The 144179-nt window shown below is 41.5% G+C and overlaps 4 protein-coding genes across 4 annotated transcripts; 2 read left to right on the top strand and 2 right to left on the bottom strand.

Moving 5' to 3' along the window:
• The first annotated feature begins 4581 nt into the window (after positions 1-4581).
• On the top strand, positions 4582-18335 carry LOC139159102 (vomeronasal type-2 receptor 26-like). Its single transcript, XM_070736463.1, has 5 exons — positions 4582-4626; positions 4862-5659; positions 13487-13591; positions 16501-16693; positions 17575-18335. Exons 1-5 carry the CDS (start codon positions 4582-4584, stop codon positions 18333-18335), a joined length of 1902 nt encoding a protein of 633 aa, XP_070592564.1.
• Positions 18336-39524: 21189 nt separating this feature from the next.
• LOC139159100 (vomeronasal type-2 receptor 26-like) lies at positions 39525-40445 on the bottom strand. The gene has a single exon (XM_070736462.1). The coding sequence runs from the start codon at positions 40443-40445 to the stop codon at positions 39525-39527; it is 921 nt and encodes a 306-aa protein (XP_070592563.1).
• Positions 40446-82066: 41621 nt separating this feature from the next.
• Positions 82067-112219, bottom strand: LOC139159099 (vomeronasal type-2 receptor 26-like). Its single transcript, XM_070736461.1, has 5 exons — positions 112184-112219; positions 101855-102649; positions 86848-87060; positions 86132-86258; positions 82067-82977 (listed from the first exon to the last, which is right to left on the bottom strand). Exons 1-5 carry the CDS (start codon positions 112217-112219, stop codon positions 82067-82069), a joined length of 2082 nt encoding a protein of 693 aa, XP_070592562.1.
• Positions 112220-122383: 10164 nt separating this feature from the next.
• Positions 122384-143963, top strand: LOC139159666 (vomeronasal type-2 receptor 26-like). Its single transcript, XM_070736988.1, has 5 exons — positions 122384-122665; positions 126247-127059; positions 131378-131605; positions 139497-139623; positions 143068-143963. The coding sequence occupies exons 1-5, from the start codon at positions 122384-122386 to the stop codon at positions 143961-143963; spliced, it is 2346 nt and encodes a 781-aa protein (XP_070593089.1).
• The last annotated feature ends 216 nt before the right edge of the window (positions 143964-144179 follow it).

Genomic DNA, 144179 nt, shown 5'->3' with positions numbered 1-144179 from the left:
ACAGTCTCAAAATGGGTGAGCAGTGTGGTCAGCCGGTAGGAAAAGCAAGTAGGATGCTTGGCTGCATAGCTAGAGGTATAACAAGCAGGAAGAGGGAGATCGTGATCCCGCTATATAGAGTGCTGGTGAGACCACATTTGGAATACTGTGTTCAGTTCTGGAGACCTCACCTACAAAAAGATATTGACAAAATTGAACGGATCCAAAGACAGGCTACAAGATTGGTGGAAGGTCTTAAGCATAAAACATATCAGGAAAGACTTAATGAGCTCAATATGTATAGTCTGGAGGACAGAAGGAAAAGGGGTGACATGATCAAAACATTTAAATATGTTAAAGCAGAGGTCCCCAACCGCCGGTCCGCGGACCGGGACCGGGCCGTTGGGGCTTTTCAGCCGGTCCGCGGCGCCAGGGCCCCCTCGGCCTTTCCGCACCACCAGCGGCGCTCCCCCCGCCAGCCAGCCAAGCCCCGCGCCTGCCGGAACCGGCTCCTCGCTCTCCCCCCGCCGCCCGCCGCGTTTGCAGGAGGTGGGGAGGGTCGGGCGGCCCGCCAAGGCCAGGAGGGACGCCGCTGCCCCCCCACCTTCCCTCTCTCCGCCCGCCGCTGCGCCTCCTTGACGCCGAGAGGAAATGCCGGCAAAGGCTTTTCTCAGCGGAGGTCTTCAATGTCGGGGGCGCACGGGCGGTTGCACGCGCTCCCTATCTCCCTGCTAGCCCACTCGGAGTATTCAAAATAAGAAAAACCTTTGCTGGCGAAGGCTTTTCTTATTTTGAATATTCCGAGTGGGCTAGCAGGGAGATAGGGAGCGCGTGCAACTGCCTGTGCGTCCCCGACATTGAATATCACCTTCGCCGGCCCCACCTCTCCTGCAAACCCCCTTGCTGAGAGCCCGGGGCGAAAGTGCTCTCGCAAAGGTGAGGCGGGCAGGGCGTGCGCGCGTCACCGCTGAGAAGAACGGAGAACGAGAGTGAGTGATAGCAACAGACAGCAAGATAGAGAGAAAGTGAGAAAGAGAGAGTGAGAGAAAGGGGGGAGAAAGAGATAGCAAGAGAGAGAACAAGAGAGAGAAAGAGCGTGAGAAAGAAAACAAGAAAGAGTGAGAGATAGAGAAAGCAAAAGAGACAGAAAGAAAACAAGAGAGAGAAAGTGAGAAGAAGAGAGAGAAAGAGGGGGAGAGAGAGAGAAAGAGAGGGAGAGAGAGAAAGAGAGAGGGAGAGGGGGGAGAGATAGCAAGAGAGGGAGAGAGAGAAAGAGAGAGGGAAAGGGGGGAGAGATAGCAAGAGAGGGAGAGAGAGAAAGAGAGAGGGAAAGGGGAGAGAGGGGGGAGAGAAAGAGAGAGGGAGAGAGAGAGGAGATAAAGGGAGAGAGTGAGGAGATAAAGGAAGAGGAGAGAGAGAAAGGAAGAGAAAGAAAGAAAGAGGGATAGAAAGAGAGAGAGAGTGAGAGATGCTCAGTGAGCCTTTCTTTGAAGTTGCCTTTCTTTCTTTCTTTCTTTCTTTCTTTCTCTTTCTTGCTTTCTTTCTTGCTCTTTTTCTTTCTCTCTTTTACCTTCCCTTCCTCTATTTCTTCTTTTCTTTCTCCTTCCTACCTTCTTCCCTTACTCTCCCCTTTCATAAGTTTCCTTGCTTCCTTCCTCTGTTCCTGTCCCTTCCCCCCTTCTTTCTTTCTTTCCTTCCTTCCTTTCCTCCCTCCATTTCTTGCTTTCCTTTTCCTTCCTCCCTTCTTTCCTCCCTCATTCCCTTCTTTCACTCCTTCCTCTCTTACTCTCCCCTTTCACACCTTTCCTTGCTTCCTTTGCACCCTTCTTCTGTTCCTGTCCCTTCCCTCTTTCCTTCCTTCCCACCCTCCGTCCATTCATTCACCCATTCCTCTCTTGATCGCCCCTTTTACGGCGCCGCTGACAGCTAGCTCCCCCCCCCACCGGGCCATGGAAAACTGGTCTAGCTTAAAGTCGGTCCCTTGTGCAAAAAAGGTTGGGGACCTCTGTGTTAAAGGGTTAAATAAGGTTCAGGAGGGAAGTGTTTTTAATAGGAAAGTGAACACAAGAACAAGGGGCCACAATCTGAGGTTAATTGGGGGAAAGATCAAATGCAACATGAGAAAATATTATTTTACTGAAAGGGTAGTAGATCCTTGGAACAAACTTCCAGCAGACGTGGTTGTTAAATCCACAGTAACTGAATTTAACCCTGCTATTCCCTTCGGGTCTAAAAGGACCTGAAATGAAGTTTGAGACCCTGTAAAAAAATTTCCCTGCAAATCTGAAACTTGAAATTCCATGACTTTGTCTCATTTGAGGGGTTCTTTCTAAGGGTGCTGGATTTTTTTTGGAGGGGTGGGGTGATGTATAGTTTTTGCTGGGCAAGAAAAATTACCAATGTTACCCTCCGGGTCCTTTTAGACCCGGAGTATAAAAGGGTTGGTTCTAGCTACTGGAATGGTCTTTTTCAATACTTTTTTCACTGGTATACTAATTGGAACATTTCTGAACACAATGATATAAAAATTGAAATTAAAAAATTAATACTTATTTGTTTATTTTGTGCAGAAAGGCCTGCCCCCCCATTTTGTGAAATTTTGTTCATTTTCATCTAGATTAGGCTGCAAAATCTTACTTTTTTGACCATCTTTAATGCTTATTTGTTTATTTTGCTCAGAAAAGGGCCTCTCCCCCCACTGCTGGGTGTGCACTTTTTTCAATTTATAGATAGAATAGCCTGCCAAATCAGAAACTTTTGACCGTCTTTGGCATTGGCATACTAATTTGAACATTTCTGAACATATAACAGGTAAGATAATCAGTGGTAGTAAGGAATGCTCTCAATTTTATCTTTGAATGGCTTGTCCTGTAAGTGCTGATGGGAAATTATCTTGGATGGTTTTGGTTGGTTGTTTACTGTTAGTTTGTTTGGCAGTTCCTTGATTGGGACATTATTTACTTCTTGATTATTGGTCTGATTTTAATCAACATCAATTAACCAACATCACAATATTAACATCATTAATTATTGGTAGAAAATGAAAGCTACAGATTCCCAAAATTGTGTCAGTTAGAACCGACAAAATTTCAACTAAAGACCTCTTGTCTTATACAACTGACAAATTATATGAGGAATTACAGCTCCCTGTCTCTTGTACAACCAGAGAAGAAGCTAAAAAGTTGGCTGCACAAAGAATCTGAGCTATAAAATTAGAGAATGATTTGTATTTGTATTTATTGGATTTGTATACCACCCCTCTCCGAAGACTCGGGGTGGCTAACAGCAATAATAAGACAGCATACAATAATAGAAACATAGAAACATAGAAGACTGACGGCAGAAAAAGACCTCATGGTCCATCTAGTCTGCCTTATACTATTTCCTGTGTTTTATCTTAGGATGGATCTATGTTTATCCCAGGCATGTTTAAATTCAGTTACTGTGGATTTACCAACCACGTCTGCTGGAAGTTTGTTCCAAGGATCTACTACTCTTTCAGTGAAATTTCCTCACGTTGCTTTTGATCTTTCCCCCAACTAACTTCAGATTGTGTCCTGTTGTTCTTGTGTTCACTTTCCTATTAAAAACACTTCCCTCCTGAACCTTATTTAACCCTTTAACATATTTAAATGTTTCGATTATGTCCCCCCTTTTCCTTCTGTCCTCCAGACTATACAGATTGAGTTCATTAAGTCTTCCCTGATACGTTTTATGCTTAAGACCTTCCACCATTCTTATAGCCCGTCTTTGGACCCGTTCAATTTTGTCAATATCTTTTTGTAGGTGACGTCTCCAGAACTGAACACAGTATTCCAAATGGGGTCTCACCAGCGCTCTATATAAGGGGATCACAATCTCCCTCTTCCTGCTTGTTATACCTCTAGCTATGCAGCCAAGCATCCTACTTGCTTTTCCTACTGCCCAACCACACTGCTCACCCATTTTGAGACTGTCAGAAATCACTACCCCTAAATCCTTCTCTTCTGAAGTTTTTGCTAACACAGAACTGCCAATGCAATACTCAGATTGAGGATTTCTTTTCCCCAAGTGCATTATTTTACATTTGGAAAGATTAAACTGCAGTTTCCATTGCTTTGACCATTTATCTAGTAAAGCTAAATAATTTACCATATTACAGACCCCTCCAGGAATATCAACCCTATTGCACACTTTAGAGTCATCGGCAAATAGACAAACCTTCCCTACCAAACCTTCCCCTATGTCACTCACAAACATATTAAAAAGAATAGGATCCAGAACAGACCCTTGTGGCACACCGCTTGTAACCTGTCTCTGCTCAGAATACTCGCCGTTAACAATAACTCTCTGATGTCTATGATTCAGCCAGCTTGAAATCCAGTGAACTATCCAGGGATTAAGTCCAATCTTCACTAATTTATCTGTCAGCTCTTTGTGTGTAATAATCCAATTCTAAAAACAATTAAAAACCCATTATTATAAAAAACCAAACATACATACAGACATAACCTGCATAAAATTGTAAAGGCCTAGGGGGAAAGAGTATCTCAATTCCCCCATGCCGGTGGTATTAAATGGTTTAACATCATGATGTAGCAATCTTCCAAAATTAAATATAATATGGCTCTTGATCGGAACAATGTACTTCAATTAACATTTGCACACGTGAGTCTAATTGCATTACATTGTAGTGGTGATTGAGAAATATAATTTGCACTTTGATTGTTATTCCTTTTACTTAATTTTTTGCTCATCTTCCATTTTTATATAAAGTCTTCTTATTGTTCTGTGTTTAATATTTTAAACAATGGCCAATCAACAAACTATTCTAAGATGTTTATCAAAACAAAATTGGATTTATTAAAAACTCATATTTTGGAGTTCCTTATTGTTTTTCCAGATCAGTCATACAGTTGTTTCGGAAACTCTGAGTGATAAAAGTAAATTCCCGTTTTTCCATCGGATGCTCCTCAAAGATGGGTTTCGGTATTCGGCAATTGTCCGAGTGCTCCTGCACTTCAGATGGACCTTGATTGGCCTCCTTGCTCCAGACACCGAGGAGGGAGAGAATTTCCTCAGGACTTTTCCTCATTTGCTTCTCAGGAATGGAATTTGTGTTGTTATATCACAAGAATTCTCCATAACTGGATCTTTAGAACCCATCAGGGATCCCAGCTTTTCTCAGTGGAAACAAGTCAATGTCTTGGTTCACTTCACAGAACACATTATCATTGCAAGCACATTCATTATTTTTCATCTAACACTTGACATTTTGTCAGGATCCATTGGAGCGAAAGTCTGGATCACCACAACTTTGGGAAACTATACAATATATCCTCTTGGATATCACAAATACATCCTTAGTATTTGGAGCTTTCAATTTGTGCAAAAAATAAGCCCAAAATATGGTGCTTTTGAACCTTTTTCTTTTGTAGATTCCCAGTATGAAGAGAAGAATTTTCAGTGCTCCTTTTCAAAAAACGTTTTTTCTATCAAAGGCCGGAAAAGATGCATTCAAAAATCTCCAGTGGAGACAGAATGGGATTTTAATGGGAAGATAATTGAAAACAGTGACTCTGTTTACATTATCTTTATGACTCTAGCCCACATCTTGAAGGCTGCATATTCATCCAGATCTTGGAAGAGAAGGAAGGAGGCCCAAGAGACACTGGAGTCTCCAAGGCTGCAACCATGGAAGGTATGAGATCCCAACAGAGATTCAATGAACTAAACTCCTCTGGAGAAGGAATCCATTAGAGAAAAAGGGGAATCATATCAGTGATGGGATTCAATTTTTTTTTACTATCTGTTCTGTGGGTGTGGCTTGGTGGGCATAGCAGGGGAAGGATACTGTAAAATCTCCATTCCCACCCCACTCCAGGAGAAGGATATTGCAAAGTCCTCTTTTCCTCCTGATCAGTTGGGACTCAGGAGGCAGAGAATAGATAGGGTGAGGCCAGTCACAGATGGTTTATTTTTATTTATTTTATTTATTTATTCTTTGTCCAATATACAATACATATGAAAGGGAATAGACATTAAGTGGTATATAAAAGATAGGAAGTGAAGAGGAAGAGAAGTAGGTGGGAAGAATATATATGATAAAATGGAAAGGAAAGACAATTGGACAGGGGACGAAAGGCACATCAGTGCACTTATGTACGCCCCTTACTGGCCTCTTAGGAACCTGGAGAGGTCGATCGAGGAGAGTCTGAGGGAGAAATGTTGGGGGTTGGGGGTTGACACTATTGAGTCAGGTAATGAGTTCCACGCTTCGACGACTCGATTGTTAAAGTCATATTTTTTACAGTCAAGTTTGGAGCGATTAACGTTGAGTTTGAAGCTGTTGCATGCTCTTGTGTTGTTGCGGTTGAAGCTGAAGTAGTCGTTGACCGGAAGGACATTACAGCGAATGATTTTGTGGGCAGTACTTAAATCTTGTTTTAGGCGCCGCAGTTCTAAGCTTTCAAGATCCAGGATAGTTAGTCTGTTTTCGTAGGGTATTCTGTTTCGGGTGGAGGAGTGGAGGGCTCTTCTGGTGAAGTATCTTTGGACGTTTTCGAGAGTGTTGATGTCTGAGATGTGGTGAGGGTTCCAGACAGATGAGCTACATTCGAGGATGGGCCTGGCATAGGTTTTGTAGGCTCTGGTCAGTAGTGTGAGATTGCCAGAGCAGAAGCTACGTAGAATCAGGTTTACAACTCTGGAAGCCTTTTTGGCATTTAACAGTTCTCTGAACTACTCAAAATTTCCACTACTGGTTCTTCAGAACTGGTCAGAACCTGCTGAATCCCACCTCTGAATCATATCAACATCCTTGTGCCAATAGATTTGGCCAATCTAGTTGTTGGGGGGCATAATTTACCAATTTACAAAATCTAATTTTAAAAGGGTGATGATACTTTTAACACTATTCCTATATGTAAAGCTTGTAATCAGTGAAGGGCTGCAAACATTTTTACTACCACACTGTGGACATGGCTTATTTTGTGGGTGTGGCTTGCCAGCCATGTGACCAGGTGGGAGTGGCTTGACAATCATGTGACCGGGGGTGGCTTAAAGGTCATGTGAATGGCTTAAAAGTGGCCAACTTGACGTCACTCATGTTAAGGGTTTGGGTTAGGGTTAGGGCAGAGGTCCCCAACCTTTTTTGCACCAGGGACCGGCTTTAAGCTAGACCAGTTTTCCATGGCCCGGTGGGGGGGGGGAGCTAGCTGTCAGCGGCGCCGTAAAAGGGGCGATCAAGAGAGGAATGGGTGAATGAATGGACGGAGGGTGGGAAGGAAGGAAGGAAAGAGGGAAGGGACAGGAACAGAAGAAGGGTGCAAAGGAAGCAAGGAAAGGTGTGAAAGGGGAGAGTAAGAGAGGAAGGAGTGAAAGAAGGGAATGAGGGAGGAAAGAAGGGAGGAAGGAAAAGGAAAGCAAGAAATGGAGGGAGGAAAGGAAGGAAGGAAAGAAAGAAAGAAGGGGGAAGGGACAGGAACAGAGGAAGGAAGCAAGGAAACTTATGAAAGGGGAGAGTAAGGGAAGAAGGTAGGAAGGAGAAAGAAAAGAAGAAATAGAGGAAGGGAAGGTAAAAGAGAGAAAGAAAAAGAGCAAGAAAGAAAGCAAGAAAGAGAAAGAAAGAAAGAAAGAAAGAAAGGCAACTTCAAAGAAAGGCTCACTGAGCATCTCTCACTCTCTCTCTCTTTCTATCCCTCTTTCTTTCTTTCTCTTCCTTTCTCTCTCTCCTCTTCCTTTATCTCCTCACTCTCTCCCTTTATCTCCTCTCTCTCTCCCTCTCTCTTTCTCTCCCCCCTCTCTCCCCTTTCCCTCTCTCTTTCTCTCTCTCCCTCTCTTGCTATCTCTCCCCCCTTTCCCTCTCTCTTTCTCTCTCTCCCTCTCTTGCTATCTCTCCCCCCTCTCCCTCTCTCTTTCTCCCTCTCCCTCTCTTTCTCTCTTTCTCCCCCTCTTTCTCTCTCTTCTTCTCACTTTCTCTCTCTTGTTTTCTTTCTGTCTCTTTTGCTTTCTCTCTCTCTCACTCTTTCTTGTTTTCTTTCTCACGCTCTTTCTCTCTCTTGTTCTCTCTCTTGCTATCTCTTTCTCCCCCCTTTCTCTCACTCTCTCTTTCTCACTTTCTCTCTATCTTGCTGTCTGTTGCTATCACTCACTCTCGTTCTCCGTTCTTCTCAGCGGTGACGCGCGCACGCCCTGCCCGCCTCACCTTTGCGAGAGCACTTTCGCCCCGGGCTCTCAGCAAGGGGGTTTGCAGGAGAGGTGGGGCCGGCGAAGGTGATATTCAATGTCGGGGACGCACAGGCGGTTGCACGCGCTCCCTATCTCCCTGCTAGCCCACTCGGAATATTCAAAATAAGAAAAGCCTTCGCTGACAAAGGTTTTTCTTATTTTGAATACTCCGAGTGGGCTAGCAGGGAGATAGGGAGCGCGTGCAACCGCCCGTGCGCCCCCGACATTGAAGACCTCCGCTGAGAAAAGCCTTTGCCGGCATTTCCTCTCGGCGTCAAGGAGGCGCAGCGGCGGGCGGAGAGAGGGAAGGTGGGGGGCAGCCGCGTCCCTCCTGGCCTTGGCGGGCCGCCCGACCCTCCCCACCTCCTGCAAACGCGGCGGGTGGCGGGGGGAGAGCGAGGAGCCGGTTCCGGCAGGCGCGGGGCTTGGCTGGCTGGCGGGGGGAGTGCCGCTGGTGGTGCGGAAAGGCCGAGGGGGCCCTGGCGCCGCGGACCGGCTGAAAAGCCCCAATGGCCCGGTCCGCGGACCGGCAGTTGGGGACCTCTGGGTTAGGGTGCTTGGCCTTTCCTCACCTCAAAGAGATATAATTTCCCTATCTATTTACTCTCACTAATGAACATCCAAAATATAGTTTGATCTGGTAACCCCTGAGAAAGTGGACAAAGCCATGGGAGCTGTGAATTCCTCCACCTGCCTACTGGACCCAGGCCCCTCATGGATGGTTTTGGCCAGTCAGGAGGTGACACGTGCTGGATCCAGGCATTGATTAATGTTTCTGTGAGTGAGGGTCATTTCCGCAGCCTTTGTAGAGAATAAAGATCATTGGTCTCACTACACTACCTTGGGGAACACCGCTTTTAACTGGTGCTTCCTATTTTGACCACTTGTTGTCTGTTTGATAGGAATACAGTTATCCAACCATGGAGAGATCCTGAGATGCAGTAGGATTTGAGTTTTAGAAGTAGTTTGTCATTAACCACTGAGTCGAAGGCTTTACAGAAGTCAATATAAATTACATCTATAGATTTTTCCCTGATCGAGATGTGCAGTCCTTATGTTTTTGCAACGAAGGAGTTGCAGGTTGCAGGATACTTTTTTTATGAAATCAAACTGTTTGTTAGAGAGTAGGTTGTTAGTTTCTAGATGGAGAGTAATTGATTGGTTTATGATTGATTCCATGACTTTGCATGTGACACAGCATAGTGAGATTGTTCTGTAGTTTTCAACTAGAGTAAGACCTCTTTTTTGAAGATGGGGATGACCATGGCTTTCGACCATAGCTTTGGTAGTGAGCTGGTCCTGAATGATTTTTCAAAGATTATGCTTAGTGGTTCAGCTATGGCTGTGGAGAGCTTTTTTAGAAAATATGCACATAGACCATCAGGCCCAACTGATAGAGAAAGTTTAAGGCCACGTAATGCTTTTCTAACAATGTCTTCAGTGAAGTCTATTTGAGTTAAGTCGCTGTGAGTGTTTGAGGTGTGATTGGTGAATTTTGGGGATGAGCCATTGTTGTTAACAAAGACAGAGCCAAAGAATGTGTTGAAGAAGTTAGCTTTGGTTGATTCATCATGGCATTCTTTGTTGTTGGGTCCTTTTAGTGGTGGGATGGGTCTTGAGTCCTTGAGTTTGTTATTTACAAAGTTGTAGAAGGCACGGTTGGATTTGGTGCACAGGAGGTTTTCCTCTTGTTTGCTATGGTAGTTGAAGCATTCTGTCTTTATCTGGTGGCATGTTTTTGTAGCGGCTTTTGAAGTTGGCTATGCGTAGTTTTCTTATTGAGATGGGTAAGTTATTTTTCTTGCTTATGGTAGTTAGTGGTACATGTAGTCTGATAATTCTTTTGATTTCAAGCAAGAATGTGTTGTAGAGATTATTGGTAGCATTACAGCCAGAGAATAGAGTTTGCCAGTCAAGAATTGAGAGATCGGCATCTATGAGTTCATAGTTGGCTTTTTAAAAATTGTACTTGTGTGTCGCATTATTAGGGTGAATCTTAGAGTGGTGTAGGTTGAGGTTGAAGTTAATCATGCTGCGGTTGCTGTTGTAAAAAGATTCTTTAATTGTGCTTTTGCTGTTGGAGAATATGAGGTCTAGGCAGCTGTTGAGTCTAGTATTGTTTGTTACTAGTTGATTGAGTCCCAGATTGACAACAGCATTGTTTAGGGTAGTATGGATGGGTTGCGTAGTGCATTCGTTTAGGGTCCAGTTAATGTGGTGTAGGTTGAGGTCACCAGGGAAGATAAGGGGCTATGGGCAGGAGGCTGCCCACATTAGTAGTGAGGTTAATTTGTTTGCATGGGTGATGCCGTAATCAGGGGCTCTATAGCAAAGTAGGAAGTGAAGTGTGGCATTTAGGGATAGAACACAGAGAACAGTTTCAGGGAGGGTAAGATCATGTGCAACTTGGATGTTTTGTAGGCTGAGTGACTTTTTGTAGAATATAGCTACTCTGCCTCCTCTACGGGATTCATGGTCAGACCAGAAGACAAGATAGTTTCTTGATGTGATGATGGAGTCAGGATAGGATGCATTTAGCCATGTTTCACAGACAAAAATAATGTCGAAGATGTCAGTGTCTAGTAGTAGTAGGAATTGAGGCATCTGTTAACTACACTTCTTGCATTGATTAGTTTGCATTTGAGATTGGTTTTGTATTCGAGATTGGTAGTAAAAAGTTTGGTAGCCCTTCACTGGTTGAATGTATAAATTCTGTTGTACATTTGTTAAGTAACCATTTGATTTAGAAGTAGATTTAGTTCACCAAGAAAGATAAGAGGGCATAGGCTAGAGGCTGCCCATGTTAGAAGTAAAGTTAATTTATTCGCATGTTCGATGTTGTAATCTGGGGCTCTGTAACATAGTAGAAATCATAATGTGGTGCTTAAAGATAGCTCACAGATTATGGTCTCAGGAAGAGGAAGTTAATGTGTAACTTGGATGTTTTTTAGATTTAAGGACTTTTTGTAAGAAGATAGCAACACCGCTTCTTCTACAGAGTTCTCAATCAAACATGATAGTTTCATTCTATGATAATGGTCAGGGAGGGATGTGTTCAACCACATTTCACAGACAAATATAATGTCAAAAGTAGTCATATTTAATAGGAGGAGAAAAGATTTCTTGCATTAAGTAACTTGCATTTAAGATCTTTAGTAGTCAAAGTGGCAGTAGAAGTGGCAGGTAGTGCTGCATATGAAGAGAACTATTACAAACTTTTTAATAGATGGTACATGCCACCATCAAGATTAGCGAAAATATACCCGACATTACATGACACCTGCTGGAAATGTAAAAAACAAAAAGGTTCCTTTTTTCATATGTGGTGGTCCTGCCCCAAAATTCAAAAAATATGGAAAATAACTCATAATTGGCTTATCGAAATTATAAAAGAGAAGATAGAATACACACCAGAAGGTTTACTTTTAGGAATTTGGAAAAGACCTTATACCAAACAAACGCTCTTCCTCATAACACATATAAGTACTGCAGTTAGAATCTCACTGGCACAAACATGGAAAAATGAACAAACTCCATCAGAGAGCTTAATTATTGATAAAATATATAAATGTATTGAGATGGATGAAACGACAAATTCAATTAAGGGGATCGAAAGCAAAAAATCCAAACGAATATGGAACAAATGGCACAAATGGATTCAGAACAAGGATTGAAAGTGTGACAATACAAAGAATCAGTATATAAAAGAAGGATAATAATTACCTTAAGAAATGTGACCTTTTGTTTTTTATTTTTTATTTTCTTGTCTTGTCTATGTATTTCTTTCTATATTAACAGTAAAATCTACATGCAATATTTATATGTAAATAAACAAAATGTGAAGAAATGTATCAGAAAGGTAATAGAAATGGATTAAGATCTGTTAAACCGGAACAAAATATGTGAGAAATATTGTTTTTACTCCTTATTGTTTTTACTTTCTTTTTCTTTTTGGAAAATAATAAAGATACTTAAAAAAAAGGAGTGGCAGGTAGTGAGGTAATTAGGTCAGTAATAGTAGTGATGTAGTTATGGTCAATAGTAGTGGCAATAGTAATGACAGGTAGTGAAGTAGTTAGATCGGTGGCAGTAGCGAAGTAGTTAAGGTCATTAGTGTCTGTTGAAGTGGCAGGTAATGAGGGAGTTAGGGGCGTGCATGCCTAATTTTGGATGGTGGGTGGTTGGATGTTGGGATGTAGGTTGTGAGATTTACTTTTGATACAGTTTGCACAATAATCTATACAGAAGTCAATCTCACCATAATCTTGATATCCTTTTAGATCCAGCCCTAACCAGGTACTAACAATGTTCCCAGCTCTTACCTACTTGCAAGCTCTTTCATTATTACTCTCTCTGAATAAGATTTTTTAAAGTCCTAACCAGGAGATAAAATAATGTGCTCAAGCTGACCAGACAAAGGACGCTAGCCAGATGAATACTTTCCAAAAACTAAGGTGCATCTTTTACTCCAGTGCATCTTGTACTCTGAAAAATACGGTAGTTGTTCAACCTCCCATCTATATGTGGTTTCATCGTTGTCTCGAATGAGACCAATCACTGTTATATCATCTGCAAACTTCAGTAGATTAACAGATGGATCATTTGAAATGCAGTCATTGGTATATAGAGAGAAGGTAAGTGGTGAGAATACACAGCCTGGGGGAGGGCCCTGTACTCATTGTACAGGTATCTGCTGTGATTTTGCTTAGCTACACCTGCTGTTTCCTGTCTGTTAGGAAGCTTGTGATCCACTTATAAGTGTGTTCAGGTACCTCTAGCTTATTTAGTTTAATTAGAAGAATGTCCTGTTTGATTGTATTGAATGCTGAACTAAAGTCTACAAAGAGGACCCTTGCATAGGTCTTTGGAGATTCAAGATGTTGTAGGATGTAGTGCAGAGCCATATTAACAGCATCATCTCTTGATTTATGTGTTTGGTATGCAAATTGTTAAGGGGTCTAACAGTCTGTGGGTCTGTGATAGTTTTCAAGTGGGACATCACTAGCCTTTCAAAGGTTTTCATAACTACAGGTGTTAGAGCAACTGGTCTGTAGTCATTCAGTTCCTTGATGGAGGGCTTCTTTGGCAATGGGATGATAGTGGAGCATTTGAAGAAAGAACAAACATGGCATATCTCCAGTGGTTTTTTTTGAAGATTTGGGTGAAGGTGGGGGGCCAATTGGTCAGCACAGACTTTTAAGCAAGAAAACTGTAGGAGAAAAATTCATACATGAAAATACCAGGTGGGATAACAAACTGAGGTTTCTGCTTTTAAAATTCCTGGATATTCCCATTTTAGTTCCATCCCTTTCTGGAGAAGAATGAGTTCTATAATCTTTCCCACTGGAATCTTTATACGGACCATAATGGAGAAATAGCTGCAGATATGGACATCGAGTCCATGGTAATTTCATCAGAGGAGGATTTGATCAGAAGGAAACTGGGGAGTATTGAAAGACAGAGAGTTATTATTAATGAAGTTGCTCTTTCATGGCTAAATATGCTCAACAAGGTAGGTCAAATATTGCTGTGTTTTCTCTTTTTTCTAAAGATTATGGCCCATTTTATATGAGTTAATTCTACTCACCACGACAGGTGATCCTCACTAGTAGTAGAATGTAGAGAAGAGAAAACTTTTTGTTAGACTTCTTGTAGGGACTTCAATACTATTCACAAAAGTGTTTTGTCAGATGCAACAATAAGGAATATTTATTTATTTATTTATTTGTTCGTTCGTTCGTTCATTCATTCATTCATTCATTCATTTATTTATTTATTTATTTATTTATTTATTTATTTATTTATTTATTTATTTATTTATTTATTTCTGGCGTATAAGATGCACCCTTTTCCTTCCTAAAAAGGCTGATAATGTGGGTACATAGCTTTATTTTAATTGGTTAATTTTTTAAATTATTTTTTAAATTTTAATTTCATTTTTAATTTGGGTGAATGTACCATTTTTTTTCAGCCCAAAGTAGCTGCTAACGATCTTCATTGTTTCTCTCTGCAAGGAATGTTTTCCAAGCCCTATGTCTTTGCAGGGTTTTTTTCATTTCTCTAACTTGCTCTGAATAAGTTTCTTTCCAGCCCTAACCAGGTGCTAACAATGTTCGCAGCTCTTACCCACTTGCAAGCTCTTTCATTGTTACTCTCTGCGAATAATGTTTTCCAAACCCTGTCTTTGCAGGGGGTTTTTCATTGCTTTTCTTGCTCTGAATGTTTCTTTCCAGCCCTAACCAGGTGCTAACAATGTTCCCAGCTCTTACCAGCTTGCAAGCTCTTTCATTGTTACTCTCTCCAAATAAAGTTTTTTTAAGCCCTAACCAGGGGATAAAATAATATACTGAAGCTGTCTAGACTAAGAACATTAGCCAGATGAATACTTGGTAAACCGATTTCCCCCCTATTTTCCTCCCAAAAACTAATGTGCGTTTTACACTCTAGTGCATCTTATACTCTGAAAAATACGGTACTTTGTCAAGTATGTATTGGTGGTATTCAAAGATATAACAATATTTATATACATGATACTAGTAAAAGAGAAACATTAGGACAGGGCACAAAAGACACTCTGATGCACTTATGTACACCCCTTACTCACCTCTTAGGAATCAGGAGACATCAACAGTGGATAGTCTAAGGGTAAGTTTTGGGGGTTGGGTGATGATACTACAGAGTCTGGTAGTGAGTTCCATGCATCAACTACTCGGTTACTAAAGTCATATTTCCTGCAGTCTGTCAGTCTTAAGCCATCATATGGAGTTAGAGACTTTGGCCTGCCACAGTAGAATAATATTATGGAAATGGAGAGGGGGTAATTGCATGAGAGGAAAAGTTACTAGCCACAACAACTTCCTTTCTTAGAGTCCAAAGTCATTTATTTATTTATTTATTTATTTATCTTCTATGCCACCCAATCCCGAAGGACATCTTTTGTTCTGTATCAACAGATGTTAATAAGAGGTCGGTGGAATCCCTGCCGTTGGACTGGTTCTCGTGATGAACTTGTGGGTTTGGGTATGGGGGATGAACCTTAACCTGGGTGAGACACTGGAAGGAAGTTAGTATTGGGATGGCAATAGCGTGACCAACATGGCTCTGTTAATAAATCGAACCTTGGATGAGAGAATTGGACTGGAATCTGCTTTATTTCTCAGATGGAAGAGTGGAGGGCTCTTCTAATAAAGTATCTCTGGACAGTTTCTACACTGTTTATGTCCAAAATGTGGTGAGGGTTCCAGACAGATGAGCTGTATTCAAGAATTGATCTGGAGAAAGTTTTGTATGACAGGTTGGCCCTCTCCTCCAAGAGTAAGTATCGGATCAAGAGGGCCTAGTTGACAACTGACCTGCCATTTAGCAGAAGCAGCCTGGGACCAGGGCCCTGACTATGTCTGACACCAGCTATATGGGATGAGTCCGAAGGGCCGGAATGAGGAATTGCTTTCAAGCAGGGAGTCCCTATTCCCCGAGAGTGGCCTACACTTTGGCTTCCATTGTACTTGCCCCTCCCAATCAAGGCCATAATGCTTCGGCCCTCTCCCTCTACCGATGCCCGCCCATTCCCAACTCCACCAGCCAACCCTCTCCCTGACAGTCCTGGTCTTCCATTCATATCAGGCCAGGAGCTGTGGTCAGCAGGGGGGGAACTGGCCAGCATTCACGGCACTCCCATTCTTACTGCGGTTGCACACCAACAACCTAACACAGGCACACTAAACAGAGACATCCCTCCCTAATTAAAACAACACCCCCCAAAAAAAATTTAAAATATAAATACATATAAATATAGCAGACAGCAATCAGCAATAACACTTGATAAAAAAGCATTAATCTTCCAGTCTAGCAGATTCTTATCTCTGGACTGGAAGATTAATGCTTTTTTATCAAGTGTATCTGGAGAAGTCCATGATGGTAAGATAAAAGGGGTGGGACATTAAATTGTCCTTGCTAATCCCATAATGTGAAATATTAAAATTTTTATATTGATCTCCTTCCACTAGATACCTAAAAATGGTCTCCAACTCTGGAAATTGATATTAAAATTCTCAACCAAACTGGTTGTCACTTATAGCTGAAATCTTTTCAATTCCATCTCTCCAGTCTTCCTTAAGTAGAAAAATCCGCTATTTCAATGTTAGATGCCAAAAGCAAAGGGGTGTGAGTAAATGAACAATACGACAGTATCTCTCCTAAATATGTTCATCTGAGTGAAGCCCATGATCTGATTAATATTAATGTCTACATTCATTTCTATGGACACTTCTCTCCCAATGTATTTTCTTTGGCATTTCTTCTTCTTCTGTTTAGTCGCTGCCTCAGTCCCAATGTGTGGAAAGTTGTCATCCTGGATTTGTCAAGCGGAAGCGAGAAGGAGAGCCTGCTTGCTGCTATGACTGCGTTCCTTGTCCTGAAGGCACCATCTCCATCCATGAAGGTGGGGGACACAAAGCAAAAGGGCAAGCCTTGTGGAAGTGGATGAAACACTGTCATGAAAGTTCAAGTTAGATTGAAGCTCAATTGCTGTTGTTTTTAAATTTGCTACCAGTTCAGCAGTTGGATTATCACTGGTTGAAGTTGACTCAGCCTTCCATCCTTCCAAGCTTAATAATATGAGGACCCAGATCATTGGGGGAAATAGGCTGACTTTAATCTGCTTAGAGAGGGCTGTAAAGCACATGAAGTAATTTGTAAGTCTAAGTACTATTGCCATTATCTTTAAATTGCACCATTTCTAGAGGGAGGAATAGCAGAAAAACCTTGATAGGGGACCTAGGAAGATTGGTGAAGCAGACTGGGCAAGCTTGTCTACTGCCAGAAAAAAATTCTTCTGCTTTTTAGTTTGAAATACACATTATTTGCAGAACTAACTTTTTTCCTAGCTAATTCAATTTCAAAAGGCATCCGGAGTGAAGTATATTAAGAAGTGACATCTGCAGGATTTAGGAAATGTGTCTAGAAAGATTAACTGATACATTATCAATCTCTAATAATGTAAGTTCTGCAAATTACAAAAGAAATCATTCTGGTTCCAGGACTTCTTGTAATTTCATAAACTATAAAAATAAAGTAGGGTGTTTTTTTAAAAGAAAATGATATCATTCTTACATTCTTTCTGTAGAAATGATAAGCAATACTTTTCTGAAAAGCTGCTGGTAACAAATATTGTCCAGGAAAGTATTTCTTGAAAGATCAAAGTAGAGATTTTTTTAAAAAATATTACTTTTTTGGTATACTCAGATACAGAAAAATGTACCAAGTGTCCAGATGAAAAATATCCAAATGAGGACAGAATCCAATGTATCCCCAAAGTTATATCCTTCCTTTCTTGTCAAGAATATCTGGGAATCATTCTGGTCTCTTTTGCCCTATTCTTGTTCTTAGGCACAGGCCTTGTTTTAATCATATTCATTAAACATCAGGAAACTCCCATTGTCAAAGCCAATAACCGAGACCTCTCTTACATCCTGCTGGTATCTCTCCTGCTTTGTTTCTTGTCTCCTTTTCTTTTCATTGGTCAACCAAGGAAAGTCACTTGCCTTCTCCGACAAACAGTTTTCAGCATCATTTTCTCAATTGCCATTTCTTCTCTCTTGGCCAAAACAATCACAGTGGTGCTGGCTTTCCCGGCCACAAAACCAGGAAACAGAGTAAAGAGATGGTTGGGGAAGAGCTTGGCCAACTCCATCATCCTTTCTTGTTCTATTGTCCAAACTATGATCTGCTCCATCTGGTTGGGAATTTCTCCTCCATTCTGTGACTCCGACTTTCACTCAGAACCTGGAGAGATCATTCTACAATGCAATGAAGGCTCTGTTTTCATGTTCTACATCACCCTCAGCTACATGGGCTTCCTGGCTTCCATCTGCTTCACAGTGGCTTTACTGGCCAGGAATCTCCCTGGAGCCTTCAATGAAGCCAAGCTGATCACCTTCAGCATGCTGGTCTTCTGTAGTGTCTGGATCTCCTTCCTACCCACTTACCTGAGCACCAAGGGAAAATACATGGTGGCTGTGCAGATCTTCTCAATCTTGGCTTCGAGTGCTGGTCTGCTGCTCTGTGTCTTCATCCCAAAGTGCTACATTATCATTCTGAAGCCAGACCTGAATACAAAGGAGCATCTTACGACCAGAAGAAATGAATAAATGTAAGTTAGAGGAATTTCCACTCTCAATACCTTCTAACAGTCCCAGCATAGACATTGTTTCAAACAGTCCCCTATACATGAGCTGGGGCATCAATTTTGTGCTGAAATAATCAAAGGGCAATTGGAAGATAGTGTCCTCCATCCTTATCCAGTATAATTTCAAAATGTGGATAATCTGGATTACCCATCTGGTCAAATTATGTAGAAATAAGGGAGAATGAAATGCATCCATGTAAATTGTTTTACAAAACTATTAATAAAGAATTGATAATATCCATATTTAAGTATTCCATAAATGTGGTGTAAGGGAGGGAGGGAGGATTGGGCACAAATATGCCTTTCTAAATTGCAACAATTCAGCTATCTCATTCTTCTGATGGTTGACATTCCAGAATTATTTGAGTCACAAATAACAGAATAACAGAGTTGAAAGAGACCTTGTCTAGGCCAACTCCATACTCAGGCAGGAAGCCCTGTGACATTTCAGGCAAACAGTTGTCCAATCTCTTTTTAAAAATCTCCAGTGTTGTAGAACCAGAACTTCTGGAGGCAAATTGTTTCACTGATAGTTTGTTCTAACTTTAGGAAATTTCTCCTTAGTTCTAGGTTGCTTCTCTTCTTTTTTAAAAAAATATATTTTTATTAAATTTTATTACAACAAACCAAAAAATACTTAAAGAAAAAGTGCCCAACACCAATAAAACCCCACCACTATTTAGGGGGTTAAATTATTTGCAATAAGTTTCAATTTCTTCCTTAGCTCCGGTTTACATTTCTTTACATATATAAAGTGATTGGAATTTATTTTTCACATTGTCGTCATAAATTCTACTTAAGATATAATTTTTCACCTTATTCCATCATGCCATCAGGTTCCCCAATTTATTTTCATCAAACTTATTTAATCTTATTTCCATAATTTTGAAGTGGATGTGGTCCACCATGTACCACTACCAATTCTGGATTGTCCATTTATTGCTATCCTTCCACCCTAATACCACTACTGCTTGGGCACTTTCCTAAGCTGCTGTTTTGATTTCTTTAAATTCTCATAATTCCCCATATTTAACTAGTGTTGCTAATTCTTTTGTGATTATCCAATTAATGTTTAGCATATTATTTATTTCATTCTGCACTTCCTTCCAAAATTTTTGAACTTCAACGCATTCCCAGAGCATATGCATAAAAACTCCTTTTATTTGGCAACCATGCCAGCAATTTCCTTTCCCTTTCCTCTGGAAGTGTGCTAGTTTTACTGGCGTGAAATACCATTTATGTAAAATTTTCCTTCTCATCTCTCTAATTCTTGTATTCTTTATCTTTTGTATATTTTCTAGTACTTCTTCCATCTCGCTTCTCTTCTTGATTAGTTTCCATCTGTTACTTCTTGTCCTGCCTTCTGATGCTTTGGAGAATAGGTTGACTCCCACTTCTTTGTGGCAACCCTTCAAATATTGGAATATTTATTTCTGTCTGTCTGTCTGTCTGTCTGTCTGTCTGTCTGTCTGTCTGTCTTTAATTCAATTTCTATGCCACCCAATCCTGAAGGACTCAGGGCATCTTACAACAGTATAAATTTTAAAAACAATAAAAAGAAGTCAAATATTAAATCTAAACTATAAAACCATAATTAAAAGCCATAATAAACTAACCCGGCCACATGTATACATGACATTCATACAATTTGGCTATCATGTCACCCGTAGGGGAAGGTCTGATAGGGAAGGTTTGCTTGTTTGCCGATGACTCTAAAGTGTGCAATAAGGTTGATATTCCTGGAGAGGTCTGTAATATGGTAAATGATTTACCTTTACTAGATAAATGGTCAAAGCAATGGAAACTACAGTTTAATGTTTCCAAATGTAAAATAATGCACTTGGGGAAAAGGAATCCTCAATCTGAGTATTGCATTGGCAGTTCTGTGTTAGCAAAAACTTCAGAAGAGAAGGATTTAGGGGTAGTGATTTCTGACAGTCTCAAAATAGGTGAGCAGTGTGGTCGGGCAGTAGGAAAAGCAAGTAGGATGCTTGGCTGCATAGCTAGAGGTATAGCAAGCAGGAAGAGGGAGATTGTGATCCCCTTATAAAGAGCGCTGGTGAGACCACATTTGGAGTACTGTGTTCAGTTCTGGAGACCTCATCTACAAAAAGATATTGACAAATTGAACGGGTCCAAAGACGGGCTACAAGAATGGTGGAAGGTGTTGATTTTCCCTCACCGTCTTACTACAAATGGTTATAACAATGTAAAGAATAATAAAAATCTCTTTTATCTAAATTTAATCTTATATCATATAGCTAATTAAAAATTCTCTCTATATATGTATCTTTAGTAAAAGAAGCTATTCATAATATGTCACCTACATCATAAAATAAAGTTCTATATGTTTAAATCTAAACAATAAGTAAATTTTTTGTTATATCATTATGTAGTGCTACCACCATTTCTCATCTTTGCCATCTGGCTTGCAAAGCTTGAATCAAATTCTCTTGTTTCAATTTTTCCAAAATTAACCAATTATTAATACATACATAATGTGTATCTTAATTTTCTATCCAATCAATGAACTTTCCCCAAATTTTGTAATAATCGAGTCTTGTTTATCTTTAAGTGATTTTAATAGGAAAGTGAACACAAGGGATTGTGTCCCCTTGTTCTTGTGCTCACTTTCCTATTAAAAACACTTCCCTCCTGGACCTTATTTAACCTTTTAACATATTTAAATGTTTCAATCACGTCCCCCCTTTCCCTTCTGTCCTCCAGACTATACAGATTGAGTTCATTAAGTCTTTCCTGATACGTTTTATGTTTAAGACCTTCCACCATTCTTGTAGCCGGTTTTTGGTCCCGTTCAATTTTGTCAATATCTTTTTGTAGGTGAGGTCTCCAGAACTGAACACAGTATTCCAAATGTGGTCTCACCAGCGGGATCACAATCTCCCTCTTCCTGCTTGTTATACCTCTAGCTGTGCAGCCAAGCATCCTACTTGCTTTTCCTACCGCCCGACCACACTGCTCACCCATTTTGAGACTGTCAGAAATCACTACCCCTAAATCTTTCTCTTCTGAAGTTTTTGCTAACACAGAACTGCCAATACAATACTCAGATTGAGGATTCCTTTTCCCCAAGTGCATTATTTTACATATGGAAACATTAAACTGCAGTTTCCATTGCTTTGACTATTTATCTAGTAAAGCTAAATCATTTACCATATTACAGACCCCTCCAGGAATATCAACCCTATTGCACACTTTAGAGTCATTAGGATTAATACAGTGAGATCTATTGGGAAAAAAATATTCCAAACAGGCCATATTCTTAACATTAGGCTGGACTCAAGGATACTAAGTGCTTCCACAGAATTAAAGCAAAGGGAACACTAGAGTTAAATGTCACCAAGCTAGAGTGGCATCAAACTCCATAGCTCTGGGTGACCTTCCCTAGCAGTCTCTGGAAAAAAGAGATCATAGTGAAGGACAACAGAAGTCACGTTTCTGGTTAATGAAGTATCTTGCTCCAGCATCATTTTCAGGACAGGCCCTAACACGAAGGACTACAACCAATACAGAACAGTGCCTCAGGGGGTTTATCTGTAATTTACACTATTATGGTTCTTTCCAGCTACCCCTCCTTACATAGAAAAGGTCCAGGGTCCCAAGAGGAGAAATTCTTTCTCACTGCCATTGTTACAATACCGGCCTTGAATCTTCGGAGAGGGGTGGCATACAAATCTAATAAATTATTATTATTATTATTGAGACATCTTCTCCTACTGCTGCAAACACTGACTTTGATTTAAACATCAAACTGAAGCAACATGGAAAGGATCTTGTAGTAGAAAAGGAAAAATACACAAGTTATGCTCTTTGTGCCTCAACTTACAGGAAAGGAAAGAAGTGTCTTCTTTAATAGACTTTCTCTCTCTTCCAGGTTTGTCCCTGCTTAGATTGCTTCTAATTCTTCATTAGGAACAAGAGGATTGATTTTAACATTAGAAACTTTATTGACAAAAGTGAGAAAAGAAGAAAATATTAAAGGCTTAGAAATTAAAAAAGAAATATATAAACTACAAACCTTTGCAGATGATGTTGTCTTCATATGAGAAGACCCAATAGTTTCGATTTCAAAGTTAATAGGTGTAATAGAAGAATATGGGAAAGTAGCTGGTTTGAAAATTAATAAAGATAAGACACAGATATTAACTAAAAATATGACAGACTCTCAGACAAAACAATTAGAAAACAAATCAAATATGAAAATAACTAAGAAAGTAAAATATTTAGGTATTTGGATATCAGCAAAATCCATGTCCTTAAAAGAAGATGATTATAATAAACTCCTAAAGCAAATCAAAAAAGATTTAGCAACTTGGAAGAATTTACAATTATCATTTTTAGGTAGAATCTCTACAATTAAGATGAATATTTTGCCTAAAGTTTTGTTTTTATTTCAAGTAATTCCAATAAACCCAAGAACAAGAGGATTGAGTCAGCCCTATGAATTATGGACCTCCTCCTGCTACTTCTGATGCTCCAGTCAGTTTCTGGGAAACTTAGAAAGAAATGCCCACTGAATTTGGACCAGACGCCTGATGGACCCAGAGGGCTTTCAGACGGCGCTTGGGGTTATTCCAGAGGCACTCATCCACAGTTCGGCGGAGTCTCTTGCGGAGGCCTGGAATACGGCTGCTGCAGAGGCTCTTGACCGGATTGCGCCTTTGCGACCTCTCCGTGGCGCTAGACCCCGTAGAGCCCCATGGTTCAACGAGGAGCTCCGGGAGTTGAAACGCCAAAAGAGACGTCTAGAGAAGCGATGGAGGAAGAGTAGGTCTGAATCTGATCGAACACTTGTAAGAGCTTCTATTAAGACTTACAAAGTGGCGCTCAAGGCGGCAAGATGCGCGTACCATGCTGCCTTGATTGCATCAGCGGAATCCCGCCCGGCCGCTCTGTTTAGGGTGACCCGCTCCCTTCTTAACCAGGGGGGAGTTGGGGAGCCCTTGCAGAGTAGTGCCGAGGAGTTTAACACGTTTTTCGCTGATAAAGTCGCTCAGATCCGGGCCGACCTCGACTCCAATTGTAAAACAGAGTCGACTGACAACGAGTCAGTTGAGGTGACTGGGGCACGTACTTGTCCACCTGTCTGGGAAGAGTTTGATCTGGTGACACCTGATGAAGTGGACAAGGCCATCGGAGCTGTGAGTTCTGCCACCTGCTTACTGGATCCGTGTCCCTCCTGGTTGGTCTCGGCCAGCAGGGAGGTGACACGGAGCTGGGCCCAGGAGATTACCAACGCTTCCTTGGGGAGGGGAGTTTTTCCATCACTCTATAAAGAAGCGCTTGTGCGCCCCCTCCTCAAGAAGCCCTCCCTGGACCCAGCCGTACTTAACAACTATCGTCCAGTCTCCAACCTTCCCTTTATGGGGAAGGTTGTCGAGAAGGTGGTGGTGCTCCAGCTCCAGCGGTCCTTGGAAGAAGCTGATTATCTAGGTCCCCAGCAGTCGGGTTTCAGGCCCGGTTACAGCACGGAAACCGCTTTGGTCGCGTTGATGGATGATCTCTGGCGGGCCCGGGACAGGGGTTTATCCTCTGTCCTGGTGCTCCTCGATCTCTCAGCGGCTTTCGATACCATCGACCATGGTATCCTTCTGCACCGGTTGGAGGGGCTGGGAGTGGGAGGCACTGTTCTTCAGTGGTTCTCCTCCTACCTCTCTGGCCGGTCGCAGTCGGTGTTAGTGGGGGGTCAGAGGTCGGCTCCGAGGTCTCTCCCTTGTGGGGTGCCTCAGGGGTCGGTCCTCTCCCCCTTGCTATTTAACATCTACATGAAACCACTGGGTGAGATCATCCAAGGACATGGGGTGAGGTATCATCAATATGCCGATGATACCCAGCTTTACATCTCCACCCCATGCCCAGTCAACGAAGCGGTGGAAGTGATGTGCCGGTGCCTGGAGGCTGTTGGGACCTGGATGGGTGTCAACAGACTCAAGCTCAACCCGGATAAGACGGAGTGGCTGTGGGTTTTGCCTCCCAAGGACAATTCCATCTGTCCGTCCATTACCCTGGGGGGGGGGGAATTATTGACCCCCTCAGAGAGGGTCCGCAATTTGGGCGTCCTCCTCGATCCACAGCTCACATTAGAAAACCATCTCTCAGCTGTGGCGAGGGGGGCGTTTGCCCAGGTTCGCCTGGTGCACCAGTTGCGGCCCTATTTGGACCGGGACTCATTGCTCACAGTCACTCATGCCCTCATCACCTCGAGATTCGACTACTGTAACGCTCTCTACATGGGGCTACCTTTGAAAAGTGTTCGGAAACTTCAGATCGTGCAGAATGCAGCTGCGAGAGCAGTCATGGGCTTACCTAGGTATGCCCATGTTTCACCATCACTCCGCAGTCTGCATTGGCTGCCGATCAATTTCCGGTCACAATTCAAAGTGTTGGTTATGACCTTTAAAGCCCTTCATGGCATCGGACCAGAATATCTCCGAGACCGTCTTCTGCCGCACGAATCCCAGCGACCGATTAGGTCCCACAGAGTGGGCCTTCTCCGGGTCCCGTCAACTAAACAATGTCGGTTGGCGGGCCCCAGGGGAAGAGCCTTCTCTGTGGCGGCCCCGGCCCTCTGGAACCAACTCCCCCCGGAGATTAGAACTGCCCCTACTCTCCCTGCCTTCCGTAAAGCTCTCAAAACCCACCTTTGTCGTCAGGCATGGGGGAACTGAAACACCTCCCCCGGCCACGTACAATTTATGTATGGTATGTTTGTGTGTGTGCTTGTAAATATAGTGGGGTTCTTTTTAAAACTATTTTAAATACTTAAATTATTGAATTTATTTGGATTTGTACGATTGTTTATATTGTTTGTTGTGAGCCACCCCGAGTTCGCGGAGAGGGGCGGCATACAAATCTAAATAATAAATAAATAAATAAATAAATGGAGAAAAGCCATGGAGCTATTATAGGCCAGGAGATCTTCTCATTGGTATAGTCGTCTCTGATTCCAGAATAGCACCTGCAACATTACCTTTCAACATCAATCCTTCCAGTCAGATTCAGTTGTAAGTCATTCACTGTGATGGAGTTTCATTCCCCCCATTTGCACTCCTTGTTCTTTTATTTACTCTTATATTGCAGGACTTTTTTTGAATGTCCTGCAATATAATTTGCTTTTTTTGAATCCTTTTGATTTTCAAGGCTTCTATGGTTTGTCTTGTTTTCTGAAAGTAGTAACATGAGGCAAATGAAACCTGAAAGAAGTCTATATTATTTTCCCCTCTCTGTTCAATGCTAAATTCATGACTTGAATATGACTTGTTGAAAATGATGTTTGAAATGATTCTAATTTTGTCTGCCCAACCAAATCCATATTGTTACAGCTGATTGCTATTCAATATCTGATGTTAGAAATTGAAGATGGCTTATTTTTAGAACAGCTGGTGGTTCTACTTTAATGATCGAATTATTCTGCAACCTGTTTAGTGGGCTATGAATATTAGTATTGCTAAAAATCATGATATGTTTTTGGTTTTTAAAAAAATCTTTTTGAGGACAATCTCCATCCTTAACTCACAACATTAAAGGGAGATGGGTGACAAACATTTGCCTCTGTTTTTTGGATCAATATTGGCTTTAGTCTCTGCTTTTAGAGAAAAAGAGAATTAAATGCAGAAAAAGTATATTTTTGTTGACATTGCTGATGCTAATATTAACATGAGCATGGTTTTACACCAGTTTATACCATGGAAAGGAACCAGTAATGTGCATGGTTTTAAATATTGAAGTGATGAATGAGAATTCCAAACTCCTGCACAATCTCACACTTGGCTATAACCTCCATGACAAATCTGATAACAACCTTGGCACATCAGAGGCCTTGCTGGACATTCTCTCTATTGGAGAAGCCAATGTTCCCAACTACAGCTGTGGAAGAGAGGACAACCTTTTGGCTTTTGTTGATGATGCTGACACAGAAATCTCCATTCAGATGTCAACTTTAGTTGACCCCTACAAAGTTGCACAGGTTTGTGTTTATTTGTTTATTTAATTAGACTTCTATATCACCCGATATCTTGGTACTCAAGGCAGCTTAGAACAAAATACAATACAATACAACAATAGTAAGAAGTCAAGTATAAATACCAAATTATAAAACCTTGTTATAAAACCCACCATGCAATCCTATCAAACAACACACATACCAGTAAACATATTTCAGCCATGACAGATGTTAATATTCACAACCCTCAGTTTCAATGGAAACTACAGTTTAATATCTCCAAATGTAAAATAATGCACTTGCGGAAAAGGAATCCTCAATCTGAGAATTGTATTGGCAGTTCTGTGTTAGCAAAAACTTCAGGAGAGAAGGATTTAGGAGTAGTGATTTCTGACAGTCTCAAAATGGGTGAGCAGTGTGGTCAGGCGGTAGGAAAAGCAAGTAGGATGCTTGGCTGCATAGCTAGAAGTATAACAAGCAGGAAGAAGGAGATTGTGATCCCGCTATATAGAGCGCTGGTGAGACCACATTTGGAATACTGTGTTCAGTTCTGGAGAGCTCACCTACAAAAAGATATTGACAAAATTGAACGGGTCCAAAGACGGGCTACAAGAATGGTGGAAGGCCATAAGCATAAAACATATCAGGAAAGACTTAATGAACTCAATCTGTATAGTCTGGAGGACAGAAGGAAAAGGGGGGACATGATCGAAACATTTAAATATGTTAAAATAAGGTCCAGGAGGGAAGTGTTTTTAATAGGAAAGTGAACACAAGAACAAGGGGACACAATCTGAAGTTAATTGGGGGGAAGATCAAAAGCAACATGAGAAAATATTATTTTACTGAAAGAGTAGTAGATCCTTGGAACAAACTTCCAGCAGATGTGGTTGGTAAATCCACAGTAACTGAATTTAAACATGCCTGGGATAAACATATATCCATTGTAAGATAAAATACAGGAAATAGTATAAGGGCAGATTAGATGGACCATGAGGTCTTTTTCTGCCATCAATCTTCTATGTTTCTATGTAATAGTTGGAGAGAGAAGCAAGGATCAAAACTGAAATATCTACTCATGACACCATCCCCATTGCTTAGAGGGCTTCTGCTGCACAGTTGTGAAGGTGAGGAGATACTCTCTCTTCATTAAATGAGTTTTCTGTACAATGTGAATGTGCAACTTTGATGGAAAATTCACATTTTTTACACGATCTTAGCCAAAATAATGATATCCTCAATCATGAACAAATCTCGGATTTTTAAAGAGTGCTATTGGGTTACCTTTCCTACTGATGAGAAAAACATATTATGAATATTTAGGGGGACACTAACATTAACTTACAATTTTATTATGAATCTATAAATATATTAGCCAACATGTCAACTATTTTTGCCCCAAAATTCTCATGATCAAATTAATCATGAAAGGTTTGAAGAGAAATATGGCCCCTGGAAAAGATTTTCTATCAGCTGAACAAAATATCCCAGCCTGTGGGTGGGACTTTCTAAATAATATATGCCATACCTGTTTGGGTCAAAGATGGCAATTGTAGTTTCCAAATATATATAAGGGAATAAAAAGGACCCTAGCAATTCCAAGGCCATTTCTCTAACAGATATTGTGACTAAAATATATTATTATTATTATTATTATTATTATTATTATTATTATTATTATTATTATTATTATTATTATTATTATTTAGATTTGTATGCCGCCCCTCTCCATAGACTCGGGGCGGTTTACAGCAATGATAAAAAACAATATATAGTGACAAATCTAATAGTTAGAATCTAAAATAACAATAATACATTTAAAAAGTCTAAAAAAACCAAGAAAACCCAATATATGAAAACATACATACAGTCATACACAAAATCCTACATAGGCAGGGGGAGATGTTTCAGTTCCCCCACGCTTGACAACAGAGGTGGGTTTTAAGGAGTTTACGAAAGGCAAGGAGGGTGGGGCAGTTCTAATCTCTGGAGGGAGCTGATTCCAGAGGGTTGGAGCTGCCACAGAGAAGGCTCTTCCCCTGGGTCACGCCAAACGACATTGAGTATAGTGGATGAAAAGTGCATTCCTTGTAGAACAGGGCTGTCAAACTCCCACATCTGGTTTAGAGAAGGTGGGGAAAGTCCTGATATGGCATGTGACACCACCGTGACACCATAAGTTTGACAAACCAGCAGGGTTTGTGCAGATTCAGTTCACTATTGACAATTGTGTAGCCTTGAACCATCGGACTATAAAAAGAATCAGTCATAGGAATAATGGTTTGCTGCCTTTATAGCATTTGACGCAGTAAACAAAGATTATAAAAGAAACTGTTTGTCCTTAAAATAAAACTCAGAAAGTTGATCCTGTTCAAAATGCTTTCTGCAAGCACTGACAGTGAGAACAATTAATCAGTGGAATGTCTTGCTTCATGAAGCCAACACAATCCTAAGCTGCATCAACAGGGGAATACACTCCAAGACCAGGGAAGTCTTAATACCACTCTACTACACCCTGGTCTGACCACACCTGGAGTACTGTATTAAGTTCTGGTCACCACACTTCAAAAGAGACATTGAAACTCTGGAGAAGGTGCAAAAAAGAGCAACCAAGATGATTAAGGGACTGGAAACCAAGACTTACGAAGAGAGACTGAGGGAACTGGGCATGGATAGCCTAGAGAAAAGGAGGGCCAGAGAGGACATGATAGCAGTCTACAGGTATACGAGGGGTTGCCACAGAGAGGAGGGGATCACTTTATTCTAAAGGGCAACGGAGGGCCGGACGAGGAACAACGGCTGGAAGCTGACCAAGGAGAGATTCAACCTGGAAATAAGGAAGAACTTCCTGACAGTCAGAAGGATCAACCAGTGGAACAACCTACCAGCGGACGGTGTGAACTCCAATACCCTGGACATTTTTAAGAGGAAATTGGACTGCCATTTGGCTAGGATGCTATAGGGTTCCTGCTTAGGCAGGGGGTTGGACTTGATGACCCGCATGGTCCCTTCCAACTCTAACTATAAACAAACAAACAAACAAACAAACAAACAAACAAACAAACAAACTTGAACATATCACATGAGGGGCCTAGCTTTTGTCTTGATCACCATCTGGTATCTGTCAGTATTCTTTCCCATAAAACTCATTAAAAACTTTACTGACATTGTCCCTGTAAGAAAATTCACAATTAAGTACAACAAGCAAAGAAATGGGAATAACATAGAAAAACCCCATACATTGAAAATGTAGAAATAACATAATAACAAAAATGCTTCTATATCAGAAATTTTATGTGATAGAGCAAAGCTAAGCATATTATTGTATTGTCCAATAGGTATTGGACAAAATAAATAAACAAATAAATATTTTTGGAATCAGCACATCAAATTCCACAAAACAGACATATTATCTTTGCTGATTTTTTGTGTGTGTTGACCAGTGTTTTCTAAGATTGTGGATTTGGGTTTTTCATGAGCTGTAAACCATAATCATCACAATTTATTTATTCTTCGTCCAATATACAATACATATGGAAGAGAAGAGACATTAAGTAATATATATAAAGATAGTAAGTAAAGAAAAGAAGTATATGAGAGGGAGAGAATATATATGATATATGAGATAAGGAAAGACAATTGGACAGGGGACGTTAGGCACACCAGTGCACTTATGTACACCCCTTACTGGCCTCTTAGGAACCTGGAGAGGTCAATCGTGGAGAGTCTAAGGGAGAAATGTTGGGGGTTAGGGGTTGACACTATTGAGTCCGGTAATGAGTTCCACGCTTCGACAACTCGATTGTTCAAGTCATGTTTTTTACAGTCAAGTTTAGAGCGGTTAATATTAAGTTTGAATCTGTTGTGTGCTCTTGTGTTGTTGCGGTTGAAGCTGAAGTAGTCGTTGACCGGAAGGACATTGCAGCATATGATTTTGTGGGCAATACTTAAATCTAATTTTTTCTAATTTCAACTGTATGTGCATGAGAAAAAAGTTGAATTGATTAAAAGCTAAAAATATTCAGACTTGGTAAGACCCCAAATGTAACAGAATTCTTCATTGCTTTTCTCAGGTCAATGATAGAATTGCTTCAGAGGCTCTGAGTGATAAAAGTCAATTCCCTTTTTTCCATCTGATGCTCCCCAAAGAAGGGTTCCACTACCAAGGAATTGTCCAACTGCTCCTCCATTTTGAATGGAACTTGATTGGTCTCTTTGCTCCGGACATAGAGAATGGAGAGAAATTCATGAGGACTTTGACTCCTATGCTTGTCAGGAATAGAATTTGTGTTGTTATATCACAACAATTGTCAGCGATTGGACACACAACACCCCTCAGGGATGCCCTGTCTAAGTGGAAACAAGTTAATGTCTTTCTTCATTTCGTAGAATTTAATCGCATTTCTGAATTTCTTCTTCCTTTCCATTTAACATTTGAAAGTTTGCCAGGTCCCATTGAAGGGAAAGTCTGGATCATGACATTGGTTGGAATATATTTGGAGAATAAGGACACGTATCTCAAGTATGTCCATAGCATTTGGAGCTTTCCTCCTCAGTGGAAAAATAATTGGAACCAAGACGGTGTCTATAAAGCATATTTCCCTTTGGATCCTAAATATCAGGATGAGTATTTTCGCTGTTCTGTTTCAAAACACACATTTTCTCTCAAGGGCCGAAGAAGATGCACCCAGAAAGCTCCAGTGAACACCCAAGGCAAAATAAATGAAGTGGGGATCATAAATAACATCTATGTTTACAGCGTCATTAAGATTCTGGCTCATACATTAAATGCTGCATTCAATTTCTACAGGAGAAGGAAGAAGGGAGAAGAAAGGTTGGGGCTCCAAAGCTGAAGCCATGGAAGGCATGGGGTACCAACAAGGATCCATCATGCTAAATTTCTTTTCAGGGTTTTTGGTGCTGTCTGTGCTTATTATTTTATTTTATTTATTTTATTTTATTTTATTTTATTTTATTTTATTTTATTTATTTTATTTATTTTATTTATTTTATTTATTTTATTTATTTTATTTATTTTATTTATTTTATTTATTTTATTTATTTTATTTATTTTATTTATTTTATTTATTTTATTTATTTTATTTATTTTATTTATTTTATTTATTTTATTATTTTATTTTATTTTATTTTATTTTATTTTATTTTATTTTATTTTATTTTATTTTATTATTTTATTTTATTTTATTTTATTTTATTTTATTTTATTTTATTTTATTTTATTTTATTTTATTGTTTTGCTTTGTTTCATTTCATTTTATTTTATTATTTTTGTTTTGTTTTGTTTCTTTTGTTTTGTTTTATTTTATTGATTTCTTGTTTTCTTGTTTTCTTGTTTAATTATTATTATTATTATTATTATTATTATTATTATTATTATTAATTAGATTTGTATGCCGCCCCTCTCTGAAGACTCGGAGCAGCTCACAACAACAAAACAGTACAAATCCAATGATTAAAAACAATTTAATTAAAAAGCCTTAATATAAAGAAAACAGCCATACATCTCAAACAAACCATACATAAAACGGAAATGGCCCAGGGGAATCAATTTCAGCATTGCTTCCAGCTGTACGGATTCAGCTCCAGTGATCTTAGAAGCCGATGTCTTAGAAGAACTTGAAAGATTAAAGATAAATAAAGCAATGGGTCCAGATGGCATCCACCCCAGAGTTCTTAAAGAACTCAGATCTGTCATTGCTACCCCCCTGACTGATTTGTTTAACAAATCCCTGTTAACAGGAGATGTTCCTGAGGATTGGAGAATGGCCAGTGTTGTGCCTATCCACAAGAAGGGCAGTAGAGAAGAAGCTGGTAACTACAGGCCAGTTAGCTTGACATCAGTTGTAGTTAAAATGATGGAGAGTGTTACCTCTTGAGTAGTCGCGGTTAGCAGCTGAGTAGTTCTTACGGCTCGAAAAACGGAAAGGTCGGTTTTCTCGCGGTTGCGGTATTTGATTCTGGGGTCGTTGGTGGCGCGGCGTGGAGAAGGTTTCCTCCGGTGCAGATGCTCTGCAGGCTTCGGTGATGTGGCCGCGTCGGTTGCAGCGGCGGCATATGGCGTCCCGGAAGGGGCATCGTTGGCGCTGATGGTTTCCTCGGCAGCCGGCACAGGGGGTGGCGGGGTGAGGAAGTCTGTGTTGTCTCGGCTGGTCTTGCAGCAGGAAACAGCTGTCCTCGTTGCGAGCTGGTGGGCTGCGGTCATCTGGGTCCTCGGCGCGGGAAAACGTGGAGTCTATTTTGGCTATGACTTCTTTCTTTTCGTGATCCATCAGTTCTTTAGCAGCGGCGTCGGCGACCTCTGCGGTTTGCGCTAGCTTAATCACTGTTTGTAGGGTTGGTCCGTCTTCGGTGAGGAGTTTGTTCCTGACCGCGGCGTTTCTCATACCAAAGACTAAGGCATCGGTGAGGCGAGCTTCCGGGTTGTCAAACTTGCATTTCGCAAGCACCGTTCGAAGTCGCGTTGCAAATTGGTTGATTGATTCCGCTTCGCGCTGAGCCATTCTAGAAAACTGGTGCCGGAAAACCATGGCTGGTTTTGTTGGCTTGAAATGGCTTGCGAGCTTGTCTTGTAGGACGTCCCAAGTGACGGATCTTGCCGGCAGCGGGTTGGTGAGAGTCTGGGCGAGGGCGCGGATTTCTGGACCGCAGTAATTTAGGAAAATGGCCCGTCTTCGATCGGCGTCGGCGTCCCGTATTCCTGCTGCCTCGAGGAAGATCTCGAAGTTGGCTAGGTAGTCGTCCCAGGAAGTCTTTTCGGGGTCGAAGAACTCAGGACCCCGGCCGATTTGGAGATTGTTCATGTTGCACGCGTAGTTTCTTTCGTCCGTCGTCGCCAGTGAAGTAAACCCAGAGGCAGGGTTAGTTGAGAACGGTACTTTTATTCAGCTCAGAATAGGTAAGTGACTTTCAGCTAGTACCGTCTGCTCTGCTTGGGAGAAACCGCTTCTTTTATACATTTGCGGTTCCCGCCAAAGCAAGAGCAGAGCGCGTCTGAGCCAATCAGGAGCAACTTCCTGATTTCCAGCTCAGACAGCGCTTTAAGAAGGAACAAACTATTTACAGAGATACAAGGTAGCCATTACAGGATACAACAGATGCCATGAAGGGCTTTGTTGAATATGTATTAAGTTAATGTAAATGGTTGAATCAGAAATGTGAATTGTGATTGGTTTAGAAATTGACCGGGAAATTCAAGAAAGTGACAGTTGTGTTTAAGCGGGAATGTGAGAGTATAAAAGAGGATAGCTGACAATGTTTCAGTCAGTTGCACCAAGTGTTGAAGTCACAAGTTAAATTGTATCTCTGCTACCGAGAATAAAGCACTTTTAAAGAAGCTGACAGTCTCAGTATTCTTCGGATGTCCTAACCCATTTTCTTTAGCATTCCTTGTTTTTCTTCTCAGTCTCTGCCTCAATCCAAATGCGTGGAAAAATGTCATCCTGGATTTGTAAAACGGGTTCAAAAAGGAGAGCCTATTTGCTGCTATGACTGTGTTCCTTGTCCAGAGGGGACCATCTCCACTCAGGAAGGTTGGTGACACCAGAAGAAATACTATCGGATATAGACAGAACATTTCAATCAATATGCTTTTAATAGAGACAGATCTAAAATTGACTATTTTGTTGTTATTCTTTGTTCTCAATAATTTTATATATATATATATTGGGGTTCCTTGCTTTTAGATTTTTAAATGTGTAAGTGTTATCTTAGATTTTAATTATTAGATTTGTCAATATATATTGTTTTTGTCACTGTTGTGAGCCACCCCGAGTCTGCGGAGAGGGGCGGCATACAAATAATAATAATAATAATAATAATAATAATAATAATAATAATAATAATAATTTATTGGATTTGTATGCCGCCCCTCTCCGCAGACTCGGGGTGATGATTTAGCTTTACTAGATAAATGGTCAAAGCAATGGAAACTGCAGTTTAATGTTTCCAAATGTAAAATGCACTTGGGGAAAAGGAATCCTCAATCTGAGTATTGCATTGGCAGTTCTGTGTTAGCAAAAACTTCAGAAGAGAAGGATTTAGAGGTAGTGATTTCTGACAGTCTCAAAATGGGTGAGCAGTGTGGTCGGGCAGTAGGAAAAGTAAGTAGGATGCTTGGCTGCATAGCTAGAGGTATACCAAGCAGGAAGAGGGAGATTGTGATCCCACTATATAGAGCACTGGTGAGACCACATTTGGAATACTGTGTTCAGTTCTGGAGACCTCACCTACAAAAAGATATTGACAAAATTGAACGGGTCCGAAGACAGGCTACAAGAATGGTGGAAGGTCTTAAGCATAAAACGTATCAGGAAAGACTTAATGGACTCAATCTATATAGTCTGGAGGACAGAAGGAAAAGGGGGGATATGATTGAAACATTTAAATATGTTAAAGGGTTAAATAAGGTTCAGGAGGGAAGTGTTTTTAATAGGAGGGTGAACACAAGAACAAGGGGACACAATCTGAAGTTAGTTGGGGGAAAGATCAAAAGCAACATGAGAAAATATTATTTTACTGAAAGAGTAGTAGATCCTTGGAACAAACTTGCAGCAGACATGGTTGGTAAATCCAGAGTAACTGAATTTAAACATGCCTGGGATAAACATACAGTGGTACCTCGGTTCTCGACCACAATTCGTTCCAGAAGTGTGGTTGAGAAGCGATTTGGTCGAGAACTGAATTAATTTATCCCATAGGAAATAATGGAAATGGGTTTAATTGGTTTCCAACCCCTATTTCTTTTATTTCCTATGGGATAAAGATCTGAGGTCTAAGCACTCCAAGCTGTAGTAAGGGTGGGGGCAGCTGCAATACTGGCAGTTTCGGGGGGGGGGCTTTCCTCAGTGGTTCGTCTTCTTCCCTTTAAGCAGTTACACCAATTTTCTCCTTCCCGGCGGTAGTGACGGCAGCGGCGGCTTTCCTTAGAGCAGCAGCAGCGCTGGGAACGTGACATGAGAAAGGGAAGCCGCTGACATTCCCGGCGCTGCTGCTGCTCGAAGGAAAGCCTCTGCCGCCATTGGAAAGGAGAAAGTTGGTATAGCTGCTTAAAGGGAACAAGACGAACCACTGAGGAAAGGAGCCCCCCTGAAACTGCCGGTATTGCAGCTGCCCCCACCCTTCCTACACCCTTCTGCTCCAAACTGTAGGAAGGGTGGGGGCAGCTGCAATACCGGCAGTTTCCGGGGGGGGCTCCTTTCCTCAGTGGTTCGTCTTGTAGTTGTAGGCAGCTACACCAACTTTCTCCTTTCCAACGGCGGCAGAGGCTTTCCTTAGAGCAGCAGCAGCGCCGGGAACGTGACATGAGAAAGGGAAGCCGCTGACGTTCCCGGCATTGCTGCTGCTCGAAGGAAAGCCTCTGCCGCCGTTGGAAAGGAGAAAGTTGGTGTAGCTGCTTAAAGGGAACAAGACAAACCACTGAGGAAAGGAGCCCCCCCAAAACTGCCGGTATTGCAGTCCCCCCCTTCCTACAGCTTGGAGCATGACTGGGAGGCTGTTTAGTGGGCGGCCAGAATGGGCATGTCGGATTCCGACTCCCATTCCTTCCCACCCCGTCCCCTCATTTCAGATAATAAACAAAATTTTCTGTGGCTGTTCGGTATCCGAATTTTTGTTCAGATACCGAAGCAAATTTTTGCCAAAAATTTTGTTCGGTATCCGAAATGTAATGAGAACCAAAGCGTTCGAGTACCGAGGTACCACTGTATATCCATCCTAAGATAAAATAAAGAGAATAGTATAAGGGCAGACTAGATGTTTCTATGTTTCTATATTCAAGTATAGCGTCTATGTTTCTATGTTTCTATATTCAAGTATAGTGATACAGAGTTCATTCAAAATTCTATTATGTTTTACATCATATAATGGCTTAGTTAATCCATCAGCAGTGTTAAAATCAGATTTTATGTAACTCAGTTTGATTTCTCCATTTTGAATTAACTGTTTTACATTCTTGTGTTTTACAGTAATATATTTTGTTCTCGCTTTTAAATTTTCTGCTTCAGCTAAGTATATACAGGTCTGTGAATCTTCATATGCAGTAATAGGTTTTACTATATTTTCACCTAAATCTTTTAACAATAGTTCAATCCATAACACAACATACACAACATACTTTGGATAATGCTGCAAATTCAGATTTAGTTGTTGAAAGATTTATGGAAGTCTGTTTTCTTGATTTGCAAATTATTGGTATGTTAGCATATTTTATTACATATTCTGTACATTACTTCCTATGCTCTAGACCAGTGTTTCCCAACCTTGGCAACTTGCAGATATTTGAACTTCAACTCCCAGAATTCCCCAGCCAGCATTTGCTGGATGGGGAATTCTGGGAGTTGAAGTCTAAATATCTTCAAGTTGCCAAGGTTGGGAAACACTGCTCTAGACTTGCAAATGAACTATCTACTATACAATATAGTTCATTTTCTTGCTTTGGTGAAATCTTAAACCCATACCCTAAAATACCTTTTAAATATCATAGTACTCTTTTAACCCCTTGCAAGTCATGCAAATTTGGTTTTGTAATTTTTCTCTTAACAATAGAAACATAGAAACATAGAAACATAGAAGACTGACGGCAGGAAAAGACCCCATGGTCCATCTAGTCTGCCCTTTTACTATTTCCTGTATTTTATCTTACAATGGATATATGTTTATCCCAGGCATGTTTAAATTCGGTGACTGTGGATTTACCAACCACGTCTGCTGAAAGTTTGTTCCAAGGATCTACTACTCTTTCAGTAAAATAATATTTTCTCATGTTGCCTTTGATCTTTCCCCCAACTAACTTCAGATTGTGTCCCCTTGTTCTTGTGTTCACTTTCCTGTTAAAAACACTTCCCTCCTGAACCCTATTTAACCCTTTAACATATTTAAATGTTTCGATCATGTCCCCCCTTTTCCTTCTGTCTTCCAGACTATACAGATTGAGTTCATTAAGTCTTTCCTGATACGTTTTATACTTAAGACCTTCCACCATTCTTGTAGCCCTTCTTTGGACCCGTTCAATTTTGTCAATATCTTTTTGTAGGTGAGGTCTCCAGAACTGAACACAGTACTCCAAATGTGGTCTCACCAGCGCTCTATATAAGGGGATCACAATCTCCCTCTTCCTGCTTGTTATACCTCTAGCTATGCAGCCAAGCATCCTACTTGCCTTTCCTACCGCCCGACCACACTGCTCACCCATTTTGAGACTGTCAGAAATCACTACCCCTAAATCCTTCTCTTCTGAAGTTTTTGCTAACACAGAACTGCCAATGCAATACTCAGATTTAGGATTCCTTTTCCCCAAGTGCATTATTTTACATTTGGAAACATTAAACTGCAGTTTCCATTGCTTTGACCATTTATCTAGTAACGCTAAATCATTTACCATATTACAGACCCCTCCAGGAATATCAACCCTGTTGCACACTTTAGAGTCATCGGCAAATAGGCAAACCTTCCCTACCAAACCTTCACATATGTCACTCACAAACATATTAAAAAGAATAGAACCCAGAACAGACCCTTGTGGCACACCGCTTGTAACCTGTCTCTGCTCAGAATACTCGCCATTAACAATAACTCTCTGATGTCTATGCTTCAGCCAGCTTGAAATCCACTGAACTATCCAGGGATTAATTCCAATCTTCACTACAGCATAGACTATATCTCATCACCGGCTCAAGGTTGACTCAGCCTTCCATCCTTCTGAGATGGGCAAAATGAAGACCCAGATTGTGGGGGCAATAAGCTGGCTCTGTTAAAAAGTGCTATTGCTAACATGTTGCAAGCCGCCCTGAGTCTAAGGAGAAGGACGGCATAAAAATCAAACAAACAAATAAATAAATAAATAAATAAATAAATATATCAGGCCTAGTCTAATTTGTTATTTGTAGAAGGCTGCCTATTATAGATCCAGGTTTCTGGAGAGGAGCGGCATACAAGTCTAATAAATAATAATCTGGATATTCAAATATTTCCCCATTATCCTGTTTATGGAAATCTGCACACATTGGAGTTTTTACAGATTTAGCATCCCTTAAATTCACTTTTTCTATTAACTCCATGATCTTGTGCTTTTGACTTAGCAAAACACCTTTCTCACTGATGTCTATTACATCTATACCAAGATAATATCTAACATATTCTGTCTTTTACCACAAATGATTTACTCAATTCATCAAACATTGTTTTGATTATATGATCTTCTTTTGCACACATACACACATATATCATCAACATATACAATAATCATGATCTGATTATCCCCATGATCCTTGGTATACACACATGCATCTGCTACATTTCTCTTAAAGCCCATTTTTAACAATTTTACATTAAGACATGTGGAACAACTAGCCTCCAGAGGCTCTGGGTTCTCCAACACTGGAGGTTTTAAAAAAGAGATTGGAAAACCCCTTTGTCTGAAATGTTATAGGGTTTCCTGCCTGAGTAGGGGGTTGGACTAGACAATGTTCCTTACACTTCTGTTATTCTGTTATTTGTGACCCAAATAATTCCTCAGTGTCAACCATCACAATGATGAGATAGATGAATTGTTGCAATTTAGTAAGGAGTACAGTAGTATCCCTAGATATGAGTATAATTCGTTCCAGAAGGGAGCTTGTATGTCGAGCAACTCGTATCTGGAACAAATGGCTTTAGACTTTGTTTTTCCCCTCCAAGATAACCAAAAGCAAGGATTCGTGCGCCACCTAGTGGACGCTGGGCTTGTATCCTGAATTTGAGCTCGGGTCTGGAACAGAAATTTCTCTCCCCTCGTGGCTCGTATCTTGGAATCCTCGCATGTGGAGCAGCTCGTATCTAGAGGTACTACTGTATTTATGCCCAATCCCTCATCCCTCCCTTATACCACATTTATGGGATACTTAAATATGGATACTCTCAATTCTTTAGGAATAGTTTTGTAAAACAATTTACATGGATCCATTTCATCCTCCCTCTTATTTTATTTCTACATAATTTGATCAGATGGGTAATCCAGATTATCCACATTTGAAATTATACTGGATAAGGATGGAGGACACTATCTTTCAATTGCCCTTTGATTATTTCAGCACAAAATCTTTGCCCCAGCTCATGTATTGGGGATAGTTTGAAACAATTGCTCTGTTTGGCCTTTTAGAAAGTATTGAGTGTGGAAATTCCTATAACTTACATTTATTCATTTCTTCTGGTCATAAGATGCTCCTTTGTATTCAGGTCTGGCCTCAGAATGATAATGTAGCACTTTGGGATGAAGACACAGAGCAGCAGACCTGCACTCGAAGCCAAAATTGAGAAGACCTGCACAGCCACCATATACTTCCCCTTGGTGCTCAGATAAGAGGGCAGGAAAGAGATCCAGACATTGCAGAAGACCAGCATGCTGAAGGTGATCAGCTTGGCTTCATTGAAGGCTCCAGGGAGATTCCTGGCCAGGAAAGCCACTGTGAAGCAGATGGCAGCCAGGAAGCCCATGTAGCTGAGGGTAACGTAGAACATGAAAACAGAGCCTTCATTGCATTGCAGGATGATCTCCCTAGGTTGAGAGAGAAAATCTGAGTCACGGAATGGGGGAGAAATTCCCAACCAGATGGAGCAGATCATAATTTGGACACTAGAACAAGAAAGGATGATGGAGTTGGCCAAGCTCTTCCCCAACCATCTCTTCACTTGATTTCCTGGTTTTGTGGCCAGGAAAGCCAGCACCACTGTGATTGTTTTGGCCAAGAGAGAAGAAACGGCAACTGAGAAGATGATGCTGAAAACTGTCTGTTGGAGAAGGCAAGTGATTTTCCTTGGTTGACCAATGAAGAGAAAAGGAGACAAGAAGCAAAGCAGGAGGGAGACAAGGAGGATATAAGAAAGGTCTCGGTTGTTGGCTTTGACAATGGGAGTTTCCTGATGTTTAATGAATATGATTAAAACAAGGCCTGTGGCTAAGAACAAGAATAGGGCAAAGGAGACAAGAATGATTCCCATATGTTCTTCATAAGAAAGGAAGGATATAACTTTGTGGATACACTGGATTCTTTCCTCATTTGAATATTTTTCATCTGGACACTTGATGCATTTTTCTGTATCTGAATAGTAAACCATAAAGCAATATTTTTTAAAAAAACATTCTGTACTTTCACCCTTCAAGAAATACTTTCCTGAGACAACATTTGTTACCACCAGCGTTTTCCAAGACACTGCTTAAAATCTCTACAGAAAGAAGTTAAAAATAATATTTTCTTTTAAACCCACCCACCCCAAATTTATTTTTATAGTTTATGAAATTACAAGAAGGCCTGGCACATTAATGATTATTTTGTGTAATTTGCAAAACTTACATTATTAGAAATAGATAATGTACCAGAAGGGGTAGCCTTGCTCCGTGCATGCACAACCGGTGCAATTGTGGTAAAAATTAAAAATTGCACGGAAGCAAAGAACCTGGCAATTTTTGCTGCCGGAAAGAGATTTCAGCTACTGCACATGCGCAGCAGCCAAATCTCGCTGCTGCGCCTAGAGCAGCAGCTGGGGCCGGCAGCAAAAGTGGCCTTTCCCAGCTCCCGCTGCATGGCCTGCTCTTTGATCTCCCAGGCTGCAGGAGAGATGCCTGTGGCATGGGAGAGCACAAAACAGGCCACGTGGCCAGAATTGGGGTCACCCGACCTGCTCCCTGTGCCATGGCCCCTGCAGGAGGGTAACCAGGTAAGCAGGGGCAAGGGGTGCAACAGGGCAAGCAGCGGGGGGAGCAAGGATGAGTGGTGCGGCAGGGCGAGTGGCAGAGGGAGCAAGGGCAAGCGGCACAGTGGGGGCTGGCAGCTCTTACCTTCTTTCTCCAATTCTGCATGTGCAAAAGCTAAATCACGCGCATTCCGTAGGGCTGGGATTGGTAGCCTGCCCCTGTGTATCAGTTAATCTTTCTAGACACATTTCCTGGATCCTGCCAGTTGGCATTTCATAATACAGTGGTACCTCATGATATGAACCCCTCATGATACGAACATCTCGAGATACGAACCCTGGGTTCGGAAATGTTTTGCCTCTTGTTACGAACTTTTTCCGGCTTACGAACCCACAGCAGATCGCAAAATGACGCTCTGCTTGGCGCCGCCGCCCAGTTGTCACCTTTTAAAACAGCCGGGGGGGCTTTTCGGCGTTCTCCCGAACCCAAACCTGAACTTTTCGGGTTCGGGTTCGGGAGGCCGCCGAGAAGCGCCATCGCCTGGCTGTCACCTTCTGAAACAGCCGGGGATCTTCTCGGCGTTCTCCTGAACGCCGAACCCGGAAGTTCGGCAAATGTTAGGTTTGGGTTCGGGTTCTGGAGGCCGCCGAGGAACACCCGGCTGGTTCAGAAGGTTACAGCTGGGCGGCGCTGCCCAGCGGAGAACCGTTTTTCCAATCGGCAGCGGCGTTTTTAGCCGATCTGGAGGCTGAAATGGAGGTAGGGAATTCCATGGGTGGAGCTTTGACATCACGAAGATGTCCTTCCTGGTCGGCCAAAACTGTTTCAGAAGATGAAACTGTTTCAGAAGGTGAAAATTTGGGTTCGGGTTCGGGAGAACGCCGAGAAGCCCCCTGGCTGTTTTAAAAGGTGACAGCCAGGCGGCGGCACCCAGCGGAGCGCCATTTTGCGATCCCCCCCCTTGCACGCATTAATCACTTTTACATTGTTTCCTATGGGAAACATTGTTTCGTCTTACAAACTTTTCACCTTACGAACCACCTTCCGGCACCAATTAAGTTCGTAAGACGAGGTATTACTGTATATTTGACCCTGGATGCCCGTATTTTGAAATCTAATTAGGTGTGGGAGGGGGAGTTAGTTCTGCAAATTATCTGGGATCCAACCTAGAAAGCAGATTTTTTTTTTCTTTCAGTAGAGAAGTTTGTCCCATCTGCTACACCACCTGTCTCTTCCTAGGCCTTCCCTCAAGAGTTTTCTGCTATTCCTCCCTCTAGATAAGAAATTGTATAAATATATAAATAAATAACAATGGACAAAGCTGTAAGTGTACTCTTAGTAAATATCAATGAATTAAATTCATATAGAAAGCGAAAAAACACCTTTGCTAAACACTTCAAACAAAATCTCAACATTATTTGCCTACAAGAAGTCCACATAGGCCATCAAAATGAAAAAGATTTGGAATAAGAAAAATTAGGTCAGCTATTCACAGGATTATCAAAAGAAGAAGATCTCCTGATGTTCCTACTGCTCCTACTGCTCCTATGCTGGCCATTCAAAGGCTGGGAAGACCTGGCTTTGCTGGCAGGCCTGGGTGCTGTGAATACTTATATCTGTCACGGCCAAACTGTGTTTGATTGGTGTGCATGTTGGTTTGATTGCACTGTTTTGCTTTGTGAGTTTTTAGAAACAAGGATTTTATTGTTTTAGTATTTAATATTTGACTTCTTTTTATTATTATATTGTATTTTTATATTGTTGTAAGCTGCCCTGAATTCCATTGGGATTGTGTGGCATAGAAGTCGAATCACTTCCACAATGCCTGCCTTTTTCCTTGTTTTCCCCCACCTTCATGGATGGAGATGGTCCCCTCAGGACAAGGAATGCAGTCGTAGCAGCAAATAGGCTCTCCTTCTCGCTTCCGCTTGACAAATCCAGGGTGACAACTTTCTACACATTGCGACTGAGGCAGAGACTAAGTAGAAAAAGAAGAATTAGAAATTTAGGGTGAATTAGAAATTCAAGCAAATTAGGGAAGATATGATATAATTGCCATTTTGGAAACTTGGTGGGATGAAACGGACAAATGAAATATACAGCTAGAGGGGTTTAAATAATTAAAAAAAACAGATCAAATAAAATTGTTCCTGTGTCTAATTGTCTTGGTGTGCAGTGCTCTACTGTCTAGAATTGTAAGGGGTGGGAGGATGGGAGGATTTCTCCTTAAGTCTACTAACATTTTTATGATTTTAAGCGTATTCAGTTCCAGATTGTTCCAGTCACACCACGAGGCTAGCTGTTCAAGCTCTGTCTGTATGCGATTTCATCATTGTTTCAAATAAGATCAATCACTGTTGGAACCCATACTACATCTCGGACATCAACACCCTTGAAAACGTCCAAAGATATTTCACGAGATGAGCCCTTCACTCCTCCACTCGAAACAGAATATCCTACGAAAATAGACTAACAATCCTGGGCCTAGAAAGTTTAGAACTAAGACGCCTTAAACAAGATTTAAGTATTGCCCACAAGATCATATGCTGCAACGTCCTACCAGTCAATGACTACTTCAGCTTCAACCGCAACAACACAAGAGCATGCAACAGATTCAAACTTAATATTAAACACTCCAAACTTGACTGTAAAAAATATGACTTTAACAATCAAGTTGTTGAAGCGTGGAACTCATTACCACACTCAAGAGTGTCAACCCCTAACCCCCAACACTTCTCCCTTAGACTATCCATGATTGACCTCTCCGGGTTCCTAAGAGGTCAGTAAGGGGCGTACATAAGTGACTAGCCTGCCTTTCGTCCCCTGTCCAATTGCTTTTCCTTTCTCTCATATATCATATATATTTTCTTCCTTTCATATATCTTCTTTATTTTTACATATTATCTTTATATATATTACTTCATGTCTATTCTCTTCCATATGTATTGTGTATTGGACAAATGAATAAATAAATAAATAAATCAAAAAGTATTATCTGCAAACTTCAGTAGTTTAATAGATGGATCATTTGAGATGCAGTCAGGAATGGGTTATGGGCCAGAATGGTGGAAACGCTGTTCTGGTGGCAGCAATGGAGTGTGTAACTTTGCTCCATTGCCACCGGGCGTGTACGCACCATGCACATACAGTCAGCACAATTCCAGTAAAAACCTATTGGTTTTTTGTTTCCACGCATGTGCAGAAACAAAGAAACGGGCAATTTTTGCTGCCAGAAGGGTGTCTGCGTGTGAGATTTCGGCTGCTGCTCATGCCCAGTAGCTGAATCTCACTGCGGTGCCTACAGCGGCAGCTGGGGCCAGCAGCAAAAGTGTCCTGCCTGAACTCTGGGTGTGTGTCCTGCTCTCTGCTCTCCCACACTGCAGGAGAGAGATGCCTGTGGTGCGGGAGAGCAGAGAGAGGTGCATAGCCGGAGCTCGGGGCCACTTGGCCGGCTCCTCGCACCCTGGACCATAGAAGTCTGACGGCAGAAAAAGACCTCATGATCCATCTAGTCTGCCCTTATACTATTTTCTGTATTTTATCTTAGGATGGATATATGTTTATCCCAGACATGTTTAAATTCAGTTATTGTGGATTTATCTACCACGTCTGCTGGAAGTTTGTTCCAAGGATCTACTACTCTTTCAGTAAAATAATATTTTCTCATGTTGCTTTTGATCTTTCCCCCAACTAACTTCAGATTGTGTCCTGTTGTTCTTGTGTTCACTTTCCTATTAAAAACACTTCCCTCCTGGACCTTATTTAACCCTTTAACATATTTAAATGTTTCAATCATGTCCCCCCTTTTCCTTCTGTCCTCCAGACTATACAGATTGAGTTCATTAAGTCTTTCCTGATACGTTTTATACTTAAGACATAGAAACATAGAAACATAGAAACATAGAAGTCTGACGGCAGAAAAAGACCTCATGGTCCATCTAGTCTGCCCTTATACTATTTTCTGTATTTTATCTTAGGATGGATATATGTTTATCCCAGGCATGTTTAAATTCAGTTACTGTAAGACCTTCCACCATTCTTGTAGCCCGTCTTTGGACCCGTTCAATTTTGTCAATATCTTTTTGTAGGTGAGGTCTCCAGAACTGAACACAGTATTCCAAATGTGGTCTCACCAGCGCTCTATATAGCGGGATCATAATCTCCCTCTTCCTGCTTGTTATACCTCTAGCTATGCAGCCAAGCATCCTACTTGCTTTCCCTACCGCCTGATTGCACTGTTCACCCATTTTGAGACTGTCAGAAATCACTACCCCTAAATCCTTTTCTTCTGAAGTTTTTGCTAACACAGAACTGCCAATACAATACTCAGATTGAGGATTCCTTTTCCCCAAGTACATTATTTTACATTTGGAAACATTAAACTGCAGTTTCCATTGCTTTAGAAGCATAGAAACATAGAAGACTGACGGCAGAAAAAGACCTCATAGTCCATCTAGTCTGCCCTTATACTATTTCCTGTATTTTATCTTAGGATGGATATAGGTTTATCCCAGAAATGTTTAAATTCAGTTACTGTGGATTTAACAACCACGTCTGCTGGAAGTTTGTTCCAAGGATCTACTACCCTTTCAGTAAAATAATATTTTCTCATGTTGCTTTTGATATTTCCCCCAACTAACTTCAGATTGTGTCCCTTTGTTCTTGTGTTCACTTTCCTATTAAAAAATGGCTTTGACCATTTATCTAGTAAAGCTATCTTATACATGTTTGATAAAAATAAATAAATAAATAAATATGTTAAGTTTTCTTTTCTGTACATTCAACTCCCAATGAGTGTCATCCACCATGGGGATTAGTGTTAGCCCACTTGAAATAGGTCATAATCTTTACATAAAAGAGGAAACAGCAGTAGTTGACCCACCTTGTTGAACAGATTTAGCAATGAAAGAGCAATTTCATTAATATTAATTTTCTGTCTTTCAATACTCCCCAGTTTTCTTTTCACCAAATCCCCATCGGATGAAATCACCAAGAACTCAATGTCCATATCTGCAACTATTTCTCCATTATGGTCCATGTAAAGATTCCAATGGGAAAGATTGAAGAACTCATTCTTCTCCAGAAAGGGATGGAACTGCAATAGAAACATCCAGGACTATTAAAAGCAGAAACCTTGGTTTACTATCCCTCCTGGTATTTTGAAGTATGAATTTTTCTTCTACAGTTTCTTTTAATATGTAAGCATGCTTAATTAGGTCAGTATTTGGTATCAAAATATATCTGGTATCTTTGGTAAATTGTGCCCCCCAGCAACTAGACTGGCCAAATCTGTTGGCCTTTTTGTAGCATAAGGAGTGTGATATGATTCCCCTCTTTCTCGAATGGATTCCTTCTCCAGAGAGATTTACTTTGTTGGATTCTTTTTCGGACCCCATACCTGCCATGGCTGCAGCCTTGGAGACTCCAGTGTCTCTTGGTCCTCCTTCCTTTTTCTCCAGGATCTGGAAGAATATGCAGCCTTCAAGACATGGGCTAGAGTCATAAAGATAACGTAAACAGAGTCACTGTTTTCAATCAATATCCCGTTCAGTTCATCTTCTGTCTCCACTGGAGTTTTTTGGGTGCATCTTTTCTGGCCTTTGACAGAAAAAACATGCTTTGAAAAAGAGCACTGAAAATTCTTCTCTTTATATTGGGAGTCTACAAAGGAAAAGGGTTCAAACGCACCATATTTTGGGCTTATTTTTTGCATAAATTCAAAGCTCCAAATACTATGGATGTATTTGTGAAATCCATTATGATGTATTATACAGTTTCCCAAAGTTGTGGTGATCCAGATTTTCCGTCTGATGGATCCTAACAAAGCATCAAATGTTAGTTGAAAAATATTAAATGTGACTATATCAATAATGTACTCCGTGAAGTGAACAAAGACGTTGACTTTCTTCCATTGAGCAAAGCTTGAATCTCTCAAGGGGGCTAAATATCCACTCACTGAGAATCGTTGTGATATAACAACACAAATTCCATTCCTGACAAGCAAATGAGGAAAAGTCCTGAGGAAATTCTCTCCTTCCTCTGTGTCTGTAGCAAGGAGACCAATCAAGGTCCATCTGAAGTGCAGGAGCACTCGGACAATTGCTGAATACCGAAACCCTTCTTTGAGGAGCATCCGGTGGAAAAAAGGGAATTTACTTTTATCACTCAGAGTTTCTGAAACAACTCTATGACTGATCTAGAAGAGCAATGAAGAAGGAAACTCCAAAATATGAATCTTTAATAAATCCAACTTTGTTTTGATAAACATCTTAGAATGGTTTGTTCATTGGCCATTATTTAAAATATTAAACACAGAATATTATGAAGACTTTATATAAAAGTGGAAGATGAGAAACAAATTAAGTAAAAAGGATAACAATCAAAATGTAAATCATATTTCTCGATCACCACTAAGTATAATGCGGTTAGACTAAGGTGACCAGATTTTCACATTGGTAAAACGGGACACCATTGAAAGTGTGTGTGTGTTGGGTTCCTTGATTAAAACTTTGGTCTAAGAAATAAATAAATAAATTAGTTACCTAAATTATCTGAGATGAGTCTGTTCAGTGTTCTCAAAAGACACCTTACAAAATAATACTATAGAGGGATATAGCATTGCTTCCAGCTGTATGGATTCATCTCCAGTGAGCTTAGAAGCCGATGTCTTAGAAGAACTTGAACGATTAAAGATAAAAAAGGCAATGGGCCAAGATGGCATCCACCCCAGAGTTCTTAAAGAACTCAGATCTGTCATTGCTACCCCCCTGACTGATTTGTTTAACCAATCCCTGTTAACAGGAGATGTTCCTGAGGATTGGAGAATGGCCAGTGTTGTGCCTATCCACAAGAAGGGCAGTAGAGAAGAAGCTGGTAACTACAGGCCAGTTAGCTTGACATCAGTTGTAGTTAAAATGATGGAGACTCTACTCAAAAAGAGGATAAATCAGCACCTAAAAAAACAATAACTTACTGGACCCAAATCAGCATGGCTTTACTGAAGGCAAATCATGTCAGACTAATTTCATTGATTTCTTTGACTATGTCACAAAGGTGTTAGATCAAGGTGGTGCCGTGGATATTGCCTACCTGGACTTCAGCAAAGCCTTTGAAAAGGTTCCACATAAAGAGCTGATAGATAAATCAGTGAAGATTGGACTTAATCGGTGGATAGTTCAATGGATTTGTAGCTGGCTGAAGCATAGACATCAGAGAGTTATTGTTAATGGCGAGTATTCTGAGCAGAGACAGGTTACAAGCGGTGTGCCACAAGGGTCTGTTCTGGGTCCTATTCTTTTTAATATGTTTGTGAGTGACATAGGGGAAGGTTTGGTAGGGAAGGTTTGCCTATTTGCCGATGACTCTAAAGTATGCAATAGGGTTGATATTCCTGGAGGCGTCTGTAATACGGTAAATGATTTAGTTTTACTAGATAAATGGTCAAAGCAATGGAAACTGCAGTTTAATGTTTCCAATTGTAAAAAAATGCACTTGGGGAAAAGGAATCCTAAATCTGAGTTTTGTATTGGCAGTTCTGTGTTAGCAAAAACTTCAGAAAAAAAGGATTTAGGGGTAGTGATTTCTGACAGTCTCAAAATGGGTGAATAGTGCAGTCAGGTGGTAGGGAAAGCAAGTAGGATGCTTGGCTGCATAGCTGGAGGTATAACAAGCAGGAAGAGGGAGATTATGATCCCGCTATATAGAGTGCTGGTGAGACCACATTTGGAATACTGTGTTCAGTTCTGGAGACCTCACCTACAAAAAGATATTGACAAAATTGAACGGGTCCAAAGACAGGCTTCAAGAATGGTGGAAGGTCTTAAGCATTAAACGTATCAGGAAAGACTTAATGAACTCAATCTGTATAGTCTGGAGGACAGAAGGAAAAGGGGGGACATGATCGAAACATTTAAATATGTTAAAGGGTTAAATAAGGTCCAGGAGGGAAGTGTTTTTAATAGGAAAGTGAACACAAGAACAAGGGGACCCAATCTGAAGTTAGCTGGGGGAAAGATCAAAAGCAACATGAGAAAATATTATTTTACTGAAAGAGTAGTAGATCCTTGGAACAAACGTCCAGCAGACATGGTAGATAAATCCACAGGAACTGAATTTAAACATGCCTGGGATAAACATATATCCATCCTACGATAAAATACAGAAAATACTTCCGGTTGTGGTGCGGTGCTGTCGCTGTGTGTTTCCCGGTTCTCCGGGTTACATCTGGCCTTTTGTGTTGTTTGATTGCCCTATCGGGCGACCGCGGACCCGTAGAGCCCAAGGTCTTTGAGGGGAAGTTTACGTGCATCCGGGGGTGTTCGGCGGACCCCCCCCGGGGGACGGGAGATCCTCCAAATCATCAACCAAAGAGATCAGCTTTTTTTTGCTGATCCGGAAGCGCTGCGCTCTGCTTTATTTTGGAAGCCGCGATAACGACAAATACCTTTGGGGGTGTTATTGCTTGCTGCAGAAGGACTGAGGACGGTTTTTGGATTTGTGGTATACGTGTTGGATTACTCCTTGCGAAAGATACATCCCGGCTCCTTTTTTGAGTCTGAAGAACGGGAGGTGGCGACTTCGATCTGTGAGTGTTACGATCCCCTTGGCAAAGATGGCGACGATGACTCGGCGGAAATTACTTGAAAGTTTTTAGAATGAATTTTCGCCACGTCTATTTGTGATTTCGACTTGCCGTAGAACTATCAGCTACACTTTAAATTTTCGCTATGAGAGAAGGTTTAAGTAACGTGTTTCGAAGGTAGGAGAAAGTTTAAACCCCCCGCAACAAGAAAAATAATATTTTTGCTATTTGTCTTTGAAATAACACCCTGATTAGTTGGAAAAAAGTAAAGCAGATAAGAGTTAAAACAGCAACCGGAAAACCCCGACCCTACTTTTCTACCTACCATTTACCCTTCCTTTCCATACCCTTTTTTGCCTTAATTTTTATTACTTTTTACCTCCCTCCTTTAATATTAAATAAATAAAGTTTGCTTATTTTTGAATCTCATACATAGATAGATATTTTTGCTTTTTTTCTTTAATTTCCACTACTATTATTCTTTTTCTTTTTGGACATCTTTGCATATATTGGATTACTTTTGGATACTTGGAAATTGAAATTGAACAACTTGGACATTTTGATATTAGGACACTTGAATATTGGACGTTCATAGATCCGGAACTTTGGACAACTTGCTAATCCTCTACTGTCTCTTTTTTTTTTTCTCACCCTCCCTGGAACTTCGTCACTAAAATTTATTTCATCAACTACAAACAAAAGTCTTAACAAAATCATTGACCTTACCCTTTGAATTTATACCCCACCAATATCTTTCTATCAAACTCTCAATATAACTGAACCGAACTGTACCAAACTTGATCAATTTAATAGCACCATATTGTTGAACCACGAACCCTTTGATTTGGATTGATTTGGATTGAATTTTGCTTTTCTTCTAATTTACTTAAATCTCATTTTGATATCTTTGGACCATATATACTGACAAAACCTCCTTATCCAATTGTGTAATACATAAAATATTGTAATATTTACTCTAGCTATTGAACTATTTATATAGATTATATTAAGATAGATTGTACTATATTTAGGTAGAATATACTGATAGATTACTTTGAGTTGATAGCTTTACTTTATATTAACATTAAACTTTAGACTTTATTATTATTTATCCTTAATTAACTTTAAATAGCAAATAGTAACTGGACTTCTTTTTGATTCTATAACTTATAGTAATTTAATGTTTTAAGATTTATCTGATTTAATCAACTTAACTGATTCAACTGATTTAAACCCTTAATAGAGTAACCCCCCGATTGATTGACTGTCTTTCCCCTTATACTGAATATCGAATAATTGTACTACTGAATTATTACTTCCTTCCATTTTCTCTCCCCTTCCTTTTCTTTTCCATACATTGAGATATTACTACTGGAGTCATACTGATTTAAATGCTATTTTATTGACAATTTGAACCCTAAATATAAACTCTCTTTCTCTTGCTACTTCTTAAGTGTAACAAATTCTGATATTCTCTTAACAACTCTCTACTAACTGTATCTTTAAAAAACAAAAACAAAAAACCTTTACTACATATACTGCAACTTTCTATACCACCTTAATCACTCTAACTTCATTACTTCCGACAACATTACATACACTTCTCTACACCACATACATCCTTTTACTACATCATACACACCATCTATATACTCTTCTAACGACCTCTCCTTAATACAAAAATGTCTACCTCAAATCAACCAACCCTAATGAAATCTTGGAAGAAAAACCCCAATCAGCCTGCAACACCAAATTCAACCCAGCAACGTTCAGCTGACTTGTCAGACAAAACATCTCTCCAACAACAAACACAGGAAATTCCCAATATATCACTAAATGCCTTATTGGAGAAGATGAACAAAATGCAAGACACATTAGATATTAATTTTGAATCTATAAAGGGAACGATGGGAGAAATGAAACAGGACATCAAGAAAATTCAAGAACATGCGGGTCATCTTGAGGAGCGAACGAACAAATTGGAAGACCAAATGGAAGTCGTTTGTGAAACAATTACCAAGAATACAGAAAAAATAAATAATATTGAAGAATTAACCAACAGGATGGATACCAAATTTCAGTTTTCAGAAGCGAAGGCAGAATATACCAACAAATCCCTGGAAGAGTCCCTTATGAACCTGGAGCTCGAGAAATCAGCCTTTTTTTTGCGTTTCCAAAATATCATAGAAACCGATCAACAAGACCTTCCTCACACGGTGGCGACAATAATAGCTAAAATCATTGATAAACCAACGGACAAAATTTTAGCACAAATGGACGAGGTATACCGGCTTACAACTTCATACGCTAGACAAAACAGACTCCCACGAGAGGTCCATGTAAGTTTTCTCAAAAGGAAATTCAGAGACGAAATTTACAATGCCTCTAAGGATAATCCAGCTACTCATCAAGGTCGAGACATAGTAATCCTACGCCAAATCCCAAAGCGGGTAAGGGAGAAACGCAAACCCTATCAAACGCTAGCCACCAAATTAAATAAAGAATCTATACAGTTTAGGTGGATGATACCAGAGGGAATGACGATCACACTTCTGGATAAAAAATATAAAATTTCCACTCCTGAAGATGCAAGAGACTTCTACGCCCACATCTTGAAGATGGATCAGTCTGCCCTTAAAGAATTCGACACTAGAGACACTCCCCAAAATGAAGAAGCTACCTTTGATGACAATCTGATAAACAATGATCAAGAATTACAAACTCAGAATGACGAGTCAAGCAAACATGGACCAGTTACCCGGGCAAGAGCTGAGGCAAGAAAGGAGAAATTTAAGGAACCAACACCACAACAATAAACAACCCCAAATCACACTATTCTCAACAAACATAAATGGTCTGAACTCATATAAAAAGAGACAAAAAATATTCCATAAACTATTTGAAAACAACTATGATGTAATTTCACTACAAGAAACCCACATTAAAAATGAAGATACTACTCTTTTAGATATCCCCAACCTTAAAATTAAATCTGAGTTTGAACTCTTTTGTGCTTCCGCCTCCGAAAAAAAGAGAGGCATAGTTCTATATGTTAAAAAAACTTATTCTCCAACATTAATATATACCGATGAAAATGGTCAATTACTAATTGTGCAAATAACTTTACAAAATAAAAGAACAATAAATATAATATCAATATATGCACCATCTGTTAGACAATCTTCCTATTTTAAAAATTTACACAAAAAAATATTAGAATTAGATCTAAACAATTTTGTAATAATTGGAGACTTTAACGCAATAGTTGATGTAGACAAGGATTATAAAGGTAACTCCAAGTGCCGTACTCGTAACATTATTCCCTCTACCTTTCAACAAATAATTTATGAATATGCCTTAAAAGACATTTGGAGATACTTTTACCCTAAATCTACACAATATACCTTTTTTTCTCCCCCCCATCGAACCTGCTCACATATTGACATGGCTTGGTCTAATATAGAAATCATAAATCAAATAATTGATGTTCAAATACTCAATGCAACTTGGGCAGACCACAATCCCCTCCTACTCACAATAAGAGACAATACTTACAATATTCCGCATAGATGGTCGATGTACTCAACAGTGATAAACCAAAAACAATTCCAACATAAAATACAGAATGATATCCCCCCTTTCATCCAAATTAACTTCAATGGCGAGATACCCAACGAAATAGCGTGGGACGCCACTAAAGCATATATACGCGGTATTTACATTTCATATACAGCAAATAAAAACAAAGAAAAATATGCGCAACTTCATAAACTAAACATCTCTCTTCAAGAAGCAGAAAAGATACTTTGCAATGATCCTAAAAATAACATAATTCTATTAGAAATAAATACGATCAAACATCAAATAAATTTAATAACACAACAACACATTGCTCAAAAGGTTAAAAATGCGAAACAAACATACTTTGAATCGGCCAATAAACCAGGACGTTGGCTTTCTCTCAAACTAGCCCATCAAAAATCCGATAGAAACATAGATACTTTAGTTGACCCTTCTGGACAATTGAAAACGACCAATTCTGATAAAAAACAAATTATCCAAAACTTTTATCAACAACTCTATCAAGTCTCAAATTTGGATGCCGATTTAATATCAAAATATTTACAAACAAATGAACAAACAACTATGATAACAGATGACCAAAGAACCCTTCTAAACAAACCAATTTCTATTTCGGATATTGAGGCTGCAATAAACAAACAAAAAAACAATAAAACCCCAGGACCAGACGGAATCCCATCTGAATTTTATAAATATCATATTGATATAATGGCACCCATACTCTTAGACATCTATAACAATGCGCTCTCACATGCAAAACTGCCCACGTCCTGGTTTGAATCCTATATAACCCTTATCCCTAAAGACATTGAAAATAGACATCATTTGGAGAATTACAGACCGATTGCATTACTTAATACTGACTATAAAATATTTGCATCAATAATTGCGGACAGACTAAAAAATATATTAAACAAAATTATCCATTCTGACCAAAACGGATTCCTTCCGGGAAGAAACATTTCCACGAACACAAGAACTATACTAAATGCCTTGGAATACTATGACAAAAACTATGACAAAGCAGCTGCATTAGTATTTATGGATCTCAAAAAAGCTTTTGACAGTCTTCAATGGCACTATCTTATAAATCAAATTAAATACATGAATTTCGGCTCCAAATTTTTCAATCTAATCAAAACTATTTATTCTACCCAATCGGTCAAAATTCTCTTTAACAATGATATTACCAACACAATTACTATAACTAAGGGTGTACGTCAAGGATGCCGTCTGTCCCCACTTATTTTTATTCTGGCCATCGAGACCTTTCTCAAAACTATAAGAAACAACTCACAAATTCACGGTATTATGATTAAAAAAGAACATTACAAATTGCAGGCCTTTGCGGATGACATTGTATTCATCCTACAAGATCCAATTCGAACAGCACCCATTTTATTTGACGAAATTTACAAATTTGGTGAAATATCTGGCCTGCAAATCAATAAAAATAAAACTCAAATTTTGACAAAAAATATGATACCAAAAGAGATACTTACCTTGGAAGAATTAATTAAAATAAAGACCACAAAAAAAATTAAATACTTAGGAATTTGGATGACTTCGAATTATGCTACGATCAAAAAAGACAATTACGAACGATTAATTAAAGAAATACAACAAGATCTTAACAGATGGTCAAAATTAAACTTATCTATTATGGGGAAAATAGCTGCCATAAAATCAAACATTCTTCCAAGGTTTCTTTATCTATTTCAAGTTGCTCCAATAAATTTGAATAAAACTTTTTTCAATACTCTCAACAAACAAGTAAAGAAGTTTATTTGGACCAAGAAGAAGGCCAGAATAAAATTGAAAAACCTTCAAGACCTTAGATCCAGGGGTGGACTTGGACTTCCAGATTTTTATATGTATTATCAAGCTACCATTTTAACCATGATTAAAAATTGGATTACGCTCCAAAACACAAGACTCCTAACTCTGGAAGGATTCGATCTTCTTGCTGGGTGGCATACTTTCTTGACAGCAGACTACCACAAAATACCTAAATACTTCAAAAATCATTACTTACGCAAAACACTAATAACAATCTGGTTTACTATTAAAAAAAATTATTACACCTCAATACCAAAATGGATATCCCCCAATGAAATACTAATCTTTCCCAATCTTTTCTCGCACTCTAAAATTCTGAGATACCAACAACTACTCGACGAATCAGATGCTCTTATCCCTAAACAACAACTGAACAATCAAGGAATTAATATAGACTGGTTAACATATTTACAAATTAAATTAAAATACGAACAACACAAAAAGCAATTTGGATTTCAAAATAATAATGTAATAGACACGATTCTTTTCGGCCCCTCTACAAAAATGATCTCAAAATTGTACAACTACTTACTAATCCAAGAAAATCCCGAAGAGCAAGTGAAATGCTGTATGATAGCCTGGGCTCAGAATTTTGGATATATGATTAACCTAATTGAGTGGGAGAAAACATGGACATCAAATTATAAAATGACAACGGCAATGTCTTACAAGGATAACCAAATTAAAATGTTTTATCGTTGGCATTTGCCCCCAGCAAGAATATCCAAAATGTTTCCCAACTTTTCACCGATCTGCTGGAAGTGCAAGACCAAACCTGGAACTTACTACCACACATGGTGGACATGCCCAATTGCACAAAAATATTGGACAACAATTCAATCTCTAATCGACCAAGTCATGTCAATCAAATTACCACTCAAACCCGAGCTTTATCTTTTAGGTATATTTAGACAAAACCTTACCAAGACACAAAAATATCTTATACTACAAATTATAACTGCAGCCAGAATATCATATGCCTCTCTTTGGAAATCTGATCAAGTACCCTCTTTCTTTACAATAATTACGAAAATTAATGAATGTGCTGAAATGTCTAAAATAGCAATGGAAGCACAAAACAAAAAAGATTCAGAATACTACGAGGTATGGGAAAATTGGCAAAAATGGGTTTCTCAGAAAAAATACAAAAAACTTTTATTGTAAAATTCACACTTTATCACATCCAAAAGTACCTTCAACACTTAAATTAATATTAAAATAAATTAGAAAAGAAGCACCAAAAACCAATTAAATTTGCAACAAGAAAATATATTAAATCTCTTTTTATCTGTCTTCTAACTAACTCAACACACACTATAAACGTATTAACTACCTTTAGAATAACTAATCTTTATATACACCCATTATATTACCTATATACTCCCCACACTACAACTAAACAAAAGTCGTCTATAAAAACGTCTGCATTAAATGCAGATTCTTCTTTCTTTCTCTCCCTTTCCTTTTTTTTCTTTCCTCCTCCTTTTCACCGCTAGAACTTTAATGCCTATATATACTAAGAAATACGACATTTGAGTTATTTCCATATATAAATATTAAGATTAGGAAAGTAAGAATTATTACATTCCCTTTAAGACACTTGTGTATTACAACTCACATGTATTACAATTCTATCATAAATGTTTTGTTTTTGAATTCTCCCTCCCCTTCCTACTCTACCCCACCCCCAACCCTTCGTTCTGTCCCCCTTCCCTCCAATCCCTTTCCTTGTTTTTAACTATATTTGTAAATAAATAAAGTATATTTTCAAAAAAAAAATACAGAAAATACTATAAGGGCAGACTAGATGGCCCATGAGGTCTTTAACAATAACTCTCTGATGTCTACGCTGCAAATCCATTGAACTATCCAGGCATTAAGTCCAATCTTCACTAATTTATCTATCAGCTCTTTATGTGGAACCGTATGAAAGGCTTTGCTAAAGTCCAGGTAGGCAATATCCACGGCACCACCTTCATCCAACACCTTTGTGACATAGTCAAAGAAATCAATGAGATTAGTCTGACATGATTTGCCTTCAGTAAAGCCATGCTGATTTGGATCCAATAAGTTATTGGTTTTTAGGTGCTGATTTATCCTCTTTTTGAGTAGAGTCTCCATCATTTTAACTACCACTGATGTCAAGCTAACTGGCCTATAGTTACCAGCTTCTTCTCTACTGCCCTTCTTGTGGATAAGCACCACACTGGCCATTCTCCAATCCTCAGGAACTTCTGTTAACAAGGATTGGTTAAACAAATCAGTCAGGGAGGTAGCAATGACAGATCTGAGTTCTTTAAGAACTCTGGGGTGGATGCTATCTGGACCCATTGCCTTGAGATAAAAAAACATTTACTGGACTTTTACTGAGTGTGTGTGTCTGTTTTGAACCAATTTCCTTTTCATCAGAGGCATGGACTAGAAGCTGGCAGAACAACACCATTCCAAGAAGTCTGTAAGTGGCATGCATAAGAGCACCAGCCTGCCTACCATCTCTTTCCCTTTGTATTTGTAACCATCTCATGTACTCATAACCATGTTTATACATCTTATGCATTCCCAATCATGTTTGTTTGTTTGTTTGTTTGTTTGTTTGTTTGTTTATTTATTGATTTGATTTGATTTGTATGCCGCCCCTATCCGTGGACTCGGGACGGCTAACAACAGCGGTAAAAACAGCATGTGACAATCCAATAGTAAAACAACTAAAAACCCTTGTTATAAAAACCAATCATACATACAAACATACCATGCATAAATTGTAGAAGCCTAGGGGGAAAGAATATCTCAGTTCCCCTATGCCTGACGACAGAGTTGGGTTTTAAGGAGCTTACGAAAGGCAAGGAGGGTGGGGGCTATTCTAATCTCTGGGGGGAGTTGGTTCCAGAAGGTCGGGGCCGCCACAGAGAAGGCTGTTCCCCTGAGTCCCGCCAAATGACATTGTTTAGTTGACGGGACCTGGAGAAGGCCCACTCTGTAGGACCTAACTGGTTGCTGGGATTTGTGTGGCAGAAGGCGGTCCCGCATATAATCTGGTCCGGTGCCATGAAGGGCTTTATAGGTCATAACCAACACTTTGAATTGTGACCGGAAACTGATCGGCAACCAATGCAGACTGCGGAGTGTTGGTGTGACATGAGAATATTTAGGGAAGCCCATGATTGCTCTCGCAGCTGCATTCTGCACGACCTGTAATCATATATATGCCTGACAAATACATTTTAAAAATATATTTAAAAAAGTAGTATTCATCTATTGCAATATCATTCCCTCACCCACTTTTATATTGACACAAATGCATTCAAGACAGTTTTCATCATTGTTGTTTTCTATTTCTGTAAAGATGTAGCTATTTCTTATATACATATATGTTGCAACTCCACCTCCTCTTTTATTTGGTCTGTTTCTTTTAAATAATTTAAAACCCTTTAGCTGTGTATTTCATTTGTGGGTTTCATCCCACTAAATTTCCATAATGGCAACAATATTATATCTGCCCTCATTTACTTGAATTTCTAATTCACCCTATTCCTCCTACTCTGTATGTTAGTGTATAGACATCGGAGTCCTTTTTAATTGACTCTGCATTTACTTCCTACATAACCTGTTTTGTGTCTGAGTTCCCCTACTTCCTTACCATCTTTTTTATTGGTGCACATGGTATAGCACACATCATCAAAAGCTTCATTTTCCTTGGCAGCAAGACTGATATTCTTACCCACACAAAAATCTATGTTGCAAGCTTTGATTATCCTATTAGTTTTAGATTGCTGCGACCAAAGTGTCCTGTATCAATAAATTCTCTATCCCCATTGTTAAGTTTAAACATTTCTCAAGAAAATTCATGAATATAATGTCAAGTACAGTAACTTAGTCTCTTTCTTTGATGGTCGTGGATCTTTTTTTCACAATTATTTTCATAAATATGGCATTATTTCAGCATTACCATTTAGTGAGGGCTCTCCGAGGGGCGGCATACAAATCTAATAAATAATAATAATAAAACACTGTAAAGCAGTAAATAAGTGCTATTGCTATCATCATTTTTCTAAGATGATGTACAAAATGTGAATTTTCCATCAGTGCTGTACTTTCTATTGTACAGAAGACATTGGCATGGCATTGGACCAGAGTACCTCCGGAACCGCCTGCTACCGCACGAATCCCAGCGACCGATAAGGTCCCACAGAGTTGGCCTTCTCCGGGTCCCGTTGACCAAACAATGTCGTTTGACGGGGCCCAAGGGAAGAGCCTTCTCTGTGGCAGCCCCGGCCTTCTGGAATCAACTGCCCCCCGAGATTAGAACTGCCCCCACACTCCTTGTCTTTCGTAAATTACTCAAGACCCATCTATACCACCAGGCATGGGGGAGATGAGACACCTTTCCCCCAGGCTTTTTTATATTTATGTTTGGGTATGTATATGTTGTTTGCTTTTTAAAATATGATAGGGTTTTATGTGCTTTTTAATATTAGATTTGTTTTCGCTGGAATATTGTTTTTATTATTGCTGTGAGCCACCTCGAGTCTTCAGAGAGGGGCGGCATACAAATCTAATAAATTGAATTGAATTGAATTGGACACCAGGCCTCTCCTTCACAAGTATGCAACAGAAGCCCCCAAAGCAATAGAGTTGCTATCATGTCTAATGTATATACCAATTCCCAGCAATGACACATACAAAGATGTAGTGAAAAACAGCTCTTGAATTCCATAGAGAAGATATGGATGGAACTATCCTGCACCCACTACCACCCCATTCACTTTACTATATACAGCAAAGAAACACATACACAAACCTGTGGGACTTTGTAGGTTCCTACTAATGTTGACGTCTGGATGGAAATCTCTCTGTCAGCTGCATCAAGAAGAGCCAAAATATTATCCTTTCTTCCACAGCTGTGGTTGGGAACATTGGCTTTGCCAGTAGAGAGCATGTCCAGCAAGACTTCTGAAGTGCCAAATGTATTCAAATAGTTATCATGGATATTGTAGCCAAGTGTGAGATTGCTGTGGAACTGAATATTCTTGTTGATCTCTTGAACGGTGAAAATAAAGCGTTCTATTCCTTTAAAAGTATAAGATCCACTAGTGAAAAAAAATGCTGTGGTTAATACAAACATCATCAACATCAGGAATAAAATACCCTTTCCCCAATTCCATCCTCTTTATCAACACATGATTGCTGCTGCTACTCAATGCCAGATCGGTGGTAAATAAAGCTCTCCTCATCCAGGATTTGATCCTGGATGAGGAGGCTGACCTGGCATGTGTGACTGAAACTTGGCTGGGCCCAGAGGGAGGAGTTCCTCTCTCTGAAATTTGCCCAGCCGGGTTTCAGATATGGCATCAGCCTCGACCCCAGGGAAGGGGGGAGGAGTGGCTATTATAGCCAGGGAAAGCCTTTGCCTGCGTAGACTCGTTGGTCCAGAGATTGTGGGCTGTGAGTCCCTCCTAGTGAAGTTGGACTTAGGGGTTCAGGTCGGCTTGTTGCTCATGTACCTGCCTCCCAGCTGCATGTCAACAGCCCTGCCTGTTCTGCTCGAGGAGATAGCCGGGCTGGCGGTAGGATTCCCCAGACTTATTGTCTTGGGGGACTTTAACCTGCCGTCGTTCAGCGAAACCTGTGGGCTAGTTCAGGGGTCCATGGCCACCATAACAGCCATGGACCTGACTCAAGTAGTACAGGATCCGACTCATGAAGGGGGGCACACACCCGGCATGGTATTCCTCTCTGGGCAATTGAGTAATGGTCTGAGACTAAGGGGCTTAGAAATGTTGCCTTTGTCATGGTCAGACCATTTTCTATTGCGGCTTGACTTCCTGACTCCAATCCTTCCCTGCAGGAAGGCAGAATCGATTAGGCAGTTCCACCCCAGATGCCTGATGGACCCAGAGGCCTTTCAGAGGGCGCTTGGGGTTATTCCAGATGCACTTGTCCACAGTTTGACGGAATCTCTTGCTGAGGCCTGGAACAAGGCTGCAGCGGAGGCTCTTGACCAGATTGCGCCATTGCGACCTCTCCGCGGCACTAGACCCCGTAGATCTCCATGGTTCAACGAGGAGCTCCGGGAGTTGAAACGCCAGTAGAGACGTCTAGAGAAGTGATGGAGGAAGAGTAAGTCCGAATCCGATCGAACACTTGTAAGAGCTCATATTAAGACTTACAAAGTGGCGCTCAAGGCGGCAAGATGCGCGTATCATGCCACCTTGATTGCATCAGTGGAATCCTGCCTGGCCGCTCTGTTTAGGGTGACCCGCTCCCTTCTTAACCAGGGGGGAGTTGGGGACCCCTTACAGAGTAGTGCCGAGGATTTTAACATGTTTTTTCCTGATAAAATCACTCGGATCCAGGCGGACCTCGACTCCAATTGGATAACAGAGTTGACTGACAACGAGTCAGTCAAGGTGACTGGAGCCCGTACTTGTCCACCTGTCTGGGAAGAGTTGATCTGGTGACACCTGATGAAATCGACAAGGCCATTGGAGCTGTGAGTTCTGCCACCTGCTTACTGGATCCGTGTCCCTCCTGGCTGGTCTTGGCCAGCAGGGAGGTGACACGGAGCTGGGTCCAGGAGATTGTCAATGCTTCTTTGGGGAGGGGGTCCTCTCCGGATCCCTACAAGGAGGCACTTGTGCGCCCCCTCCTCAAGAAGCCTTCCCTTGACCCAGCCATTCTTAACAACTATCAGCCAGTCGCCAACCTTCCCTTTATGGGGAGGTTTGTTGAGAAGGTGGTGGCGCTCCAACTCCAGTGGTCCTTGGAAGAAGCTGATTATCTAGGCCCTCAACAGTCAGGATTCAGGCCCGGCTACAGCATGGAAACTGCTTTAGTGGCGTTGATGGATGATCTCTGGTGGGCATGGGACAGGGGTTTATTCCCTGTCCTGGTGCTTCTTGACCTCTCAGCCGCTTTCGATACCATTCACCATGGTATCCTTCTGCGCCGGATGGAGGGGTTGGGAGTGGGAGGCACTGTTCTTCAGTGGTTCTCCTCCTACCTCTCCGGTCGGTTGCAGTCGGTGTTAGTGGGGGGTCAGACTTCTAGGTTACTCTCTTGTGGGGTGCCTCATGGGTTGGTCCTCTCCCCCCTGCTATTCAATAGCTACATGAAACCGCTGTGTGAGATCATCCAGGGGCATGGGGTGAGATATCATCAGTATGCTGATGATACCCAGCTGTACATCTCCACCCCATGTCCAGTCAACGAAGCAGTGGAAGTGATGTGCTGGTGCCTGGAGGCTGTTAGGGTCTGGATGGGTGTCAACAGACTCAAACTCAACCCGGATAAGATGGAGTGGCTGTGAGTTCTGCCTCCCAGGGACTATTCCATCTGTCCATCCATAACCCTGGGGGGGAGTTATTGACCCCCTCAGAGAGGGTCCGCAACTTGGGCATCCTCCTCGATCCACAGCTCACATTAGAGAACCATTTTTCAGCTGTGGCGAGGGGGGCATTTGCTCAGGTTCGCCTGGTGCACTAGTTGCGGCCCTATCTGGACCGGGACTCACTACTCACAGTCACTCATTCCCTCATCATCTCAAGTTTCGACCACTGTAATGCTCTCTACATAGGGCTATCTTTGAAAAGTGTTCGGAAACTTCAGATCGTGCAGAATGCAGCTGTGAGAGCAATCATGGGCTTCCCTAGGTATGCCCATGTTACACCAACACTCCACAGTCTGCATTGGTTGCCAATCTGTTTCCGGTCACAATTCAAAGTGTTGGTTATGACCTATAAAGCCCTTCATGGCATCGGACCAGAATATCTCTGGGACCACCTTATGCCGCACGAATCCCAGTGACCAGTTAGGTCCCACAGAGTTGGTCTTTTCCGGGTCCCATCAACTAAACAATGCCATTTGGTGGGACCCAGGGGAAGAGCCTTCTCTGTGGTGGCCCAGACCCTCTGGAACCAGCTCCCCCCGGAGACTGCCCCCAACTTCCTTGCCTTCGTAAACTCCTTAAAACCCACCTCTGCCGTCAGGCATGGGGGAATTGAGACATCTCTCCCAGGTCTATACAGTTTATGCATGGTTTGTTTGTGTGTATGTTTGCTTTTAATAAGGGTTTTTTAGTGTTTTTAAAATTATTAGATTTGTTCTTACATTGTTTTATTGTTGCTGTGAGCCACCCCGAGTCTGTGGAGAGGGGCGGCATACAAATCTAAATACTACTACTACTACTACTACTACTACTACTACTACTACTAATAATAATAATAATAATAATAATAATAGAGTCTGAACAAATACATATGATAGTCACCTATCAACATTTAATATTTGGAAATGTTGAGAAAATGGAAAGCAGATAAGAATTACAAATGGTCTATTAATTATAGCAGAATTAATTTTCATTATAACAGTACCCAGTGTTCAAAAAAAATGTTTTTGAAGTACAACCATCACAAAAGAGATAGGATATTTCATAACTGTCCCCTCAAAGCTGTTCTAAAATCAGGTCATCCTCTATTCCGGTAGGGATCAGGCATTGAATATTAATGAGCAGTTATAAAAATATGGAAATGAGGTGGTCAACTCTGTGTCAGTCTTGCTGGGTTGCAGAACCAGACCAGACAGTTATAGAGGTGCAAATGACAGGCTCAGTGATCCCTGTAGAACTATATCAGCAGCTCCTTGGGCAGTTTGAGTTTCTTGAATTGGCGCAGAAAGAACATTCTTGCAAAAATACGAAGCAGATAAGAATTACAAATAGTCTATTAATTATAGCAGTAATAATTTTCATCAGCACAGTACCCAGTCTGCAAAGAAAAATCATTTTTAAAGTACAACCATCATAAAAGGAAGAGGATACAGTGGTACCTCGTGATATGAACCCCTCCTGATACGAACCCCTCGTGATACGAACCCGGGGTTCGTAAAATTTTTGCCTCTTCTTATGAAGTTTTTTTTGCTTACGAACTCACTGCAGATCGCAAAATGGCGCTCCGCTGTCGCCTTCTGAAACAGCCGGGGGGCTTCTCGGCATTCTCCCGAACGCCGAACCCGGAACTCTGGCCTCCAGGAAAGACGTCTTCAAGACGTCAAAGCTCCACCCATGAAATTCCCTATTGGGATTCCCCACCTCCTTTCCAGCCTCCAGATCAGCTGAAAAAGCCACCGCCGATCGCAAAAACGACGCTTCAGAAGGTGACAGCTGGGCAGAGGCGCTTCTCGGTGGCCTCCCGAACCCAAACCCAAACCCAAAAAGTTCGGGTTCAGGTTCGGATTTGGGAGAATGCCGAGAAGCCCCCCGGAGTGCCATTTTGCGATTCCCCCCCCTTTGCACGCATTAATCGCTTTTACATTGTTTCCTATGGGAAACAATGTTTCGTCTTATGAACTTTTTGCCTTACGAACCTACTTCCAGAACCAATTAAGTTCGTAAGACGAGGTATTACTGTATTCCATAACTGACCCAATGAAGCTGTTCTAAAATCAAGTCATCCTCTATTCCAGTGTTTTTCAACCACAGTTCCGTGGAACCCAAGGGTTTTGCAAGGGCCAGCCAGGGGTTCCGCAACTTAATAAGAAGGTAAGGCAAGGCAGTTCCCCCCTCCAACCCTGCCTGCTTCTGCAGCAGGGCAGCCTCCTCCTCTGTTTTGTGTCTGGCAGATTTACTTATTTATATATTTATTTTGTCCAATACACAATGAGGGTTTTAGTGGGTATATTTCTATATACACATAGTAAAATACATGATGAAGGTTATAGAGGAGATACTCATAGTAAAATATATCTATGAAAGAATGGAAAAGAAGGTATAGTAATAGAACATATCAATGAAAGAATAGAAGAAGAGATATAGGAATAGAAGAAAGGTGTAAAAGATATAGGAGAGCAATATGACAGGGGACGGAAGGCACTATAGTGCACTTGTACTTGCCCCTTACTGACCTCTTAGGAATCTGGATAGGTCAACCGTAGATAATCCAAGGGTAAAGTGTTGGGGATTTGGGGATGACACTAAGGAGTCCGGTAATGAATTCCACGCTTCGACAACTCGGTTACTGAAGTCATATTTTTTACAGTCAAGTTTGGAGCGGTTAATATTAAGTTTAAATCTGTTGTGTGCTCTTGTGTTGTTGTGGTTGAAGATGAAGCAGGCGCAGACAGGCAGGACGTTGCAGCATATGATCTTGTGGGCAATACTTAGATCTTGTTTAAGGCGTCTTAGTTCTAACCTTTCTAGGCCCAGGATTGAAAGTCTAGTCTCATAGGGTATTCTATTTCGAGTGGAGGAGTGAAGGGCTCTTCTGGTGAAGTATCTTTGGACATTTTCAAGGGTGTTAATGTCTGAGATGCGATATGGGTTCCAAACAGATGAGCTGTATTGGAGGATCGGTCTGGCAAACGTTTTGTAAGCTCTGGTAAGTAGTGTGAGATTGCCAGAGCAGAAGCTACATAGGATTAGGTTTACAACTCTTGAAGCCTTCTTGGCTATGTTGTTGCAGTGGGCTTTGGCACTTAAATCTTTTGTTATTAGTATAGCAAGGTCTTTAACCGAGTGGGGATTATCTGTGATAATTTGATTATTCAGTTCGTATTTGGAGTTTAGATTCTTCTTCCCAATGTGTAGGACAGAGCATTTTCTAGTTGAGATTTGGAGTTGCCATATGACCCCCACGCAGTAGCAGCACTTGCTGATTCTGCTTCCATTCTCTAAAGCTGCATTACTATTATTTTACTTATTTATTTTATTTATTTATTTTGACATATTGAAGAGGATAGACATGAAGTATTATATATAAAGAAAAGATATAAAAGTAGAGGAGAAGATATATGAAAGGAAGAAAAGATATATGAGATAAAGGAGAGACAATTGGACAGGGGACGAAAGGCAGGCTAGTGCACTTACGTGTGCCTCTTACTGACCTCTTAGGAACCTGGAGAGGTCAATCGTGGAGAGTCTAAGGGAGAAATGTTGGGGGTTAGGGGTTGACACTACTGAGTCCGGTAATGAGTTCCACGCTTCGATAACTCGATTGTTAAAGTCATATTTTTTACAGTCAAGCTTGGAGCGATTAATATTAAGTTTGAATTTGTTGCGTGCTCTTGTCTTGTTGCGGTTGAAGCTGAAATAGTCATTGACAGGCAGGATGTTGCAGCATATGATTTTGTGGCCAATACTTAGATTGTGTTTTAGGCATCGTAGTTCTAAGCTTTCTAGACCTAGGATTGATAGTCTGCTTTCGTAGGGCATTCTGTTTCAAATGGAGGAGTGAAGGGTTCTTCTGGTGAAGTATCTTTGGACATTTTCTAGGGTGTTGATGTCCGAGATGTGGTATTACTATTATTTGTTTGTTTGTTTATTTATTTATTTATTAGATTTGTATGCCGCCCCTCTCCGTAGACTCGGGGCGGCTAACAACAGTATTAGCCTTCTCATCATCCCTATCACTGATCTCCCAATTATGACTATGACTATAACTTGTTACTTGTATCCTTATATTGATTGTTTCTTGATTGCTTATTTAACGCCTATGACAATCATTAAGTGTTGTACCTCATGATTCTTGACAAATGTATCTTTTTTAAATGTACACTGAGAGCATATGCACCAAAGACAAATTCCTTGTGTGTCCAATCACACTTGGCCAATAAAAGAATTCTATTTCAGCTTCAGGATGTAAAGCTTAATGCAGTGTTTTTCAACCAGGGTTCCGCCAGAAATCTAGTGACACCAAAGGGTTCCCCTGAAGGTTGGATAACACTGCTGTATTCTTATAAGGATGAGGCATTGAATATCAATGAGAAGCTATAAAAATATGGAAATGAACTGATCAAAGTTAACTACAACAATCGCTACTTTAAACAAAAGGGATTATTCAAGTCTTAAAATCTAGATTGGATTTGGGGAGGAAAATAATGTGGACTTCTTTCATCTTTTCTTGCTCTAAATAAGAGAAAAAGGAAACCCATGGAAATCTGAAAATCAATAGAATTTTTAATAGAAGAGAATAGAATCATTAATTGGCCATGTTTGATTGGACACACAAGGAATTTGTCTTTGGTGCATATGCTCTCAGTAGACATAAAAGAAACTATATAGTTGTCAAGAATCATGAGGTACAACATTTAATGATTGTCATAGAGTACAAATAAGCAATCCGGGAACAATCCATATGAATAAAAATCTTAAAGATACAAGCAACAAATTACATTATAGTCATAAGTGGGAGGAGATGGGTGATAGGAACAATGAGAAAAAACTAGTAGTAATAGTAGTGCAGACTTAGTAAATAATTTGACAATGTTGAGGGAATTATTTGTTTAACAGAGTGATGGTGTTCGGGAAAAAGCTGTTCTTGTGTCTTGGTGTGTGGGACTTTATAGCAATATTTTGAGGGTAGGAGTTGAAACAGTTTATGTCCAGGATGCATGGGGTCAGTAAATATTTCCACCGTCCTCTTTTTGACTCATGCAGTATACAGGTTCTCAATGGAAGGCAGGTTGGCAGCAATTTTTTTTCTGCAGTTCTGATTATCCTCTGATGTCTATGTCGGTCTTTTTGGGTTGCAGAACCAAACCAGACAGTTATGGAGGTGCAAATGACAGATTCAATGATTCCTCTGTAGAACTGTATCAGCAGCTTCTTGGTCAGTTTGAGCTTCTTGTGTTGGCGCAGAAACAATATTCTTTTTTGTGCTTTTTCGATGACATTTTTAATGTTAGGTGACCATTTCAGGTCTTGAGATATGATAGAACCTAGAAATTTGAAGGTCTCCATTGTTGATACTGTGTTATCTAGTGTGGTAAGAGGTGGTAGGATGGGAGGGTTTCTCCTAAAGTCTACCACCATTTCTACAGTTTTGAGTATATTCATTTCAGCACCACACGGCTAGTTGTTCAACCTCCCATCTGTATGCAGTTTCATTGTTGTCCCAAATGAGACCAATCTGTCAGGCCCAAGAATTAAATGTGAATTCAAAGGCTGGCCTGACACAGTAAAGGAAAAAAATGTTTTTTTTAAAGTGAGATGATATACACGTAGCACACATTCTTTCACGCAGAATCTAAAGTAACCGAACACAGGAAGGAATTAGAAATCTCTGCATTGGATTTGTCCACATGATTGTTCTTGTGGGTGTGGGGATGGGAGATGAGCTTTTTGACCTGGATGTAATTTTAAGGGACCTTAAGTTGGAATGAAGCATGTTGATTCAAATTTGGCTCTGTTAATAAATATGACTCTACGCTAAAGAAATAAGACTTGGAAGTTCATTTATTTTCTCAGATGTCTCAATTGTTCACCTGACACAATCACTGTTTTATTTATTTGTTTGTTTGTTTGTTTATTTATTTATTTATTGTTAGAGTTGAAAGGGACCATGAAGGCCATCGAGTTCAACCCTCTGCCCAAGCAGGAACCCTATAGTACACAAGTCAGGTGGCAGTTCAATCTTCTATTAAAAATGTCCAGAGTGTTGGAGTTCACAATTTCCGCTGGTAGGTTGTTCCATTGGTTGATCGCTCTGACCGTCAGGAAGTTCCTCCTTATCTCCATGTTGAATCTCTCCTTGGTCAGCTTCCAGCCGTTGTTCCTCGTCCGGCCCTCTGTTGCCCTGAAGAATAAAGTGATCCCCTCCTCTCTGTGACATCCCCTCGTATACTTGTAGACTGCTATCATGTCTGCTCTGGCCCTCCTTTTCTCTAGGCTATCCATGTCCAGTTCCCTCAGTCTCTCTTCATAAATCTTGGTTTCCAATCCCTTAGTCCCTTAATCATCATATCTTCTGCAAACTTCTATAGTTTAACAGATGGATTGTTTGAGATGTAGTCATTTGTATATAGAGAGAAGTGGCGAGAGTACACAGCCTTGGGGGCTCCTGTCAATCTGATGAATCAACAAAATTAACCATTTCCTGAAATACAGCAGAATAAGGATAAAAGAATGAGAGAAGATGGAAGGAATACAATTTGATCAGACTGAATAACTTACAAGTAAGACTGACTATAAGGAAGCAGGTTGAAAAACAACATTTTGTAGTGTATTGTTACTGCACTGGTGACTATAGCAATGAGATGGTCTCCTGGCCTGTAGTAGCTCCATGGTCTTTCTCTATCCAGGCGCTTCATAATCAGTGGACACTTCAGTCTCAACTTCCCAGAGACTGTCTGGGACACCAATAGCATCAAAGACAAGATCAGGAGGTCCATAATTCATGGAGTTGAATCAATCGCCTGTTTCCAAAGAAGAGTTTAGTCTTGTCTCCTCAATCTTGTGCAAACCATTCAGCATGAGTAGAAGCTTATATCTTTTTCTGATGCAAGATCCATTCCATGTTGCTTCAGTCTGATGTTATATCAAAGGCAGTCACTGGAAAAGTAGTAGTAGTAATCATCTCAAAGTCTGGGGTTGTAATAATTACAGTGTGTGATAATTTGTCCTCTGGGCCTCTTGCAGAGCTCCATGTACAGAGTGAAAGGTGGAGAAAAGGATTTTTATGAAATGTTGCAGATACACCCCTGGAGAAACTCTGCTACTTACAGATAAACTGGTTTAGAGATATATATAATTTTTCACTTCCAGCGGGGAAACAAGAAGGAGGGAGGGAACTGCTGCTCCGACTGACCACGACGAAAAACATCAAAAACATAAAATTAAAGAAAATTTGCTTGGCTCATTGATCCTGAGGGTGAGTACTATAACTGGCCCAGAACCCCAGCGCCGATCCGATCCCCGGGGACCCCTCCACGCCACGAGGATTCCTCCCGAGCCCAGCCGAGCCCAGCTACCTACCCAGCTTCCAGGAGCCCCGACGCCCAGCTGATTCTACCGACAGCAAAATAAATAAATAAATAAAAAATATCAAGCTACCAGGAGCCCCGACGCCCAGCTTACTGCCTGGTGTGTAACTGGCCCAGAGCCCCAGCGCCAGGTAGATCCCCATGGGACACCAAGAGGATTCCCCTGAGCCCAGACGAGGACCCCCCCCACGCCACGAGGATTCCCCCTGAGCCCAGCCAAGCCCAGCTACCAGAAGCCCCAACGCCCAGCTGATTCTACCGGAGACCCAACAGCAAAATAAATAAATTTTTTAAAAAATACCAAGCTACCGGGAGCCCCGACGCCCAGCTGACTGCCTAGTGTGTAACCAGCCCAGAGCCCCAGCACCAGGCAGATCCCCCTGGGACACCAAGAGGACTCCCCTGAGCCCAGCCGGGGACCCCCGCATGCCATGAGGATTCCCCCCCGAACCCAGCCGAACCCAGCTATCAGGAGCCCCGACGCCCAGCTGATTCCCCTGGAGCAAAATAAATAAAAATAAATAAAAATAAAAACAAAAATACCAAGTGCCAGGACTCTCCTCAGCAAAGCCAGGAGGACTCAGCAACCCCCACGAAGCACCTAAGCCCGGCAGACTGCTCCTGGTGACCTCCCCCTATCTCCACCATTGCCACGTGGATTACCTTAACTCTCTGTTCTTCATAATCTCTGTCCTCCTTAACTCTAAAATCACCCAGCTAGCAGTGACGTTCCAACCCCCCCTAGTGGCTGCAAATAACTTAGCAGTCACTTCTTATTCAAGCTACAGATCCCTACAGGTTGCTTCTACACACCCTAGTGGTTGCAAAGAAACCAGCAGCTATGCCGTCAAAGAAAAAAACCCAGGCAAATCATGTAAATGACTCTGTTAACATCTGCTTTATATGCAACAAAACTATGAAAACACAAGAAGGATTTGTTGTGTTTGTTTTAAAATATTCGCAGAAAATCTGCGATTGGTTAAGACGCGGCTATTCAGAAAATAGCCGCGAAAGTTAAATGTGTGTCAGTTGGGAAAAGCCCGCGTTTAAAAGAGTATAAAAGGGCAACGGGTTAGCCGTTGCCCTCATTCCGGCAAATCTACCGTTCCAGTGTGTTGTAATCTCTCTTGCCATGAATAAACCAGTTTGATTTAAACTACCGGAGTCCTGACTTTTCAGTGGCGACGAGGAGGTCGAACTCCCGCTAACGCAGCCATGAACTCGGCCATGGCTCCACCGCCGCCTGTATTCAACTCCGAGACGGAAGCTTGGACCTCGTATATGTCCAAATTCACATTTTTCCTGAAAGCGAGCAATCTACATGACGCCGATGACGAGAGGAAGAAAGCTATATTCCTCGCTTATTGCGGCACAGAAGTCTACAGCCTAGCCTCTACACTCGTTGACCCAGACACCCTGGAAACTGTCGCATGGTCAACTCTACAAGCAAAACTTGCCGCTCATTACCAGCCGACGACTCCTGTCCGCGTATACCGCCATCAATTCGCTCAGATGAGGCAAGCGGACGGAGAATCCACCAACGATTTTATAACTCGGCTACGCGCACTCCTTCCGAAGTGCAAATACAAGGATCCAGAGGAACAATTGATTGACCGCCTTATTTTCGGTCTTACCAATATCACGCTCCAGAAGAAATACTTAGTTGATGAGGATGCCTCTCTCCAAGACATTCTTAAGGCAGCAAAAGCCTCCGAGGTATCTGAAACATCTGTTGCCGAAATTAAACGCGCAACCTCAACCGTTCATCACATTCCTGATGAATCACCTTGGCACGCCTGCTCTCCTGATGAAAAACACTCGGAATCCGCTACTCCAGACGACACCTGTCTCCAAATCCGAAGAGCCTCCGACCATGACGCCAAAGAAGCCTCCCGTACCGACAGATGTGCCGGCTGCAACGGAAATCACCCTCGTTTTCGCTGCCATTTCAAGGACGCCTATTGCCGCCGTTGCCAGCGCCGCGGCCACATCGCTGAAGTCTGCCGCGCCGCCAACCCAACTCCAGCTACTCAGCAAAACCAACGACCCTATTTTTCACCGAGGAATCGACGACCACCGTTTTCACGCAACGTTTCCCGCCCGGCTGACAACTCGCCCTCTTCTACCCAACGAGGTAACTCCCCTTCTTCCGTAAACTGCAATTTCCCCGCTGCGGAAAACAAACTATTTGTTTCTCTTTTCCTCAACGGCCACCCCTGCCAAATGGAATTAGACACCGGTTCCAGACATTCCATAATGCCTTGGGAAAAACTTAGATTATATTTACCTCGTGTAAAACAAACTGACTTGCAACCTTGGGAACCGGGTTTGAGTGATTTTCAGGGCCATTCAATTCCAGTATTAGGATGCTTAAATGTTCCTATTGCGTTTAAAAAATTTCAAGGGTTTTTACCTCTGTTAGTGGTTGACGGTCCTAAACACACATTACTGGGACTTAGATGGTTACAACCTTTAGGCATTGAAATTTCAGGGGTTAACAATGTATGTGACTCTTTTGACCCAAATGATTTGTTGAAAGAATTTCCCGAAGTTTTTTCTAGCACTCTGGGTAAATATACAGGCAGCCCCATATCGTTTAATCTGGACCCAAATATTTCGCCTATCCGATTAAAGCCCCGCAGAATTCCCATTCCACTTTTGCCTAAAGTGGATGAACAATTGGACAAATTGATAGCTCAGGGCATTCTAATTCCCACTGATCATGCCAAATGGGAAACCCCTATTGTAACGCCCGTTAAGCCGGATGGCTCTATTAGAATTTGCGCAGATTATAAAGCCACGATTAATAAAGCACTACAGCATAATGCCTATCCAATCCCAGTAGTGCAACAACTCTTGCACACCTTAGGAAATGGGTCCATCTTCGCGAAGTTGGACCTGGCACAGGCATATCAACAGCTTACCGTAGATCAAGACACCTCTGAGGCCCAGACAATCGTAACTCATAGAGGTGCCTTTAAATGCACCCGGCTCCAGTTTGGAGTCTCTACCGCCCCAGGTATCTTTCAGGGTCTGATGGAACGCATTTTAAATAATATTCCTGGGGTCGTTCCATATTTCGACGACGTATTAATATCAGCCACATCCAAATCTGAGTTATGGGACAGAATCAGGCGCGTTTTAACTAAATTTAAAGAAACAGGACTCCATTTAAAAGCAGACAAATGTTCTTGGGCTGTGCCCAAAGTTGAATTTTTAGGTTTTACAATAGATCGTTTTGGAATTCACCCCACAAATGACAAAGTTGATGCCATAAGAAATGCCCCCACCCCCTCAGATAAGACAGACTTACAAGCATTCCTAGGACTCCTTAACTTTTATTCCGTCTTTCTTAAACAGAAAGCGACGGTGGCAGAACCGCTTCATAACCTCCTAAAGAAAGACTCTGCCTGGACGTGGGGACCAAAAGAACAAGCCGCTTTCACAGCAGTAAAAAATTTACTTTCCTCCAACAGTGTCTTAGTACAATATAATGTAGCTATGCCCTTGTCCCTAACCTGCGACGCTTCACCGTTCGGCATAGGAGCCGTTCTCAGCCATAACTTTCCGGACGGCACAGAAGCCCCAATAGCCTATTATTCTAAAACTCTTTCGGCAGCTGAAAGGAATTACTCCCAGCTCGACAAGGAGGCGTTAGCCCTTGTCGCTGGAGTTAAACGATTTCATTATTACCTTTGTGGTCGGCCCTTTACGTTAATCACCGACCATAAACCGCTTTTAGGTATTTTGGCGGGAAACAAACAAACTCCCGCCTTTCTTTCCCCTCGCATGACTCGTTGGACTATTTTTCTAGCCGCTTACAATTATACATTAATCCACAGGGGGGGGAAAGAGATAGGAAATGCTGATGCATTAAGCAGGTGCCCCCAAACAGAATTAGTCAGTGATCCAGCCCCTGCCTCAAGCGTTTTATTAATTGAAACTAGTAAACAAACGTTATTAACAGCAACAGAAATAGCCAATCAGACACAAGTAGATCCAATTTTGAAATACATTAAACAATGGATATTAAAGGGATGGCCAATTGAACAACAACCAAACCAATTTCAACCTTTTAAGAATAGACAGTTTGAATTAAATGTGTTAAAAGATTGTATATTATGGGGAGACAGGGTTGTTATTCCAAAATCCTTACAGAAGCAAGCATTGCAGTTATTGCATATAGGTCACCCAGGAATAGTCAAAATGTAGACTATTGCCAGAAGTCATTTATGGTGGCCAGGGTTGGACAAGGACATAGAGTCATGGGTGGGTGGTTGTGTACCCTGCCAGAGAACAAGACCCAACCCACCAAAAGTCACACCATCAGAGTGGCCAACACCAAGAGGGCCCTGGTCTAGAATACATATTGACTTTGCAGGACCAATTAGGGGCCAATCCTTTTTACTGGTTGTGGATGCATACTCCAAGTGGCTGGAAATTGAACTCATGGCATCCACAACTACTAGCGCAACTATAAAGGCATTAAGGAAAATGTTTGCCACACATGGTATTCCAGATATTTTGGTATCTGACAACGGGCCTCAGTTAACAGCCCGTCAAATGGAACTATTTCTTGCAGACCAGGGCATAAAGCATGTGCTCACTCCACCTCATTTTCCCCAAGCTAATGGGCAAGCAGAACGAATGGTTAGAACCACAAAGGAAGCATTAAACAAAGCACCATTAGGAGATTGGCAACAACAAATTGATGAATTTTTAACCATTCAGCATATTACGCCGTCAGCGTCCACAAACAAAAGCCCGGCAGAACTTTTAATGGGCAGAAACCTCCGTTCTAAATTAGACAGAATTCACCCAAATTACCAGAATGACCAAAAAGAAATAAAAGTACAAAGTGAGAGACAGTTTAACATCGGGGATTTAATTTATGCAAAAGACTATGATTCCAACGATAAATGGAAAGATGGAACAGTAATAGATAAAACAGGTTTAAAAACATACATCGTAATATTAACAGATGGGCGCAGTTGGCATCGGCATGTCGACCAACTACGCAAGAGAATGAAGACTAACCCAGACATTTTGCCTACTGTAGACAAACCAATAGAGGACTTACCAGAACCACCTCGAGACTCCAGCGATGGCTGCTTGTTGCCCCTGGCGGCCGGCGAAGATCAAAATGCATCATCGCAACCAGGCCCATCAGAGACTAGCCTTAGCGGAGCAACGGAGCCAGCCGTCCAGGCAAGCAGCTCCCAGCAAAATGAACTGCGCAGGTCCCAGAGATCTGTAAAGCCACCAATCCGCTTGCAGGACTATGTGACGTGGATTAACACGTAATCATGGTCTCAGCCAAAGAGGGAGGGGTGTTGTGTTTGTTTTAAAATATTCGCAGAAAATCTGCGATTGGTTAAGACGCGGCTATTCAGAAAATAGCCGCGAAAGTTAAATGTGTGTCAGTTGGGAAAAGCCCGCGTTTAAAAGAGTATAAAAGGGCAACGGGTTAGCCGTTGCCCTCATTCCGGCAAATCTACCGTTCCAGTGTGTTGTAATCTCTCTTGCCATGAATAAACCAGTTTGATTTAAACTACCGGAGTCCTGACTTTTCAGGATTTATAAAATGTCAATCCTGCAAAAAATTAGCTCAACATACCTGCCTTAACATAAATAAGCTCATCGCCACTTTTCTTCAAGGTAATCCTTCTTTCTACTATTTCTGCCCATCCTATACTCCCAAATCAGACTCCCTTGGCAATCTATCCAATGTAATACAATCAACAGTCTCTAAAACTCAACAAATATACACTGAAAGCATGGAACCACGGCTTGCCTCCATAGAAAAAAACATCCAAGACCTGATACAAGCTAAAATACCAAAACAAGTACCCTACACCACTCTGCCACCACCACTTTATACTCCACCACAACCTCCATCTCCAAGCCCTACCACTGACCTCTCCACCCTGATGCAAGATGCCATGGAACGTGGACAAAAACGCCTTAACGCCGTACTTTTTGGCCTAGAGGAAAATGGGGAATCAGATCTATCTAATATTCGTAGCATCATCCACAACCACCATCCTCAATCAATTGCCCCTGAAAGCCTAGTTTGCGACATCTCCCTCAACACTACACTCCGTTTCCTTCTGTGCTACAGAGCTCCAAATTATGACATTACCCATGCAACTAAACTAACCTCCCTCCTAACTTGGGCAACCTCCTGCCCCATCCCATTATCTTCCTTGGCGACCTCAACTTACCACACATCAACTGGTCACTAAACGAATGCTCCACTGAACCTATACATAATGCCATCTATAACGCCGTCACCAGCCTAGGACTAGAACAATTAGTATCAAACAACACCAGACTCAACAACTGTCTTGATCTCATATTCTGCAACAGCAAAAGTGCTATCTATGGACTGCACATAAAAGAACCCTTCTCCAACAGTGACCACAGCACGATCAACTTCAACCTCAACCTACATCATCTAAATACTCACCTGAAGTATGCGGCGCCTAAGTACAATTTCAGGAAAGCCAACTATGAACTCATAGACGCCATTCTCTCATTTATTAATTGAAAATCCTTGTTCTCTAACTGCATCACCATTGATGACCTCTACAACACGTTCTTACACCAAATTAATAGACTTATAGATCTGCATGTTTCCCTCACCTCTCCTAGAAGAAAACGAAAAAATAATGTACCAGTCTCGATAAAGAAACCACAAACCAAAAAAAGATCCCTCTGGGGTAGAAACAAAATAGGCCCAGTAACCAACTTTAAAAGCCACTACAGAAGCATATGCCAACAAATAAAAGTAGAATGTCTCAACTATCACAGTGAACAAGAGGAAAACCTCCTACGCACCAAATCTAACTGTGCCTTCTACAACTTCGTCAACAACAAACTTAATGACTCCAGACCTATTCCACCTCTTGTAGGACCCAACAACAAAGAATACCACAATGACCCATCCAAAGCTAACCTCTTCAACTCCTTTTTTGGCTCTGTTTTTGTTAACAGTAATGGCTCATCCCCCCTCTTCGCAAATCGCATTCCAAACTCATTAAAAAACCTAACCCAAATCACCTTCACTATAGACTATGTTGAAAAAGCAATCCATGACCTCAAACCTTCCCTATCTGTCGGACCAGACGGTCTTTGTGCATACTTCCTAAGAAAACTTTCTTCTGCCATAGCTGAACCCCTAAGCATTATCTTCCAAAAATCCTTCAGGACCAGCACTCTCCCCAAGCTGTGGTCAAAAGCAGTAGTCATCCCCATTTTCAAAAAAGGAGACCCATCACTAGTTGACAACTACAGACCAATATCACTATGCTGCGTCCCTTGTAAAATCATGGAATCAATTATAAATCGATCAATTACCCTTTACGTAGAATCTAATAACCTACTATCAAAAAAACAATTTGGATTCAGAAAGAAACTATGCCTGCAACCTACAACTACTTCACTGCAAAAACATCTGGACTAACCACCTTGATCAAGGAAAATCCATTGATGCAATTTATATCGACTTCTGCAAAGCCTTTGACTCAGTGGTTCACGACAAACTTCTCCTAAAACTCAAATCCTACGGCATCTCAGGACTCCTCCACAACTGGATTACTGCATCCCTGTCAAACAGGCAACAAGTTGTCAAAATCGGAAGCGCCATTTCCACCCCAATCCCTGTCATAAGTGGCGTTCCCCAAGGCAGCGTACTAGGTCCTACTCTTTTCATCCTATACATCAATGACCTCTGTGATAATATTGCAAGCAACTGTGTGCTTTTTGCCGATGATGTGAAACTTTTCAACACCACTGACAACACACTCACTCTCCAAAAAGACCTTGACTTTGTTTCAGATTGGTCTAACACCTGGCAACTTCAAATATCAACCAACAAATGCTCTACCCTCCACATCGGCAAAAAGAATCCAAACCTCACATATGAACTGAATAAACCAATTCTCGCAGCCAACCCACACTCAGTAAAAGACCTTGGAATACTAATATCAAATGACCTAAGTGCTAAAGCCCACCGCAACAATATCGCCAAAAAGGCTTCCAGAGTTGTTAACTTGATCTTACGTAGCTTCTGCTCTGGCAATCTCACACTACTGACTAGAGCCTACAAAACCTATGCCAGATCCATTCTCGAATACAGCTCATCTGTCTGGAACCCACACCACATCTCAGACATCAACACTCTCGAAAACGTCCAAAGATATTTCACCAGAAGAGCCCTTCACTCCTCCACTCGAAACAGAATACCCTACGAAAATAGACAAACTATCCTGGGTCTAGAAAGCTTAGAACTGCGGCGCCTAAAACATGATTTAAGTATTGCCCACAAGATCATATGCTGCAACGTCCTTCTGGTCAACGACTACTTCAGCTTCAACCACAACAACACAAGAGCACGCAACAGATTCAAACTTAATATTAACTGCTCCAAACTTGACTGTAAACAATATGATTTTAACATTCGAGTTGCCGAAGCATGAAACTCATTACCGGACTCAATAGTGTCAACTCCCAACCCCCATCATTTCTCCCTTAGACTCTCCACAATTGACCTCTCCAGGTTCCTAAGAGGCCAGTAAGGGGCGTATATAAGTGCACTGATGTGCCTATCGTCCCCTGTCCAATTGCCTTTTCTTATATCATATATCATATATATTCTCTCCTTATCTCTCTCTCTATATATATATACATATATATATACTATATATATATCATATATATTCTCTCCCTCCCATCTATTTCTCTTCTTTTTTACTTTCTATCTTTATATATATTACTTAATGTCTATTCTCTTCCATATGTATTGTATATTGGACAAAGAATAAATAAATAAAAAATAAATAAACAAATACTATCAACAAGAGCAGAAACACAGGTTAGAGCATTGCAACCGTCAAAAACTCAGGCATATTCTGACTCAGTAGAAGAACAAGAAATAAAAATTCTGCTTTCTAACTTTCCAATAAATTGGACAACCATTTTAAAACATTATGTAACCTGAAGTACCTTTTTGTGTTTCTTTGTCACCTGCCCAATCAGAATCTGCATAGCAAATTAACTCAGGAAACTTGTTGTGTTCTGGTTCTAAGAACAATTTCTTGTCTTTTGTGTGCTTCACGTATCTCAGCAATCTCTTTATGCATGTCCAATGAAATTTAGTTGCTTTGGCAATGTACCATGACAAAAGATTAGTGAAATGTGTGAAATAAGTGAAATATTGGGTCTTGTACAACTGCTAATGTATAACAGTTACCCAATGACTGAACGATAAAGTGTTTGATCTTCAAAAATAGGACTAATCTGTTGTGTCAAGTTGTGAAAATCTGTTTGCATTTGAGAGTGACATGGGTGTACGTCAGTCATGTTGCACTTTTGCAAAAGTTGATCAATTTTATTTTCTTGTGAGAGGCTAAACCCCTTCTGAGTTTTTTCAATCTGAACACCTAGGTAATCATGAATGTGTCCTAAGCTTTTCAATGTAAAGTGTCTCTCTAAACCTTTTGCAAAAACTTCACTCGTGTTTGTTGGGATCAATGTACACTATGTCATCAACGTACACAAGTATAATTTCATAAATATTACCTTGCCTTTTTGTAAACACACATTCATCAAAATTGGACTTAATAAAGCCCATTGAATTTAGTTTGTCAATGAGACATCTATGCCACATTAAAGCAGATTGTTTCAAACCATAAAGACTTTTCTGCAGGGACCAGACATCTCCTTCTTGATCCTGGAAACCCAGTGCACCTTTGACGTAGATCTCTTCATTTAAATCAGCGTTCAGATAAGCAGTCTTAACATCAGATTGGAAAACTTCTAAATTCAAAGCAATAGCTGTGGTTAAAGCAATTTTAATGCTTTCATTTTTAACTGTAGGTGAAAACGTATTTGTGTAATCTTCAGGATAAACTTGGCAGTAACCTTGTGCTACTAATCTTGCTTTGTATATTTTCTCACAATTTGGTTTTTGTTTAATTCTGTACACCCATCGTGTACCAATAATTTTCTTGTTCGTTGGAGGCTCAACATGTGTAAACACCTTAAGTTTCTTTAAACAGTTCATTTCAATTTCCATTGCCTCATAACCTTAACCCCGTGGAAATCGATGGATAGAAGCCTTAATTATTTCAAACAAGATATCTTTATTCTTTAAAAACAGAAATAAACAAATAAAAGATTGTCTCGAGAGACAACATGACATATACGTCTTACATCATGGAAGTTCAGAAGAGAAGAGGGAAGAAGAAGGAAGTGAGTTGGCAGTATATTACATCATAAGAGGAGGATCCAATAATACAAACTAGTTAACCGTTTCATTACTAAATGTCTCTGAAGGGCTGTCAATACACAGTGTGACAAATATCCTATGCTATGCTATTCCCATTCTTTCTATGCTATGCTACAATATGCCAAGCCATGCCATCCCCATTCTATCCACCCACCCATCCATCTACCTACCCACCTTTCCTAAATATTCCTATTCTGCTATATTCTATTCTATCCTATCTTGCAGCCCTTTCCACACTCCAGATCCTATCTTATCCAACATCCTATCCCATGCTATGCTATTCCATTCTTTCTATGCTATACTATCTTATGACAAGCCAAGCCAAACTATGCCATGCCAGTCCTATTCTATCCATCCATCCATTCACCTACCCACCCACCTACCTACCTACCTTTCCAATTTCTACTCCATTCCATTGTTTTATCCTATCCTATATCCTATCCTATCCAATATCCTATGCTATGCTATTCCTATTCCATTCTATTCTTTCTATGCTATGCTAAACCATGCCATTCCTATCCTATACTATCTACCTACCTTTCTTCCCTATTCCGTTCCGTTCTATCCTATTTCCTACGCTATGCTATACTATGCTATTCCTATTTCATTCTATTCTTCGCTATACTATGTTAAGCCATGCCATACCTATCCTATCCTCTATCCATCTATCTACCTACTTACCTTTCTTTTCTATTCCATTCCGTTCTATTTTATTCTATCCTATCCTAGCCACCCACCCACCTATCTACATTTCCTAAATATTCCTATCCCACTCTATTCTATTCTATCCTATCTTGCAGGCATTTTTATAAGTGTTCTGCAGTGTGGACTGGACTGGACTAAACTTGATTGGATTGGACTCCATTACAACTGCGCTGCAGTTCCTCCCATGTGGATTCTTTGGTGTATATAAAGGCTTCCCGTGTGACTGAATGTCTTTCCACACTCCAGGCATTTATTCAGTTACTCTCCTGAGTGGATCCTTAGATGCCTGGAGATTATCTACTGGAGGATTATCTACTGGAGGACTTCTCATGTTCTGGGCACCGATATTTCTTCCCTCCCTTCTTCATCCTCCAGGGCTCCCTGCATCTTCCGAAGGCCCCTCATTCCTCCATGTCTCTATCGGAGTGTGCCCCGTTTCTGGCTCCCCACATCCCCCTCCAGGCAGCACCAATTCCCAGGCTCCCATTGGCTCACTGATTCCCACCCTTATTCACCCCCTTTTTGGACTTCGATGAACATTATGCAGCACTGAACTTTCGTGACCTTCAAGCTCCTCCTGGGAAGAGTCTGAATGTCTCCTTTCTCTGCACAACCTCTCCAGCCCTTCACAGACAAGACAAGCTTGGAAGAGGAGCAGAGTAAATGCTCTAGGCAGAAATTGTAGCGTGCAAAATTAAAGCACCGGAAAACTGCTTTTTTATTTCTCTGCTTGAAAGAAAAAAACACAGTGGACATTTCATTAAAAACTTTATTTTTTAAATTTACTTTATTTTTTTTATTTTGGTGTGAAGTACAGGAACAAAAAATAATAATCCCAAATTGAAATCCTAACGAAAGAAAGAATTATGTAAGAGGGATGAAGATTTCCCTTCCAAGCTGAGAACCAAACATGGCATTTCACATCATTCTGGCATTCTCACGAAGAGGTTAAGGAAGCAGACTAGTACTTGGTCCCAACAGCTTCGTCCTGACCTCTTTTCCTGCTCATTCTCTCTCACAAACACTTTGAGCTGCTAAGAAGTGCCCACATTATTATCTATAAGCGTTCACATTCAGTAGCTGTTGCTGAACAGCTGAATTCCTCTGAATTTTTCAAATATTTGTTTAACAAGATTTATTGAAAGGGGACGGAGCTGCAAGAATTCCCATTGTTCAACAATTTCCCATTTTGAAACATATAGACAAGGTTTTATTTGACTCTTTCATACTATCTAAATGGAAATAAAATGAAAGTCATGTTAACAATTTTCCCAATATCACAATGGTGTTGTATATCATGGTTTTACATTTGTTCTGGCTGTGAGATGCTCCTTTGTGTTCAGGTCTGGCCTCAGAAGGATAATGTAGCACTTGGGGATGAAGATGCAACCCAGCAGACCAGCACTGGAGGCCAGGATGGAGAAGACCTGCACAGCCACCATGTATTTCCCTTTGGTGCTCAGGTAGGTGGGCACAAAAGTCACCCAGACACTGCAGAAGACCAGCATGCTGAAGGTGATCAGCTTGGCTTCGTTGAAGGCCCCAGGCAGATTCCTGGCCAGGAAAGCCACCGTGAAGCAGATGGCAGCCAGGAAGCCCATGTAGCCGAGGGTAACGTAGAACATGACAACAGCCCCTTCGTTGCATTGCAGGATGATCTCCCCATGCTGGGAGAGGAAGTCAGAGTCAGGGAAGGGGGCAGAAACTCCCAGCCAGATGGAGCAGATGACAATTTGGACAGCAGAAGAAGAAAGGATGATGGAGTTGGCCAAGCTCTTCCCCAACCATCTCTTCATTTGGTTTCCTGGTTTCGTGGCCAGAAAAGCCAGCACCACTGTGATGGTTTTGGCCAAGAGAGAAGAAACTGCCACTGAGAAGATGATGCTAAAAACCGTCTGTCGGAGAAGGCAGGTGGCTTTTCTTGGTTGACCAATGAAGAGAGAAGAAGACAAGAAGCAAAGCAGGAGGGAGACCAGGAGGATGTAGGAGAGGTCCCGGTTGTTGGCTTTGACAATGGGGGTTTCTCGATATTTAATGAAGATGATTAAAACAAGGTCTGTGATTAAGAACAACAGTAGAGCAAAAGAGACCAGAATGATGCCGAGAAAGTCTTCATAAGACAGGAAGGTTATAACTTTGGGGATACATTGGACTTTGTGCTCATTAGGATATTTATCATCTGGACACTTGGTGCATTTTTTAGTATCTAAAAAATAAAAAGCAATATTTCTTTTATAGATTTTTTACATTACAATAAATACTTTTTTGGACAACACCATTTTTCAGTAAGTATTTCTGAACTATTTCATTAAAAACAACTAAGGGTATTTTTAAAAATGTAGCCAGGTATATGAAGTTGAGGGGACTCATACGATGTTAATTATTTTCTGTGTAGTGTGTAGAATTTTCATGGGAACCTACATTATTAGAGGTTAATAATGAATCATATAATCTTTTAGCCAAACATCCTGAGTCCTGCCCCATGGCAGTTAAAGGGACTTGGAGGATGCCTAGAGCAGTGTTTCCCAACCTTTTTTGAGCCGCAGCACATTATTCATATTTTCAAAATCCTGGGGAACACTGAACGGGGGGGGGGGGGGGGGGAGAGGGGCGGCTAAAGAAAAGTTTTGACAAAAAAAATCTTCCTCCATTTCGCTCTATTTCTCTCTCACTCTTTCTCTCTCTTCCTTCCTTCCCTTCTTTCTCTCTCTCCATCTCTCTTTCTTCCTCTTTTTTTGCTCTCTTTCTCTCTCCCTCCTTCCCTCCCTATGTCTTTCTCTCTCCCTTGCTCTCTCTGCCTCTCTTGCTATCTCTCTTTCATTCTCTCTCTTTCTTTCTCTCTCTTTCTCTGTCTCTCTTGCTATCTCTTTCTCTCTCTCTGTCTCTCTTTCTCTGTCTCTCTTTCTCTCTCTCTGTCTCTCTTGCTTTGTCTCTCTTTCTTTCTCTCTCTCTCTCTGCCTCTCTTGCTATGTCTCTTTCTTTCTCTCTCTCTCCCACCTCTCTCTTTCTCACTTTCTCTCTATCTTGCTCTGTCTGTTGCGCTCTCTCCCTTTCTCTCTCTTCCTTTCTTCTCTGCAGAGGCCGGCGAAGGTTTTTCTTATTTTAAATGTTCCGGGTGGCAGGGGCACGCACACACACTCGATATTCCAAATCCTGCCTCAGCTGTGAGAAGAACGCCTGCCCCGCAGCCCTTTCGCTGACAGCCTGGGACAAAAGCGCTCGGTGAAGGGACTGCAAGAGGGACCGGGCGGGCATTAGCAGCCAGATGAGGAGGACGAGAAGCCACTGCAGCCACCCTCAATCCCCCCCTTCCCTGGGTGCCTTCCAAAGGCCCCTGGAAAAAAGCAGGAGGTAGCAACGAGGCGCGAGGATAAGCAGGCAGCTTGGCAGAGGGGAAGCGCTGAGGGGCTCTCCTCCTTCCCCACCCCCGTGCTTCTCTCCCGCCCTGGCTTTTTCTTCGCCTGCAGATTTTCCCGCAGTTCAAAAGGAGGCAAGAGGTGGCCTGGATGAAATTGCGGGGAAATCATGGGGCGAAGCGAAAGCCAGGGCGGACTCGCAAAGGCAGGCTCAGGCTGCATGAGGAGAAAGAGGTGGAGGGAAAGAAGGTGATGGCAGCGGGACCTGCAGCTCGGTGGGCGTCTCCTCGTGGGATGGAATCCTCTCTTTCTCACGCTACTCCCACCATGGCTGCGTGCAGTCCCGGCGCCCAAGGCTGAAGGTCGTCCTGTGGCTGGTCTTGGGCTTTACGGTTGCTTCCTGGTTCCCTCTCCTCTCACCGCCTGTGTCTACTGCCAACGCCTCATTCCTCGGGCCAGAGCTGCTTCTTCCTTCGAGGCAGCCCAGCCACGCTGCCGTAGAAAGTGCAGAGGTTATTGCTGCCGCCTCTGCCTCCACTCAGGGAGCCATCGTGGTTGAGCTGAGCGAGAGGAAAAGGCGCGGTGACCACGGTGGCTCCCTGAGTGGAGGCAGAAGCGGTGGCAATAACCTCTGTGCTTTCTACGGCAGCGTGGCTGGGCTGGCCGGAGGGAAGCGGCAGCTCCCAGTCGAGGAACGCACATCAACGGCCGCCGGCTTGGTGGGAGGCGACGGCGGGAGACACAGGCGGTGGGAGGAGAGGGAACCAGGAAGCGACTGTGAAGCCCAAGACCAGCCACAGGACGACACTCAGGCAGGGGCGCCAGCAGTGCCCCGCCCAGCTGAAGCTTCCCTAGGAGCTTTGCGGCACACCTGGCTGTGTCTCGCGGCACACTAGTGTGACGCGGCACACCGGTTGGGTAATGCTGGCCTAGAGTATCCTATAACATCTGGAAGCAATATTCAATTAAGGAAAAACTTCCTAACAGTGAGAACAATTAACCAGTGGAACAGCTGGCCTCCAGAAGTTTTGTGTCTTACAATATTGGAGGTTTTTAATAAGATATTGGACAGTCACTTGTCTGAAATGATATAGATCCATGATGGCAAACTACGGCACGGGTGCCAGAGGTGGCATGCAGAGCCCTCACTCTGGGAATCTGTGCCATTGCCAGCTGATCTTCTGATTTCCAGTGCAGGCAGTGGAGTACTGAGAACCAGCCAGAAAAGAGCCTGAAACATGGTCCAGAAAACAGCCAAAAGAAAGACAGTTTTCACCCCATTTTTCGGACCAAAAATGACCTGAAAAACAGCCAGAAACAGCCAGAAAATAGCCTGAAAAATGGCCAAAACAGGCATTTGCACGCTGGCCAGCTAGTGTTTGAGTTTCCAATGCCCCAGCATGTCTATCTGCAGGTTCTGGTTTGGGCAGTCGGTGCCAAAAAGGTTCGCCATCACTGGTACAGGTTCTCCTGTTTGAGTATGGGGCTGGACTAGAAGACCTCCAAGGTCCTTCCAGCTTTATTTTCATTGATCGATGGATCGATATGATGGACAGAATATTTGTGTAATGAGTTCCCTCCAAAACTATCCACAACACCGCATGATGGACCTTCTCAGTGATCCTCAAAGGGGGGCCAACATACAGTGAATTGCAAGGTCTTTCAGAAGGTGGAGATGAAAGAACTCATCAAGTTTCAAAGATCTCAGATGTTCCTAGAAAGGTAAACTTAGCAGCACTTCTCCAAACTAAAAAGCAGAAGAGATATTTCCTCTGCTGTTAGTAAAGCTTGCCCAGACTTCCACCCCCTCCTCCCGTCTCTTCCCAGCCCTCCTTCAAAGTCTTTTTGATTTACTTCCTTTTAGATAAGAAATTGTGCAGGTTACAAATAATGGGGAAAAAACAGGTTTGCTTCAATCTGCCTTTTAACTTGCACTTTCATGAAAATGTTCTGGATGGATCCAGTTCCACCAAGCCTCCCATTTTCCTCAGGAAGGTCACCCACCTTCCTGAGTGGAGAAGGTCCCCTCCGGACAAGGAACGCAGTCGTAGCAGCAAACTGGCTCTCCTTCCCGAGCCCTCTTGACAAATCCAGGATGACAACTTTCCACACATTTGGACTCAGGCAGGGACTGAGCAGAAAAAAGAGAATGTGTTAGGAAATACATTAGGACTCTCCATCTATAGAAAATGTAGGTAAAAATGGAAGGAGACAATTAGCCTCTGGTCTTCATTGAGGTTAATATGAAATCTCTGACTTCTTCTAAACAGAGGCAGGAGGTATAACAACTGGCAGATTCTTCATTTAATTCCTCCCTTTTGCTTTTGGAATTTAACATTACCATAAAGTAGTTTTCTATTTAACAAAATCTTAAGGGATGGAATTGCAGAAAAAAGATTTAAGTATGATGATATATTCATATTAAAGATGAGAATAAAGTTTACTGTAAAAGGTTTAGGAAACTCTTATTTCATTCAGGTTTTTTAAATGTAGAATAAAACTGTGATGAAGAATGAAACCTCTGACCAGTAAGATCTTGAAAGATTTCCATAAAACATGACAAAAAAATCTCCATTTAGTTGCTATCTGTTGAAGAACTTCCTTTAGATGACACCAACTGGCATTGAAGGCCAATCACCCTGAAGACTCTAGGCTTTCCCCACTTGAAATGGGACCTCAGGCTTTGGGAAACAGAGAAAAGATGGCAAGATTTCTCCCACCTTATTAAGCAACTTTAGCCGTGAAAGAGCAACTTGGTCGATAGAAACTCTCTGTCTTATAAAATACGCCAGAGTCTCTTGCTTGGGATCCTCCTTGGGGAGAACCAAGTAGTAGGCAATGCCCAGATCTGCTTTTATCTCTCCATTTTGGTCCAAGTACAGTTTTTTCTGTGAAATGTTCCAAAATTCATTCTTCTCCAGAAAGGGATGAAACTAGAATGGGAACATCCATGAATTTGAAATAGAGAAATAATTGATTCTTATCCCATATTGAATCTTTCTTCTACAATTGTCTAATCTCCAAATATGGTTAAATAATACTGCCATTATCTTCAAAGATGAATGAAAAAGTTTGACAAAAATTTGTCAATCATATATTGACAAAATATAGAGAAAATATAATTGACACAATTGGTCAATTATAGGGAACTTTCTAGAGCAGATGAGAAATAAAATGAATAGATGGGGGGGGGGGAGTGATTCATAAACTCTTTAGAAACCCCAGGTAGATTTCCAGAAAGCACAGGGGTTTATCAAGAAGAAAGGTGTCAGGCTAATCATCTCCCTGGTCATCCTGATGGAAAACACTTCCAGATGTGCTAATTCTAGTTGATGAAAATGCAACATTAACCAGATTTTGCAAATCTGAAAGAACAAATCACCCACCAACTGTTTTCTCAGCCTGAAAAATTAGCCAGGATCCTTTCTGAGTTTCTTTCCCTCCCATTATGCAGCTGCTGGATTCTCCCCTCTGATCCAATCCTTCCCTAGGTAGCCTCTCTTCACCTCATCCCTAAAGTCATTCTCAGATATCATTACATTTCTTAAGTACCATATTTTGGAGTATAAGACACATTTCCTCTCCCCCCAAAAAGAGGGTCGAAATGTTGGTGCATCTTATACACTGAACACAGCCATTTTTGGCCTCCCTAAGGCCAGCTCCATGTGAAAACAGGTGAGTAGATGGTTTGGGAAGTCTGCAAAATGGTCCTGGGGGCTGAGAGAGGGCAAAACCTTTTTTTCTTATTTACCTCTTTGAAATCTTGGTGTGTCTTATGCACAGCTGCATCTTATAGTCAGCACTGGAAGTTCTAAAGATGTTGGATAACCATTTATCTGAAGTGGTGTAGGGTTTCTTGCCTAGGCAGGAGTTTGGACTAGAAGACCTCCAACATCCTTTCCAACTCTGTTATTCTATGTTCTAATACAGGGATCCTCAAACTAAGGTTCATGGACTGGATATGGCCCACCAATGCAAAGTATCCCATGCACGGAGTGGTGGAATGAAACCCCGCCCCTTGCCCCTCCCCTCACCATTGGCCTTACCTGTCATGGATGGTAAAAGTCCGTTTGAACTTCAAACCGCGGAGGTGATGGATTTTAGAGCTCCAAGCATGTTATTCAAAACAAGATTTCTTTTATTATGAAAAGTAAAATAAACATCGTCTGAGTAGACAAAGAACTAAATATCTCACATCATGGAGTCTTAAAGGCAGAGAGAGATTAAGGACAACAGAGCAGAGAGAAGAAGGCGGATATGACAAGACTAAAGAAGCGATGGAGGAAGAGTAAGTCTGAATCTGATCGAACACTTGTAAGAGCTTTTATTAAGACTTACAAAGTGGCACTCAAGGCGGCAAGATGCGCGTATCATGCCGCCTTGATTGCATCAGCGGAATCCCGCCCGGCCGCTCTGTTTAGGGTGACCCGCTCCCTTCTTAATCAGGGGGGAGTTGGGGAGCCCTTACAGAGTAGTGCCGAGGATTTTAACACATTTTTCGCTGATAAAATCGCTCAGATCCGGGCGGACCTCGACTCCAATTGGAAAACAGAGTCGGCTGACAACGAGTCAGTTGAGGTGACTGGGGCACGTACTTGTCCACCTGTCTGGGAAGAGTTTGATCTAGTGACACCTGATGAAGTGGACAAGGCCATTGGAGCTGTGAGTTCCGCCACCTGTCTACTGGATCCGTGTCCCTCCTGGCTGGTTTTGGCCAGCAGAGAGGTGACACGGAGCTGGGTCCAGGAGATTATCAATGCTTCCTTGGGGAGGGGATCCTTTCCATCATCCTATAAAGAGGCGCTCGTGCGCCCCCTCCTCAAGAGGCCTTCCCTGGACCCAGCCGTACTTAATAACTACCGGCCAGTCTCCAACCTTCCCTTTATGGGTAAGGTTGTCGAGAAGGTGGTGGCACTCCAGCTCCAGCGATCCTTGGAAGAAGCCGATTATCTAGGTCCCCAGCAGTTGGGTTTCAGGCCCGGTTACAGCATGGAAACTGCTTTGGTCGCGTTGATGGATGATCTCTGGCGGGCCCGGTGCTCTGTCCTGGTGCTTCTTGACCTCTCAGCGGCTTTCGATACCATCGACCATGGTATCCTTCTGCACCGGCTGGAGGGGTTGGGGGTGGGAGGCACTGTTCTTCAGTGGTTCTTCTCCTACCTCTCCGGTCGGTCGCAGTCGGTATTAGTGGGGGGTCAGAGGTCGACTCTGAGGTCTCTCCCTTGTGGGGTGCCTCAGGGGTCGGTCCTCTCCCTCCTGCTATTCAATATCTACATGAAACCGCTGGGTGAGATCATCCAAGGGCATGGGGTGAGGTATCATCAGTACGCTGATGATACCCAGCTTTACATCTCCACCCCATGTCCAGTCAACAAAGCAGTGGAAGTGATGTGCCGGTGTCTGGAGGCTGTTGGGGCCTGGATGGGTGTCAACAGACTCAAGCTCAACCCAGATAAGACGGAGTGGCTGTGGGTTTTGCCTCCCAAGGACAATTCCATCTGTCCTTCCATTACCCTGGGGGGGGGGGGAATTATTGACCCCCTCGGAGAGGGTCCGCAACTTGGGCGTCCTCCTCGATCCACAGCTCACATTAGAGAACCATCTTTCAGCTGTGGCGAGGGGGGTGTTTGCCCAGGTTCGCCTGGTGCACCAGTTGCAACCCTATCTGGACCGGGACTCACTGCTCACAGTCACTCATGCCCTCATCACCTCGAGGTTCGACTACTGTAATGCTCTCTACATGGGGCTACCTTTGAAAAGTGTTCGGAAACTTCAGTTCGTGCAGAATGCAGCTGTGAGAGCAGTCATGGGCCTACCTAGGTATGCCCATGTTTCACCAACACTCCGCAGTCTGCATTGGTTGCCGATCAACTTCCGGTCACAATTCAAAGTGTTGGTTATGACCTTTAAAGCCCTTCATGGCACTGGAACAGAATATCTCCGAGACCGCCTGCTGCCACACGAATCCCAGCGACCGATTAGGTCCCACAGAGTGGGCCTTCTCCGGGTCCTGTCGACTAAACAATGTTGGTTGGTGGGCCCCAGGGGAAGAGCCTTCTCTGTGGCGGCCCCGACCCTCTGGAACCAACTCCCCCCGGAGATTAGAACTGCCCCTACTCTCCTTGCCTTTCGTAAGCTCCTTAAGACCCACCTGTGTCGTCAGGCATGGGGGAACTGAGACATCTCCCCCGGACATATACAATTTTTGAATGGTATGTATGTATGTATGTGTGTTTAGAAAATGGGGTTTCAAAAATGTTTTTAGTAGAAATTTAGATTTGTTGTAAATTGTTTTTCACTTTGTTGTGAGCCGCCCCGAGTCTGCGGAGAGGGGCTGCATACAAATCTAAATAAATAAATAAATAAATAAATAAATAAATAAATAAATAAATAAATAAAGGCAGGATATTACATAAAATATAGGAAGAGATTAATGACAATGCACACATGTTATCTCTTTAATTACTGAATGTCTCTGTGGCTGGCAATATTCAGCGTGACACCCCTTCTTTGGCGGTCATCAGGGACATTGGTTCACATAAGGCACATTTTCTTGGAGAGGTATTCATGTTGGTCAGCTGGCAGTGGTTTGTTCAGCACGTCAGCAATCTGTTCAGTTGTGGGCACATAATGTAGTTTCACGAAACCTTGTTTCACTTATTGCATTCTTATATCTTATGTCGATGTGCCGTGAACGAGCTCCCACATATTCAGTTTCAGATATGAACGTAACTGAAACATTGTCCTCCATAATAACAATTGGTTTCATGGGATCACCCCAAATACTATCAACGAGAGCAGAAACACAGGTTAAAGCATTACAACAGTCAGAAACACAACCATATTCTGACACTTGTTGTGTTCTGGTTCTAAGAACAGTTTCATGTCTTTTGTGTACTTCATGTATCTCAGCAGTCTCTTTATGCATGTCCAGTGAAATGTAGTTGCTTTGCCAATGTACCTGGACAAAAGATTCACATTCAGTGAAATGTCGGGTCTTGTCCAACTGCTAATGTATAACAGTGACCCAATTACTGACCGATAAAGCATTTGATCTTCAAATTGAGGACAATCTTGCTGTGTCAACCTGTAAAAATCAGTTTGCATGGGAGAATGACATGGATGTGCGTTAGACATGTTACAATTGTGCAAAAGTTGATCAACCTTGTTCTCTTGAGAAAGACAAAACCCCTTCTCAGTTTTTTCAATCTGAACTCCCAGATAATCATGAATGTGCCCTAAGCTTTTTAATGTAAAGTGTCTTTCTAAACCTTTTGCAAAAACTTCACTCATACATTTGTTAGGACCAATGTAAACAATATCATCAACCTAAACAAGTATAATTTCATAAACATTACCTTGCCCTTTTGTAAACACACATTCATCAGAGTCGGACTTAATAAAGCCCATTGAATTTAGCTTGTCAATGAGACATCTATGCCACATTAAACCAGATTGTTTCAATCTGTACAGACTTTTTTGCAGGTACCAGACATCTCCTTGATCCTGGAACCCGGGCGCACCCTTCACGTAGATCTCTTCATCTAGATCAGCATTCAGATAAGCAGTTTCAACATCAAACTGGAAAACTTCTAAATTCAAGGCAATGGCTGTGTTCAAAGCAATTTTGACACTTTCATTTTTAACTGTAGGTGAAGAAGTATCTGTGTAATCTTCTGGATAAACTTGAGAGTAGCCTTATGCTACTAATCTTGCTTTATATATTTTCTCACTGTTTGGTTTTTGTTTAATTCTGCAGACCCATCGTGTGCCAATAATCTTCTTGTTCGTTGGAGGTTCAACATGTTTAAACACTTTAAGTTTCTTTAAACTGTCCAGTTCAGTTTCCATTGCATTATACCATTTTTCTTGTTCTGACTCAGGTAAATGTCTTATTTGAGAAAAATTCTCAGGAGGAAGTGTAACATTGTTGCAAAGAAAAGGAAAAGATTTTTGCAATACCTGCTGTTGGTATCTCTTTGGAGGGATTCCTTTTGTGGTTCTCTTGGAACGCCTTAGAACTGTAGTCCATTCATCATCTTGGTCACCTCCGTCTCCAACTGCATCGCTAGGAACATCATCTGTGACTGGTGAAGACTGTACATCATCTGGAACATCTGGATCATCTGGAAGAGCTACCTGAGTCAGGTTGCACTGTACCTTGAACATCATCTTTAGGAAAATAAACTGAAGTATCATTACTGTGTATTCTGGACCAATTTGTATCTTCCTAAAATTTAGCTGAATTTGAAATAACAGCTGTGTGATTAGAGTCAGCAAATTTGTAGTATTTGGAACTTTCATCAAAACCTATAAATCTCAGTCTTTCTGCCACTGGACCTCCTTTCTTTCTCTGGGCCAGTGGAATGTTAACCATGGCATATGAGCCAAAAATATGGAGGTTTTGGATATCTAAGGTATGTAGTTAGCATACCTTAGTGCTTCACCCCAGTAGAAATTGTTGAGATCAGCGTTCTCTAGAAGACAGGGAAACATAGTCTGTAAAACCCCCTGTCTTTGTTCTACTATACCATTATGAGCTGGCGAGTAAGGGGCTGAAGCCTGGTGACGTATCCCATTCCGTCTCATCCATCCTTGGAATTGCTGGGACATGAATTCTCCGCCACAATCACTTTGAATTCTTCTGATGTGGACACCGTATTGATTGAAGACTTGTGCAGCAAAGTCTCTAAAGATCTGAAATGTTTCTGATTTTTGTTTCATTACATACACAAAACCATATCTAGAATAACTATCAACAATAGTGAAGAAATACTTACAATTACCCCTAGTAGGCCGAAATGGACCGACAATGTCGGTATGAACCAAATCAAAAATGCGTGTAGACAAACGTGTGGCATGCTTAGCAATAGGAGAAGCTTTGGATTTGGACTTGTTACAAACAAAACAATCTAAATAGATCTGGCAATTACTATCAATCTTAAAACCATTTACAAATTCAGGCATCTTGGATAAGACATCATATGAAGCATGTCCCAAATGACGGTGCCAACGGTAAATACACCTGGAATGAAAATGTTTGTTAGTACAGGTTTAACATTTGCAACATTATGCGGAACCTTTTAGAGTTCATTGGCTTTATGAGCCTCTATTTCTATAGTAGCAACAGGTTTTCTCTCTGGACCTGTGCTTTCATGGTTTGGAATGCTTATACTTACATCAACCTGTGCTGGACGTTTGGACTTCAGGTAATAAACAACACCAATTGGAATAGCATGTGCGATAACAGTTCCATATTTAATAATATGAATTTCATTTTGCAAAAGCATACCTTTGTAGCCCAAGTCTGTAGAGGACACGTGGAATCATCTGGTCCAATTCTTTTATGTAAACAGTTCCTTCTCCTTCAACTTTGCATAAGTGATTTGACACTGAGTACAACTCTTTTATATCAGTCTTATTCATTTCATTTCATTTTATTGGATTTGTATGCCGCCCCTCTCCGTAGACTCGGGGCGGCTAACAACAGTAATAAAAATAACGTGCGACAATCCAATACTAAAAACTGAAAACCCTTATTTTAAAACCAATCATACATACAAACGTACCATACATAAATTGTGGAAGCTGAGGGGGAAAGAATATCTTAATTCCCCCATGCCTGACGACACAGGTGGGTTTTAAGAAGCTTGAGAAAGGCAAGAAGGGTGGGAGTTATTCTAATCTCTGGGGGGAGTTGGTTCCAGAGGCCCGGGGCCGCCACAGAGAAGGCTCTTCCCCTGGGTCCCGCCAAACGGCATTGTTTAGTTGACGGGACCCAGAGAAGGCCAACTCTGTGCGACCTAATTGGTCGCTGGGATTCGTGCGGCAGAAGGCGGTCCCGGAGATAACCTGGTCCGATGCCATGAAGGGCTTTATAGGTCATAACCAACACTTTGAATTGGGACCGGAAACTGATCGGCAACCAATACAGACTGTGGAGTGTTAGTGTGACATGGGCATATTTAGGAAAGCCCATGATTGCTCTCGCAGCTGCATTCTGCACGATCTGAAGTTTCCGAACACTTTTCGAAGGTAGCCCCATGTAGAGAGCGTTACAGTAGTCGAGCCTCGAGGTGATGAGGGCATGAGTGACTGTGAGCAGTGACTCCCGATCCAAATAGGGCCGCAACTGGTGCACCAGGTGAACCTGGGCAAACGCCCCCCTCACCACAGCTGAAGGAAGGTTCTCTAATGTGAGCTGTGGATCGAGGTGGACGCCCAAGTTGCGGACCCTCTCTGAGGGGGTTAATAATTCCCCCCCCAGGGTAATGGATGGACAGACGGAATTGTCCTTGGGAGGCAAAACCCACAGCCACTCCGTCTTATCAGGGTTGAGTTTGAGTCTGTTGACACCCATCCAGGCCCCAACAGCCTCCAGGCACCGGCACATCACTTCCAGGCACCGGCACATCACTTCCACTGCTTCACTGACTTATGTAATTCTGTGAAAAGTTCTCTTTGGTAAGTAATGTGAAAAGCAGCTCCGCTATCTAAAGTCTGTAGATGTCACATTCTGGATCTGATTGTGGAACATTGTTCAGGACCAAAGAATTTATTGGAGGACGTGACTCCCCTCTTGAACCTCGTTGAGCCGGTCTGTAGTTGCTGGAGCTTCTGCGTCTGCCGCCTCTGGGATCTGTTCCTCTAGGCTGGGCAGGATATTGAGAGCGTTGAGAATCAGCGGATTGAGTGCATTGAGAATCTGTTCTTCTGGGTTGGTTACCTCTTTGTTGGTAACTGCGACTCATTGGAGCTCTAGAAGTAGCTGTTCTGGGTTTAAGTCTGCGTTCCATAATGACTTCTTCTTCTGTTAAGATTTGGCAAACTCTGGATGTGGTGCGTTGAGCTTTCCATGGTGGCGAGGCAGAAAATTGCCTTTGAATTGCAGCCTGTACTGGTATTGGTTGTGGCAGCTGAAGGAATGGAGCCAATGGTGGCTGTGCCGGCTGAACTGGAATCTGTGGCAATTGCGCAGGTTGAACTGGAATCTGTGGCAATTGCACAGGTTGAACTGGAATCTGGCAATTGCGCAGGTTGAACTGGAATCTGTGGCAATTGTGCCTGTGAAAATTGTGCCCCTTAGCTTCATTGCGGTATTTGCTGCAAAAATGTTGGTTGAGGTACAAATCTTGCTTTGTCTGCAGTGTAGAATTCTTCTGCTGTGGCTCCTTGATTCATTTGATTATTTGAAAGGAAATCTTTCTGACACAGATTAACATTTTTCTGGTCATATAAATTTTCTGGTAATTTTAATTGCTTAAAACAGTCACTAGATAACACTGCAGGATCACTTTTCATCATTTGGCTTGAGAAAGGAAAATTTGGGTGTTGAAAATAAATATTTGATTTTAATTACTCAGTTTGGCCACCAGGTGGAGCTGCAGCATTTTCTTTGGATGGTGTGACATGTGTGACGTCAATGCTTTCAGAGCGGGGAATTCCCCCCCCCCCCCCGCAACTCTATTTTCTTAACTTCTAATAAATTATACATTTCCCCTTGACAGAACATAATTTGCATAGATCTTAGCTCATTTAACTTTTTTTCTTTTTCAGTTATTTGCCTGCAGTAAAAATCTATTAAATCCATTTCACTCTTAGTAAGTTCAACTGAGTTTCTATTTGCATAGAAATTAGTAAGATAATCTTGTGCAGTCTTTATATCTTGCTGTAAATCAGCTGCAAGAGATTTGGCAGTAAGTAAATCAATATTTGACTTTACAGATGATAGGAGAAAGAATTGGCTTTCCTGTGGAGGTAATTCAGAGCCTTGTAAGGACATGTTTTTCATTAAGAGCTTTTTCTTTAGGTCTTGCCCTGAGACCAGCGGAATGTTTAGCTATGTCATATTGATTAATGTTTTCAGACTGCATCTTGGAAGGATAGCATGAATATTGCTGTGCCTGACCGGGAGCACAAAATGTAGAAGGTTGTTCTGATAATTTTGCATTTTCAGTAACAGTAGCTAATTGCTCTATATCAATAGGGGGGGAGGCGGACTTACTTCTTATGTCTTCTGAAGCCTCGGTGAGTGATGAAATTCTTTCAGCAGGAATTTCCCCCGTGAGGGGGGGGGGGTGCAGCTTGTTCCGGCAATGATTCATCTTCTCTTTCTTCTTGTATTCTGATTATCTTGGAGATAGCATCTTTTACTTGTCGATTTGACATACCTGAGGCCAGAGCGTTTGAAAAGTAAAACTTTCGTTTCTTAGCAGGCGTATCAATTTAAATTAATTAGAACAAAAGCCATCCATCTGCTATCATGTCACAGATTGTAAAAGTCCGTTTGAACTTCAAACTGTGGAGGTGATGGATTTTAGAGCGCCAAGCATGTTATTTAAAACAAGATTTCTTTTATTATGAAAAGTAAAATAAACATCGTCTGAGTAGACAAAGAACTAAATACCTCACATCATGGAGTCTTAAAGGCAGAAAGAGATTAAGGACAATGGAGCAGAGAGAAGAAGGCGGATATGACAAGGCAGGATATTACATAAAATATAGGAGGAGATTAATGACAAGGCACACATGTTAATTCTTTAATTACTGAATGTCTCTGTGGCTGGCAATATTCAGCATGACATTATCTTCCCGCCAGCATCTACTCCAGTGGTGCTTCTGTCACTAGTTGAGCTGCCCTTCTGATGACAAAGCAGCTGCCGGTGGGTGAGATGGGGAGGGGCTGCTTTTAAAAGTAGCCCTTGAAAAGTGGGTGGGTGGGTGGGTGGGTGACATGTCTCCTAGCTTTTAAAAAATCAGCTGAAGTTGGCTAACACCAACTGCAACCACAGTATAAGGCCTGAAGGAGAATTCACCCACTGCTTTGGTTCTTGCCATATATAAAGAACATCCACCAAATGCGTTGCTGGAAAATCTACATCAAGTTCAGGGAAGGACAAATACAGTATTTCCGAGTCTGCGGAGAGGGGCGGCATATAAATCTATATTATAATAATAATAATAATAATAATAATAATAATAATAATAATAATAATTATTATTATTATTATTATTATTATTATTATTATTATTATTATTATTATTATTATTATTATTATTATTATTATTATTATGTCAATACAACACAGCAAACGAGATCACTATGCTGGATTTCGTATTTCATCACCAGTCGGGCGCTTCCAGAGCACCTAGGACTGTGTGATGTATTATTAATATTTTTCAGAGTATAAAACGCTCCCGATTATCAGATGCACGTACCTTTTTTCGGGAGGAAAACAAGGAAAAATAAATCTGCCTCCCAGAAATTTGCCTCGTTGCAGCAAGCAGCCCGTTTCAGCTTCAGCACAGCCTGTTTAGCACAAGCAGATAATTGTGAGTTGGATTGGCCTCATTAGCTGTTTCAGGCTGCAAGGATTGCCATAAGCTATTTCTGCCTCTGCACGCTCCATTTTCTGGGTGGTGGAGATCAGAATGGGTGGAAAATAGAGCACACGAAGGCAGCAATGTGAATCTCTAAGCCTGAAACAGCTGAGGGTTGTGTGGATGCTTGTGTTAATCAGGCTGTGCTGAAAATGAAACAGGCTTTTTACCGAATGTTGCAAGGAGGCAAATTGCTCGGAGGCAGAGGCCAAAGGTTGGGGATCAGTGGGTGGGTGGGTCTACATTTGGTGTGTAAGATGGACCCAAATTTTCACCCTCTTTTTGGGGTGGAGCAATATTGGGTTGCTACCAGTATGGAAAACGGTGGCGCATTGTTTGCATAAGTTGAGCTGTGCGTGTGTGTCCCAGCGAGATTTTGCTTGTGTGCGTGCAGAATGGGAATTTTCCCCGGGTGGCGGAGAGTGCACCTTATACTCCAAAAAATACGGTAAGGCAAGGAAGAGATCAAAGGAGCCGCTCGTAGCCTTGAGGAAAGACAAGAAGGAGGAGAGCTGAAGATCGGGAGGAGTCTGGGAGCCCCTTTTCCAACTGACACCATCTCTCGATTGAGGAGGGGAGGATGCAGCCCTCTTCCGATCACTGACACACGTCACACACACGTCTAAGATCTGCTCACTGTTACTCCAGGGTGTCAGACATGGCAAAATACACACAGTTACAGGAGAGGAGACTTTAGCTGAATGAGAGAGAAAAATATCCTAAAAGGATGAGCTCTTTTAGAGCTGAGCCAGGAAAGCAGAGAAGTTCAGTCTCCCCTTCGTGGATTCTCTGAATGCAAAGACAGAGCAGCCATCAGTCAAAGAAGCTTTAACTGGGATTGCTGCAGAGAGGAGGGGTTGGGCTAGATGGTCTCAGGGGTCTCCTCCAAATTCATAAAGGTCAAATTCCACAATGCTAATCACAAACCTATACAGCATTTTCAAATTAACAGTGTTTAATATCGAAATGCCATGGTATCTAGTCTTTGGAACAGGGACGGGTTCCTACCAGTGCAGTCCAGTCCAGGCACAACGGTAGCCTTGTACTGGCCTCGTACTGGTCCCCAGGGGCTGCCATTTCCCCCCATATTGTTTTGAATGTCTTTTTGATTTTGGGATGCCTTCATTTTTTTCTTGTTCTTCTGTGCATGTACAGAAGTCAGGTTTTCAGCACTGTACATGTGTCACCATTTTGTTTTGGGTGGCTTTTAAAAAATATATAGTATAAATAAATTTAAATGTTTTTCCTTCTGAGCATGTGCAGAAGCACATCTGTTTTTCGGCCCACTCGTGATGTCATTGGCCTGGTACCGGTCCCTGGGGCTGGCATTTTTTTCCCAAATTTTTTTTTGAATATTTTTTGATTTGGGGGGGATTTCTTTATTTTTTTTCCTTTTTCTGAGCATGTGCAGAAGCTGAGTTCCAGCACTGTACATGTCTCTTCCATTTGTTTTTTGCTTTGTTCTTTTTTTTTGCCACACTCTGCAAAAGGAAGCAAACTGGTAGCAAGGTAAGTCACCACTCACCCCTGCTCCCAGAGTCTCCCACACCCCTTTTGGCCCCTGGGGGGATGTAGGGAGGCTTGCTACACCCAGAACAGGGCACAAGGGGGTTGCAATGTCTCTGCTGACCTTGGAGACGCTTCGGGAGGTGCTGGCCAGTAAGGGAGAGAGGGAACCACTCCGGCAATCTTTGTACCCAGCTGCAAAGTTTTCCAGGCCGATAAAAGTTGCAGGCATGGCGGGGAAGGTGGGAAGCAGTTTGGGAAGCCATTTCCTGCTGGCCAGCACCTCCTGAAGCTCGTTCGGAGCTTCTCTGGCTGGCACATGGTTCTGACAAAGTGGAAGGGGACCAGAAAGAGCTGCCGCCCCCTGTTCCTCCCCCGCTGAATGGTAGAAGCCCCGGACACGTGATGTAGATCTGCTTTTGTAACACATTCCTACCAGCCTCTTCCATCATTTGAGCAGATCTCCCCCACCCCCATGTCCCCCTATGCTTCCAGTTTGTCAATATATTTCAGATAAATATCAATATCTCCACATGGCATCGGGCCAGAATACCTCTGCAGCCGCCTTCTGCCACATGAATCCCAGCAACCGGTCAGGTCCCACAAAGTTGGTCTTCTCAGGGTCCTGTCCACCAGACAATGCCAGTTGGGGGGGCCTGGGGGAAGAGCCTTCTCTGTGGCAGCCCGGGACCTCTGGAATCAGCTTCCCGTGGAGATTCGTAATGCCCCCACCCTCCTTGCCTTCTGCAAGAGTCTCAAGACTCAGGTATGTTGCCAGTCCTGGGGCCATTCTATTCTTGCACCCTGGCCAATGAATGGACTGAGAGAAACTGATTGAATGGGAATGACTGGTTTTTTAGGGTTTTTAGTTTTAGATTATATATATTTAATAATTGGTCCTGAAATTTTATGTATTGTTTTACTATATGTTGTCAGCCGCCACAAGTCCTTGGAGAGGGGTGGCATAAAAGTCAAACAAACAAAAACAAACAAACAAACAAAGGAAAGAAAGTGGCGGGGTGGGGGAAGGTGCATGTTTGCAAGAAAGAAAAAGAGAGGGAGGGAGAGAAAGGAAGGAAGGAGGGAGAGAGGAAGGAAAGAAGAAGTTGAATGGGTGGGTGGAAGGAAGGGAAAGAAAGAAAGAAAAGGGGGGAGAGAAAGAGGAAGGAACAGAGAGAGAAAAAGAGAGATAAAGGAAGGGAGGGGGGAAGGAGGCAGGGAGGGAGGGAGGGAGGAAGGAAGGAGAAGTTGAGTGGGTAGAAGGAATGGAAAGAAAGAAAGAGAGGGGGAAAAGAGAAAGAAAGAAAGAAAGAAAAAGAAAGAAAGTGGGAGGAAGGGAGGGAGGATGCAAGGAAGGAAAGAGTGAGAAGGAAGATTGAGTGGGAAGGAGGGAGGAAAAGAAAGAAAAAAGAAAGGAGGGAGGGAGGAAGAACTGAGTAAATTTGGGTGGTTGTGTTGGTGGGAGCGGGGGAGGGAAAGAAAGAAAGAGAGGGAGAGAGAGAGAGGAGGAAGGAAGGAAGGACTGAGGAGGAAGTTTGTGTGGGTGGGAAAGAAAGAGGGAAAGAAAGAAAGAGGGGGAGAGAAAGATAAAGAAAGAAGGAAAGAAAGGAAGGAAGGGAGGAAGAAAAAGGGGAGAGAGGGGAAGCGGGTGTGGAGGGAGGAAGGAGTGAAGAGGATGTTTGGATGGGTGGGAGTGAGGGAGGGAAAGAAAGAAAGGGGGAGAGAAAGATAAGAAAGAAAGAATGAGAAAGAAAGAAAGAAAGAAAGGGGGAGGGGGAGGGAGGGAGTGGAGGGAGGAAGGACTGAGGAGGAAGTTTGGGTCGGCGGGAGTGGGTGAGGGAAAGTAAGAAAGGGGAGAGAAAGAGAAAAAAGAAAGAAAGGAGGGAGGGAGAAAGAAAGAAAGAAAGAAAATGAATGAATGAAAGAAAGAGAGAGAAGTGAGGGAGGGTTGGACGAAAGGAAGAAGAAAGGAGGGAAGAAGTTGGATGGGAGGGATGGAAAGTAAGAGAGAGGGAAAGAGAAAGAGAAAGAAAAGAGGGAGGGAGGAAGGAAGGAAGGAAGAGGAAAATTGGGTGGGTAGGCGGGAGTGAGGGAAAGAAAAAAAGAAAGAAGGAAAGAAAAGAGAGAGAGGGGAAGGAAGGAAGGAAGGAAGGAGGAAAGGATGGATGGAGGAAGTTGGATGGATGGGTGGAAGGGAGGAAAAGTAAGGAGGGAGAGAGAAAGAGGAAGGAAGGAGGTAAGGAGGAATTAAGGAAGGAAGGAGGAAAGGATGGATGGAGGAAGTTGGATGGGTGGGTGGGAGGGAAGGAGGGAAAGTAAGAAAGAGGAAAAGAAAGAGAGAGAAAGGAGGGAGGGAGGAAGGAAGGAGTGAAGATGAAGGTTGGGTGGGTAGATAGGTGGGAGGTAGGGAGGTAAAGAAAGAACGGAGGGAGGAAGAAAGGAATGAAGGAAACAAGGAAGAAATAGTTAAGAAAGAAAGAAAAAGAAAAAAAGAGAGAAAGAGAAAAATCCTATTATTTTTAATTGTTCTGTGACATGACCACCAAGCATCACCTGCTGAATCCCATGACCATGAAGCCACCCCCCCACCTGGTCACATGGCTAGTACGCCCCTCCCACCCAATCACATGACCATCAAAAATCACAGCCACGAAATAAACCACACCCACAGAGTGGTAGTAAAATACTTGGGAAACACACACATACACACACAGAGCTTTGGAACCATTATTCCCTGAGTAATTAAATTGGGCAGATCTATTGAGGTGGTTCCCCTCCTTCTCCTCAGGATTCCTCCTCCAAAGGTTCTGAGATTCATGGATCCCTATCGGGAGCCCCTACCTGCCATGGCTGCAGCCTTGGAGATCGCAACCTCTCTTCTCCCTCCTTCCTTCTCCTCCTCGATCTGGAGGAATAGGCAGCATTCAAGACATGGGCCAGAGTCTTCATGAGGCTGTAAATGTCATAAACATTATTGATCCATTTTCTGTTCCTTTTCCCCTGGGTCTCCAGTGGGGCTTTCTGGGTGCATCTTCTACGGCCTTTGACAGAAAAGAAGGTCTTTGAAAGAGAACAGAGAAAATAAAGATCTTGAAACTTTTCTCCCACAAAGAAATGGGGTTCAAAGGCTTCATCTCTTGGCCTTCTTTTGGTCAGATAACCAAAGTTCAAAATACTGTGGATGTATTTGAGAAGTCTGTGCTTCTTTATTGGATACCCTACAAAATTTGTGATGATCCAGACTTTCTCTTCAATGAGTCCCGGCAAGCGCAGAAATGTTAAATGGAAAGGAAGAATTCTGCCCCAAAGGAAATCGTGTTCCATGAAATGAACATAGACATTGACTTGTCTCCACTTAGAGAGGGCATCCCTGAGATAGGCTGTATATCCTGTTGTTGAGAATTGTTGTGATAGAACCACATAAATTCCATTCCTGACAAGCACAGGAGGGAAAGTCCTCATGAAATTCTCTCCCTTCTCTGTGTCTGAAGCAAAGAGGCCAATCAGGGTCCATCTGAAATGGTGGAGCAGTTGGACAATGGCTGGGTACTGGATCCCTTCTTTCTGTTGCGTCTGGTGGAAAAAGGGGAATTTGCTTTTATCACACAGAGCCTCTGAAACAATTCCATGTCTGATCTGAAAGAGCAATGAAAATGCTGTGTCATATTTGGGGTCAGATCAAATTCAAAATATTAGATTTTAATAAATCCAACCTGCTTCTCATAAATGTATTAGAACAATTTGTAGCCAGACAATGTATTAGAATAATTTGTAGTTAGGCATTGTTTGAAATATTAAAGACAGAATATTAGCAAGGTTGAATAATAAAAATGAAAAAGAATAAATTTCAAAAACTATAAACATTGTGAATAATATTACTTTACCACCTCTACAATTTACCATTAGATTAACATTTTGACATATGCACTGAAGTATTATATTCCAATAAGGGGCCTATTATAATTTTTGAGGATTGGTGCATCTCTTTCTGTGTCCCAGATTGTTTCTGGAGAAATCCTTTTAGCTTCTTCTCCAGTTATACAAGAAACAGGGAGACCTCAGTTACTAATACGATTTGTCAGTTGTATAATCCAAGATTTATCTTTAATTGAAATTTTGTCTCTTTTCGGAGTCTGTCAGTTTTCATAGATTAAAATTTATGCCGATATCCCTATTTTCTGAATTTAGACAAAGCTGAAATTGTATAAATTCCCAATACAACTGTGAGGGTAGCAGCTGGAGTCCTTTTACTCACCCCAAGACCTCAGAGGCCGTGATTGGGTTGGTTCTGCTAGAGATTTCTCTCTGAAGCCCCAAACATCAGATGGATGTAAGAACATGGGGGAAACCTTGGCCTCTGATCCTTTGAGAGTTGGTCTTGAGGAAGCTGGAGAGCTATGAGGTTTTCATCTAAGCACCACTTTCACTGATGCCCTTTCTCTAACTGAACTCCTTTGATGATTCAGTCTCAGAGAAAACAACCCCAGGTAAGGAAAGGTGTTACATGCTCCATTGGCTGACCAGCTGTGGCTACCATGTGCTTTCACAAAGACTGTAAATTTTGAACTTGATTGATTAATTATCAGATAATTATTATGACAAAAGAATCCAAGTTTTGTTCACAGAGTATATAATCCAATATGTATGTAGGATAATATCATTTTGTTAGTGTAAATTAGGGAGTTCCAATAGGTATTTAGCATGCTCAACATGTGTACCTATAACAGAACTTAAAACAAAATAAAAGAATTGGAAGAGACCTTGGAGGTCTTCTAGTCTAACCTCCTCCTCAATCAGGGGACCATATACTCTTCCAGACAAATAGCTGTCTGGTCTCTTTTTAAATATCTCCAGTGTTGGAGCACGCACAACTTCTGGAGACAAGTTATTCCACTGATTAATTGCTCTAAGTGTCAGAAAAGTTCTCCTTAGTTCTAGGTTGTTTCTCTCCATGATTAGATTCAATCCAATGTTTCTTGTCTTGTTTTCCAGGTTTTGGAAAGTAGGTCAACCCATCCCCCCTATTCTTTGGGGCAGCCGCTGAAATATTGCACACTGTTATTAGGTCACTGTGAGAAAAGGAAAAATAATGACACAGGAGCCAGGTGAACAGGAACAGATGTTTACTATCTCGTTAATCAAGGAGAGTCCAACTTAGGTAGAGAATCACCCCTCAAGAAGGCAATTGACATCTTCACACCTCCATTTTTATACCAAATCGACAATACATACGTGACTCCCAGTATACCGAACAATCCCATAAGTCATGACTTGAGCAATGATATATGTTCATTATGTCACGCTGTGTATTGCCAGCCCCAGATACATTCAGAGACATTCAGTAATTAAATAGTTAACAGTGTGTATAACTCGTTAGCTCCACCCATTATGATGTAAAATCCTGCCATGTCTTACATTCATCATTTCCTCCTTCTTGAAAATCTCAATCTTCATTTTGTTAGCTTTAACGATGTAACACGTATTGCAAATGCCTCTGATAGGCATTAATTATATTTTGTTATTTTAATAATAAAAGTAACTTTGTTTGAAAGCTGGTTCTCTACTTTAATCCATCGATCTCCAGATTTGATTTATTATAGTCCATGCGGGCTGTAATTTATCTCCTAATCTAGCATGGTAGCAAGAGGTTGTTCAGATTTTAAATAATAGCTACCGTTTGATTCGACCAGATATCTAATGAACAATTTGCTGACTTGATGCATCTTATCCACACTTCTTAAAAAAAGAGAGATCTTGTCATGGAAGAGCAGAGCTCTCTTCAAACAAATGAACAGACCGGCTGTCAAGAAACCGTAAGTGCTCAAACTTCTTTACAACTAGAGGGGGAACAAGTGATTTATGGTGAGGTTGCCAGCCATCAAGTTTATGAGGAAAGTAATTTAGAAGAAACCACTTTAGTTCCGTCTGATTCTGCCAGTATGGGGATATCTGAAAATAGTGCAGTTCCTGAGCCCCCCTTAAAGGAAAAAATGTACTCATTGTACTGAGAAAAAGTCCAGAAGCTCTGCTGGGAGCCGTGAGTCACTTAGTGATTCAGACAGAATAAGTGCTTTCATCTCTCGTCTTGAATAATCCATTCAAGACACGCAAGCCTACTGTGCGCATTTAGATGACTTGGGAAATTCCTTAACAATAAAACAGAAACAGCTGCATGACAAATGCATAGATGATCTTCTTATATATAGAAAACAATTAAATGGACTTAGAGAAATTCAAATAAATATTTTAAGACATGAGTTCTCAGATTTTTCTATTCACCAAAGAGAGCATGCGCAACAAGCAGAATATGCAAAGGGGGAAAACGAAACTTATAATGCCACGTCTACAGAGCAGGGAGTGGAATTTTCCAAAGGAATGTCTGTGTCTGCTGATAAGAGCATTCAAGAAGAGGCCCACGCCTCCCATGAAATCAGAGATGTAGAAACTATCAAAAGTTATCCTGCAGCGACCTCTAGTGGACTGCATGATTTTAAATTTAAGTCAATGACTGCTTTTAAACATTTTTCTCAAGCCTTTCAGGATGAAAGAAAACGCATGCAAGGAATTGTTTTTAAACAACCTTCAGCCAAACTACAAGCATCGCAAGCAAGCCAAGCTGCACAGATGCAACAGGACCAGCAACCACAAGCTACATTTCTTCAAGCACCGACACAGATCCCAGAACAAGTGCTTCAGCTGCAGATACCAGCTCTGGCACCACAACAGGTCCAACCACTTTTGCCAGTCCAACCACTGTTGCCAGTCCAGGTGCCTCAACGGGTCCAAGAGCCACCAGTCCCAGTACCCCATGTACTGCAACAAGCAGCCATGCCAGCTGCAACCCAAAGACAGCCCATCACCCAAGCTACATTGAAAGGTGAGTCAAGATTAAAAAATAATGGACAAAATTATAAAACATGGTTACATGAAATAACTATGATTTTACTTGCTGAGAAACTGCATCAAATGGCTTTTGATCCTCCAAATAGGCAATGGACTGAGGAAGAAAGGGAATTAAATACCCATGCCACATTATTCGTTCTTATGTCTTTGGATACCGATTTGTCAATTAGATTCCCACATGATATTACTGCAAATGAGTTATTGGCATCTTTAGATGATTTATATAGACCAGTTTCAGTAGAGGCAACATGTCTGTTGTTCTCTGATTTTTTCACTACAAAATTAAGGCCTGGAGAGAAAATTGCTCCACACTTATCTAAGATGCTAGCAATGCAAAAGGATCTAACAGAGCGAGGCTATAATATAGACCAAATGCAGGTCAATACTGCAATAATAAATTCTCTCAATCAAGAATGGAAAGAAGCTGTTTTTAAATATAATAGCATGCCGTTAGCTCAACGCACGACCCCCCGACTCTGTAAACTGTTAACTGAAGAAGAAGGGCTCACGCAAAGCAGACTTAGATCTACAGAATACAGTTACAAACCTACTATGAGTAGAGGCTATCAACAAAGGGGCTACACATCAAGATATTCACGGCACAATCAGCCTAAAAGAGATGATTTTCCACGCTCTCAATCCAATGATCCTCAACACTCTCAATCCAATGATCCTCAACGCTCTCAATCTGGTGATTCTCAATGCTCTCAATATCCTACTCTGCCTAGAGGAACAAATCCAAGGGGTTCCAGAAGCAGGGGCTCCAGTAACTACAGATCATTTCAAAGAGATTCAAAAGGTGAGACACATCCTTATGTCAATTCTTTCCTCCTGAACAGTGTTCCAGAAAAAGGCCACAGTACGACATTCGACATTTATGGACATTAGATAGCGGAGCAGCTGTTCACATTGCCTACCAGAAAGAACTTTTCACAGAGTTTCATAAGACTGACATCAAATAAGTGCATACTGTTTCAGATCATTTATGCAAATTTGAAGGAGAAGGAACTGTCTACATAAAAAAACTGGATCAATCCATCTCACGTGTTCTATACGTTCCAAGCGCTACAAGCAACATACTTAGTGTATATCGCCTGAATGAAGGCTTAGGTACTGAAGTGACTCATAAACTAACAGAAGCTTACATCGTTAAGGATGATAAAGTCATTGCTACTGGTTTTCCTATTAGGGGTGTTTACTACTTAAAGCCAAATCCGCCTGCAAAGGTTGATGTAAGTATGAAAGTTCCAAAGGACAAAAGCACAGGCCCAGAGAGAAAACCTGTTGCCACTATAGATACAAAGGCTCTTAAAGCCAATGAGGTTCCAAAAGATGTTTCAAATGTTAAACCTATATTAACAAACAAATATTTTCATTCCAGGTGTGTTCATAGATGGCACCGTCGTTTGGGCCACCCATCTTACCCAGTTTTAGCGAAGATGCCAGAATTTGTAAATGTTTTAAGGTTGATAGTAATTGCAAGGTTCATTTAGACTGTACGGTTTGTAACAGCTTGAAGTCCAAAGTAGCACCTGTTGACAAACATGCTGTATGTTTGTCTACATGCATTTTTGATTTGGTTCATACCGACATTGTCGGTCCATTTCGGCCTACTAAAGGTAATTGTAAGTATTTCTTGACTATTGTTGACAGTTATTCTAGATATGGTTTTGTGTTTCTAATGAAACAAAAATCTGAGACTTTCCAGATCTTTAAAGACTTTGCTGCAGAGGTACTCACGCAATATGACATTTGTATCAGAAGAATACAAAGTGATCGTGGTGGAGAGTTCATGTCACAACAATTCCAAGGATGGATGAAAAGGAATGGAATCCATCATCAAACGTCACTACCTTATTCGGCCCCTCAAAACGGTATAGCTGAGAGACGCCAGGGGGTCCTACAAACAATTTTCAGATGCCTTCTAGAAGATGCTGACATGGACAATCTTTATTGGGGCGAAGCACTCAGGTATGCCAATTATATTGTTAACCACACTTGGAGCAGTGTTATACAACAGACTCCTTACTACTTGCTTCATGCAAAGAAGCCTGATATTCAAAACCTTCACATTTTTGGCTCATATGCCATGGTTAACATTCCACTGGTTCAAAGAAAGAAAGGAGGTCCAGTGTCAGAAAGATTGAGATTTATAGGTTTTGATGAAAGTTCTAAGTACTACAAATGTGCTGACATTTATCACAGAGCTGTTGTTTCTAATTCAGCTAAATTTGAGGAAGATACAAATTGGTCCAGAATACACAGTAATGATACTTCAGTTTATTTCCCCAAAGATGATGTTCAAGGTACAACGCAACCTGACCCACAGGGAGCTGTTCCAGATGATGCACAGTCTTCTACAGTCACAGATGATGTTCCTAGCGATGCAATTGGAGACGCAGATGACCAAGATGAAGGATGAACCACAGTTCCAAGACGTTCGGAGAGAACCACAAAAGGAATTCCTCCAAAGAGATACGAACAGCAAGTATTACACAAACCTTTTCCTTTTCTATGTAACAATGTTACACTGCCTCCTGAGAACTTTTCTCAAATAAAACATTTGCCTGAGTCTGAACAAGAAAAATGGTATGAGGCTATGGAAAATGAACTGGCCTCCAACAAACAAGATTATTGGCACACGATGGGTCTACAAGATTAAACAAAAACCAAATGATGAGAAAATATACAAAGCAAGACTAGTAGCACAGGGGTACTCACAGGTGTATCCTGAAGTCTACACAGACACATTCTCACCTACTGTTAAAAATGAAAGTGTCAAAATTGCCCTAACCACAGCTATTGCCTTGAATTTAGAAGTTTTCCGGTTTGATGTTGAAACCGCCTATTTTAATGCTGATCTAAATGAAGAAATCTACATGAAGAGCGCAGCCGGGTTCCAGGATCAAGACGGGGATGTCTGGTACCTGCAGAAAAGCCTTTATGGGTTGAAACAGTCTGTTCTCATGAGGCATCGATGCCTCATAGAGAAATTAAAATTCAATGGGCTTTATTAAGTCCGACTCTGATGAATGCGTGTTTACAAAAGGGCAAGGTAATGTTATGAAATTATACTTGTTTATGTTGATGATATTGTTTACATTGGTCCTAACAAATGTATGAGTGAAGTTTTTGCAAAAGGTTTAGAAAAGCATTTTACTTTGAAAAGCTTAGGGCATATTCATGATTATTTAGGTGTTCAAATTGAAAAAACTGAGAAAACCTTTGTCTTTCATAAGAGAGCAAGGTTGACCAACTTTTACATAATTGTAACATGTCTGATGCACATCCATGTCGTTCTCCTATGCAAACTGATTTTTACAGGTTGACACAACAAGATTATCCTCAATTTGAAGACCAAACGCTTTATCGGTCAGTAATTGGGTCACTTTTATACATTAGCAGTTGGACAAGACCCGACATTTCACTGAGTGTGAATCTTTTGTCAAGGTATGTTGGTAAAGCAACTACGTTCCACTGGACATGTATTAAAAGACTGCTGAGATACATGGCGTATACAAAGGACATGAAGTTGTTCCTATAGCCAAAACACGATAAGTATCCTGAATTGATTTGTTATGCAGATGCTGATTGGGCAGGTGATGTAGAAACACGAAAAAGTACTTCTGGTTATATACTGTTTTTGAATGGTTGTCCAATTTATTGGAAAGTTAGAAAACAGACATTTATTTCTTGCTCTTCCACTGAAGCTGAGTATGCTTGTGTTTCTGATTGTTGTAATGCATTAACAAATGTTTCTGCTCTTGTTGATAGTATTTGGGGTGATCCCATGAAACCAATTGTTATTATGGAGGACAATGTTTCAGTCACGTTCATAGCTGAAACTGAATATGTTGGAGCTCGTTCACGGCACATTGATATAAGATATAAGAATACAAGAGTGTGCGTAAAACAAGGATTTGTGAAAATACAATATGTGCCCTCAACTGAAAAGATTGCTGACTTGCTGAATAAACCATTACCAGCTGACCAACACGAATACCTATCCAAGAAAATGTGCCTTATGTGAACCAATATCCCTGATGACTGCCAAAGAAGGGGTGTCACGCTGTGTATTGCCAGCCCCAGAGACATTCAGAGACATTCAGTAATTAAATAGTTAACAGTGTGTATGTCTTGTTAGCTCCACCCATTATGATGTAAAATCCTGCCATGTTTTACATTCATCATTTCCTCCTTCTTGAAAATCTCCATCTTCCTTTTGTTAGCTTTAATGATGTAACACATATTGCAGATGCCTCTGATAGGCATTAATTATATTTTGTAATTTTAATAATAAAAGTAACTTTGTTTGAAAGATGGTTCTCTATTTTAATCCATCGATCTCCAGATTTGATTTATTATAGTCCACGCTGGCTGTAATTTATCTCCTAATCTGACACATTATGTGTTTTTTCCTCTTACTTAGGGACTAGCCCCAGTTTCATATCCTGTTTTTCACACAATGAGCTAAAAATACAATATGTGTTCATAATACTGCTTCACATGCGTGGTTATATAATGGTGCAGAGGAAAGATCATTTGAGTATAAAAGACAACCTGATATCACAATATGGCTTCACTTTGGTTCCCTCCCAAAAGAAACCACCTTTACATTTTCCTTTCAGTCACTCAAAGTCCTTTTCATTCAACTAGACATATTCAATTCCTGCAACTGGTCTTCATATGTTTTAGTCTCCAGACCCTTAATCATCTTAGTCTCTACATTTTAAAAATAATATTGTGATAAAAATTGGGTGCAGTATTCCAAGCGTGGTCTTGCCAAGGCATTATAAAGCGATACTATTACTTCACATGATTTTATCCATCTGTTGATGCAAATGTTTTTGGCTTTTTTGGCTGGTGCCAAACATTGTTGGTCCATTTTTAAGTGATTGTCCACTAAGACTCCAAGGTCCCTCTCACAGTTACTACAATTCAGGCAGATTCCACCTAATCGGTAAGTGTACATTTGGTTTCTCTAGCCTTACATTTCTCTAAATTAAATTTCATCTTGTTAGGGTTCAAGTCTATCTAGATCCAACTGGATCTTCACCTTATCTTCTGGGGTGCTGGCTATTCCTGCCACTTTAGCGTTGTCTTCAGATTTGATGATTTCCCCATTTCTCCATTCATCCAAATCATTCATGAATTTGTTGAAGAGTCCTGGGCCTAAAACGGGACCTGGAGGTCCTCCACTGCTGGTTTCCCTCCAGGCAGAAGTAGTTCCTTTGAGGACCAATGGCTGACTCCATCTGGGCATCAGGCTGCCTATCTCACATAGTTTTAGCTTACTGAGAAATAGGTTGTGGTTTACCTTGTCAAAGGCTTTCTGAAATCCAAATGCTGTATACTATGTGCTCTGCCTTTCACTGGTCCACTAGTTTAGTAAATGAAATAACATTTATTTATTATCTGTTTTTTATCCTGCATTAGTCCTAGTAAGTGATTCATATCTATACTGAATAACAAGGGTTCAAATATGTATCTTTCCTTTCCCTGCTTGGTAAGCACAGATCCTTCTTTTCGTGGCCCCATTGAGCCCAAACCTCCCTCTCCAACAAGGGATTGGATCAGGGCCAACAGGCTGAGCTCCATTTGGAGGGCAATCCATTTTCTCCATCCTATTTCTCTGTTCATTGAGTCAAATGTTGCACTAACATCTAGAAAGCCTGCAAACCTTGTTTTTCCTCACTGATATAGATTAGAGATTTCACGACCAATTTGAGCCAATAGATGATCATTAACTTATGCATTGATTCTTATAAAATCTACATAGCTTTTAACTCAACTTAAAATCTTCTGGTTCTTCTGCACGGAATGCATTTTTCTCAAGTTTAACTAAGAGGACCATGACATAAATTTTTGCCACAATATCTGCTAGTCCATTTGGTCTATAATTGCTAGAGTCCTTTTTATTCTATATCCTAGTTACATAAAATGCAACTATTGCCATTTTCAATCCGAGTGGATAGGGCAGGACCTGTCTTCTAGAATGAAGATGCCAATAGGGGCCCCAACAACTAGAGATATTTTTGGATCAATTAACTAGTTGGTAGAATGTCTTCTCCAGGGAAGGTATTGCTTGCATCTCAGGCCTTTTATGATTAATCTCAACATGAACATAATGGGGTAGAACATTGTCATTTTTGCTAATATGGAGGAAATCAGTTCCTGAATTCCATGCAGAAAACATGATTGCATCTATTGCTCATCGACCATCACCCACCACTTACTTTTACCAGGTGGAGAAAAGCACAGACAAACCTGTGAGACTTTGTAGGTGCCTCCTAACGTTGACATCTGGATGGAGATTTCCGTTCCAGCCATTTCAAGAAGAACCAGAAGGTTGTCCTTCCTTCCACAGCCATAGTTGGGGACATTGGCTTCTCCAGTGGAGAGAATGTCCAGCAAGGCATCTGAAGTGTGGAAAGTGCTCATATAGTTGTTATGGATATTGGAGCCAAGTGTGAAGTTGTGCATGAACTGGGAATTCTTGTTGATCAGTTGAATGTTGAAAATGAATTGTACGCCAAATAAAAAACCATAAATATCCCTATTGTAAAAAATATGTTATAATCAACAGCAACAACAAATACTTCTTTTAATATATACTACTCCAAAAAAAAATAAAGGGAACACTCAAAGAACACATCCTAGATCTGAATGAATGAAATATCCTCATTGAATACTTTGTTCTGTTGAGTGTGCTGACAACAGCATGTGAAAAGCAACACAATCAGTGTTGCTTCCTAAGTGGACAGTTTGATTTCACAGAGGTTTGATTGACTTGGAGTTATATTCTGTTGTTTAAGTGTTCCCTTTATTTATTTTTTGAGCAGTGTATAATCTTCCACATGCCTAGTGAACCAAAAGCAATGATCAGTTACACAAATATGGAAATCGACTGAGGTACAGCAACTACAACTGATTCTCCAATTACTTCAAATAAAATTCATTACTCAAGGGATAAATTAAGGATTGAACAGAGAGAGGAAAATAATCTGCAACCCTTTCAGCTTTTTCTCAGACTCCTTTTTGAGTCTCTTTCACAAAATCAGACAAAAACGAGAAGCCGTGGAAATCTAAATTGTTCAGGAAATTAGACATATTCACAATATAGCAATAAATGAGGAAAAAACATAAAATAAGGAGAGTGTTAGAATGGAGGGAGTGCAACTCCATTACCCTGAATGACTTACGGATCAGGAAGAGAAGGAGCAACATTGAAAAGCAACTTTGTATGAAATGTTTCCTCTCCAGTGAGGACTATACCAATGAGATGGTCTCCTGGGCTGTAAACGCTCTGTGGTTGTTTTCCATCCTGGTGCTCCAAACCCAGTGGGCATTTCCTTCTCATCTTCCCAGAGGCTGGATGGGACAAAAGCAGCACCACAACCAGAAGCAAGATGTCCATAATTCACCAGGTGACTCAATCAATCTCCTTCCTGTTCCTAAAGAAGAATTCAGAGGATTTTCACAAGGTGGGACATGATTCAGTTGCTTTCCTGATTGAAACACAGCTTCACCTGGAAAGGAGAGAGAAATACATGCAAGAGACTCTGCCTGTCTCCAAAATCCCTATTTCTCTGCACAAACTCTTCCCTGGAGGATTCAGCTCAAGAGCAGAGCTGAAACATTGATCATAATAATTCTCCCTCTCAGGAGAGATCCCTGGATGATTCAACTTTGGGGGATTCTCTGGAGAGAAGTGAAAGGGAAATAATCCCCCTATGGCACCTAATGGCAGGGGCAGAGATGGAATTAAATCGGTCATCTCAAATTGAGAGGTTTGGGAGCTCCATGTTGGAAACTGACCCCGGAGGGAATACACGGCAACTGTGGCTGAAGAAACAAATAAATCTGACATTTGTGGGCACGGAGACAAAATCCCAGGGGCCAGTTAATGCCAGAGCATCTCACAGGTCTGAAATAGCTGCCTGCTGAGTTAAAGCCAACATGGATTTACCTTTATTGTGAACATTAAAGCTCAAAGGCTCCACACAAAAGGACTGATGCAACTTTAGTGAAACACTAGTTACCAGAACTTTGCAGAGTTTTAAAAAACTTTCTGTCTCTCACATACACACACACAAAAGGGCTGATGCAACTTTAGTAAACTTTGAACTTTTTCAAAACTTTGCAGAGTTTTAAAAGAAACATTTCTCTCTGTGTCTCTCACATACACAAAAACACACAGACATGCACAAAGAAAGACATGCACAAAAATCAGAGAGGAGTTAGAAAAAAAACTGGCTACCTTAGCAACCTGAAGATGAGTGGACTTCAACTCCCAGAATTCCACAGTCAGCACACAGAGACCTTCCTCCCCTGGGCCTTTCCATGCTTTAGCTGTCCATCTTGCTGCCTGTAGGGGGAAGTCTGGGCTCTGGCCTTCAAATCCTAACTGGCCTCCTCAGGCAGTGAGATGGACAACTAAAGCTGGCAAAGACCCATCTGGGTTTTTTTTTTAAGGCCCTTTCCTAAAAGGCCTTTTGAACATGTTTGTTTGAAAATGAATGAATGAATGAGTGAATGAATATAGGAATGTGCAGATGTGGACACATGTAAAACTACATTACCCAGAGTGCCATTTCACTACATTTCCCCTAATGCAATATCTTTAAGAAACATGTCTCAATTCAATCTGACTATTTCTGCCTGTGGTGACTTTTTGGGTCTGAGGATGGCCACAGATTGGGGAGAAGGGAGGCCTTTCCCCCCTCCTGCCTTCGTCCCTCCTCCCTCCCTCTGGGAAGCGTCTTGAAGGGCTTCGGGCCTTTTGTGGCCCCTGTGATGAAAAGGCCTTTCCATCTAGGGGTGCCTTGGGGGCATCAATACAGGCAGCCATCAACTGACGATGGTTCCCTTGGAGACTGTTTGTAGAAAGAAGAGACTCAGGACCATTGTCCACCCTTATGACCCTTGCAGCATCCCCAGGGTCACGTGATTGACATTCCCTGGCTTTGCAGCTAACTCACACTTGTGATGGTCACATTGTCTGGGAGTCACATGGTCCCCTTTTGGGACCTCCTGACAAGCAGAGTCAATGGGGAAGCCAGGTTCACTTCACATCCCGTGTGAGTCACTACACAACCGCAGTGATTCACTCAACAACTGTGGCAGGATAGGTCGTACAATGGGGCAAAATTTGCTTCACAACGGTCTCGCTTAGCAACAGATAATTTGGGCTCCACTGTGGTTGCAAGTCAAGCACCACCTTCATGGTGGACATAGAAAGTCTGCAGAGATGTTTCTGAGATGCCAATTGAAAAAAAAAAATCAAACCAGAATAAATCACTTTTTCTGCAACCTTAAATACAACAAGCAAGCTATTCAATTCAACTGAAAATCTATTTGAAATCTTTTAGGTGGAAATATAAGAATCAAAAAGTAGACGGACATTTCCTGATCTGTCAGTTTCTCTGAGTATTTCTAATATACCTGATAAATGGTTACACCTATTTTCCTGTAAGGAGAAGCTTCAGACATCCCTAATTTTGAGGGACAGTCCGGCTTTTTGGCCATTTGTCTCACATCCCATTGGGTTTTTTAAAAGTCCTGATTTTTTGACATACCAGCCGGCGGCTTGAACGCCGGCTGGAGATCGTTGGAGTTGCTTGTTGTACGATCGGGTGCGTTGCAAGCAACTCAGCTTCCACCCTGGGGGGCTGGGACAGGTGCGGGGGACGTCGATGCTGGTAAAGAGGTGCCAACACTGCTGCTCCTCAGCAGGGAGAGAGAGAGAGAGAGACAGGATGGGTGGGGTGGATCGTGAGTCCCGGGCGGCTTCCCATAGAAGCTGAAGCAGCGGATTCACCGTCCTGACCCTCTTGTTTGTCAGGCGCTCCTGCTGCTTGGGGATTAATTGGCAGTGTGCCAATCAATTGATGTCCCTGGCCGGCGGCTGCATTGAGTATCGTGCTTACCAAGTCCGAGTGTCATGAAAGAGAGAGTGAGAATGAGAGAGGGGGGAAAGAGAGAGAGAGAGAGAGAGGAAAAGAGAGGATGAGAGCAAGAGGGAGGGAAAGAGGGAGGGAGAGAGGAAGAGAGAGAGTGGGGGAAAGAGAGAGAGGCAGAAAGAGAGAGAGGAAGAGAGAGAGAAAAAGAGAGAGAGGGAGAGAGGGAGAGGAAGATAGCAAGAGAGAGGGAAGGAGGGAGAGAGAGAGGAAGAGAGAGAGAGAGAGGAGGAGAGAGAGAGAAGAAGAGAGGGGGAAGAGAGCAAGAGGGAGGGAAGGATGGAGAGAGAGAGAGAGGAAAAGAGAGAGGGGGGAAAGAGAGAGGGGAGAGAGGGGGAGGGGGAGAGAGGAAGAGAGCAGGAGGGAGGGAAGGAGGGAGAGAAAGAGAGAGAAAGTGAAAGAGAGATGGAGAGATAAAGAAAGAGAAAAAAGAAGAAGGAAGGGAGAGAGAGAAAGAAAGAGGGAGGGAGGAAGAGAGAGAGACAGAGAGAAAGATTTGGCTAAATGTTTTTGGCTAAACTTTTTTCAGCCCCCCACCCCACCCATAGCGGATAGACACCCAGGTGAAAAAAAGAAACAAATTGTGGAATCACTAGTTGCTAATGCAACACAAATCTAAGATAGTTCATGTTTTTATATAATTTTACTTGGGAAAACTATTTCTATTAGGGAATTAGCTAAATGTTGGAGTGAGGGGGATTTTTTTTCCTCTTCTTTTTTTCTCTCTCTTCTTTTCTCTTTCCCTTTCTATGTAAATAATGATGAATATGGGATTTTTAGGATGTTAGATATTGAAGATATATTTGGGGCTTTTGCTTCTTTTTCTTGCTTTCTTTTTCTAAAATTTAGTACTACTTATAATTGAGAGGTGGAGTTATGGGAGGGGAGGGAGAAAGAAAGTAGAAAGTAAAGAAACTCCTTAAATCACATTAATGATTTGGAAATTTGGCTTATGTATCTGGTTTGATGTTGGTGCTGTGTTTTCTAATTTACATACACTTAATTTGAAGGGGGAGAAAAATTAAAAAAAAATTAAGCCCCCCCAAAAATATTATTAAAATTTGATAAAACAATTTAAAATTGAATTTAATATATTACAATTTAAAATGAATTTGGAATCCAATACAATTTAAAATGAAGTTGGAATAAAATGCATTCTAAAATTAAATTGAACAAAATACAATAATTTAAGATTTAGATAAATATGATAAAATTGTATTTTGATGTTTGCATAAATAAATAGAGAATGGGTGCGGGCCATCCAGTGAGAGCCCACCCAAGTTCCTCGGAGACCCTGGAAAGTGACATTGTTCATCTTTGAGGTCTGTGTATGGTTTGGCCTCTGCGTTCAGGGTGTTGCGTCACCAGAACCACCAGCTGAAGATGTGGAGATGGCCTCCGTCCCTGTGGAAGCTCCATACAGCAATCCATCAGTACCCACATCACCATAATTGATGAAAGACAATATCAGACCTTCAGCCCTGGCCAACAATGAGATGGTTGCCGCAATTTGTCCTTGGGCAAAAGAAGCACAGATTCAATATTTTAATAATAATGAAATAGTAAGCATGAAACAAAACAATGAATAAAAACGAGCAACCAAATTAAGATTAAATGCTCCTAGTTTTCTCTCCTATTAGCTTCCATAATCCAAGCACCCCTACCCAAAACCCCAAAGGAAGAAACTTTTCAACACCACAGACAATACATCTACTCTTCAAAAAGACCTCAACTTTGTGTCACATTGGTCAAACACATGGCAACTTCAAATATCAACCAGCAAATGTTCTACCCTCCACATTGGCAAAAAGAATCCGAACCTCATATATAAACTGAATAAACAAAATCTCACAGCCAACCCTCACTCAATAAAAGACCTTGGAATACTAATATCAAATGACCTAAGTGCTAAAGCCCACCGCAACAATATCGCCAAAAAGGCTTCTAGAGTTGTTAACCTGATCCTACGCAGTTTCTGCTCTGGCAATCTCACACTACTCACCAGAGCCTACAAAACTTTTGCCAGACCCATCCTTGAATACAGTTCATCTGTCTGGAACCCATACCACATCTCGGACACCAACACCCTTGAAAATGTCCAAAGATGCTTCACCAGAAGAGCCCTTCATTCCTCCACTCGAAACAGAATACCCTACGAAAGCAGACTATCAATCCTAGGTCTAGAAAGCTTAGAACTACGTCACCTAAAACAAGATCTAAGTATTGCCCACAAGATCATATGCTGCAGCATTCTAAATGTCAATGACTACTTCAGCTTCAACCACAACAACACAAGAGCACGCAACAGATTCAAACTTAATATTAACCGCTCCAAACTTGACTGTAAACAATATGACTTTAACATTCGAGTTGTCGAAGCGTGAAACTCATTACCGGACTCAATAGTGTCAACCCCTAACCCCCAACATTTCTCCCTTAGACTCTCCACGATTGACCTCTCCAGGTTCCTAAGAGGCCAGTAAGGGGCGTACATAACTGCACAAGTGTGCCTTTCGTCCCCTGTCCAATTGTCTTTCCTTTACCTCATATATCATATATATTTTCTTCCTTTCATATATCTTCTCCTCTATTTTTACATATTATCTTTATATATATTACTTCATGTCTATTCTCTTCCATATGTGTTGTGTATTGGACAAATGAATAAATAAATAAAATTAAAAAAAATAAGTTGGGGCGGTTGTGTGTCTGTGCGAGGAGGCAGTGTGGGGGTTGTGCGAATGCATGGAGGGAGGGCATTGCATTATGGGTGTGGGTACATGGCACACTCTATTGTGTGCGCATACACCCTTTTGGCACCTGAGCCAAAAACAGGTTTACCATCAATTCAATTCAATTCAATTCTCCGAAGACTCTGGGCGGCTCACAACAATGATAAAAACAATATTATAGTAAAACAAATCTAATATTAAAAAGAAATATATAAAACCCTATCACATTAAAAACCAGACAATACATACATACCAAACATAAAATATAAAGAGCCTGGGGGAAAGGTGTCTCAAATCCCCCATGCCTGGCGGTAAAGGTGGGTCTTGAATAGTTTACGAAAGACAAGGAGGATGGGGGCAGTTCTAATCTCCGCGGGTGTTGATTCCAGAGGGCCGGGGCCACCACAGAGAAGGCTCTTCCCCTGGGGCCTGCCAGATGACATTGTTTAGTTGACAGGACCCGGAGAAGGCCACAGCCACTCCGTCTTATCTGGGTTGAGTTTGAGTTTGTTTGTTAATTGAGCTGGGGGTTGGACTAGAACAGTGTTTCCCAACCTTGGCAACTTGAAGCTATTTGGACTTCAACTCCCAGAATTCCCCAGCCAGCATTCATACAAAATCCCTTTCAATTCTTTTTCAAGAATGGTGGAAGTTCTTAAGCATAAAACGTATCAGGAAAGACTTCATGAACTCAATCAATGAGCCAGGGGTGGCGCAGCAGATAGAGTGCTGTACTGCAGGCCACTGAAGCTGACTTGTAGATCTGAAGGTCAGCGGTTCAAATCTCATCACCGGCTCAAGGTTGACTCAACCTTCCATCCTTCCGAGGTGGGTAAAATGAGGACCCGGGTTGTGGGGGCAATAGCCTAGCTCTGTTAAAAAAGTGCTATTGCTAACATGTTGTAAGCCGCCCTGAGTCTAAGGAGAAGGACGGCATAAAAATCCAATAAATAAATAAATAAATCTGTATAGTCTGGAGGACAGAAGGAAAAGGGGGGACATGATCGAAACATTTAAATATGTCAAAGGGTTAAAAAAGGTCCAGGAGGGAAGTGTTTTTAATAGGAAAGTGAACACAAGAACAAGGGGACACAATCAGAAGTTAGTCGGGGGAAAGATCAAAAGTAACATGAGAAAATATAATTTTACTGAAAGTAGTAGATGCTTGGAACAAACTTCCAGCAGATGTGGTTGGTAAATCTACAGTCACTGAATTTAAACATGCCTGGGATAAACATATATCCATCCTAAGATAAAAATACAGGAAATAGTATAAGGGCAGACCAGATGGACCACGAGGTCTTTTTCTGCCGTCAGTCTTCTATGTTTCTACGTGGTCCGATTTTGATTCAGTGTTTCCTATTATGTGCCTGCTTATCTCTTGTAATCTCTTCCTCTCCGATGTGCATAACCAGCAACAGTGATTTCCCATTGCTTATTATCCCTGAACAGAACTGAGGATTCCAAAGGATGGGAGAGTGGGGGAAAGGGCTATAGGATTTCCCCCTTTTTTCATCCAGCCTCTGACTTACATGTACCTTCCCCACTGTTGAGGGTTTACCCAGGTGATTGGGGTCCTATCCTCCAAATGTTAATATTATTAATATTGTTAAGAATTTGGGGGTAATTTCTAAATAAACATTTTTTAAAAAATTGGGGCATTTCCCTTGGTGTTCTCCTTCTTTGGTACTCCCCCTAAATTGAGTGCTGGCATACAGAACAATGGAAACAATTGGAGCTGTGAGCAGGATTCTAACAAGATGATAGTGATTTATTTAACGTTTTTCCATCTTTTCTCCGGGGATTTTCTTTTTTCAGTTCTGGACATAAACAACAAACTAAGGAACAACACCAAGAGATTGTGTGCAGAGAAAGTCTAGGAACATAAATTCCTCCTGGATGCCCCTGAGACCCTGGGAGCTACAGGTGGGGAGAGGTTGCATCAGTGAACTTAGCCTCACCCAAGGAGTCTCATCTCTCTTAGCCAAGGGAACAAAACCTCAATCTTAGAAAAGGTAGGTGCCTTATCATTGACTGATCATTTTGATCAGAGTTTCTGCAGAATAAAAGCAGGCAGACTTCCAGGTCTATCGAGGATGGTGCTCCTACTGCTCTTCCTGATGCAGCTGCCCTTAGCAGCCTATGAGATGATGAAAGTCAAATGTCTCTTGACTTTAGAGAGGGATGGAGCAGATCCATGCAATCATTACAGGCCAGGAGACCATCTTGTTGGGGGACTCATTTCTGCAATTTATGCTCCATTTATCAACCATGACTTCAGAAGACCTCCCAAGATTGATGTTGTCTGGTAAATCACTCTGGCTGTGAGAGAAATAATAGCATTGCAATTCTGTAAGAGTGGCTCAAGGGTTTGGCGCTTTATACATATTTCTGCCTTAGTTGGATTTCAAAGAGTTCAGGAATAATAGACAAAATAGAGATAATCACTTTCTTACTTGCTTACTTGCTTGCTTTGCTTGCTTGCTTGCTTCCTCACTCACTCACTCACTCACTTACTTACTTACTTACTTACTTACTTACTTACTTACTTACTTACTTATTTGTTTAAACATGTACAAGATAGCGGGTATGGTATAAACATAAACAGAAGCAAAATAGGTACAGGTAAATTTGAATAATAGGAGAGTAGGAAAGGGATGGTAGGCACGATGGTGAATGTATGCACACTCCTTACAGACCTCTTAAGAATGGGGTGAGGTCAACTGTAGACAGTCTAAGGTTAAAGTTTTTGGGGTTTGGGAAAGAAACCATAGAGTCAGGTAGTGCATTCCAGGCATTGATCCCTCTGTTACTGAAGTCATATTTTCTGCAATCGACTGTCGAGCAGTTGACATTGAGTTTGAATCTATTATGATAGCAGTCTATTATGATAGCAGTTGCCACAGAGAGGAGGGGGTCACGCTGTTTTTCAGGGCACCAGAGGGCCAGATGAGGAACAACGGTTGGAAACTGACCAAGAAGAGATTCAACCTAGAATTAAGGAAGAACTTCCTGATGGTCAGAGCGATCAACCAGTGGAACGGTCTGCCAGCGGAGGTTGTGAACTCCCCAGCTTTGGACATTTTCAAGAGGAGATTGGTCTGTCATTTGGCTGGGGTGCTGTAGGATTTCCTGCTTAAGCAGGGGGTTGGACTTGGCAAGGTCCCTTCCAACATAAATAAAGGAATGAATGAATGAATGAATGAATTAATTAATTAATTAATTAATGAGTGCATGGAATGTTGCAGTTGAAGATGTCAAGTATTCACTGACAGGGAGGACGTTGTGGTAGATGTTTTTATGAACTATGTTTAAATCAGATCGAAGGCGACATTGCTCTAAGCTATCTAAGCCCAAAATTCCAAGTCTGGTGGAATAAGATATTCTGTTGTGAGCAGAAGAGTGGAGGACTCTTCTTGTGAAATATTTCTGGACTCTCTCAATTGTATTAATTTCACACATCTGGAGAGAATGACAGGGTCATCTGCTGGGTGATTCTACTGAACTCTAACCTTGGAAAGACCTGAGCATCTCCTCTCTGCAAGTGTTTAAGCAAGTTCAAGTTTATACTTTTGATCTGACCTTGAGAATGAGATTGATTCTGTGACTGCATTTTCCCTTCTAGATCGCACACTGCCTTGGTCCCCATGGAGATGAATCAAGACCATCTCAGTCTTATACCTAGTTGCATCCATGCTGTTCTCTAGATCTTCTAAAATTAGGTACAAATCTCCTGCAAATCAATTAACAATGTGACATCTTTCAGGAAAGGATCCATGATGTACTGGAAGCTCCTGTCTTTCCAGAGGGCCATTCAAGAGGTCAACCACAATCGCCTACTATTACCCAACATCAGCCTGGGCTATACCATCCATGACAATTATTTCAATCCAAGAATGACTTCAGCTGTTCTGATGGAGCTCCTTTCAGATGGGGAAGCCAACATCCCAAATTACAGCTGTAGAAAGACAAAAAGTACATTGGCTGTTCTTGAAGGGACTGACTCTGAATACTCAACTCAGATTTCAACCATGTTGGGCACCTACAAAATCCCACAAGTATGTTTCTTTGCAGTTAGATGCTGATTGAATTCTATTCAAAGGCTGTTGGGTGTTTTTGTTTTGTTTTTGCATAAATTTTCCAAAAGAGATTTTTTTTCCCCCTGTGGAAACATAGAAACTAGATAAATGATCAAAGCAATGGAAACTGCAGTTTAATGTTTCCAAATGTAAAATAATGCACTTGGGGAAAATGAATCCTCAATCTGAGTATTGTATTGGCAGTTCTGTGTTAGCAAAAACTTCAGAAGAAAAAGGATTTAGGGGTAGTGATTTCTGACAGTCTCAAAATGGGTGAACAGTGCAGTCAGGCGGTAGGGAAATTAAGTAGGATGCTTGGCTGCATAGCTAGAGGTATAACAAGCAGGAAGAGGGAGATTATGATCCCGCTATATAGAATGCTGGTGAGACCACTTTTGGAATACTGTGTTCAGTTCTGGAGACCTCACCTACAAAAATATATTGACAAAATTGAATTGGTCCAAAGATGGACTACAAGAATGGTGGAAGGTCTTAAGCATAAAACGTATCAGGAAAGACTTAATGAACTCAATCTGTATAGTCTGGAGCAGGGGTCTCCAACCGCCGGTCCGCGGACCGGGACCGGGCCGTTGGGGGTTTTCAGCCAGTCCGCGGCGCCAGGGCCCCCTCGGCCTTTCCGCGCTGCCCACCGCCCGCCCGATTTGCCCCCTCTGCTCCTCTGCCACCTCCTGCCTTTCACCGCAGCTCCTCCCGCACCCGGAACGCACGCCCTGCCCGCCTCACATTTGCCGAGAGGACTTTCGCCCCTGGCTCTCAGCAAGGGGGCTGCATGAGAGGCGGGGCCGGCGGAAGGTGATATTCAATGTCGGGGGCGCACGGGCGGTTTTGCGCGCGCTCCCTATCTCCCTGCTAGCCCACTCGGAATACTGTATTCAAAATAAGAAAAGCCTTCGCCGGCAAAGGCTTTTCTTATTTTGAATACGTATTCCGAGTGGGCTAGCAGGGAGATAGGGAGCGCGCGCAAAACCGCCCGTGCGCCCCCGACATTGAATATCACCTTCCGCCGGCCCCGCCTCTCATGCAAACCCCCTTGCTGAGAGCCCGGGGCGAAAGTCCTCTCGGCAAATGTGAGGCGGGCAGGGCGTGCGCGCGTCACCGCTGAGAAGAACGGAGAGAGAACGAGAGTGAGTGAAAGCAACAGACAGCAAGATAGAGAGAAAGTGAGAAAGAGAGAGTGAGAGAAAGGGGGGAGAGAAAGAGATAGCAAGAGAGAGAGAACAAGAGAGAGAAAGAGCGTGAGAAACAAAACAAGAGAGAAAGAGTGAGAGAGAGAGAAAGCAAAAGAGACAGAAAGAAAACAAGAGAGAGAAAGTGAGAAGAAGAGAGAGAAAGAGGGGGAGAGAGAGAGAAAGAGAGAGGGGGGAGAGAGAGAAAGAGAGGGAGAAAGAGAGGGAAAGGGGGGAGAGATAGCAAGAGAGGGAGAGAGAAAGAGAGAGGGAAAGGGGGAGAGAGGGGGGAGAGAAAGAGGAGAGAAAGGAAGAGGAGAGAGAGAAAGGAAGAGAAAGAAAGAAAGAGGGATAGAAAGAGAGAGAGAGTGAGAGATGCTCAGTGAGCCTTTCTTTGAAGTTGCCTTTCTTTCTTTCTTTCTCTTTCTTTCTTTCTTTCTTGCTCTTTTTCTTTCTCTCTTTTACCTTTCCTTCCTCTATTTCTTTTCTTTCTCCTTCCTACCTTCTTCCCTCCCTCCCTCCAGTCCTTCCTCTCTTACTCTCCCCTTTCATAAGTTTCCTTGCTTCCTTCCTCTGTTCCTGTACCTTCCCTCTTTCCTTCTTCCTTCCTTCCTTCCTTTCCTCCCTTCCTTTCCTCCCTCCATTTCTTGCTTTCCTTTTCCTTCCTCCCTTCTTTCCTCCCTCATTCCCTTCTTTCACTCCTTCCTCTCTTACTCTCCCCTTTCACACCTTTCTTTGCTTCTTTGCACCCTTCTTCTGTTCCTGTACCTTCCCTCTTTCCTTCCTTCCTTCCCACCCTCCGTCCATTCATTCACCCATTCCTCTCTTGATCGCCCCTTTTACGGCGCCGCTGACAGCTAGCTCCCCCCCCCCCACCGGGCCATGGAAAACTGGTCTAGCTGAAAGCCGGTCCCTGGTGCAAAAAAGGTTGGGGACCTCTGGTCTGGAGGACAGAAGGCAAAGGGGGAACATGATACAAACATTTAAATATGTTAAAGGGTTAAATAAGGTTCAGGAGGGAAGTGTTTTTAATAGGAAAGTGAACACAAGAACAAGGGGACACAATCTGAAGTGAGTTGGGGGAAAGATCAAAAGCAACATGAGAAAATATTTTACTGAAAGAGTAGTAGATCCTTGGAACAAACTTCCAGCAGACGTGGTAAATAAATCCACAGCAACTGAATTTAAACATGCCTGGGATAAACATATATCCATCCTAAGATAATATAGAGAAAATAGTACAAGGGCAGACTAGATGGACCATGAGGTCTTTTTCTGCCTTCAGACTCCTGTGTTTCTATTTTTCTATGAAATAATAGGGAATGGTGAGATTATGGAAGAATCAAGAGTGACACAGTGGTCCAGGCTAATGAAGCAATCTGAGTATATAGTGGAGATCTAGTCCAGATTAGTGTCTAAAGTAGGCTGGAGGAAAACCCTTTCTCTGATGGGACCAATCAGGGGAGATGAGCAGAGTCTGTAACTATCCCACCAATTGACCTTCTTGGCAGTAAGAATCAGAGAGTCAGATGTGGAGGATTGGAAAGATTTGAGAGGATTGTCCAGCACAGGAATCCAGTCACCATATACAAACACCTAGGTCAGGGGTAGGCGAAGTTGGCTCTTCTATGTTTTATGGACTTCAACTCCCAGAATTCCTGAGCCAATCATGTTAGCTCAGGGATTCTGGGAGTTGAAGTCCACATGTCATAGAAGAACCAACTTTGCCTTTCCCTTACCTAGGCTATCTTGAAACATCTGTAACAAAGGACTCAACAGTCAAAGGACTAAAGTGGCTTTTTCCACAGTTGGACAGCTCCTATACTGGGATATAGAGCTGAACTATTCTCTCTTGTAAACTTGTTTTGAATAATTCTGTCCTGTCCTCCCAGCCCTTCATACAATGGTGCCTAAAGTCTTCTTCATCAAGGATAAATAGACCTTACATCTTCCAGCTTCTTATCATATTAATTTGCTCTCCTCTAGTTTGTCAATGTCCTTCCAAAAAATTAGGGTCTGATTTTTAGCTGATATTTAGGGAACAAAATGAAAGGGAACTGTACCTTCTGTTGACTTTGCCACAACATGTTCATTGATGTCACCCAGGACTGCAATGGAATTTTCTTTGTGGACCATGATGTACTGGAAACTCATGGTCACTTTATGATCCAAGATTTGTTTTCCATATGCTTTCTTGCCAGTAAGAAATGGGGAAGGGGAGAGAGAACAAGCTATATTCATGTCTTTAATTGTTTTCTACTCAAAAATAGAACAGCATACAATCGTTATAATTGTTATACTAATTTTTGGGTCATACATAGTTTGACAGTCAAGTCACGCAAAATAAAATGACCCTCTTTATTTTTTTTTCAGGTCAGTTATGCTTTTGCTTCACCATCACTCAGTGATAAGACCTATTTTCCTTTTTTCTATGAGTCAGTCCCCAAAGAAGGTGTCCAGAACCCGGGAATTATCACATTGCTTCAGTATTTTAAATGGACATTGATTGGTCTTGTTGTTGCTGACACCAACAATGGAGAGCAGTTCACCAGGACTTTTAAGCCAGTGCTCACCCAGGTTAATATTTGTGTTGTTTTCTCCCAAACGATTACACTAGATAGCAAAAAAATGATGCTTAATTCCCTAAATTTCCTTCAGTGGAGCCAAGTCAATGTCTATCTTTATTATGCTGAAGCTCTGTCCTTCATAGAGGGAATATACATTATACAACATATTCTTGGATCCCTGATAAAGCCCAGTGTTGGGAAAGTCTGGGTCACAACTGTTTTGTGGGACCTCACATTTGAGATGACATATTCTCCCCTAACTTTCAAATACACCCATAGCGTTTTTTCCTTTCTCATCCAGACCGAGAAAAGAACAAAATACGATGATTTTGAATCTTTTTATCTTCTAATGAAGAAATTTGCAGATGATGCTTTTCTCTGTTCCTATGCAAAGCATCCTTTGGCTGTGAAAGGCTGGACCAGATGCCGAGAGAAAGAAGAAACTGAAATCCTGCCCCAAGGAATGGTTGAAAGAATCTTAACTTTAGACACTTACAACATCTACAGTGCTGTGTGGAATGTTGCAACCTCCATAAATGCTGCATATTCATCCCTCTCCAAAAGAATGATGACATCGCACAAGACAAGGTTGGACTCTGAAAAGCTGAAGCCATGGCAGGTATTTCTTTTTGTGTGTGTCATACAGAGACCCCTCCACAGATTATTCCAGGGTTTTGGTCGCATTCTGTTGGTTGTCATTTTGGGGAAAATGTTTGAGTTGGATCTGAGTTGAGTTGGAAGTCTTTGAAGGTTGTCTTTTCCTTAGAACTTCTGCCTGCCCAATTAGGTTCTTCGGGTTCTCTTTCTTCATAGTTCTCAAAGGTGGTGTTTCTCAATTAAAAAATAAACCTCCTTCTTTGGAACAGCATCCCACCAATGGTTGGGGTAAAAGGTTTTTTAAAATATTTTTCGTCACTCATACAAACATGCAATAATATATTCCGTCAATCAATGCAATACAATAATTCATATCTGTTTATATTCGGTATTCATCATCCATCAAATGCTGCCTCCTTTTGATTTTATCACCTAGATTACCAAAAAGATTGTTCTATTTCCCTATTCAAATTTATAATAATAATAATAATAATAATGATAATGATAATGATAATGATAATGATAATGATAATGATAATGATAATGATAATGATAATGATAATGATAATGATAATGATAATGATAATGATAATGATAATGATAATGATAATGATAATGATAATGATGATGATGATAATGATAATAATTATTATTATTATTATTATTATTTATTAGATTTGTATGCCGCCCCTCTTCGCAGACTCGGGGCGGCTCACAGCAGTAATAAAAACAATATACATTGACAAATATAAGAATTCAAAATCTAAAATAACACTTGTACATTTAAAAATCTAAAAGCAAAGAACCCCAATATAAAAAACATACATACAGTCATATCATGCACTAAAACTACATAGGGAGGGGGAGATGTCTCAGTTCCCCCACGCTTGACGACAGAGATGGGTTTTAAGGAGTTTATGAAAGGCAAGGAGGGTAGGGGCAGTTCTAATCTCTGGAGGGAGCTGGTTCCAGATGGTCGGGGCAGCCACAGAGAAGGCTCTTCCCCTGGGTCCCGCCAGACGACGGGACCCGGAGAAGACCAACCAACAGCCGGGGTGGCGCAGCAGGTACAGTGCCTTACTGCAGGCCACTGAAGCTGACTTGTAGATCTGAAGGTCAGCGGTTCAAATCTCATCACCGGCTCAAGGTTGACTCAACCTTCCATCCTTCCGAGGTGGGTAAAATGAGGACCCGGATTGTGGGGGCAATAGCATAGCTCTGTTTAAAAAGTGCTATTGCTAACATGTTGTAAGCCGCCCTGAGTCTAAGGAGAAGGGCGGAATAAGAATTGAATAAATAAATAAATAAATAAATAAATAAATAAATAAATAAATAAATAAATAAATAAATAAATAAGCAAGCAAGCAAGCAAGCAAGCAAGCAAGCAAGCAAGCAAACAAACAAACAAACAAACAAACAAACAAACAAATAAACACTGTGGGACCTGACCGGTTGCTGGGATTCGTGCGGCAGAAGGCGGTCTCTCTGTCTTTAAAATGCTATTAGCTAATACATTCTGTAAGCTACTTTCACTCATCAAATATATTTAGCCATAGTGCTTCAATCATCTCCATACATCCTTATTTGTTTCATGTATATTTCTTAATCTTTATTTTATAATAATTGCTCTTTAAAAAGAAAAAAACAAATTACTTATCTTCAAACATTAAATATCAATTCATATCAACTAAATCCTACATTATATCTAACCATAGCAATAGCAACACTGGGGAACAGTCAAAGCTATATCAATTCCAAAGGCATAAATCAACTTAATTTCTTTCATTGCTTATTCATTTTATTATATCTTCCTTTCTCAAATCAAACATATTCAACTATAACATAATAAACTTTAAAAACATATTGTTAATTAACATATAATATGTTAATTAGCAGTAACCTAATTAATAAGAATTAATTCTTATTAATTCTTATTAATTAATAAATAAATAAGAATTCCCTTTGAACAATAACAAAAAATTAACAAAATATTCCATATAACACCATTCTATTTGTTTTCTCACTGTTTCATTATAGTACCCTACTCTATTTATGTTTTTCACTGTAAGCCCAGTGTAATCATAGTGCCTGTTTAATTCACCATCCATCTTTCCCACTCCTTTCTCCCCCATCCATCTTTGTTTCTTTCCCACTTTAATTGCAAACTTTAAAAGCCAGTATAAAAATTTGTGTCACCAAATAAAGACTGAATGCACCAATTATCTCATCCATCAAGAAGAAAACCTTTTATGAATAAAGTCCATCTGCACCTTCTATAAAACAAATTTATTTATTTATTTATTATATTTATTTATTTATTCGATTTTTATGCCGCCCTTTTCCTTAGACTCAGGGCTGCTTACAACATGTTAGCAATAGCACTTTTTAACAGAGCCAGCCTAGTGCCCCCACAATCCGGGTCCTCATTTTACCCACCTTGAAAGGATGGAAGGCTGAGTCAACCTTGAGTCAGTGATGAGATTTGAACCGCTGACCTACAGATCTACAGTCAGATTTTACAAAAGAAAACACTAGAAAGACATTACTGTCGGTTCAGGAAGATTGCGTGCAGTTGAGCAAAAACATAGTAATTTTGGTCTCTCTTTATCGAATTCCTATACTGTTCTTGCGGATTTAAATAGTAAGGATGTTGGAGATATTAGCAAGGCCCCTCAGGCAGAGAATGAGGGGATATTCAAAGGGGAAGTTGTTGTAAATGTCACCAAACCATCAAGTGCAGTTAGTAGAAATAAAAAGAGGACACATTTTCTTGTGGGTGATTCGACTGTTAGAGGTGTTGATTTGGGACAGAGTAAGGACGTGGTGAAGGTGCTGAGGTGTCTCCCAGGGGCCACTGCCAGCAGGGACAGGAGGAGGATTACAAACATTGTCAAGGCTGTGAGTAAAGGTAATAACATTGATGTAGTGGTGCATCTTGGCACAAATTATTTGTCCCAGAGAAATGTCAATGTAGTAAAAAGAGATTTTCAAAAGATATTGACAAAATTGAACGGGTCCAAAGACGGGCTACAAGAATGGTGGAAGGTCTTAAGTATAAAACGTATCAGGAAAGACTTAATGAACTCAATCTGTATAGTCTGGAGGACAGAAGGAAAAGGGGGGACATGATCGAAACATTTAAATATATTAAAGGGTTAAATAAGGTCCAGGAGGGAAGTGTTTTTAATAGGAAAGTGAACACAAGAACAAGGGGACACAATCTGAGGTTAGTTGGGGGAAAGATCAAAAGCAACATGAGAAAATATTATTTTACTGAAAGAGTAGTAGATCCTTGGAACAAACTTCCAGCAGACGTGGTAGATAAATCCACAGTAACTGAATTTAAACATGCCTGGGATAAACATATATCCATCCTAAGATAAAATACAGAAAATAGTATAAGGGCAGACTAGATGGACCATGGGGTCTTTTTCTGCCTTCAGACTTCTATGTTTCTATGTTTCTATTACACAACTTAAAACCATCTCTTTCTATTGGACCTTATGGACTATGTGCTTACCTCTTTAAAAAGCTCTCCACAACTCTGACGGAACCTCTAAGCATAATTTTTAATGAATCTTTCAGAACTAGTTCTTTACTTAAACTATGGTCACTAGCAACAGTCATCCCCATCTTCAAAAAAGGAGATCCAAGTAACGTCGAAAATTGCAAACCAATCTCTTTGGGTTGTTTCACTTGCAAAGTCATGGAATCAATCATAAAACAATCCATTACACTCCATCTTAAAACCAATAGACTACTTTCCAACAAATAATTTGGCTTCAGAAAAAAATTATCCTGTAATCTGCACCTCCTATATTCCAAGGCAGATAAGTTTTTTTATAGCCGACAACTATAATCTATAAGTGTAACATATTTTTGCTGATAATGAAAAGGAAGGGAGACTACTATAGATATAGATATATAATCTTATGTATAATATAATCCTATATATAAATATCTTATCTAATAAAACAGATGAGAGAGAGAGAGACAATAGATGATGAGAGAGAGAGGATTGATAAGAGATGAGAGAGAGAGAGATAATCTAGATAGAGGCCATAGATAAGGAAGATAGATATGTTTGTGAGAGAAAGATGAGAGAGAGAGAAATGTGGGGGAGGAGATAGAGAAATTTTAGCAATAAAATTATTTCTTATGTAAGATGTTATGGTGAATTTTTTTTCTCTTCTTCCTCCCTGCCCTTATATGAAGCAGAGAAGTGCAGGATCTCTTCACTTATAACTCAGAAGTTGCCTCCTGCAACTTCATTAGTCTGGGAATGAATTAATTTGAATAATGTCAAAATAGCTTTCTTTATGTTTTATTTCTCATTCAAGCTTCACCCCTTTCTCCAAGCCATCCAGTTTTTCAACTTTTCCACAAACAGAGTGTATGTGGGTGAGAATGGAGAGCTGGCAGCTGATCTTGATCTAGTCAACTGGCTGAAGTTTCCTAATCATTCAGTTGTCAGTATAAAGTTTGGGAGTTTCTCCAGACAGGAGTCCCTGGAGCCCAAACTCAGCATCAACCAACAGGCCATTGTGTGGCCCAAATGGCTCAAACAGGTAAAGCAGATCACTGGTTATACTTCCTCAAATATCTCTTAATTCTCAGACAGCTCTTTCTTTCCTCCAAAATCCAGATTTTATTTTATTTTATTTTGTTTTGTTTTGTTTTGTTTTGTTTTGTTTTATTTTATTTTATTTTATTTTATTTTATTAATTTAATTAATTAATTAGTTAATTTATTTATTTTTCAAACATGTACAAGATAACAAGTACTGGTATATGTTGTGGCCCATCCAGGCCCTACGCAGCTGGTCATGGATCCCAAGGATCAAGAGATGGGTGTGGGCTGTTACCTTAGGCCCATGTACCTGGTACCTGATTCTGATAGCAAGGAGGTCAGAAAGGATGTGGTGTCAGAGGCTGAAAGCCAATCAGGGCCTTCTGCATCTCCCAAGGTGCACATGAGTGACTCAGAAGAAGATGGGGAGCCTCTTCTTAATGCTAGGGTATGCAGAGTTGCCAGAAGGCACGAATGGCTAAACAAGAGGAGGTCTCTGCCTGAATAGATCTCTAGAACAATTGGCCAGGCCCTTAGACTATTTAAGGTTGAGCCATGTGATGCTTCAGTGCAGAAGTCAACTTTCATTACGTCCCAGATGTCCACTTGGATTTCTCTTTTGGGATATTATTATTTCAATGATGAATTATGAACTGGGGAGTTGGTTAATTCTCTCCAGGCTTTCTGCCAACTCAGATTGAGTCAGTTAATGAAAGCTGTGTGAGCAAAGAAAATATCTGTTGGCAATGTTCCCTCTAATTTTTTTTCGGTGTGGGCAGAAAAGTATAGCGGCATAGAAGTATATATAAATAGATAGATAGATAGATAGATAGATAGATAGATAGATAGATAGATAAGAAAAAAATTCCCTTCTTTTTTATTAAAAAAAATTAATAATAAAACAAAACCAAAATCTATTACTATTATTACTATCTTCTCCTCTTTTTCCATCCCTGTCTCCTCCCCCCCTTGTGTGTGTGTGTGAACTCTTGAACCATTTCCAATAACAGGTGAGCTATTGGAAATGGTTCAAGCGTTCACACACACAAACACACACACACACACAAACGGCTGGGGTTTTTTTTCTCTGTTATTATTTGGGTGCTTTTTACCATATGCTTTAAATCAAGAGTCATTTCTCTCGCTTTCTCTCTCCCCCTCTTGCTCTCTCTCTCTTTTTCTCACTCTTTCTATCTCTCTCCCCCTCTTGCTCTCTCTCTCTCGTTTTCTTTCTCTCTTTCTATTTCTCTCTCTCTCTCTCTTTCTTTCTCTTCTCTCTCTTGCTATCTCTCCCCCCTTTCTCTCTCTCTCTCTCTTTCTCACTTACTTTCTCTCTCCCTCTCTCTCTGTCAGCGAGGGGGCTGTGAGAGCTCTTTCTCCGAGCACTTGGGGAACGCCTGCCCTGCCTCTACTGTAGCCCCCTTGCTGAAAGTCCGGGACGAAAGCGCTCCCAGCGAGAGGAGCGGGGCGGGCATTCCTGAAGCGCACGGAGAAAGCTCTCTCTCGCAGCCCCCTGGCTGGGAGCGCTTTTGTCCCGAGGAGAAGCCGCAGCGGCCACTGCCACGGGAGAACTCTCGCCGCAAGGCAGGAGGCGGCGGAGGAGGAGAGGGGGTGGATTGGGTGGGCGGGAGGGCAGCGTCGAGAGGCCAGGGGCGTGAAGGGGCCAGAGGCACTGTGGGGAGGCAGGGGTGGTCACGGCTCCCTTTCCTCCTACTACCGGCACCTCCCCACCCCCGCACATACACACCCGCGGGCTGGCAGAGGGATGGGGAGTGCGCGCCCATGGAAAAGGGTGCACGGGGGGCTATTTTGGGGCACATGTGTGCGCACGCACGCAACTTACAGGGAACGCTGTCTGTGAGTTTTGGTTTCTCTTTTGTGGTGATGGAACCAGAGGGCTTTCAGAAGATGCTTGGGTTTTACCAGATTCGCTTATACACAGTTCAGTGGAGTCCCTGGTATCAGCCTGGAATATGGCCGCAAGAGAGGATTGCGCTTTTGCAACCTCTCTGTGGCAGTAGACCCTGGAAATCCCCTTGGTTTACTGAGGAACTTGGGGGATGAAACACTGGAAGAGATGTCTAGAGACGCACTAGAGCAGAGGTCCCCAACCTTTTTTGCACCAGGGACCGGCTTTAAGCTAGACCAGTTTTCCATGGCTCGGTGGGGGTGGGGTGGGAGAAGTAGGACCTTCCTAACTCCCCCCCCCAGCCAAAATCACAAAGCCAGGCAGCCCCCAGCCGCCAAAGGAGCCTCCTGATTCTCCCCGCCCTTCTGTCCCACTCATTGCCCGTGTCTGGCAGAAGCTGCTGCCCGAGTGCTCTTGGCCGGCGGGATTCAAAGTGCTGGGGTGGGGGGTGTCCCGACAGCCCCCCCCAGTGCTTCACCTCCCGCTGGGACACCCCCCACCCCAGCACTTTGAATCCCGCCGGCCAAGAGCACTCGGGCAGCAGCTTCTGCCAGACACGGGCAATGAGCGGGACAGAAGGGCGGGGAGAATCAGGAGGCTCCTTTGGTGGCTGGGGGCTGCCTGGCTTTGTGATTTTGGCTGGGGGGGGAGTTAGTAAGGTCCTACTTCTCCCCCCCCCAGCCAAAAACTCAAAGCCTATCTGCTGGATACGGGCTTTGAGTGGGACAGAGCGGCGCGGAAGCCTCTTGCAGCAGCTGCCACAGCCACCGGCTTCCGCGCCGCTCGTCCCACCCATCGCCCGTATCCAGCAGAAGCTGCTGCCCGAGTGCTCTTGCCCAGCGGGAGGCGAAGCACTGGGGCGGGTGGGCTGTCGGGACACCCCCCACCCCAGCACTTTGAATCCCGCTGGCCAAGAGCACTTGGGCAGCAGCTTCTGCCAGGATTCAAAGTGCTCCGCCCCCCTCCCAGCCTCCGGGCCGCCGCTCGGCTGTCATTTTGTAGAGAAGCGAGAAGCGGATGAAGAGCTGGATGCTGGAGGTGGCGGAGGAAGGTGAATGTGGCCAGGAGGCTGGGAGGGGGGCGAAATATGGGAGGAGGAGAGAGGCAGCCTCCACGTGAGCTCTGACCAGGCGCAGGGCCGCGGAGCTAGCTGTCAGCGGCACCGCGGACTGGCTGAAAAACCCCAACGGCCCGGTCCTGGTCCGCGGACCAGCGGTTGGAGACCTCTGCACTAGAGGAATAGTAAATCTGAATCCGACCAAACACTTGTAAGAGCTCATATTGAGACTTGTCCAGAGGCACCCAGGGTAACAAGACACATGTATTATGCCGCCCTGATTGCCTCAGCAGAATCTCACCCAGCTGCCCTGTTTAGGATGACTTGCTCCCTCCTTAACCGGTGTGTGTGTGTGTGGGGTTGACATATCCTTGCAGGGCAGTGGTGAGGATCCTTTCCAGCTTTATTATAATTGATTGGTTGGTTGATTGATTGACTTTGGGTTTTGCCAATTAGATTAGTCTGTAGTTATAGAAATGGCTAATAATTACCGTATTTTTCGCTCCATAAGACGCAGTTTTTTTCCTCCCAAAGTAGGAAGAAAAATCAGCCCCGTCTTATGGAGCGAAGATGCAGGCAGGGAGGGGCGGGGGAGGCTGCGAACTCGGAAGTGCCATCCCGCCGGCTGGCTGGCTAGCTGCTGCCTGGCCCCCTCCCTCCCGGAGGAGGGTCTCCCTCCGCACCACCAGCGGCGCTCCCCCCGCCAGCCAGCCAGCCAAGCCCCGCGCCCGCCGGAACTGGCTCCTCGCTCTCCCCCCGCCGCCCGCCGCGTTTGCAGGAGGTGGGGAGGGTCGGGCGGCCCGCCAAGGCCAGGAGGGACGCCGCTGCCCCCCCTTCCCTCTCTCCGCCCGCCGCTGCACCTCTTTGTTGCTCTCACTCACTCTCATTCTCTCTCCGTTCTTCTCAGCGGTGACGCGCGCACGCCCTGCCCGCCTCACCTTTGCCGAGAGCACTTTCGTACCGGGCTCTCAGCAAGGGGGTTGTAGGAGAAGCGGAGGCCGGCGAAGGTGATATTCAATGTCGGGGGCGCACGGGCGGTTGCACACGCTCCCTATCTCCCTGCTAGCCCACTCGGAATATTCAAAATAAAAAAAGCCTTTGCCGGTGAAGGTTTTTCTTATTTTGAATATTCCGAGTGGGCTAGCAGGGAGATAGGGAGCGCGTGCAACCGCCCGTGCGCCCCCGACATTGAATATCACCTTTGCCGCCGGCCCCGCCTCTCCTACAACCCCCTTGCTGAGAGCCCGGTACGAAAGTGCTCTCGGCAAAGGTGAGGCGGGCAGGGCGTGCGCGCATCACCGCTGTGAAGAACGGAGAGAGAACGAGAGTGAGTGAGAGCAACAGACAGCAAGATAGTGAGAAAGAGAGAGTGAGAGAAAGGGGGGAGAGAAAGAGAGAGGGGGAGAGAGAGAAAGAGAGGGAGAGGGAGAAAGAGAGTGGGAGAGGGGGGAGAGATAGCAAGAGGGGGAGAGAGAGAAAGAGAGAGGGAAAGGGGGAGAGAGGGGGGAGAGAAAGAGAGAGGGAGGGAGAGAGGAGATAAAGGAAGAGGAGAGAGAGAAAGAAAGAGAAAGAAAGAAAGAGGGATAGAAAGAGAGAGAGAGTGAGAGATGCTCAGTGAGCCTTTCTTTGAAGTTGCCTTTCTTTCTTTCTTTCTTTCTTTCTTTTTCTCTCTTGCTCTCTTGCTCTTTCATTCTCTTTTCTTTCTCTTGCTTTCTTTCTTTCTCTTGCTTTCTCTCCTTCCTTCCCTCCTTCCATTTCTTTCATTCCCCCTCTCTATTTTTATTTCTCTTTCATTTTCTTTCTTTCTCTCTTTCTTGCTTTCTTTCTTGCTCTTTTTCTTTCTCTCTTTTACCTTCCCTTCCTCTATTTCTTCTTTTCTTTCTCCTTCCTACCTTCTTCCCTCCCTCCCTCCCTTCAGTCCTTCCTCTCTTACTCTCCCCTTTCATAAGTTTCCTTGCTTCCTTCCTCTGTTCCTGTTCCTTCCCCCTTTCTTTCTTTCTTTCTTTCTTTCTTTCCTTCCTTCCTTCCTTTCCTCCCTCCATTTCTTGCTTTCCTTTTCCTTCCTCCCTTCTTTCCTCCCTCACTCCCTTCTTTCACTCCTTCCTCTCTTCCTCTCCCCTTTTTGGCTCAAAATATTTTTTTTTCTATTTTCCTCCTCTAAAATCTAGGTGCGTCTTATCAGCAGGTGCGTCTTATAGAGCGAAAAATACGGTACTAAGTCTGTAAAAGTAAAAAGTTGAGGCTATAAATTTTATTTTGCTTTTTTAAAATAGTTTTTATTAAACTATATCAAACGAAAAAAGACAATACAATACAAAAAACACAAACATCACAAAATTAACAACAACAAACGTTTAAGAAATAATATATAAACTTATACTTTATACTTTATGAGGAGGAAAAATAAATCATTCTCTATTACAATAGTCAATATCCATACAACAATATTTATATAAAATATTTTCATCTTCTGGCTTGGATATTCGGTGTCCTTTTATTTGTCTTGGTTATTGTTATCTTATCTATAAATCTACCATTTTCTTACTGCCTTAAGTTAAATTTATATTAAATATTTAATATCCTAAAAATACTTACTTTACATATATATTACATAGATATATAATGAATTTAAATGTATTGTTCAAGAATTCCTTTACTGAGTGTTATTACATATATTATTTTTTAATTTTCTTTCCTTTTTGCAAACCATTCATAAAAATAATTCCAATTTTTTTTAAAAAAAATATTTTGTAATAGTCGGTGTCTTCTTTATTTCTTACTTTTAAGGTTAGTGCATCTGCCTCTTTTTTAATTTATAGGCTAGCCATCTGCCTGGCTTATTCACCTGTTCAAAATAATTTTGTTTGGCTAATTTAATTTTTTTGGGCTATATCTTCCTGAACTAAGAGATTTATTTTGTGTTTTAACAATTCTCTTTCTTCTTTTATTTTTCCATTTTCTGGGTCATTTTGAAGTTTCTTTTCTAAATCATTTAACTCATTTTGATTCTCTTTCAATTGGTTAGTTTTCAACTTATTTTTTCTACTTGTATAGGCAATCGTCAATCCTCTGACAAAGGCCTTTGTCGTGTCCCAAGTATTCTGGATTATTATATCTTTATTTCAATTTATGTCTAAAAAAATTTCTAGTTCTTTCTCGATATATAGCTTATAATCTTTTTCCTCTAATATTTTAGTGTTCATTGTCCATCTATATTTTTTTAACATTTCCTCCCTCAATTGTAAGTGAAATTGGGTTGTGGTCCACCCAGGAATTAGGTTCAATTTCGATTTCTAAGATGTCCTTTTCTAGTACTATTTCCGTCCATATCATATCGAGTCTGGACCAGGACTTATGTGGGTTAGAAAAGAAAGTATCATCTTGTTCATCTTGATGTTTTTCCTTCCATACATCTTTTAATTTAAATTCCTCAACAATATCATTACATTCAGTGGGTAATTCTTTTTTCCGTCTGTTTTTTTCCTTTCCTCTATAATATTTTTCTATATTTGCTATCGCATTGAAATCACCTACTGTACAAAATTTTCTTTTCCATATTTAATTATTTTTTGATGCAAATTTTTATAAAATATTTTTGATTGGTATTAGGTGCATACATCACGATAAGTAATCTTTTTCTCCCCAGTATCAATTTCTATCATTAACATTCTTCCTTCCTCATCTCTGTATATCATTTAAGGATTTAACCAATCTTTTACAAAAACTGCAACCCCTGTCTCTTTTTTCCCCCCATCCCTAGGAAATTGTTTTGTATTGAATGGCTGTCAGAGCTGGCACCTCCAAGGCAAGCTCATAAAACCGGCTTGCTTAGAGATGGCTGGCATTCTGCATTAACTACAGCTTGAGCTAAATATTTATTTATTTATTTTATTTATTGTTAGAGTTGAAAGGGACCATGAAGGCCATCGAGTTCAACCCCCTGCCCAAGCAGGAACCCTATAGTACACCAGCCAAGTGGCAATTCAATCTTCTCTTAAAAAGGTCCAGAGTGTTGGAGTTCACAACGTCCGCTGGTAGGTTGTTCCATTGGTTGATCGCTCTGACCGTCAGGAAGTTCCTCCTTATCTCCATGTTGAATCTCTCCTTGGTCAGCTTCCAGCCGTTGTTCCTCGTCCGGCCCTCTGGTGCCCTGGAGAATAAAGTGATCCCCTCCTCTCTGTGACATCCCCTCGTATACTTGTAGACTGCTGTCATGTTCGCTCTGGCCCTCCTTTTCTCTAAACTATCCATGCCCAGTTCCCTCAGTCTCTCTTCGTAAGTCTTGGTTTCCAATCTCTTAATCATCTTGGTTGCTCTTTTTTGCATCTTCTCCAGAGTTTCAATGTCTCTTTTGAAGTGTGGTGACCAGAATACAGTACTGAATACAGTACTCCAGGTGTGGTCAGACCAGGGTGTAGTAGAGTGGTATTAAGACTTCCCTGGTCTTGGAGTGTATTCCCCTGTTGATACAGCTTAGGATTGTGTTGGCTTTTTTAGCTGCTGCTGCACATTGTTGGCTCATGTTTAGTTGATTGTCCACCAAGTCTCCGAGGTCTCTTTCGCAGTCGCTACTGCTAAGAGGGGTTTCTCCCAGGTTGTATGTGTGTCCAGGGTTTTTCTGCCTAGGTGAAGGACTTTGCTCTTGTCGATGTTAAACATAATTTTGTTGGTGTGGGCCCACTGTGTTAGTCTGTCTAGGTCTTTCTGTAATTTGAGCCTGTCTTCTAGGGTATTGGCTACCGTGACTCTGATTCCTTTGTTATGCTGATCTAACAAGACCAAGAAAACCCATCCCTGGTTTAGAATTAAATGTAAGATATGTATTTATTTATTTCTATGGCACCCTTCTCCAGGTGACTCAGGGCGGCAAAGGTTACATTCTGTCTTTCATTTCCTTTGCCTTGATGTTTTCTCTTCTGCTCAGCCCCTGCCTCCTTCCAGGTGTGTGGAAAGCTGTCCTCCTGGATTTATGAAGGTGGCTCAGGAAGGGAAGCCCATCTGCTGTTATGATTGTCATATTTGTGCAGAAGGAACGATCTCCACCGTGGAAGGTAGGTGAGGCCAAGAGAAACTCACCAGGTTTACCAGGGGGAGAATTAGAACCTGATATTAAATATATATATATATAAATATATATGTTTCAGGATGATGTTCTGGAGACCTCAGCTACAAAAAGATATTGACAAAATTGAACGGGTCCAAAGATGGGCTACAAGAATGGTGGAAGGTCTTAAGCATAAAACGTATCAGGAAAGACTTAATGAACTCAATCTGTATAGTCTGGAGGACAGAAGGAAAAGGGGGGACATGATAGAAACATTTAAATTTGTTAAATGGTTAAATAAGGTCCAGGAGGGAAGTATTTTAATAGGAAAGTGAACACAAGAACAAGGGGGCACAATCTGAAGTTCGTTGGGGGAAAGATCAAAAGCAAAATGAGAAAATATTATTTTACTGAAAGAGTAGTAAATCCTTGGAACAAACTTCCAGTAAGATGTGGTTGGTAAATCCACAGTAACTGAATTTAAACATGCCTGAGATAAACATATATCCATCCTAAGATAAAATACAGATAATAGTATAAGGGCAGACTAGATGGACCATGAGGTCTTTTTCTATGTTTCTATGTTTCAGGATCCAATCTGATTCAGTCACCAAGACCACAGGTTTATTCTTCCAAGCTGTTCTATGCGTACCACTGATCAGCCAGTGGTAAATGAACACTCCTTGTTGTTAATTTGAGTCTACGGAGAGGGGCGGCATACAAATCTAATAAATAATAATAATAATAATAATAATAATAATAATAATAATTATTATTATTATTATTATTATTATTATTATTATTATTATTATTATTATTATGAATTATTTGTCCCAGAGAAATGTTAATCTAGTAAAAAGAGATTTCCAATGTCTTAGAGTGGACTGGGCAAAATAACTAATTCAGTGACTTTCTCAGACGTGTTACCAGTTTGTGGTGAGAAGGATAAGACAACTTGTATCGCAGAGTTTAATGTGTGGTTAAGGCAGTGTAGTAAACCTGAAGGTTTTGGCCATGTTAGTCATGATGTCAGTAGGTGGTCTAATAGAGAGTTATTTAAGAGGGATGGTTTGCATCCATCATACAGAGGTACCCAGGTGCTTGGTAAGGAGTTCAGAACTTTTTTGGACAGGCATGTAAAGGGGACAGAGATGTAACTGATGTGGATGATTTCTGTCCCCAACCAATGAGGATAAATTGGTTTGTTGAAGTTTATGAAAAGGCAGCTGTAGATGAAATAGATGTAGTTTTTGATGCTAATGGGCAAACAAATAATGATAATAATGTTCTTTGTGTGATGTGCACGAATGTTTGAAGTTTGAGCAACAAGCTCTGTGAGTTAATGGCCATAATATCTAGAGACAATATGGATCTGGTTGCCATAACTGAGACATGGTTTAAAGACTCCAATGAATGGGAAATATCCACACCAGGATATACATTGTATAGGAAGGATAGAGAGAAGGGGAGGTGGAGTAGCCATTTATGTTAAGGAAAGTCTAAAAGCAACACTAATTCAAAAGGATGGAGACTCTACTCAAAAAGAGGGTAAATCAGCACCTAAAAGCCAATAACTGATTGGACCCAAACCAGCATGGCTTTACTGAGGGCAAATCATATCAGATTAATCTCATTGGGCCCCTAATTTTTCTTACAGGCTATGTCACAAAGCTGGTGCCATTGATATTGCCTATCTGGACTTCAGCAAAGCCTGTGATACGGTTCCACATAAAGAGCTGATAGGTAAATTAGTGAAGATTGGACTTAATTCCTGGATTATTCAGTGGATTTGTAGCTGGTTGAAGTGTAGATATCAGAGTGTTGTTGTTAATAGCGAGTATTCCAAGCAATGTGCCACAAGGGTCTGTTCTGGGTCCTATTCTTTTTAATATGTTTGTGAGTGACATAAGAGAAGGTTTTGTATGGAAGGTTTGCCTATTTGCCGATGACTCTAAAGTGTGCAATAGGGTTGATATTCCTGGAGGCGCTGCAATACCGCAAATGATTTAGCTTTACTAGATAAGTGGTCAAAGCAATGGAAACTGCAGTTTAATGTTTCCAAATGTAAAATAATGCACTTCGGGAAAAGGAATTCTCAATCTGAGTATTGTATTGGCAGTTCTGTGTTAGCAAAAACTTCAGAAGAGAAGGATTTAGGGCTAGTGATTTCTGACAGTCTCAAAATGAATGAACAGTGCAATCAGGCAGTAGGGAAAGCAAGTAGAATGCTTGGCTGCATAGCTAGAGGTATAACAAGCAGGAAGAGGGAGATTGTGATCCCACTGTTTAGAGTGCTGGTGAGACCTCATTTTGAATACCGTGTTCAGTTATCAAAAAGATTTTGATAAAATTGAATGTGCCCAAAGAAGGGCTACAAATATGGTGGAAGGTCTTAAGCATAAAACGTAACAGGAAAGACTTAGTGAATTCAATCTGTATAGTCTGGAGGACAGAAGGAAAATGGGGGACATGATCAAAACATTTAAATATGCTTAATGGTTAAAATAGGTTCAAGGGGGAAGTGTTTTTAATAGGAAAGTGAACACAAGAACAAGGGGGTGCAATCTGAAATTTGTTGGGGGAAGGATCAGAAGCAATGTGAGAAAATATTATTTTACTGAAAGAGTAGTAGATGCTTGGAACAAACTTCCAGCAGACGTACTTGATAAATCCACATTAACTGAAGTTAAACATGCCTGGCATAAACATATATCCATTCTAAGATAAAATACAGGAAATAGTATAAGAGCAGACTAGATGGACCATGAGGTATTTTTCTGCTGTCAATCTTCTATGTTTCTATGTTTCTAATTCTTCAGTTCCTAACAAAATCCCCCACTTTTGCATTCATAAAGAAGATAAAATTTAGTTTCCACTCTCAACCATCAATCCCAGAATAATTGATTAGAAAATAGACTAAAAAATTCTGATTGTGGTAAAACGAATATATAGAAGTTATACAAAATTGACAGATTAAAAAATGAGAAATGAGCAATGAAAACATAGAATGATTTTTTTCTTTTTAAAAAAAGGATTTTTCAATGAATGAAATCTATTTCAAAAAAGTCAATTAATACAGATTTAGGAAGAATCAAGTTGATGAGGGGAAAGTGAGAAGTGGAGAGAAACTGAAAGGAAGATATTTTTCCAACTTTCAGGATCAATACATGTTTTTTAGCTTGACTGTATCTAGAGAGTTATGAAACCTGCGATAGACAACCATTGATGGAACATGGCTTCCATCAATGAATTTCTTCTGTCTATGTTACTTCTTAAAAGAAATTTCCTCATTCATCACCAGATGTTTACATAAATAGCTTCCTTCATAGTTTGCTTTTCTGGCTTCAGGATAGCTATATCTTTTGCAAAATTCTAAACCACAATGAGATATTGTGAAGCAATCAGTATGGATACATTAGGACAATGTTCTTCTTCTTCATGGTCTTTGCAGATGCAGAACAATGCACTAGATGTCCTGAAGATCAGCATCCCAATAAACATCGAGATCAATGTATCCCTAAAAGGATCAATTTCCTCTCTTACAAAGATGATTTAGGAATCATCCTGGCTTCCATTGCCATGTTTTTGGCCATAACCACAGGTTTTGTATTAGGAATCTTCATTAAATTTCTAAACACTCCCCTAGTCAAAGCTAACAATCGGGATCTCTCCTTCATCCTTCTGGTCTCTCTCCTGTTTTCCTTCTTGATTTCCTTCCTCTTCATTGGCCAACCCACCAGAGCCACTTGCCTTCTCCAACAAACAGCTTTCAGCATCATTTTCTCAGTTGCTGTGTCTTCTCTCTTGGCCAAAACAGTCACAGTGGTATTGGCCTTCCTGGCCACAAAGCCAGGAAGCAGAGTGAAAAGATGGTTGGGAAAGAGTTTGGCCAATTCCATCATCCTTTGTTCTTCCACTGTTCAAGCTATAATTTGTTCCATCTGGTTGGGAGTGTCTCCCCCATTTCCTACTTCTGATAAACAATCTCAACCTGAAGAAATAGTTCTGCAATGCAATGCAGGCTCTGTTGCCATGTTTTATGTTGCCCTCGGATACATGGGCTTCCTGGCTGCTATCTGCTTCACGGTAGCTTTCCTGGTCAGGAACCTTCCTGGTGTGTTCAATGAAGCCAAGTCGATCACCTTCAGCATGCTGGTCTTCTGCACTGTTTGGGTGTCATTTGTGCCCACCTATCTGAGCACGAAGGGGAAGTACATGGTGGCTGTACAGGTTTTCTCCATCTTGGCCTCCAGCGCTGGCCTGTTGGGTTGCATCTTCATCTCTAAGTGCTACATCATTCTGCTAAGGCCACATCTGAATACAAAAGAACATCTTATGATTAAATAAATATTTTAAAAAAATTATTGTTTATATTTATTATTTATAACTATTAGGGAGTTATGTCTCAAGAATATCACTTGGTGTTCTGCCGGCGTGTTTCAGCTGCCCGTAATTACAGGGTAATTAGTCCAGGAAGACACACACCACACGAAAAAAGAAAAACCCAAAAGTTTTTATAAACAGAAAAACAGAAACAGTTCCCTTTTTAAATGTCAAAGGGAT

The sequence above is a fragment of the Erythrolamprus reginae genome, chromosome 2, assembly GCF_031021105.1.
Source record: "Erythrolamprus reginae isolate rEryReg1 chromosome 2, rEryReg1.hap1, whole genome shotgun sequence".
In the NCBI taxonomy this organism is placed as follows: Eukaryota; Metazoa; Chordata; class Lepidosauria; order Squamata; family Dipsadidae; genus Erythrolamprus; species Erythrolamprus reginae.
Note: the sequence above shows the minus strand (reverse complement) of the source record. Positions and strands in the feature narration are given on the sequence as shown.

What these genes read in the sequence shown, in the direction of transcription:
- LOC139159666 (XM_070736988.1), top strand. Translation starts at nt 122,384, where the DNA reads ATGATGTACTGGAAGCTCCTGTCTTTCCAGAGGGCCATTCAAGAGGTC. An exon ending in AAAAGCTGAAGCCATGGCAG is followed by an intron (nt 127,060 to 131,377) that starts GTATTTCTTTTT and finishes TTCTCATTCAAG; the next exon opens with CTTCACCCCTTTCTCCAAGC. An exon ending in GGCCCAAATGGCTCAAACAG is followed by an intron (nt 131,606 to 139,496) that starts GTAAAGCAGATC and finishes TCTTCTGCTCAG; the next exon opens with CCCCTGCCTCCTTCCAGGTG.
- LOC139159100 (XM_070736462.1), bottom strand. Translation starts at nt 40,445, where the DNA reads ATGGTTTACTATTCAGATACAGAAAAATGCATCAAGTGTCCAGATGAA.
- LOC139159102 (XM_070736463.1), top strand. Translation starts at nt 4,582, where the DNA reads ATGGCTCTTGATCGGAACAATGTACTTCAATTAACATTTGCACAC. An exon ending in CAAGGCTGCAACCATGGAAG is followed by an intron (nt 5,660 to 13,486) that starts GTATGAGATCCC and finishes TTCCCATTTTAG; the next exon opens with TTCCATCCCTTTCTGGAGAA. An exon ending in ACACTGTCATGAAAGTTCAA is followed by an intron (nt 16,694 to 17,574) that starts GTTAGATTGAAG and finishes TCTTGTTCTTAG; the next exon opens with GCACAGGCCTTGTTTTAATC.
- LOC139159099 (XM_070736461.1), bottom strand. Translation starts at nt 112,219, where the DNA reads ATGTCAACGTTAGGAGGCACCTACAAAGTCTCACAG. An exon ending in GCACCTACAAAGTCTCACAG is followed by an intron (nt 102,650 to 112,183) that starts GTTTGTCTGTGC and finishes TTGCTCTTTCAG; the next exon opens with ATCAGACATGGAATTGTTTC. An exon ending in GGCTAAAGTTGCTTAATAAG is followed by an intron (nt 86,259 to 86,847) that starts GTGGGAGAAATC and finishes TTTTCTGCTCAG; the next exon opens with TCCCTGCCTGAGTCCAAATG.